At 25.9% G+C, this 144,179-nt stretch overlaps 8 protein-coding genes across 17 annotated transcripts in view; 5 read left to right on the top strand and 3 right to left on the bottom strand.

Moving 5' to 3' along the window:
- Window positions 1-17,277, top strand: part of LOC112595583 (protein alan shepard) — a 117,419-nt gene extending 100,142 nt beyond the window's left edge. For 4 of the 9 annotated variants that reach the window (XM_025340836.1, XM_025340834.1, XM_025340835.1 and 1 more), the window contains 8 exons: window positions 4,076-4,317; window positions 6,650-6,702; window positions 7,629-7,753; window positions 11,692-11,849; window positions 11,937-12,096; window positions 14,651-14,905; window positions 16,515-16,628; window positions 16,992-17,277. In XM_025340836.1, the coding sequence (XP_025196621.1) occupies window positions 4,076-4,317; window positions 6,650-6,702; window positions 7,629-7,753; window positions 11,692-11,849; window positions 11,937-12,096; window positions 14,651-14,905; window positions 16,515-16,628; window positions 16,992-17,135 (1,251 nt within the window). In that variant the 3' untranslated portion in view covers window positions 17,136-17,277. Of the gene's footprint in view, window positions 1-4,075; window positions 4,318-6,649; window positions 6,703-7,628; window positions 7,754-11,691; window positions 11,850-11,936; window positions 12,097-14,650; window positions 14,906-16,514; window positions 16,629-16,977 lie in introns of all 9 variants that reach the window. The other 5 variants (XM_025340840.1, XM_025340837.1, XM_025340839.1 and 2 more) reach the window with 5 other exon arrangements.
- Window positions 17,278-24,175: 6,898 nt separating this feature from the next.
- On the bottom strand, window positions 24,176-30,527 carry LOC112595655 (Wilms tumor protein homolog). The gene is made up of 3 exons (XM_025340938.1): window positions 30,441-30,527; window positions 26,604-26,882; window positions 24,176-25,027 (listed from the first exon to the last, which is right to left on the bottom strand). The coding sequence occupies exons 1-3, from the start codon at window positions 30,453-30,455 to the stop codon at window positions 24,692-24,694; spliced, it is 630 nt and encodes a 209-aa protein (XP_025196723.1). The 5' UTR covers window positions 30,456-30,527; the 3' UTR covers window positions 24,176-24,691.
- Window positions 30,528-34,543: 4,016 nt separating this feature from the next.
- Window positions 34,544-68,194, bottom strand: LOC112595663 (putative fatty acyl-CoA reductase CG5065). The gene is made up of 9 exons (XM_025340947.1): window positions 67,974-68,194; window positions 46,627-46,829; window positions 43,477-43,725; window positions 41,595-41,740; window positions 39,977-40,086; window positions 39,586-39,778; window positions 37,575-37,823; window positions 36,639-36,896; window positions 34,544-34,849 (listed from the first exon to the last, which is right to left on the bottom strand). Exons 2-9 carry the CDS (start codon window positions 46,819-46,821, stop codon window positions 34,696-34,698), a joined length of 1,554 nt encoding a protein of 517 aa, XP_025196732.1. The 5' UTR covers window positions 46,822-46,829; window positions 67,974-68,194; the 3' UTR covers window positions 34,544-34,695.
- A 17,622-nt stretch (window positions 68,195-85,816) lies between these two features.
- On the bottom strand, window positions 85,817-87,190 carry LOC112595679. The gene is made up of 2 exons (XM_025340976.1): window positions 86,885-87,190; window positions 85,817-86,030 (listed from the first exon to the last, which is right to left on the bottom strand). Exons 1-2 carry the CDS (start codon window positions 87,188-87,190, stop codon window positions 85,863-85,865), a joined length of 474 nt encoding a protein of 157 aa, XP_025196761.1. The 3' UTR covers window positions 85,817-85,862.
- On the top strand, window positions 85,964-92,178 carry LOC112595678 (tubulin beta chain-like). Its single transcript, XM_025340975.1, has 5 exons — window positions 85,964-86,063; window positions 89,045-89,153; window positions 89,285-89,480; window positions 90,113-90,272; window positions 91,296-92,178. Exons 3-5 carry the CDS (start codon window positions 89,341-89,343, stop codon window positions 92,094-92,096), a joined length of 1,101 nt encoding a protein of 366 aa, XP_025196760.1. The 5' UTR covers window positions 85,964-86,063; window positions 89,045-89,153; window positions 89,285-89,340; the 3' UTR covers window positions 92,097-92,178.
- A 3,729-nt stretch (window positions 92,179-95,907) lies between these two features.
- Window positions 95,908-101,648, top strand: LOC112595622 (probable serine/threonine-protein kinase nek3). Of its 2 annotated transcripts, none has more exons than XM_025340899.1 (7): window positions 95,908-96,639; window positions 96,754-96,906; window positions 96,970-97,277; window positions 97,889-98,155; window positions 98,246-98,689; window positions 100,144-100,396; window positions 101,174-101,648. In XM_025340899.1, exons 1-7 carry the CDS (start codon window positions 96,144-96,146, stop codon window positions 101,479-101,481), a joined length of 2,229 nt encoding a protein of 742 aa, XP_025196684.1. In that variant the 5' UTR covers window positions 95,908-96,143; the 3' UTR covers window positions 101,482-101,648. The 2 variants fall into 2 exon arrangements, with proteins under 2 accessions (XP_025196684.1, XP_025196683.1); XM_025340898.1 differs by having other exon boundaries at window positions 97,889-98,173.
- A 5,323-nt stretch (window positions 101,649-106,971) lies between these two features.
- LOC112595654 (SET domain-containing protein SmydA-8-like) lies at window positions 106,972-116,115 on the top strand. Its single transcript, XM_025340937.1, has 6 exons — window positions 106,972-107,472; window positions 111,140-111,505; window positions 111,579-111,873; window positions 111,946-112,041; window positions 113,155-113,237; window positions 115,933-116,115. The coding sequence occupies exons 1-6, from the start codon at window positions 106,972-106,974 to the stop codon at window positions 116,020-116,022; spliced, it is 1,431 nt and encodes a 476-aa protein (XP_025196722.1). The 3' UTR covers window positions 116,023-116,115.
- Window positions 116,116-119,901: 3,786 nt separating this feature from the next.
- LOC112595651 (myotrophin-like) lies at window positions 119,902-122,864 on the top strand. Its single transcript, XM_025340934.1, has 4 exons — window positions 119,902-120,299; window positions 121,938-122,048; window positions 122,583-122,666; window positions 122,730-122,864. Exons 1-4 carry the CDS (start codon window positions 120,174-120,176, stop codon window positions 122,829-122,831), a joined length of 423 nt encoding a protein of 140 aa, XP_025196719.1. The 5' UTR covers window positions 119,902-120,173; the 3' UTR covers window positions 122,832-122,864.
- Window positions 122,865-144,179: the final 21,315 nt, after the last annotated feature.

Raw genomic sequence — 144,179 nt, 5'->3', positions numbered from 1 at the left:
CACATTACATAATACAAATCAAAAGTTATACAAGTAAATCAATAAATTTAATTGAGTAATACAAAATCACGTCGTTTTATGATTATTATGGTTTTATTTAAGTCAATAACAAATTATATTTATTTATTATATTTAATTGAATTCTGTTTAACTCGGAAATAGCGATTTTACAATCTGCATTTTTATTGTGCACAAATGAGTCATCGTCATCATTGTTTTTAATTATAAAATATTTGATATGTGTAGCACCAACTTCTAGGTGTGCTTTCCGGTACGCCGGCAGAATTTATTAAAATACTTTTACGCTAGCAAGTGTACATAAAATGCAACAAGATTATTTAATCACGAAACAGTTATTTTCTCAGTTAACTTCAAATATTTACTTTGCTTAATTTTAAATCATTAAAACACGATATTTTTGAAAAAAATTCTGTTTCTTTCTATTTTTTTATTTATAATTATAAGTACTACTTGAGTTCTTAGCTGAATGATGAATGCACCTATATTGATTATAAATAATTACATACGTTATATTTTGTGACTGAAAATGCTTTTCCTATAGAAGAAAAAAATACTCAAATCATCAATTTCGTGGAAGGTTTTATGCAAATCGTATCCAATTTGTAATTTGATTTTTCAAAATGAAATATTTCTTAATATTAATTAAAAACAATAGGGGGATAGGGGGAGGGGGCATAGTTGTTACAATGTGTGTATTGTTATTGAAATAATTGTTTGGTATCTTTGATTTTCAAAAACAAAAAATGTTTTTACTTTCGTTTTTCACGTTTTCAATGATTTAATATTGAATTCAAATTTAACATTTCATTAGTGCCTATACTTAAAGTTTACTTATACAGAAAGCGGTTATCTACTTGACGGGATTTTTTTTTTTACTTTCGTAAATTATTATAGAAATTTTTTATTTTATACTCCTTAACAAAATATTTTTTTAAGAGTTTCTATGTAAATCAATAATAAGTTGTAAGTACTTAAAAAGCTTAGATAAGGGGAGTAGTGCACTAACACTTTGCCTCTTCACTCCGTTTCCTGTAACATTTAAATGCTTCTGATTACAACTAGTTTGATATTTAATTTTTATTCTCAGTAAAATATTATATTTCACAATGTAAAATTAAAAATGGATGTTTTCATTAAACAATTTAGAAAACTTAAAAACTATAACTATACGTCTATACACATCTGTAAAAAATAGTGAAAATATAATTTGTTGATGTTAAGTTATTATTATACAGACTTTTAAGGAATTTTAAATATGTCATTAACACTCTAACCAGTCTAACTTAACAAGAAAATGTTTAATTTGTGATAAAAATTTCAAACTGTAAGTATAAATATATTATGATTTAATATAATTATCTGTTACCCATTCGTCGTCGTCTTTGTAGGTTGTGTATAATATAATAATAATAATAATAATAATTATTATTATTATTATTATACACTGTAGAGGTGCTTTCGTTTCGCGGCTTGTGCAGTTTCAGTGTACTATATTACAATCGGCTGTGTACTAAGCCACACGTTTTACGACTTCCATCCCGACGGACGAACTTTGCGGCCGACATTGCATTTGTTGTAAATAATAAATCATGCATGCCTCGTAACCGACTATAATATAGCGTATATAAAATATGTACGATAGTATAATTACATTGTTTGTGTGTTATTACATTGTCGCGTTATCGCCAATTGTGTACTTTTCATTATTTGAAGGCGTGTACGTGTACACTATACATGGGTACAGAGTGATTCACCAATATCGTTTGCTGCTGTTTTTTTTTCTACAATAAATTTGTTAGGACTCGAATTTTGATTTTTTTAAGTATTTATCATCACACATTTTTTGTAGATGATTATATTTTTTTATATTAAAAATCTAATGGTTTGAATTTTGATTAAATACGTCAAACTTTTCAAAAAAGCCATCTGATTCAAAATTTACGGAAATTAAACGGTTCTTATTCGAGAGGATAAATCTTTAAAACCTTGGAAAACGCTTTTCAAATGGTATGAACATGTCAAGTATCTAAAAATATATGTTGTAAAATTCCCTTAAACCACAATTTAAATAAATCAGTGAATCAGCTTATGTATATTTATCATTTATGTGTGGTGTGTAAATGTTGATAATATTTCACATACGTTATGCATATTATTTGATATAATTATTATTATCATTATAATGCAATATTTTGTCCGATTTCGTTCTTATCGCAACCAGGCTGACGACCCGCGATCGCTGCTGGTAATTATAATTCGTAGCAACTATTAGTTGTTATGGAGTAGTTGTAGGATTCCCGCAATCCACCTACAATACAATTATTATTGAACACGATTTGCATCCGAAGTGCGCATTGGGGCTCATTAGAACAATATACTTAATATTGGTAAATGGTAAAGCAATAATAATATTATCATCGTATAAGTAGTTTTCGTAATAATATGATGTACAAACACTATAAACTGTTGGGATGGACGATTATGGTTGACTTTTATCGGTTTTCTTTATATTGTTGTCATTGCGGTCCGACGATTGTTCGATGAGCGCGTGCATGAACGTGCGTTTCTCGGACTCTGGAAAAAATCTAATCTTATCGAGTGAGTCGACGAAAATCCTGTAGGTACGCGATATCGTGCGACATATAATATTATACAAGTACATAAAATCAATAAAGGGAGGAAAAAAAAACAAAAATAAAAACAAATAAGACGAAACACGCAATAAAAACCTATGTAAACCTAGCGATAAGGTATACGTCATGCATATATAAGTATAATAGCATGCAGTATTAATGGTTTCTCGTCGACCTTGCACAATAATGCATTGAACATTTGAACTACATATACTATATAAAGTTGGTATTATGCATAATATGCGTAGGTACGTTGTATATATTCACTACGTAATTGCAGGTCGCTGAGTTTCAAAAGAAAATTTAACCCATTTTGGTTTCCGTTCTACGTGTCGATATGTGACACACTATATTATAATATATCTACTATGTATTGTGTGCGTGTGTTTGCGTGCGCGCGTGCGTGTGTGTTAATGTTTTATTTTACAAGCGGCTTCGGACAAACGGAAAACACTGCGCAGTATGAAAAGCGTATAGATATTGTAAAAATTTGTGTGCAGGATGTGTTATATTATACCGTATATTATGACGTACAATAGGTACCCAGGTGCTTCAAAAATGGATGAACGAATTGAACAGATTTTTCTTTTGCTGTAGTGAGTATACTTACTCACTACGCGTTTCGTTTCAATCGTCAGACATTTTCGTTCGTCGTCGTTTCAATGCCACGTAATGATGACAATGTAATGAGAAATTGTATTATATACGTACGCGCATAGGAAATAACATGTCAGATTATATTATATCTATAGCGTAATATTATATATAGGTAAGTGTGGATTGTGTGGAATTTACGTAAAACGAGTTAATGTATACACTTTTTATAAACATTTTTAGGTGTATTTTTTTAATTTTTAAATAGTGTTTCTACGCTAATACACGTTTCTTGCCATCTAAAAAAAAACTTTTATAAAGCATAAATGCTGTGCAATATATACATAATTATTTTTGAATAATAGTTATTATATGCTTGTAAAAACATTTAAAATGAAAAGGTCACTCGAATTTACTTTTAGCCGTAAAATTTACTGAGATGACAAGATTACATCGCTAATCGTACATCATACTATGTCAGCTAAGTTTCAATTTTGATTGAAAAGACCCAATTATTACTGTCAATAATCACAAAGACAATATTATTTAGGGTGTGGACTTATAGTGATTATAATATTACTGCGTCAACCTTGTAATATTACATTTTTGGAATTTTAAAAAACTAAAAAATATCTGATTAAACACATATACAAGTTATTATTACAATAATCTACTTACGCGTTTCGGTGGTTTTAAAAAAAAATTGAATAATAGCTGATACCTATGTATAATGTATATGTATTTTGATAGTTTTCAAATTTGAGATTCTTGTGCGATAGATTAATTATAAATTAATATTGCATTTATTTTTATTTTTTCTTATATAGTACACCAACAGCAACAACAGGATACCTACGGCCTCTTCACCGGCTAACACTAATAACAGCAGCTCTAGCTCCAACACCAACGGCGGAGCTTCGTTGCAATCGTCTAACCAGCCAACCACTAGTTCGCCATCGTCAGAATGTCAATCAGCCCCACCGGCACAGCAGTTATCCAAGACCAACCTTTACATACGCGGATTGAATCAAAACACAATGGACAAGGATTTGATCACCATGTGTTCGCAGTGAGTAAAATAAATAATAATCTTATTGAAGTTATATCGACCTGCGCGTGTACAGTGCGTTACGCGATGATTATATAAATTATAATATACTCAATATAATAATTATCTACATTTCTATAAAATTTGGTAAGCACGAATTTATGGGCTGGTATAGAGGATTACCAAGATGACATTTTTTTTTTAGTTAGAATACCGAATTATCTACCAGTTCTGTAGACACACACTAACCCAACTTACCCAAAAACAAATTATGATGTTGTACTAAAAACTGCCGTTATATTTATTAGCAATTGACATTTATTTATCAAATGTTGCTAGTATAATTCTCCTGAAAAAAAAAATTTAGAGAACATCATTGTAAAACTGATTGATTTGTATTATGTAGACTCGAAGTTTGAAAAATCTTTTAGTGACGTATAACATTTTAATTTTCAGTACAATTTTAATCAGAAAAAAAAATAAACTATCTTAAAAAATATTCAAAAAGTTCATTATTTAAATACAATATTATATAAGTAAGAAAATGTGAACCTAAACAAAAAGTTAAAAGACATTTAAAGTTCAAATTGCGATGAAATTTATTATTTAAGAAAAAAATAATAAGGTTTTTTAAATGTTAATTCTAAAGCTTTTCATTTTAAGTTACACAATAACATTCACCATTACAAATTACTTATACTTTAAAATAAAACAGTGTATAAGTAAGTATGATATTATATGTGTGTGTATGTGTCTAATGTGTACATTGTGTACATTTTATTTTTATTAATAAAGTTCACGGGTATTATGTAAGTTAAGAAGGCACAATGTTACAATTTTTAAAATATTTTCTAACGTTTCTGCTCAAGTCGATATATTATTATCTTGTATATTATATTATTATGTATGTGTTTTAATCTTTTGTATTTTACGCAATTTCATACTATATTTTGTTTAACCTTCTACATATTGAATTTCATTGAAATCCGCTTATACTATATTGCTATATTGTTATCTCTTGACTTTAGCTAAACATAAATCAATGTCGAAAATAAATAATTATAATACATAATAAATAGTTCATACTCTCAAGTTATAAAGTAGTATTTATAATATTTAATAATTCAATTTAAAACTAACTTATTTGTAAAAGAGAATTATTTTCTATTATATATTATAATTCCACTTATCTATTTTTCTTATTTAAATAATTACGATACAAAATTAATGATTTTGTAAAGAAATCCTCTTACTAAAACAAGTTATTAGGTTATGCAATATATATTTAGAGTATTTAATTAATTTAATGAAAAAAATAAAAATGGTAATATATACTATAATATGTATGTAAAAATATCGATTCATTTTAAAATACATATATTATGCTTTATAATAAGTCAAAATAATCAGTTTAACCGTAAAAAAAGAGCTACCACACTTTATTACTATATGTTTATTTAGTTTTGATTAAAAAATATTTAGTTTTAATTCCTTGTAAAAAGTACTTTTTTAAATAAAAGCAAAATCTTATTTAAGAAATCAATAAACCTATAACAGCCAATATAATAATATATAATATTAAATCAAATATTTCCAACCACAAAAGTAATCATGCACATAACAAAGCTTTTAAAAGAGATGAATAAAAAACTTATTTTAATCGGTTAGTACTTTAATTTTCGTTACCACTACGACGACCTACTTTATTCATTTCAACATTTTTTTTTATGATATTCTTCTGTGGTAATACCGTCAATTTATTTTTAAATATAAATATATGCATGTTATACGCATATTCAACCTGATTTTATGTATATATCAGCTGTGAATTAAATGTAGTTTCAAGTTCTGCGTATAAAGGATATATTTGTAAGACTTTGATTTATTCAAACTTTTTGTCGTCTTATAAGGATTGCTTTTGTGGATGTAATCCTCGCTCGGTTTTTAAAACTTTATATTGGAATTCTCTTACCTAAACCACTTACCCGTGTATACTTTTTAAATCAATATTTTATCAACGTTTTCTATTCATTATTATTTATATTATTTTATTTTCATCATTTGATGACAAGCTATGTATGAAATATTAAAATATAATCAATTGCGCACAAATTCTTGATTTAGTATAGTCAGTCCCAAGCGACAATATGGCCTGTTTTATCCGCCCACCGGATCTGCATTGCGTGCTCGCAGCGCGTCTTGATTGTGTATTTGCGTATATTTCAATACGCTTTGTCTGCTGTACACATGCCATTATAATATATAATATTATGCTACCCAATTTTTATGCGCTTAAACTTAAACATTAATTCATTAGAATTTTATCTAAAATAAGTTTTTTTTTTAATTTTAGATACGGCAACATAGTTTCAACTAAAGCGATATTGGACAAGAACACTAACAAGTGTACGAGCGACGTATTGTATTATATTATTATTTTTAGCATTACCTCGAGAAAAAGGATTTAAGGATAAGAGGAGTAACACAGAGACAGTTGTTTATAATTTTAAAGAAAGTAATCAAAAAATTAATGGGTTAAGTCAGGTTAGGTTAAGTATACGATGTAGATGGGGCATGATATAGTACATGTGATAATTATTACATAAGTACTTAAAATCGATGTTACAAGATAATAGTGATTTTGAGGATTAAATAGGATTATCTGTGGATAGACTAAGTGGAGAGGAACTTCAGATTTTTGATATGATGAGATAAAAAGGTAGATTTTATTAAGTAGCTGTGAGGCTAGTTATATTATATAGATTGAATGGCTGCGCAGAAAATAATAAAACAGAACAGAGAACGATGATAGAGATACTTGGGAATGCAGAGTAAGAAATCAATTAATTAGATGTAGTGTAGAAGTGGTGCCTGCAGTTGTAAACAGGATAAGGATAAATCTATCGAGATGGTTTGGCCATGTTATTAGTAAAGGTGACTGGGTAGTAGTGAGCCACCTAACCTAACCATGGAAATAAATGTAAAAAGCAAGAGAGAGAGAGAGAGAGAGAGTAAAACTGGAGGAGAGATAAATAAATCATTCGATTAAAAGATAGTACGAAAATAGCTGGTGTGAGTAAAGAAGAGGCGGAGGACAGAACACAGAGAAATATAGAGGTATGGACAAGGGTGTCTGACCTCATATAGTTAGAAGCGAAGGGCGAAGAAAAAGAAAAAGGAGAAAATTCTCGGCGTTACCTATATTATTAATTAAATAACTCGGTTTTTTTTTTTACTACAGACGTCGTTCTGTCGTCAAAAACAGCCTCTTAAAGTCTAGCGACCATTTGACATTAACGCTATTCTTTTGTGTGTTTTTGCGTCTGATATAGGTTATGGATTTGTAGACTTCGAGTCGGGCTCTTGCGCTGACGCCGCGGTCAAAGGTCTGCAAGCAAAAGGTGTCCAAGCCCAAATGGCTAAAGTGGGTATTCCAGTTCAACGTAGAGCGGCCACTGTACGTTTGTTGCATGGATATTATTTATACCATATTATATTATACACTTATTATTGTTAAAAACTCTGTCGCTGTCAAACAGTATACTAGTTATAATGTAATATGTTTTTCGTTTTACGTTTTTATCTCACAACGATAATAAATAATATTGTCGTGCTGCTAAATCGTTACATACATTTAACCACATGTGAATGTATACGTTGTATCAGCTGTTTATCTGTATTATTATTATTATTACTATTACAGTCGTGTGAACTTAAATCTGCAGTGTCCATGCTTGTGTCTGTGCGTGTGTTTTTTTTCATGTATACCATTATACTCGTATATTAAGTTAGGCGTTATGAAATAACAGAAAAAAAATGAAACATTTTCGGCTTATTATTTTTTATTAGGGCGGGCGTACCTCCCTATATTTAGAACGTTATATGTGTTTTATATGTATGACACAATGATAATAATAAATTGGTGTTGATACGCACCTACCTTCAGTAGTGGGGTGGTTGGTTTCACAAAAAATAATATCATACCTCATTTTCAACGCGTCCGTATACCTATATATATATATATATATATATATATATAAGTATATGTATTAAATATTTATTCTTTGATTTGTGTTTCGAACAATGTGTTCCTAAGTGGTTTTCAGTGTATTTAGTGTACGCTTCTATACATTTTAACAGCGTACGGTGATTGCATACAGATAACCCATACAAACGCAGGGTGTAGGTGCGGGACATAGCCCTGCCAACGCAATTGCGTTTATTCGATATTTTTATTTCATATTATCGCTGGGTTTTTACGAGGTGTGTCTGTCGGACGCTACTGCTGAATTTTATCGTTGTTGATCGATCAATTTTGAGTCATCTCGTATTTATCTAGCTAGGTATCTATTTCTTTACCATTCATATATTAGGTTTATTTTCGATTCAAATATCTTAAGTAGCGTTTGTCATTTAAGTGGATGACTCACAAGTGTATTTTTCTTATTACCTGTATCTATATCATGTGTATTATCACTATAGAGATACGAGTACACAAAAAATCGATTATTGTAAAACCGTCATGCATTAGGACGTTGTTGAGAAAAAATATAATATACAATATTTATCGACGAATTTTTATGATAAAACAAAAGCGAAACCATTATTTATTATATTCAATCCGCCAACAGCCTGTAATTTATTATGGCGGCAGATGCGTTTCATATTTTTTGTATAATAGTATTAAGTATAGATACTTATTTCTAAGTAGTTTAACATAACGATTATGTTTTAGTCTCTTAATTTGTGTTAAATGTGATTTTTTTAAATTTTCGTGGTATTGAAAAAAACATTTATATTATATCATAATAGATATACATTAAAAACCCATTATTACAGGACGTTTATTTTAAATTATTCAACTACCTATTATCTATATAGTTTCAAAAATAACAGAAATTACGAGAACCATTTTGTTGACAAATTATTAATTTTAATTTGCCTCTTTCAATGTGAAAAAATAAACTGCTTTACAACCGACAAAAAAAAAAATATATATATATACACGTGTAAAACATAATAACATAATTTTACACCAAGTACAATTTAAATTGATTAAAGTCATACTCCTATTATAAAATTTAACTTAGTTTTTCTTCTTAAAAATTGGTATCTAATTTTTTTGTTTAACTTAGGTTAAATTTTGCAGTGAAAGATATATTCGTGTTAAACTTGTAATGTTTCTAATAACATGTCGACTATTGTCGTAAAATTCAAATTATTACGTTCTACGATGTTTTTTTATACTTATTTTTTATCATAATTACTGTCATTGAAGGTTACTCCGAAGTATTGATCTAAACGAATTTAACCAGATGGTAGCAATTTATGATGTAACTGAAAAGGTTTTTTTTCTTAATTTTGTTACTTGTCACATTTGCAAACACTTTAAGCTGTTTTAATACATTAGTTGGCAATTATTTTATAAGGATCTACTGTTTTTATAATCAAATTAATTAAAAATGTATTGACGTAATCAAAGTATAATAATGAAGTGTTTTTCAATTTATATGCTCCGTATGTACTATAAGTGGTATAAATAATTGGTATTTTATGCGATAATATTTATAAATCATTTTTAATTTGTTCTGCTTTTTCTTCTTTATATTTTACTTTCACTAGGTAAGACATTACAACCATCATTTTCGTTCTAAAAATATGAATTAATCGTACCAATATTACCCAAAATAGCTATAAAATATTTAATAATTATGTAGTTATTCAATGCTTACCGGTTATCTTAAAGAAAAATTAATAAACTTACTTTTATAAATGAAAATTCATTTTTTTTAAAATTTATTTATTTAATTTTTTTTTTTTTTTTTTGACGCATATACCTAGTAAAAATAGTTTTTATTGAAACTTAATATATTTATTCTATTACTATTATGGTAGTGGTAAAGGTTATGGCCCCATAGTAAACTTTTACATCGATTTTTCTATTTATTTCTTCTAAAAGATCTACTAAACGCCCCTGTGGTAACTTATTTATATACTTATCGATAAACAATGAACCATTGACTTAGCTTTTAAGTGGGTTTTTAGAGTTCTATAATATTGATTGTGTACTTAACAAATGTTTTCAACTCTAAACGTATTTATATATTCTATGATAAATTAATTTATTTGGTACGAATTCTCTTGAAATTTGTTCCTTAATCTCGTAACCGTCTTAATCGACTTAATAAAACCATTTGCTTTGAACGTATTTGTTGAAACACGCAAATCCAAACAGTTAATAGTTAAATTTAATTCGATTGGCTGAACGAATTAAGAATGCAATACATTAGAGTTAATTTTCGTTCAAAACAAATACGTACGCTATGTTATTGCTTCTTGTAATCTCGTCGGTCTCACAAGACGGCTCTTGTCGTGGGTCATATAATATACATTATTCGCAATATTTTCAGATATCAAACTCTCTAAGCTGCCTTTTGTTAGAATCACAAAACGCTGTGAGTTGGCAACGCAGGCAAAGGAGAATAAAGAAAACAGCGAACTCGGTTTAAAAATCAATAGTTTCAAAACCTCTCGAGTAATTTTGAAACTCTAAATCTACTTATAGACGTCGTTAATACCATCGCGATGTACGAGTAGACATTTAAACCGCGGTTTACAATCTTTCGGGCTGCTTCCCTGCCTGTGCCTCTGTTTTATTGTCAATGCGTTCGCTTCCGTTTTCTGAACGTACCGCTTAATGATAATATTGTCTTTGCGATTGTGTTTGACTAATGGCTACGGGATTATAAAACTTATTGGCGTGCTACATAATGTGTATAATTACACGTCTAAAAACGTCAGAACAATTGTTATACGCTCTGTTATAAGACGATGTACAAAAATGTTTGCTCTGCGTTCATCGGTTTGTTTTCCTATATCGTATAACATATACTATCTTATATACGAAACCGCAATGACACAATTCGCGTCCACAGACGACCAATCATTGTTGACTTATTTCTATTGTCCGTCTTCTTGTGTTTGAGCATAGTTTTTTTTCTGTGTTTTAATATTTTAGCAACGATTAAGTGTGTTTGCTTTCGATATATCTTATACTATTATTGCTATGTGTGTAGTGTGTACATCTTATGGTTTATTTTTCTAAAGTAATTCATAATAAATATATTGTTATACATTTGACGTTCTTCCTCTTATATATAATAATAAGTATATGTATCGAGAATCCATTTTTTATCTGGGTATAGAGGAAACAAAATATTAACTTGTACACGCACGCACAGAGAAGCCTATGCGTGTGATCACTATTAATTTGAGAGAAAGAAAATTATCATAATAATCAATATTAAATTTATTTTGTTACTGTTTGGCTGTTTTTACATCATTTGAAAAATAATAATTTTTTTTTAAAATAATTTTATGGTTTAATTTTATTAGCAGCAAGAACAAGATCCTACCAACTTGTATATAGCTAACTTGCCACCGAATTTCAAAGAGAATGATTTGGATACGCTACTATCGAAATTTGGTCAGGTAGTATCAACTAGAATTTTGCGTGATACAAATATGGTCAGTAAAGGAGTCGGATTTGCTAGGTAAATTAAAATATAGTTATTTTATACAAATATAAATATTCTCTCGCCAAAATTATTTTAATATTTTTATTATCTAACTATTTTCAGAATGGACTCCAAGGAAAAATGTGAACAAATCATTCAAATGTTCAACGGCAATCCATTACCAGGATCTAAAGAACCGTTGCTAGTCAAATTCGCTGATAGTGGTCAAAAGAAGAGAAACACTAGCTATAGATCAGACTCTCGTTTGTGGAGAGAATCGGAGGTACGTTTTGAACTATATACTACGTGTTTAACACACACATTATTCATTTAGATAAATTTTAACTTAGAAAACCATACGTAGTTATATTATATATAAGTTGTAGATAATAGAATCGTCATTAGTTCGTTTTTATAAATTTAATTTCTTCGTAGAATAGATGATACAATAGAATTATATAAATTAAATCCTTAAAATTAAATAAATCTATTTTTTATTTATTAAATAAATAATATATATATATATATATATTGTTTACCCTATTTTTACATTAACATTATAAGTTCTTCACTCTATTAATGATGAATCTTAGATATTATAGTTAAATATATTGGACGAAAATTTAAATAATATACATTATACATTTTAAGTAACTCAAAGTAAACGATTAACTACAGTTTTATAATGTTCCATTTTTAATAGATAATAATTTGAAAATGGTCAATTAAAATTTAAAACTTTAATCATACATAAACGATATACCTATCTAATTGTGCTTATTTCTGTAACTTGCAATTTTACTTCAGAAATAAATTTCAATACAAAACAACTTAAAATTGAAAAATAATTCTAATTAATGATTTTGTTTAAATATAGATAAATTAGGAACTAACAATTAAATTTACGAGGTAAAGTCAGTAAAAAAAAAAAACAAAAGTTATTAGTTTATATATTTTATGTAATCAGGCAAATATTTATATCTTTTTACATAATTTTAGTGTTTTTTATAAAAAAAAAATAGCTAGCTAGTTTATTTTTTTGATGCAGAAATGTGTTCATAGTAATATAAGTTTAACGATCAAATACACGTATACGATTTTCATATTTTATGATCTTACCATTTATACAGAATTTTTTAGGATCTTACACATTTTAAGGTGTATTCTGATTAAATATACAATTTTAATGTCCTATATTTCATTTCTAACTCAATAAATCGTCAAATATAAAATAATTTTTCAACATTTTACAAATATAACAATTTCATTTTCGATAACCCAAAAGTATTCATAGTACTTAATTTAATGTTTGGAACTTAATTAAATGGTACTTACGTCGTATACAAACTTTTCGTACGACACATACAATAAATAATTTATTAAGACATATAAATATATTTTTCTTAAGAAATATTGTTGGGACGAGTTAGTTTGTCTACCTCAATAACTTTAATTAATATATATATATATATATACCTAAAAATAGACTATTTATGGATGCATGTAATTATTTTAGTATGTTTTGTATTACCTAAAAGATATCAAGAAATTATTTAACCTGTACATGACCGATAAACAATTCAGATTTACTTTCATATATTTCGGGTCATGTTTTATGATGTATCAAACGAAAAAAATAATAGTCTACTTACAGCGTTGAAAAAATATAACGTTAAGTTTAAGTATACATAGATACAACATTTTATTTAATATGCCTAAAAAACAAAACTTATCTGTTGAAAACAGTTAATAACAAATAGATAGTTTTGGATCAATCTGTTTGATACTATATAATCTCTCCGTATATTAGTAAAATAAATAAATAATATTTCCATGAATAATTTTAAAACGATTAAAAACATATATATATATATATATATATATATATATATGTTATATTGAGTAATACAACTGCAGTGTTAATAAATGTTTTTGTTTTTATTATTCAATATCATATAAAACAATGCATCAATTTATAAAATTATAAAAAACTACTTTGTAGATTCAAAATTATAGTAGCTATATATATTCATAATATTCTTTAATTTAAATATAAATCGTTTTTAAACAGCTTTTTTTTTCAAATAATTGTTGTAAGTTAAATTTAGTGATCATACATTAACCAATAGCGTTAACGTTAATTTTTCATAAAAATACTGTCTCTTGAAAATTGGTTATGCATGATATTACGTACTCTAAAGAACGGAGCTTTCATTTACCACCCATATTTACATAATAATATTATGTTTGATGAGCTTTGTTCGTTTAAATTGTAAAAAGTACATCTAATTCTATTGTATCATTTATTTATTATCAAGGCTCAGATGTTAATAACTTTTTTTTAACATATTTATGTACGTTTATTTTCTAGTTTAAAATATCTTCCAATACCATAAAAATGTTTATCATTTTTTTGTACTTAACATTTTTATTAGTGAAAAATAATTGCTTTAATTTATTCATTTATTATTTATTTATTTTTAATTTTCGTTTTATGTGATTTTTATTTTACCTGTAGATTGGAATAATTTTAAAGTTTAATCAAATAAACATCACAGTTTAATATTTAGCCATTATATTATGTGCGTTGTCGTATTTTTATTTTTTTATCGCGTCTTAAGACAATTAAATATGAAAAAATCAAACCGCATTCATAAGACACCAAAAAGTGCATTGACATCCGGGTTCAAACTTATGACCATTATACTTATTTATAATTGTTGTATGACCATTATACTTATTTATGATTTTTGTTGTTGTTGTTGTTGTTGTTGCATACTATTATATATTATAATAAAACTCTATTCGTTGTTGTTGTTGTTGTTGTTGTGTGACAGAACGGCGGATGTATGCGATTTCCGGTACAGCACTATATGTTGCAGGGCTCACACGTCGGATACGAAGCGACCCACAACGGTCTGGCCGGCTCAGCCGGCTCGCACGTCATACCGGCCACCGCCCTTGCGCAGTACGTCGGCCGGCACTACACCACGCAGGCGTTGCCTGCCCACGGATACTCGATCCCGGCATCCACGTGGCTGCCTCAATACGTGATGCAGCCCGCTCCGCCACATCACCTGGCTCAGATAGACGTATGCGCCACATATACCTTACCTAACCTAACTTCATTTACACCTTACCTGTGTTGACCGTATCGTTTTTCGTGTTTCCGCCGTCACGATCCGCCCACGATCATTATGCAATTTGTACGTTATTCCGGGCACACCCAGCGATAATAAGCTCCGAGCTTAAGAGACATGTTTAGAGGCGTCGTCCCCTAAAGGCCAGGCTTTTCAACGAGAATAAGATCGATTATATTTTTATTACCTAGTCGATATTTCTATGGTATAGTTAAGTTAATTACGTCTTGAAAATGCATTGAAATTTCCTCTTAATTTTACAAATCGGGTTATCATTTTGTCGGGTTGTTGGTTTATTATTTGCAAACCGTCATTTTCATATTATGCCAATACCATAGTTGCAGTTATATTTTCTTGTATACTATATATTCTAAATTTATTTTTTATTCTACCAAATTATGAATACGCCATTTTTACTTGACGACTTGTACTCACAATAATAGTTGAGTATATTTTTAAAGCAAAGTCCCGGCGAGGAAACACAGTTATTTTCATTTTTTCCAGATCCGTTGTACTCAAATTACAGTGTAGGTATATCAACTATAAATGGGCTGCGTTAAGTCAAGCACTCTTGAAACCACACTGTTTTATTACAGATAAAACTATTTACATCTTTATCGTATGCAAAGATGAAATTTTAAATGTTTTTGTTTTTAATATCTTATTCAGTTAAGTGTTTTAGTCGTGCCAGTGGTTGGAAACATAAGGATGTTATAAATAAAAAAAATATAATCAGAAACAAATGTATAGGTTTCAATCATAATATCAGTATATCACTCAATATTCTTAATTCTTATATAGCTATAGTTTATGCTATATCATATGGAAAAAACCGAGGCCCTTGAAAAGTTGTGGCTCAGGGATCATATTCCTCATCATTCCATTCCTGATTTGGAATCGAATACATGTCATCGTTCAAGTCACGTGTCATCAACGAACCACTTACACGAGTTATGTCGATGATCGACATGTATTTTTATAACCGAAAGAATCACTTGAACCAGTCGATTAGAATTTAGTTTATTAAAATCTTATGATTTAATATAAGAATAATAGAACATTATTCAATACTTACACGGTTTATGAAGTATTCAAATAGGTTCATGTATAAACCATTAAAATAAAACGATCGTGATCAACAATTATAAATATTATTATTCATAAATATCATTATACGTACGTTATTTGGGTTTCTTGCTGCGTTTGAATAAAAAAATATTTATTTTATTTAAGCATACTTTTTAGCGTTTCGCCAATCTACTTACTGAAACCGTTTTCATTTTATTAAGTATGTAATATCGTAATTCAAATATCAGAGAAATTATATGTTTTTTCTTCGACCTACATTAGTTTTATTTTCTTTAAAAACTAAAGATTTACTTAATCTGCACCGCATTCCGATCATTGACTAGATATATCGCTAAACGATTTCGGTTCTGGCCAATTCTTGGACATATATTTTAAATAAGCTCTTTAAAAGTTTTTTGTATTTAAAGCGCTACACTGTTCACACTAAAACGGGGTACACGTATTAATTTAAAATATAAATGTTTTGTTTAAGACTCCTGTATGTTGTCAGATGATTCAGCAAGCTGATCCTGGATCCGTTCAATACGGTTCAGTTATACCGCAACTCGCCACACATATGTCTGCTTTACAGATCGGAAACGGATCGGTAAGTCTATACTTTAATGGCATTTCATTACTCTTGTAGATTCTTAGCGATTATAAACGATCATGATATTTTTTTTTCTGTAAATAGTGATTTGTAGGAGTGTTTATTAATGTATATACCCAATTTACTGTTAAGTAAACTATCTTACATACATATACACGCAATGCATAGCATCAGATGCAGTGATTTAACGACTTATATTTACATTATTTATTGAGGGTTTTGCTAGCTGAAATTGACGGCAATCGTTCTTAATCGTAATAAGAATCTCTTGATAATGTAATAAAATATCGTTTTCGTATATTATTATAAGAACTGCTCATTTTCGCCTCTTTTTTTTTTAATCAAGTATCCATGTTTTAGTACGTGGCCGGCCCACACCCAGGTTATCCGTACTACACAAGCACCGCACCAAACATAATTCACACGGTTCCGATTCCATCTGAAGAACATCCATCGACAGCGGCGTCACCTGATGACTCCTATCAACATTTCTCGCACAAATAAACAACATATTAAACCAACCAAAATCGATAAAATATAGTAGGTAACACCTCTTCTTATTCCCCAACGCTCTGAGCTATATTCTTTTTTTTTTGTTAAAATGTTTTTTTTTTTTATTATTATTTATTTATTAGTTGTTTTGGCCATTTCAAAATTTAGTTAAATTTGTCTAGTACTAAAAAATAAGGAAAGCTTGGTGAATATATCAAAATATTTAACTAGAAGTTATATAAAAATAATAGAAACTATTAGTCACTTTGTTGAACTCCGTTGGGAAAATAGATATTCAAAACACTCTTATCAACGCAGAATAACAAGTTAACGATATAATATTTTAGACAAACATAAATTTTAGTTCAATACAAATTTAGCTCAATTGTGGTTTTTATGTAGAGTAATTATTTTTAATTCATTATTGTAGTAGGCACTTGTTTTATCTGCCATTCCTTCCAAACAAGTCTTACCGAGTCTTGTTTTGTAAATTCCAAATTTATTTTTTTACCTGTTGCTATTTTTGTTCGGCTTCTTGACAACATGTCATTTATTTTGACATGGAATAGTTCTGAACAACACATGTTATCGTTTCACGATTTATTACGCCGAGTTTAGTTATTTTTACTGGAAAAACATTAAATTTATTTTAATCGCTCCATCGTTTAGATGTAAAAACGGTTTTATGTCTAAATTGTGTAGTTTTTGCTAATTGATTTTAGAGTTATTACAGTAACATTTACTGAACGTTATATTCTTATAATGAAACGAGAATACGTGTTTTTATTATATTATAAACGATTATCGAAAAAATAATAGCAGATTTGTACGGTCTAAAAAATATGTACTTATTTATCTTTTTGTTAAATTTGACATTCGGCATTTTGCCGACTAAATTTACAGCAATGAATTAAAAAAAAAAAAAAACATATTAATATTCAATAATGTCCATAATTGTGGTCTTAAGAATATTTGTTTTTTGTAAATTTTAAATTATTTTTGTTTTAAACATATTCATTGAAATTATTATTTATTTTTTTTGTTTCGTTAAAATTAATTTTTCGATTTTTAAAAAAAAAAATGTGTATAAAGTTAAAATTGTTTTGAGTTATAATTTTGTTTGTCGTTTGAAGTACCGTTTATTTCTTGAAATTTGAAAGTGATGTTTATTTTAAGGGTTGTCCCTTTAAGTGTATAACTGTTACACTCGTTGGCAACTAAATATAAAAATTAAAGCCTCCGAATGTATATAATTTTAACTCGCAATATTTAATTCGCGTTGCCGTTGACAACACTGACGCATCCGAAAGTCAACTATCGTATTATAAATACAATTTATAGATGAAATAATTACGTGAATAATAAACATAAAAAAAAAAATAATAAAATATTTAGATTTAAGTGTATTCATTAAGTTATTAATATATGTAACAATAATATTTTTGTTTAATAAGTATAGTTATGTAGCCTAATATAAGTTTAAATGTAATTTATTGTCGCCTTGCCGACCACTCCAACCCCTCCCCCCGTAGATAACCATCCATTTTATATCCGTGTGACTGAATTTTTTTTTTTTGTTGGTAAATTTGTCTCCTTGAAATTCTGTGATACATGTATTAGTACATGTCAGCGGTTAATAGTCACTATAATGTTTGTACCGTTTGAAAAAAATGATCTTTAAAACGATACATTTCAAATTTTTTATTTTAAATCTAAAAAAAATTAAAAAATGTTTATTTTTTTACCTTAACTTAGGTACATATTTTTAAAAAAAAAAAGAAAAGAGTTATTTTTGTTTTTTATTATTTTCATATTTTATTTATTTGTTTTAAAAAAAAAAAAAAAAATTCTTCTATAGTAACTAACGACTGATTTCGTCATATTTTATTTGGCCTATGGTTATAACATTATAATATAGTAAGTGTAAAAAAGTATATAAAACATGATGTGATTTTTTCGTTATTCATTTAAATTATTATGATTTTGACAACACTAGATGTATTTTTAACAATAATATTTAATTTGTCATTATATTTCACTCGATGGGGAAACGTAATTTTTAGCGCTGATCAATGATAATAATTAACAACAAAAATGGTAATATTTTACTGGGTATTTTCTCAAACATGATTCTCACACCCAAATCAATCAGAGTCACGAAATTCGCTCCTTTTACTATAAAATTTGGGTTAAGAATTTCATATTTTAGTTTATAAAAGCCAAACTTCTCAGCGTAAACATTAATTATCGGTCCATCGTGTTGTGAAATTGGTTCATCCTCCTCCCCAGTTAGTGACTTTTTCATGCCTTGTCAGCTTTTTAAAATCGTCCACCGTGGACAAACGGTCCCAGTCTCTTCGAAGTTTCCCAACAACGATTGCGACAGTGGTGCCAACTCTAAAATTCACATAAACATATTATAAAATTACAATAAAGTTTTATTTTTTTTCTCTATAACTCTCTCACCTCTTTCCACGACACTTTAGTCAGGTCGATATATTTTTCATTTTAAAACATTGTGTATAATATATATTATATATGAAACGTATGTGTGTATATATAAAAATATTTAAAAACCTAACCATTAATTGTCCGACGACTGTGATTATTGATTAAATAATAAACGTCTGCTCCATTTATCCCAAAGATATTATAATTTATAGTAAAGCCATTGTGTCCGTGCTCCCAAATATGTAAGGTTTTATTTAGCTTTTTTGTTTTTTATTATTTTCTCTTTCTCCTTCCCTTTGTCATGAGTTATTTAAATTATAGTTTTTATTTTTTGTTTTATTTCGTTTTTTTATAATTATTATTATTTTGATGAGTATATATAATTTATATGATACAATTAAATATTTGTAAATACGTTTTCAAAGCGAAATTTCAAAGAAATTTGGACGATGCCATTGTAATAGTAACGCCTTCTATAATAATCGTAGTATTGCAATCTTAAATTAAATATATTTCATTCGTAATATAGCTTATTATTATAGTTATTTATTTTTGTTTATTTACGATTTATAGACAATTGCCTTAACTTCACGCGATAAATGATTTTCTTAGAGAATTTTTAAGATAACTATGAAATAAAATTGTATATATATACGACTGTTCAAATTTTACAGGGGTATTTTTGTATTCTGTCCCATAAAAAAAAAAAAAAAATAATAAAAATTTAATAAGACTTGGTTTCGCCTAAGCGCCTTTGTCTGAATAAAACGTATACAGTTTTAAATGTGATATTTAGTACATCGGTGTCTTCCCAAGACGCTATTTGCACTTGATTATTTGTGCTAAAAATTAAATTAAAATATCGATGACAAAAAATAAATAATTTGTTCGCGAGTTCCAGACTTTCTTATGAACGATTTATTACGTGCCTACTAGTTTTCCGCTCACGTGATACAATGTAGACCACAGTAGACCGGACGATATTAAATCGAAGATAAAATCAAATAAGTAATAATAAAAATAAAAATAAATGTATTACCAAATATTGGTCTACGACCTTACCAAATATGTAAACATTTCCGATTCACGTACGATATATGCATGCTCGTATGTATATTATAATAATATATTATTGTATGAAACCTGTTGCGTTTTTCGACGTTTCTAAACGGTCATACGTTATAATATTCTCTATTTTATGTAGATCCTTATCTGTTTATTAATAAATATTTTTTTAAAACGTCTTTTGGTCAACGACGCATTATTATTGTTGTCATAATATGTACCTAAATGTAAGTCGATAATAACGCCTCAGCATATTATAATAAAAATTATAATGTACGTATGTGTATGATATATGTGTACTACAATTCAACAGAAAGAATAAAGATATTAAATAGTTCGTATTATCTACGTTTAATAATAAGATAACAATTCGTACATAATAATATGTAATGCATAATTTTTAGTATGTAAGTTAAAGTGTTATTATTATAATAATTATAATGATAATAATATTATGTTTACATTAATTAAAAGTCTAATACTAAATTCTTTTTTTTTCTGTAGCGTACCGCGCGTTCGTTACACACGATTAGCCTATAAATATTATTATAATATTAAGAGATAAATAAAAATTAATAAAAAAGGACGATTGTTCAAATATTGTTTTATCAGAGCTGTCTTAAACATAGCTTTTTTCAGAAAAAAAAAACAATTTAGCTTAGCTTTAGTGTATTAAGGTTTATTATTATTTTTTTTTTTGCTTTTAAATGTACGTCTTAATTTATATTTAAGTTTAGTGATAATGATAAAGATAATAATTTTAATAAACAAAAAAAACTTGTACCGTAAAAAAGTTTAAAAGGAAAAAATAATATTAATATAACGTCGAAAGGAGAAATAATAATTAATATATAGTACATAATAATATAATATATATTAAGTATGTGCGAACAAGATGTTTGTACGTTGTGATTGAGACTGCTGATCCCCCTCCCTAAAATCGGTGGGTAAAGTTGCGTTAAAAGATAATAATAATTATGATAAAAACACATAAAAATTAATGTGGAAAAAACTAGAGTAGCCCAAAACAACTGGTACTCTCGGCTTAACTCATTTATATCACCCGGTGTCTTGTATTATTAATTGTGACTGATCATTGTTATGTAGAAGGCCTTAGTTATTAAGTCTTGCCGTAATATTTATGTGTATAGTTTAATGATTTCTTCTTGTATCATTTTTTCTCCTTTCTGATTTCACCGAGTTGAAAAATTGATTATTATGAATTATTTATTGATATTATTTAATATTATACGTACTATATAATTTTTTTCTTTTATCTAATTTATTTATTTATTATATTTTTAATTTTTTTTTTTTTTTTTGTATATTATTGAACAATTCTATTTAATATTATGTCTCATTTAAAAGTAGGTCTCGTTTGTTCATTTTTTTTTTTTTTTTTTTTTTGTTTTGTTTGTATTGGGTTTGATACATTTTGGCGTTGTTGCATTTTAAGGATAGGTTATATTATAATTATTAAGTTTTTTTTTCATAGACTAAGACTACTATTTGCGTGATTGTGAAAAGAAAATAAAAACAACAAAAAAATTAATAAAAACTAAAGTTATTACGAAATGGACTTTGTGTTTTATTTATATTACCATAAACATTATACTTTATTACATTATTACCCGTAAATATTATGTTATTTTACTCATTTGCCTGGAAAACATTAATTATAATAGCATGATTAAATATTTATATGTCCAACATATTTTGCAAGAAGGAGGACTTCAAAGGAAGAAAAGGCGAGATTCCAAGCAAAGTTCTTGCTCTCTCTTTGGTACATCAACACGAAATTTTATTATATATCAATAAATGTTGCATTTTTTTTTTCTTGAAAAAAACAAATGAAAACCTTAAGGTATACTACCATAAAAATCAAATCAAAAATTTTAAATATATATTTGATCTTAACTAAAAAAATATGTATTTATCGGGTACTTAATTTCAGTTGTTTTTTTTTTTTTTTTTTTTTTTTTTTTGATAAAGCAAAATTCTTTATCGGCTCATTCTTCATTTGATTAAAATATTAGTAAACTAATAAAAAATCGTTTGCCACTGCATTTGCAAAAATGATAACAAACTACAGTTTTTCGATAAGCTAAAAAAAAGTATTAAAAAATTGGAAAATAAATATGAATATAATATTATAATTATACTTATAAGAGGTTTAATTAGGTAGTAGTTATATATTAATAAAACTAATAGTTTAAAATATTTGAAATAAGTTTATTTTTTTTTTAAATAGTAATAATTATAATTTATAATTTATATTATAATATGAATATATTTCACAACAATTTACTCTTTCATTTATAATTTTTAATATTCTCCAATTTAAAAGTAAAAATTGCGCTAAATCAGACCCTAACTATCACTAATTTAATTTAATTTTTTTTTTTTTTAATTTAAAAAATTTTCCAACATTTGACTTAAATATTTTTATGTTTGTTAAAAATATTTTTAAATTGAAGTAAGTACATACTTTAATTAAACATTTATTATTACCGTTGGATTTAAAACTAATTTACGTATAACCATTTTTACTATTTTGTTTTTGGTCCTTAGACTTCTAAAAACTTGCAACCTGTAAATCATAATCATACAGATAACAGCTATAAATAAACAATAATAAATTGAGCACTACATGAACTATGATATTATTATAAATCAACTGGTAATGTGCCGCTTTTATAATAGTTTTTGCTATGTTGGGATGTTTCTAAAAATTACAATGATATATAATTTTGGTAACTCTTGACAGCAAATTTCCACTGTACTAAAATTAGCTTGTAAAAATATTCAACCAGCGCTTAAAACCTATACTGCAAAAAATTCCCTTGTAAGTACTAAACTATTAATAATAGCACAAACAATTATAAAACTACTGTTAACTTAATAAAATGTTATTTTTTATAACACCTTATTTTTTTATTTCTTTATTATAGGTATTATATTTTGTGCCATAATAAAAGACAAAAAAAAAAAAAAAAAAAAAAAAATAATAAGCAAATGATTTGTAGAGCTTGACATATTATGTAGATTCATTCCATTTCAGGAAAAATAACCCTGGTACCATATGCGTGTTTCATAAATAAACTTTTTTATCGATTGATGTTACAGAAGTGTGTCTTAACTTGAATAGCCTGCAATAAGTAACATATAAAATAATATATGTGGCCCAGTTTATTTGTTTGCAATAAACTATGTAAATCATGTATTTCGTATTCACTATATTCGACAGTCGTATCAAACCGAACACTGAATTCGGATTAGACTTTCATAAGAGCCATACGGCTAGAATTGTTTTGCAACTGAAACGGATGCATACATTGTACGTATTTCGATATGAAAATACCAAGATGAACATTTCAAACAGTATTAAAAAATAGAAACTGAAAGTGGATGCTTATCACGCAGTTAAAAATATTCAATACGCATTGATCGAGTTACTGTATATTTTTTGTTTAATTTACGTTTATACAGATCACAATAATTAATATATAATAAATACAATACAATAATCTGTTATGATGTCATTGGGATCACGGTATGAAGCAGAAACGTTTATACACGGAATGATTGATTATAATTTTTAAAAAATTTTAGAAAAGTTTTGTGGAAGTATGTGGAAGTACAAGAGTTTTCGTATGTCTTACAATTAATAATAAACGCTTGACGACTTATAATAGAAAAAAAAAAAAAAAAAAAACAAGAACTGATTTGAAAAATTAAGTTTGAATCGCCGCACGCGTACACGTTCTTTAAAAATGTCATGGGATCGCGATCGTTTGAAAATATTATGATAACATACGGTCTTAAAATGCGCTTAAAACTTTCGAAGAATAGAATTTCAACAGATCCATCGTCGACGAGGGGAGGTGAACAGGTATAGTATTGCCGACGGATCAGTTTGCATATATTGTGTACATTAAGGGAAATCTGCTGCATCGGTGGGTGCGGCGTAGGGCTCGGCGTGGATTGCTGCTGCGGTTTTGCTTTGTGCGGACGTCGCGACGCAATCGCATCGCGTCGGTCGGTCGGTCGTGTCACTGCTGCCGTCTGATGGCCGCCGACGACGAAACGGCGGCGATGGCTGTGGCCGTGGCCGCGGTCAGTTTCACGGCGATCCGCTGCTGGCACCGCTGCGGCGGCCACTGCAACCGGGCGGCCGCCGCGGCCATCCGCTTGTGGTGGACGCGCGCGTGCTTGGTCAGGTGGTCGGACCGCGAAAACCGTTTGTCGCACACGTCGCAACCGTACGGCTTGATGCCGGAGTGCGACCGACAGTGCCGGGACAGCTCGTCGGACCGGGAGAAGCGCCAGGAGCAGCCCGGCCACATGCACCCGTACGGCTTCTCGCCCGAATGCCTCCGCATGTGCACCTGTGGACGAGAACGTTTAAGTGGCCGCGATAATACCGCGTGCGATGTGACGACGACGTGTGCGTCCACCACACGAGTAAGTCATAACGTCTTATCTATCGTTGCTGTAGTCGCCTATCGTGTTCAATGTCATGTTTTATTGTTATTATTTTATTTTATTTTATTTTTTTGTTTTTTTTTTTTGTCGCGTTTTTAAACTGTTTATTATTATTAATTTTTTTTACTATCGATGTTTGACTCGACTCGGAAAAATATTAAAATATCGCCTTTCCCGGCGTCTCGTAGCGTACAATATACAGTATTAATTCATAATGCACGAAACGAGTTTGTGATAGAATTTTGTTTTTTTTTATTAAGTACTCGTAATTATTATATATCCGTCAAATATTTTAAAACGTGGTTCCTCGGCGCAGTGAAGTACCTATATTGCCTATAGGATACGCCGCAGTAGAACGTTTTAGAACCCGCGCTGAAACGAAACGGATGACAGGAATTCATATTTTTCGATCGCTTCGCGGGATAATATTGTATTAAATATTATTATGATTCGCTTAAAGTTGAAAAAATTGTGTTCAGTGGAACAAAAATATTGAAAAGTTTTCACTTTTAAATATAATATTATTATATTATCTGCCTTATATCTGATATTTTTTCGTCATACGTATGAATAACCGCGTTTCCGTGGGCGAGAGACCATTATAAGTAACTACTTAAAATTAAAAAGTTCAATGTATTTTATTGAATTTCCGGAATACTATTACAAACGGTAACAAAAATAATATCAAACTCTGGTGACTTTCCAATGGTAAAATATACTACTTATTTAATTGATTAATATTTACTTATCATTTAACGGTACGAATTAATAATAGTTCTGAAGAATTATAAATATTTTTTAGAAAAATGACTTATAAGTTATAGGTATATTAATATGTGTGAATTATAAAACGTACAGCTTAATATTACTGTGATATATTTATGATCCTACGCAAAGCAAGAGTATACAAAATGTATAACTTATAAGTTAACTACGATCCTTAATAAAGTGTTAGAAACTGAAAATTTGGCATGCTTTTCTGGGTTGTTTAATTTTAAGAACCCATATTGTTATTAATACATAGACATTATTTATGTATATAAGTATTACCATTAGTTTATCTTCTAGATACGAAAATGTATATATATTTTTTTAATGAAATAAATATGAAAATATACTATCCACAATAATGTTTGCAGCATATTTTAAGTTTACAATAATCATGAAATAACTAAAACTTAAATGCTAACAATTAAATATTTTAATAATTTAAATCAGGTGACTGAATTTAAGTTAATATTTATTTGTATAGTATATCGAGTATTTATAAATAGAATAACCTATGTTTGGTCATTAATTAGAATCAAATAGTTTAAATAGTTATCTTAACTGAGTTAAATAAAAAATAAATAAATCTGTTGCAGAATGGTAGACATTAAATGCGTCAATGTTTTAGTTGCGTATAATAGTATTTTTAAATTTTTTCAAAAAATATCAAATCATAATATAGCTATATAAACACAAACCGTTGAAATTCACCTTGAGGTGGGATGGTTTCAAGTAAGTCTTGTCACAATTTGGATATGTGCACTCTAGCACCTGTTTAACTTCACTCGATTTATCCTGTTGTTTCGGTTTTTGTGTTTCCGTCACATTTTGTTTTTTGTTGATCTCGTCACTGTCTTCAGTCACGTCATCATGACCACTGCATGGCAATAGTTCATCAACAGTCAACGACAGCAACGTGTCCAAACCCGGGTCGTCTACGTACATCCTGGGGTCGTCCCAAAACGTTTTGCTGGGGTCGTTGATGTAGAACTTCGAAAAAACAAAAACGTTGATTCATTAGATTTTTATATTTAAATATGATGAATAACTGTCATAACTGCAACGATATAAAATATGCTTAATCAAAGATAAAAAATTAATTAGATTAAAAGTTAGAAAATAGAAAGTGAGTTATTTGTTTTTTAACCTAAGAACATAAATAATTTTATTGGAATAAAATAATGAAAATAATTTGGCATTTTCAGATGCTTAAAAAGAATCAATCATGTTGAAATAAAAAATATTTTTAACATTTTTGGTTTTTATTAATTGATTATTGTATATACGGTTTCAAATAAAAATAATATAATAGTTAATAATAATAATATAATAATCTATTTTTTTTTCTAAATAAAATAATATTATATATACGAATAGATAGACAAAAAATACTCGGATTTTATTCAAGGCTTTAACTTCGTTATAAAATAAATTTATTTTATTTTAAACCTAGTTTTGTTAATCTTAGTTTAAAATTTACATTTAGCCAGTTAAATTTATTATTTGTTAATTATTCACTTATTGAATTAATTATATTGTGTTTACTATACGTTAATTTATTTTGAGTTATTTAATAGATTTAATTTATTTATCCACCTTTGTAAATATCGACGGTAAGTTGTCAAATCATTATTATGATATGTTAAACAATATGATAAATAATAATTATCAAAATTTTACAGTTATGCTGTTTTTTATATTCCATTTGTTTAACACGTATTATGACGTTTACAATCTATTGATTTTACACCCGTTCAGACAATTATTTAGGTATTTATGTATTACATTTATGTTAATAATATATTGTGTACATTAAACGCGTGTCTAATAGTAGTATTTATGTGTGTATGAACATTCTCTGCTATCGATACAAAACAAAAAAATCTATTAAAAGAACTAAAGTCATTTCAATTTTATAATAAAAATAATATGAAATTTGATTAATATTATGGTTGTCAACATCATTCATCAATACTATAGTTTTACGTGTATTCTTTAAAATAAATCTTAATTATTATTGGAATGATCTAACTATAATTTTAATACGACTTAATGACTAATCTACCTATCACAAATCTAATAGTCTTGCGTTTGTTTTTTTTTTTTTTTGTGATAGCTGTAAGTTAGATTTAAACTGTAATCGAAATATGATGTACGAGTTGTATGAATAATACAAAATAATAGCAGTGAACAGTCAAAGCTGGTAATGAATCATCATATAATATAATAATAAAAATAATGTGAAGTATACCTATAAACAACACATGTGGTTTATATTCACTGTTTTTTAACAATTGATATTTATGTAAAAAAAAATGTACTGATTATACTAATTTATTTGACATAATTTAAATAATGGGTATGCATACAATAAATAATTAATACAATTTGGTATTTTAAACAAATAACACATGGTATTCAATACTAAATAGTATTTGTGTCATTATTGAGAAGCCTTAAAAGTAAAAAAAAAAAAAAAAACATAAGATAACGACACAAATAAAAGGAAATCGACAACAATTTATCGAATTTTTGAACCGTAATAGGTAAATTTATATTTTTTATGACTGTAAATAATAGTTATATTCATATAATATTTCCATAAGTAGTACTGAAAAATTGTGTGAAACCAATGCTTTAAAAAACGACTCGAGCATACAAACTCGTCTAAAACTGAAAATATAAAAACCGCAAATCTTAAAAACGTATGTTTAATATTCAAATTAATTAGGAACTCTAAATTTATATTTTTTAGTAGATACAAATTATAATTTATACAATAAACCTTCTACCCTTATATTTGATAAAATTGTTATGAAATAAGTAGTTGCGAATTAAATATTATGAATATTGTTTTTAAGAACTTACTTTGGAAAAATAAAAATAAATATTTCAGTTATAAAACTTTTAATTTAATATTATATTATCATTAAAAAAAAAACAATATATTGTAAAAAAATTAATTTATTTTGGTAAATATATAACTGTCAATTAGATAAAGATGTAATTATCACATGTCAAACAATTTGATAAACAATTACGATTATCTATTAATATTCAATTTTTAACAAAAATGAGCAAGGTATTATTATTAAAATATTAAAGATTTTTTACTGAAAATATTAATACGTACATAAAATAACCGTAAATTATTTTATTATTTTTTTTTTTTTTAATTTATGAAAATATTCTATACAAAATACAATACTTAATAATTAGGGTTTTTAAAAATAGTAAAAACATCTTTATTTTCAAAGATAAATTATATTAATTAATTGAATTTGTATAAGTTATATATTTCAATTTTTACCATATTTATAATTAAATATATTGTTTGCTAATCATTTAATTATAATAAATTTAACGTTCTCATAATAACTCATTAGTGTTGTGATAATTTTAATGCTCTATAATATGTACCAACACAGATAATTATTTTAAACTTTGTAAGATTGTATATATTATTTAATTGAAAAAGTAAGTTTGCAATAACAAAATTATAATTTTTAAAAAAAAGAAAGAAAACAGATTCTTCTACTTTACAGTAAGTATTAAGTGTACCTCATTATTGAGTAAATCTCTGCTATGTTTAATATATTTAATTTTAACTTAATAATACATTTTTGCATATGTAAAACGATTCTAAATAAATTTGGTTTGTCAGACTACATTTAGTACATTTTATGACATATTTATCTATATTATATCACTTAAATACTAATTTTGTCGATAATTAAACTTTATAATATGTCTGTAATAAAAATAGTTTCTATATCTTAATTGTTTTTAAATAGCTATGATAATAACGTATAAGGAATCTTCTTGCAGTACATTTTCATGCTTTTTGACCCAGTGAAAATAGAAAAACTTAGAAAAAAACTAAAATAAAAATAACAAAAATACATATTCATGTAATATATTGTGTATAATATTTTTTGCAGACATTTGTGGTTAAAATTTTGACAAATAACTGTGTAGGTATTTAAAATATATTTTTCAGTTAATTAATTTTTTTTAAATAGTATTAATAATTGGGACTTGAAATTACATCATAACATATTATATCACTTTACCTTACGCAATTAAATGTTAAAGATATTTAGACTAATTATAAAGTTTTTTCTATGAACATATTTACTCTATTATAATGTATATTAGAATTGAATAATAAGTCAATATTAACATTACGGTGTAAATATGATATAATTTTAAATCATTGTTATTGGTGTTTCTTAAAAAAACAAATCAACATATCGTATTACAAAAAGAGAAATAAATAATTAATATTTTAATATAAATAGTTCATAAAATATCAATAACAATACAGTCACACTGTGTTTGCTTATAATGGTTTTTAATATAACTCAAATTATTGATCTTATATTTACTACGGTGACAACGAGATGTACACTCGAAATCTTTTATATAGAAGAATTATTTTCTCTGTTTTTAAAAATTTTCTGCTAACATTTAAAATAAATACATTATTTCAGACAAACTCAAAGCCATAATTATCTATATATAAAATTAAATTATCGTTGTACTCACGTCCATTAGTACCATTTTTGGGATCTTGTGACTATGTACTGCAATGCAGTTGCCCGTTGTCGACACTCCACAGTGATGATGACACGATTCAGATGATTCGGTTACTGGTGACAGAGTTTTTTTTTTTTAAATTATCAACTTGACTATTAGAAAAGAAAATAAACACATACGCACATTTCCCATGGGAGCTGTGCGTACCATGTCTGAAATTAGTACTGTTCAGATAAAAGCAGATTGTGCGCAGCTTACCCTCTACATGTGTAGACTATATTAGCGTCCTTATCTATACTCTAGAACTCTGCACGATTATTTGCATATGCGCCTAAAAGCACAAAATTCGTACATGAAAGGTGACATTTTTTCATCGTAATGCTCTTGACGTCAAAAGAAAAAGAAGAAAGCCATTTAGGGTATCTCTGAGTAAGTTCTACAAAATTATTATTTGTTTTTAAACAAACGGCCCTATTTTGATTGTAATGGTATAAACAATACTAGACAAAAACGAAATAATAAATTAATTTTTAAGTTAATTTCAACTTTTTAGATTAAAATGCTTACAATATATTTTAATTTTTAGTAACTTTATATCACTTTTATGTATTACAAATAAGCGAATGGTCTTCGTCTCATACCATCACAAAACCATTCCATGATGTTGACGCAAGAACTTTTCTTCCTTGTATATGCTACGGTAATATTAACATTTGGATAATGACTTTACAACTATAAAAATGTATCATGCAAGAGATAAAATAATTTTAATTTATCAAAAATATTAAATATATATTTAAGACACAATATTAATAATATAATATAATACAATTATTATTATTAAACAATCAGAGTTTATTTTTAATAAGTTATTTACTAATACAAACATTAAATCGAGTATTTTGTCTTATATTTTAAATTATTTCTCGAAATATTATTTTAAGTATAGAATTAAAGTGTATCCTACTTTAATATTACATGGCAACTTTCCAAACTTTCCATGATATTTGAATATCACAAAATTCTAAATAACTTACACTTACACTTATTACCAACTTCAGTTACTTAATAATTATCGTTAATTTGACTACCAGTATGTATATAAAACATAAAAATATTCACTGTCGAAAATTTCTTAACATTGATTAAAATTATGGTTTTAATATTACTTGTGAGCTGAGTATTTTACAGAAAACAAACGTATATCTAGTAAATCGTAACAAAAATTAAAATAATTTTGAACTTTTAAAGACATATTTTATGTATTTAAGTAATTCTGTAAGCAAGCCCAACACAAATTTGAAAACGTGTTGGTTGTGGATAACTATCAGTTATCATTGATCGAAACCCAATTAATGACAAAAACTGGCTTTTAAGTTGCATATCGAATTAATTCGCATAAAATTCGATTTAAAAATAAATAAATAAATAAAGTATTTTTAAAACAATGATGTATCTATTGAGTAGAATATTTACTCTGTCTAGAGAGTGAACATACCGATTCTACAACATCCTGTTAAGATCTGTTTGACTATTTTTATCGGGTAACGGTTTGTTCTCTTACTGGCCAGAGTGTAAATACTTATTTAACTAATTCGCGTTTATACGCATATAATACGTTATTATAAATATTACACATTTACACCTACGTTTATTTTATACAATCATAGGCTTAACTCGTGTTCATAAATGGTTTTGTATTATTATATATAAACTTGAGCAATTATTGTAGTTCGTTTTTAAGATCATGACCATTAGTTGAATTTGAACACTTGAACTGTGTTTAGAAACTTTCTACCCTAGAACACAACAAAACTACTCAATAAGTGTATGCGTTTAATTAATAATTTAATCTATATTCTGTGATTTAGTATAACCATAAAATTGTTATATATCAATTATTAAAAAAATTGAATGTTTATGTATAAATATTTAAAAACTGAAACAAATTTTTAATAGAAAAAATAATTATTTAGAAAACCTTGAAAATAATTATGACATAAATAATATTTAATTTTAAATATAAATACTGAGATAAAAACTATAATAAGCATTTTCAAAATTAGATATTAAGTAAATTTGGTGTTTAAAATGCTAGGATAGCATTTGAAATATTTATCAAATTTAATTTCCAAAAATATTTTCAAATACATATACAAAATTTTTTTTTTTTTTATGAATAATCAAGTATTTATTCCAAATACTTCTTAAAAATTTGATAATTATATTGTACATTACTTTTTTTCTATCTCTTGAATCTCGGTATTGATAGAATTAATAGATATTATTTTTGAATCATTAAATTGTCTTTTCCTTCTACTTAAAATTGTATCACCACAATTTCACACCTTATATTACATAATATCTTTCTAACTAGTTATAATCTATACAAATCTACATTCGTCGAAGTTTTAAAATTAAAATTCCTCTGAAAGGGCCAAGGAACGTCGTTTTTGTAATGAATCAATGAACATTTATATCCTATTGATGCTATTTATATTTTATAGATTTTTTATTAAAATTAATAAAATTTTAACATAAATTTTAAAATGCTGATGATTTAAGAATTTTTCAATTATATAATTAATAATTGAGTTTCTATTTTGCAAAAACATAGATTTATTTTTATTGAAAATTTTAATTTTTCTCTAAAATAATTTTTAGTTAAAATATATATTTTTAAACTTTTAGTACCTAGTATCTACTTATGTATTTTTATTTTTATTAAAGGGTAAAAAAGTTAATTATAAAAATGCTGTTATGTTGAATAATAATTTTAAATCTAAAAGTACCTATTTTGAAAATGGCACTGATTAGTGATAATAGTTGGCTATTTGTAATTTTTTTTTTATTCCTTAAAAAAATAGAGAGAGTGAAATCTATCAGGAGCATTTTATAATTTAGTTAAACCACCACGTGGCATGATCATTATAACAAGTATGTATTATAAACAGATTTGTAAGCAATTAACGTATCAAAAAAAAATATTCTTTATTATAGAAGAATATATTATATTCTTTTAAAAACATTCAAAGTTTAATAATTAGAAAGCTTTATATAGTACTAAAAACAAATAATACTTGTGAGATGCGATTATAAAATGTTGCGCAAAATAACAAATAACAATCGTACAATTTATTATATTTAACTATGTTACACCAACGACGAAAAAAAAATCAACTCATCTTTCATAATAAAAACGCATGTATTATGTTACAGTGTTAAATCATGCATATAACGATGAGTTTCAATGTTATTTAACGAACCACGGTAATGGAATTGTTATTTGTTCGACAGTAAGTCGACTATAGAACAATACAATACTATGAATAAAAAAATAAGCAAAACCTATTATGCTTTAATGGTTATTTTCGTATTTTATGTGCGATGACATTAAATTAATAGAAACAATTATTTGACGTCACTTTAGTTTTAATATCAAGATTTTTTATTTAGACATTCAATCGCAAGAATAAAAATAAATTACATCGTCCAAAACGTAACAATATTAAATAATGAATATAATCAAATTAGAATTAAAATGAAGAAAAAAATGTTGTTTAATAGATTGGATTTCTTCGCATTTACCATAATTTCGTATACCCACGATTATTATTTGTACAGCTCAATTAAGCTCGAATTAAAAACAAAACATTTATCTGTATACAATTTACTTTTAAGTTAAGTTATAACACATCTGTACACCGTGGTATAGAATATTAATACCGTAAATACGAATAGCGCCTGTAAGTAACATGTATTATAATATATAGTATATACTGCCCAATATAGGTTACACGGGTACACGAAAATAATATGAATAAAAACTAATTCAAAGTTTTTAGAATATTTTTGTTTTATTTGAATAATAATAAATAAAATAATTATTCAAATCCCATCATTTTGAATTGTATTCAAACACAGTGCAATTACATTTAATGTTATTTAAAAAATATATAATATATTATAAATTATAATATAATACTACTTGAACTAAAAAAAAAAAAAAAATAAAATAAAATAAAAACCACACGAAGAAAATAACAAACTAAAAAGTAATTAAATACATGTTTATAATATAATATCTATAAAATATATATATCATCATCCCTTCAACAGTATTAAAATATGTTATGTAAAAGAATAATAAATACAAAATATATAATAATTTTGTAAATTATTTATGCATGCAGTTTACACACAATAACGGTATTGCGATCGAGTGATATTTATAGTATATGATACTATGGTTGTTCGAAGCACTTCACTTTGGTATTAACGATCCAATGATTGGTACATTTATAAATGAATTTGTAGTTGAATCCAGCAAAAACTTGAAAGAATCGAACGCACGTACAAACACCCACAAGAGGAAAAATCCAAACAACAGTTGTGTGACCATATTCAACCAATACAGCCTGTAAATATGAAATATATTTTTATTATTACTGTTATTACGTAGATATTTAGTGGCATAGGCAGTCGCTGTAAAAAAAATTAGACATTTTACGGTTTTACCGCAGAAATGGGACATTATTTTTAGTTATTGTGTAGGTACGAGTTCGTTGCATTATTTTATTATTTTCGCTTAGAGTTCGTGTACAACAGTCCATAAAAAAATGTTTTTCGAAAGATACTTTAGTCGAGATCAGGTACAGTCGTGATCTACAGTAAACCGAGTTTTATATTTCTATATTAACAGCAGCTACTACAGTTACCGATGTTGCCACAATCAGATTTACAAATAACGATACATATTAAAACTATTTGCACCTTACAGACAAAAAAGACTATTACTATAGAGAGTACCTACCAACAACAGAATGTACGATGTGTGTACTTTATAATATACGCATATCCGCATAAATCTTTATCTATTATAAAAACAATTTAAAATTTGCTAAAACTGTGCACGATATGACCAGATGTTTAAACCGCAGAAAATTATACAATATTTTCACATGACGTTTATCACTATATAATACTGTTCAATGCCAAAATGTATATTCTCTGATAATACAGTACATACAATTATTTGTTAGTTATTATTTAATTTTTCAAAAAAATTTTATAATCTCGTGGCACATCAAAATAATGCTCGAGGCATACCATTGTGCTGCGAGGTATACAGTAAGAAAATAAATGGTCTTATCACATTGAATAAAAAATAACATTTTTAAAATCGTAATAAAACATAATCTAAGTTTAACGATCGACGCGATTTGTTTATAACCGGTCGTATAAGTGTAAAACTTATGACAGAACTAACCACAGTGTATAAGAAAGAATGAATGTTTTTGTTACATAATAAAATAGTCACGCTAATGGATAATTTATAATTATATTTTCAACCGCGACTGAAGTTATGGTTTACAAACATTATTATAGAATGTACACAAATTTTAATTTTTAACATCATTAATATTTGTAAAGAAATCAAATAATTAGTAAAATATACTTAGATTTTAAGTGCGATTAAATTAAAGACAAATTCAAAAATTATAAAAATGGATTAGAATGTTTTTTTTTTATTTTCACAATATTGGTATATGATAAATATATATTTTATTATATCATTGATATATTATAGCACAGCTAACTGTTCGTTGTATTATATAAACATTGTATTAATCTATCATTAAATCGCGTGTCTCAATGTTGAAATACGATATATCATTTTTATTGATGGCTTATAGTGATCTATTAACAGAAAACTCATTATAACATAAACTATAAACTTTTTTCTCTCCCAATAACTTTAAATAATCATTGAACAAAATATTTTTAAATATTTTAATATATTTTTTATCGTAACTATTTTTTTTAAACAATAACGATGTATAAAAATCGAATTTTGAACGAATAACTTAAAACGAGCTACAAATATTTAATTATAGATGAGCTCCCTGTACCACTCTACTCCATTTAAATTGATTAAAATACTTGTTAAAATAATCCTGCTTTGGAATAAAAAATGTATGATATAATTTTTTCATTAAGAATAAGTTTAAAAGCGTTTAAAAAACGATGAGAATAAAAAAAATAATATTAAAATGTTTTTTTTTGTTACGGCTAAAAATAATGTGATCAAAAATATTGTCATAAAAGTTAATCAATTTTGAAAATATGAGTGTTATTTACTAAATGAATTATTATCAAGTATTTATAGTTATATAGTATATATATACTATAAATAAAATAACTTACAGTTTTAGATGAAATCTCGCCCGGTCCAGATTTGCCAGAGGCTCTTTCATGCAATATTGACGAGCACCCAATAAAACTTGGATCATGTACTTTTCAATGTCAATATCAGTGTTTTGAATATAGAATTTTTTCATGTCCGCTTCATTTAAATTTTTTATTAATGATTTAGTGTTTTCGATTTTGAAGTTCCAACTGCGCATGGTAAAGTACTGCAACACTTCCATACCGACTGCTATCCTCTTCTGGACTCGTACCATGCTATAAAGTATGCAATACACGTAATGTCAATGTGGTTTATAAAACCATTTAAGTAAGTGGTTTGGATTTTACTGGGTCTAACTTAAGGTTAACTTGAAACTATTCCGCTAAAAATTTACTTAATTAATCCCTTATATTATAGGCACTCAACTATTCCACCCATGCATACTGTATATTGGTTCGACGATAAAGTAATATTATTGTATCAAGACCATAAGAATTCGTTCCCGTCTATGTATATTACTAAAGTAAACTTATTTTATGCCAATAAATTAAATTGACTACCCTAATTACATAATACCACTTAAAAATTCTAAAAACATATTTGAATCTCCCATAAAGTCAGTTTGAAAATTAAATTTTCACTTATTTTAAATGGAGCTCTTAAGTTTTTTTAAATTTAAATTATTCAAAACTGTATCAGTTTAATTCATTAATTAATACTAATTTGCAATAAAGATTGATTCTTTTAATAACATCGTTAATATTCGTGTAGCTGCGTATTGACGTATACGTACACAATATACGTGCGATAGTGTTCTGATTTTTATTTTACGCACTGTCACATACATTAAAAATAAATTATTACGACACGCATCTACGAACTTAGAAAATTACATCTTTAACCCCTTCAAAAACGGACAGTATCAGATCCAATGTGCTGTAATGTTAACTTACAATGTCTTTTGCCTGGCCAACACCATAATGCCGTCGATCAAGTAGGCCGGTACGACTTGCAGCCAGAACACTATGAAATAATGCATCAGTTTGTTGGTCCTTATTGATCCGTTAGGGTACCATAGACCGGCGTCGAATGGATACTCATATGCATACCGTTTTCCTTTAGCCAAAGTTTCACCCCAAGTCAAGTGAACAATGTCTCCTTTGGAAATATTGTAGCACGGCACCACATCGTCCATTTTGTTACTATAGAAATGCAATGTTTAAATTATTCTTCAACATTAATTTAATATATTTATTTTTTTAATTTAATAGTTCTATAAATACATTTCAAATTTATATTGATAGTTAAGTTAATACAATTTACTTATGGCGATCAATGATTATGTATAAAAGATTTAAACTCGAATCTTATGTATAAAATCAATTTTCTATAGGTACATTTTTCGTTGCTTATTTAAATCCAAAATGTATTTTATTTAAACAATAAAATAAAGCAATACAGTATAGTATAAAACAGGTTAGATTATAATAATAGGGTCTGTCATGTCATTTTTTTTTAACTTTATAATAGTTAATTTTCTATGAGAATTTCGGATTATCGTTCATATAGGTACTATATTAATATTTAAATATCAAATTAATAAAACGATAAAAACAACAAAAAATACAATTCTCTTAACGTATTGGAAAAAATATATCAAAATATAAATTACGTACGATAATTTAAATTGTATATGTTTTATAGCTCAATAAATATTTTATAACTATACATATGTAAAAACTCATAAATTCCTAAACTCAAGTGCACCCTGAATAATATGTTCAGAGGTGACACATGGTTTTAAATTAAACAGTCAATACTTGATAAAATATTTCATCACTTAATTAACATTGACAATTAAAAACTATAAATACATTTTTTGTGTGAAAAATCAAACCAACTGCATTAGGAATTCATTATGTTTGACTTTAAATTAAAATTCGGTTAAATTTTTAAGTTTAAAATGTTTCATTTATATATTTATTGTATACTATTTATTGCGTAACAATTAAATTATTAAATAAAAATCAGTAATACACACCAACCATTTTCAAAATCCATCGGCCGTATTATTACATATATAAGTTACATAGTTATAGGAATAAAAAAAAATTCCTATGAAATCCGTTAGTGTCGCATCCCAAATTAAAAATTTTGAACTCAAACTTATTAAGAAAATTGGTGATCAATGAGTAACCGAACACTCGACATTTTTAACACGAATTATCACCTCGAAATTTAAAATTCAAGTTTTATCTTTCGAGAATGCTAGACTGACGGGTACCTAATATTTTTTTAAACAATTATTATGAAAGGTTTTTTTTTTTTTATATATAATCAAATATACCTTTATCGGATTAATATTAAATATAAGTAAAATAATATACAATAATATACTATAGTAAGAGCTATAATAATTATTCATGCACTTAAAACGTGAACGTTTTAAATGTGAGAACTATAATGAATAATTCTACTTAATTCTGAACAAATTAAGTATATCTAAGTATATATATTTTTTTTAATTTGAATTATATTAACCTTTACATGCTTTTTGTTTCATATTAATATATATGTTTATTTAACTTTGTGTTTAAATATTATTGAGTATTTTAACTATTGTGGTTATAAATAATTGTTGCTAATTGAGTATATAAGTATAATATATACTTAGTACCTATATGTATGCTTAATTTCAAAATATAATAGAAAAATAAGCATCAGGATGTTATCAGTCTACCATGCTAAAAGATAAAAATATTAATTTGAGGGTGAAAACTTTGGATTTAAAAACATTTTATAATTTATAATTTACTTATTTTATAAAAAAATTTAAATTGAACATTTTAAATTTTAAGATTGGCCGGTCGATTTATAATACATGCCATATATATATAATATATTATAATAATAATTTTTCACACATTAAATATACAAAATAGGAGCATAATATATAATATTTACTCGATAAATGTTCTCTTCCAAGCGATCAAAATCAGAGCGTTAATTGCAATATCTACGGGCACTACTTCCGCTTCATAATCCGGACTGCATAACACAGATCGAATAACGCCTTTGCCACCTGCCACGATTACTCCTACCGGTCCGTTTAAGCTGTCCACCCAACCAGGAACAGGCTCTTTGAACGAAGGTGTCACTATATCCGACAGGAAAAAAAAATTCGATAAATTACTTCATCCGAACCAATAACGCATTAAAAAGCCGTTGCTGTTAGTGCAGACAGTTGATGTAGGTCATCAACGGTGGCTGTTGATTCCATCGTAAGTCTATACAGCGTGTGGGTTAGATTAGGCTCTAGGTCAACATAAACAATACAATATCGATACAAACTTACCAATCGATGGTCGGGCCACAGATATTGGAATTCGATTAGCGTATTCGCTGACCAATGATTCCGCCAACCTTTTGGAGTACGTATAGCAATTCGGATGGGGCCCGAGCAATCTGAAATTGATTCATTTATGTTGATTAAATATCGTTAACCATAACTATACTACAATTGATTCATTGGATTAATTACGTTATTCGAACAATTTTATTTATTAAGCCGTTTATTTCCTCTAATACCACTTGGATACGGCATTAAGGCTAATAATTATTCTCTGAACTGATGAATATATATTTTCGTTTATAGTTTCCGAAAAAATCACTTCCGGTGGTTAGGTTAGGTAGGATAAAAAATACTAATATATTAAACTAGTCAATTAAATCATTTTGTCATAATATACCATTAAATTAAGTTAATACAAAACATTAAAATTTAATTTGATAAGTTCTCAATAAAGCAGACAAGTTTTTGAAGCATCACAATTTTTTTATGAGCATCTTAATTTTAAAGTTCATAGTTTGACGATGTCTATTTGAATATTTAACCGTAAAATAAAGATTTTTTTCTTAATTTTTGTTATCTTGTAATACTAACAGTATTTATCGTTGGGTTTTCGTCATTCTATATAGTTATTATTTTTCATATTTAATTAAATTTTCATAATACTTACTAATTTTAAGGTATTTATATCACGAATTTATTCATATCATTTATACGTTGATATTTATAAGTTACATTAATATATTAAAAAACTTATAATATATAGTATTGATTTAATATTATATATTGTTATTATTGTGTATTATAAAATCAAAACATGTACAACTGTACAAGGAATATGTTGTGCGATAATTTAGTCAAAAATCGGTTAGGTTCAATCTACGGTATTACTAATAGCAGCATAAATAACTATAGGTACATTACATCTACTCGAAATCGACTACAAAAAAAAAAAAAAATAATAATGATAACAATAAAAAAGTGCAATTTAAGGCACACTATACTATACTGGCTTTTTTTTATGCTATTCATATTTTTGGGTTTAGTCCAGTTTCGTACAGAATCGTGAAAAATATAATTTATGCTTATTCTGAAGTTAACAATAATATATACACTGATTCACGATCGTTGGTATTTTGTTTTTTTTTAATTTTATTTGCAAAAATCACATTTTATTATTATTTTATTTTATTCTATTGTAATTCTTAAATTTACCTCTTGTTGTTATCGTTAGTCAAAATAACTGTTTAATACAAATAACTTATTTTTTATATCATACAGATATTACAGAATAATTATAATAACGCGTTATTATAAACAAGCACGTTGTTCTTAGAAATTATTTATAGTTAAATGTTATCAAAACAACCAATTATTAAATATTTTTCATTTAGTGATATTTATTGTTTTAAGCTTAGTTGTTTATGTAATAAAATATAATTTACTTAACTGAAGTTTATTAGTTGATTTTGGTTTTTTTTTTTTATGTAATTCACCCGAGTTAAGAAAAAAAATAAAAAAATAACCGACTATTAACTTTAAACTTATACTTGATTTTTGTTATAAACTCAACTTGAAATAGTTTAAAAATATCGTTATTTCGCCCACACTTGTATTACATTACCTAGGCGTGATGATTTCAAGCGTATGATCATCCATCCATTCGACAGCGCGCATTACGTCCTCCGGGTTGGCCGGTGATGGATAAATCGTTTCATCGAGTGTGTCATACTCGCAATGACAGAAAGCCGTAGATAAATGAACGAACGACTAAAACAAAAACATCGTTTATAATAGTTTTGTATATTATGAAAAAAAAAAAAAAAAACAAAATAAACCCGTCCTTGTCAAAATCAAATTTTGCCGTTTCACCAATGTAAATCGACAATAGCGTTGGACCGTAGTAATCGATTAATTAGGGATGCTCCATTCTATTTTAGCATAGCATTATGCCGATTTTTTTCTACAGAAACTCAATATCTAACTCGTATTTACTCTTGCTATGTTAGTGATGATAATATATTTATAACGGACAACATTTTTATTTTATATTTTTTAATACTCGTGTCAATAATTCGTATAAAAATTGATTGATTAAATAGCAAACTAAAATATTTAATGGGTCAATCATGAGCTTCTAAATCAGGGGTCACATATCAATATTTTTGAAGGGCTACATAAATAATATAAAATTTTTTGTGGGCCATCAAAATCTTAAGTACATATTTTTAGCATATTATGTATAATAGGTATTATTTTGAAATTGGATGTTACGAGAACATAACATATATATATAGATATATGTATGATATTTATTCTTTGTATGCGAGCCAGATAAAATATGTTCGCAGACCATCATTTAGTGACCCCTGGTAAATAATGTCTAAGAGATGCTATACGTTGGTCGTATTCGATTACACACTTATAGAGTTCGACTTATGATTTAATTGAGCGTTTCTGACAATTAGAGATATTATAAAAACTATACATCTCTCTAAAATATTAAAATTCATAAATTATATATCATATCTAATTTGTATACAAGCCCATAATTATTATTTTTTTTTTTTTTTGATAAGATATAATATATTATCATCAATTTCAGATATTTTTATAAGTTTCATAAAAAATATATATTCTTGTTAAAAATTTAGATTTTTTTGTTTTAATTTTTAAATTAAAATTTGGAAATTTCCATTTGAAAACCTCTCAGAAGTTTAATTACCTACTGAAATATATTAATCATATTTTTGTGACCAATATCAGTTGACTTATACTCACTAATAATAGAATTATACGAATTCCATAATACAATAAACTTTATTGAAAGCAATTATAGCAATCATTGCTTACTACATTCAAAATATAAAATACAAGTTATAATAATATAACCTATTCATGATAATATAGACAATAGATCTAATCACCGATCTCACAATTACTTATCAGTTCTATATGATAGTAGAACGTGATATTTTTATTGCTACTACAAAAGAAATATACAAATGTATTGTTATTGATAAAAAAGAAAGAAAATTGAGTTATATAATTATATAATTATTGATTTAGTATAATATTTTTAAATTAAGTTTATTGAATTTGAGCACAATGGTTAATACATTTATTATGATCTGTAGTTATTTTATATAATTTTTATATTATATTACTGCATAACTAGAACTTTAAATTTGAACTTAAACTAAAACTAAATTTTCATATACTAGTCACCTTTTTAGAGCATTATAAATATTTTAAAAATAATATTTTTCATAAAAAATCTAGGACTTTTTATTTATCCCCTTCACTATACACACATACGCTCACAAATCCAAAAGTTTTGTATTCAATTTATACACCACTTATGATAAAATTATTGGTGTTAAAATAAAATTCACAATGAACATTATATTATGTACACTATAGTAAGCATCGTTGGAACCAAAAACATTAATGCACTAATGTTTACTGATATTATAGTATAGTCTTAATGTCTAGGTCTAAGTTACCGCCAATTTTTTCATTTCAACGGCCAAGTCCAGCACGTGTTTCGTTCCAGTTGTGTTATGTCTTATCGCATCCTTTAGACCGGATTCCAAGCGCAACGAAGCTGCTCCATTAAAAACAATTGACACTTCGTTGATAAGTATCGACTTGTTTTCATCACTCAACCCTAGTCCGGGTTGGCCCAAATCACCTTCCATCGCTTTGATTTTCTTCAATCTTTCCGGACACTCGATGCGCAAGCGGTCGAACACCTTTAGAAAAAAAACAAAATTCATCGGTTACTTATGTGTTGTATACGTATGGGTAAAAGACTTCTAGCATTCGAATATATTTTGTATTTTGTATAAAAAAGATTCAACTAAAAACACGTTTGTTTTATGTCACTTCAAATTCAAATCTATAGTTTTATGTTACTTATTTAGATAATTTTTTGCTTTTGAAGCATATTTATTTGTTTGTGTTATTCTTCCCACATATTGTTTAGCTGCAGTATCAAACCTGCAGTGGTAATAAATAGACTGAGTGTTTTAGTTCACACACATACCGATTTAAGTATTGTACGTGACTTATTTTAGAATTTATTATCTATTTTAATATATATTAAACAATTAGAAAAAAAAAACGTTAGTGTATATTTTAGGCATTTTGAATGCATACGTGTTTATATTTTTTTTTTATTTTTTAGAGCTATAATGCAATAATGCTGCCCTAACTACAAAGTATAAACGAACGGTTGAAGTTAAATTAGTAGCTATGTTTATTTGGGTTCAATGACCTACATGATAAAATATATTTTTTCGAAGGTTCCTATAATACCCTAATGTTTACGCTGTTATAGTTGATGGCTACAAAATTATATTTGTATAATGGCCTTATTTCGCTGGTCCCTATAACTAATTACCGAATGCCGTTGTAAACAACAATTTCATTCGCGTTTATACATATTATAAAGAAAATCATAATCACTTTTACTTTCGTCACTTTTATAATCAGTTGTACCTCATTTAAGTGTACAAACCGTGTAGTGTATACATAACTACCTATTACAGAATTATTTTATGATGATCGTCATGCGTAAACGTATCTCGCTATACGACCAACGACCTTAAAAAGCGATAAACATTATTATTAATTATGGTTTTCTTTGATATTATTATAGGTACCGTTTTAGGTGCAACAGATACTTGATACACGCTATGCACGTAAACATCTTATCTAATTCTAAATAGTTATAACTGTAGGTACGCGCCGAAGGTCATATATACAACTATTACATTATACGTGAATGGCCCAGGGATATATACCATCCTTCACAAATAACAAACATACATTTTTGTGCCAATCTCCTAGTATATCAAAAACAGCTTGATAAAAATTATACAGAAATTATAATTTTATATTTCGAGCGAAAAATATATATTAAAGACACTTTATATCCTCTAGCTCAGGGTGGTTCAATCTTTTGTAGTTGGCGGACCAATTTACACTTTCATAAAAACATCGGGAGCCACCAAAAGAAAAAAAAAATGATATTATTATTTATATTTTATTTTATTACAAACATATTATATAATGCAAAAATTATTACATCACATATTAATATTAACATATAATTAGAATGATTAGGTTACTTATATTTAGAATTTAGATTCAAAAAAATTAATGTGATGATTTATATTATTTCTCGGAAGTCAATTTTTCAATATTAATTGAACACCCTGTGCAGGTGGCTAATCTGATGCACGATTCTAAAGACGAATTTTTAATACGATTTTCTAATTTATACTTTATTAAATTTACTGTAGAAAATGCCGATTTACAAATGTATGAAAAATATACGTAATTTCAAACAATGACAAACTTTCAAGAGAAAAATTCCGTAGTGTTGAGAATTTTTCTTGCGAACATAGTTCCTAAAACTTTTCAGGAGGTAAATTTACTTTTGATCGAAGAAAAAAGTCTACTTATAAATCACATAACTCTATTTGAATATCCGGAGATTATACAGAGATATCAATTGTAATTGAGTTGGTAAATAATTCAAATTTAGGTTTCAAAAATTCGAATTTGCATGGCATATTATGATTTTGTTATTATATTATTGTGACCTTTTTTTTTTTAATATAAGTTTTTTAGAGGAGAGGAAAAAAGGTTTTCGACAGCCACGGGTTGAACCACCCTGCCTTAGCTGAAAAATATTCAGATCACGAACTTAACCACAGCAACAATAAAGAAATGTTTTTAGTATTTTATAATATATCTAATAATTTAACTTTATAATAATAATATAATTTATGGGTTGTATACATAACAGTTAATACAAAGTAATAAATTTACGAAGAAAACTAGATTTTCTAAAAAAATGTTTTATACAAATAAAGCAATTTAAATTAAAGTAATGACAATTTATTATTTGAACCAATAAAATTATTAATATTATATGGTTTAATATTTAAGTACTTACCCATTTATACAGTAAGTACAATAATAGTATTATGAGTAGGTATTGAAAACAAATTTAGAATTTGTGATAAATAAATAATGATATGGCTATAATAGTTAACGAACCATAATTTTAGATTTACAGAAGAGAAACATTTTACAATGATATTTTATTTTTTTACAGGTTTTTTGTGAAATATTTTTATTTTTGTTAAAATTAAATTGATTAAACTACATAACTTTATAACGTAACAAATATTTTAATAGGAATTTTAATTATTTGATTAAATTAAAAGCTTTAAAATACGCCAATAAAAACATTAAATGTGAAAACTGACCGAATAACCACTCAACAGCAATGTTATATTAAATAAATAAGAGACAGCTGGTACCACTAAAAATAATCAAAATTTAAATAGGTACATAGAAAATGCAAAGAAGTTAATTGTTCATAATTGAAACAAAAAAATCAGAACTACAATTAGGATGTTTAAGCGTTAAAATGGAAATATATTTTAAATAATATTATTAATGGAAAAAAATTGAGTGATAAAAATATTGTAATATTATTTATAAAATTATCATTAATGATACACTGTACAGTTTACTTAAATGCTCACAAAATTTTATCAATTCCGTCCGGCATACAATTTTTAAATTTATTTTTCATTCGGCTTATACAATTTAATTATTTACGACTATCACTCAACTGCTAATTTCCTTATTTGCTCTATCCTGGCTGCTGGGCTGAAACCTCGCTTCGGTCGACACAGTACATAAATGAAATTGATGTCACCGCAGTCTCTAAGCAGCTTTTCGATGAGCACCTTACCCATGTAACCGGTACCTCCGGTGATGAACACCGAACGACCGCTGTACCACTCAGCAACTCCATAATTCGTCATTTTATCACCTGGAAAATAAGAATTCGAAGTTATTCAATAGGAATATATATTAATGTAAATATCTTCCGCAGAAGATTCATATATTTCGAATATTATAGCTCATATTAATAAATGTGTGTATAATGAGTGAGTGTATATTATGTTATAACTTATGAAAAACGTACGTCATAACATGCAATTTAGTATGCGATCGACATAATATTATTACTTTGTTACCCAAATAACGCGCTGTCTGCATATTATACCTAAAGATTATTATATTACTTGTGTGACGGGTTTACTCAAAAGGGAAATTTAATTTTATTATAGGCAAGGTGGTTTATTATACTTTATTACATAGACGAATTTCCAAAATAAACATCAACTATATAATATTGTTTATAGAAAAACCAAATATGAACAAAATAAAAAATAATATTATTATAAGTATTTTTTATATATTATACATGTATGGTGGAAATATGATTTTAAATCCAGCTTATAAAAACACACCCGACTTAACAAGGAATTAAAAAACATTTTTATTTCAATAAGCTTTTAATACTTTAATTTTATAATGAATTCCGTTTTTATTAATCAAAACATAATAAATATTTATACACACATGCGATATTGAAAACTGTTACAAGACAATTATTAATCCATTAGACTATTCGATATTGCATGACACGTTATTGAATAAAACTTTAATAATTTTATTTTATTTTTTTGTCACAATTCACAATACAATATTTTTGTTGCAAAAGTTCCCCACGGCTTCTCATATATTAATAAATAGATTTTATTAATATATTAATATCCGAAAAAATTATCTATTGAAATTATTTTTTTATACAGTTAGACTACACATTGATTCGTATTGGCAATGCATACTGTGATTCAGAAATATTTTCCAATTTGATATTACGTTTTTTTTTTTCATATTTATTTAAAAAAATAGTTATGTTATGTTAATGTGATACCTATAAAATATATATATTCTATGCATAATTATTGTAGTACTGACATGAATGAAATATATAATATTTGATACAGGCCATAACTATTGTAAGTACCTTCATAAAAAATAAAATTTAAGATTCACCGCACGATTTAATTATTCTAGCAATAATTTATTTTTGCAATGGTTAATACATTTATTATTTAAAATAAAAGTTTATGAAATACATAGGGATACTTCACTTTAAAATTTAAATCCATCCAGCGAAATATTTTATGGAGGCAATAAGGACAGTCCTTCCCATATTTTTACAAATTATATTTTACGTTGTTATATAATTCTGCATTTAATTAATTAATAAAAAATGATAATTTTTTTTTTTTCATAATAAAATAATTTTATCACATTGCTATGTCTATACTAGTATTGATCAAGTTATTGTTGAGTTAGTGATTTACGGGGTGTGTACATGATCTTTTTAAACGTTATCTTAGTCCATTGCACAGTGAAACACGATACAAACAAACCGTATGCGCTATTCATATTAGTTATTGTGATATTGTTTTGCAATATGTACTTTGTGTTTTTTTTTTTTTTATCATATTCCAATAAATAAATGTATTTATTTTTCAAGAGGGGGGGGATTATCTTTTTTTGCCGTCGCTTTCTTCCGAGATGAATTCTCAAAGACGCCTCTGAATCTATCCTGATAAGATTAAATTACAAAAATTGAAGTAATAATATTTTGTTAACGAATTAATTCGACTAAATATGATTTTGACGAATGGAACCCGTGTCGTTTGCGTAACTCTGAAAATAGTATGAACTCGTGATAGGTAAAGCACATCAGACATTAACAAACAAAGTGAAGTACTACAGTGTCGTACAAGTGAAATATATTATGGTCGTCGAAATACAATAGAATATTATTGTATAGCAATGCAGTAAATGTTGTAGCTATAACCCATAAGACGATAATCATAAGCGCATCATTTTAATATTATAGGTGCCATAGTTCTAAATTTCGAATATCGCTAAATCAAACTGTAAACATGTTGTAAATATAGTATAGTGGCTTGTAAACAGATGCTGCGAGGCGAGTGCACGCGATTTATTTATGCGGACCATGTCTACCTATCAGCTATTTATAATGTTTAATCTCAAACACGTGTGCAACGATATTGTAATCATAATAATTATAAAACGTACCAACGTATTTAATAATAATAAAAAAAAGGTACTTTTCGTACATAAACTGAGTAATTAGGAATCGCGCGAATGATTACAAGGACGATAATATTGTTATTATAGTATAGGTACCATAATCATGTGTGATGGAATACAGAGAAAATTATCCAGTTAACCTGCCAAGTGTTCAGATGAAATAGAACGTAACAGAAAATATGACGCCACCGCACGATTATTAATGTTTTTACGACGAACCGCTAAAGGATTGCTTATAATAATAACAATAACAACAACAACAACAACAATAAAAATACAATAATAATAGAGTTGTATTAGAATTTATGCGGTTTTTGAAATTAATATTTAAGTATAAACTATTATAATTGATATATATCAACTATAGAGTAATAAATATTATAATGATATCTGTATTTACAATTGCTATGATATTAGTGATATTACACTACCACTTTCTCATATCTTACCTACACCATACAATCACATATGCACGACTTTTGAATTATATCGAAATTAAATATTATAATATTGTGTTGTCAATTTTATAAGATTTCATAAAATTTTATGTTAAGAACTCGTCGAATAGACGACCATATAAATCATAGCAATGATATTTTATTATATTTTAAGATTTATAATATTAACATATTAAATTGATAAGAAGTGTTGAACAGTATTTTCGTAACATGAATAAAATTTAGGTAGCTAGCAGAAATAATAATATGTAGCATGTATGTTATAAAATATCACTAATTTTTCGTAAATTTAAACATAAATCAAGTACCTATGTAGTAACTATTTTTACTCGAATTTTTCTCCAATAAATAATTTATAATTTTTCAAAATCATCGAGACAAATTTCTGGTGCGAATATGTTCAAGGACTTCAAAAATTAGTTTAATTACATTATAAAATATCCATAGCCAAATAAAACGACGTAACACATTGGTATCTCATTTTATGATAATATATAGCTATAATATGCATTGGCATAGAATGACGGCAATGGAAACGAATTCAACTACACACTTTACGTAGTGAGAACAAAGATATTATTTACCCATTCCTATATTTTTTTTTTTAAACTCATTGGTTAGTATGACACATTTGTTTTAAGTTTTAAGCTTGAGCTTAAATGTTATTTTCTTAATTAATTTTTTATTTGTCATTAATTAATTATTAGTGAAATAGATATCTTAAAATGTTAATCATATTTTAAATTTATTATATCGATAATAGAAATATTTGTAACATAGATTTATTATTAATAAATTATTTGAAACAAACCAGTGTATGACTTCCTCCAACAACACGTTTTTTAGATGCAATAAACAAAAAAATATTATATTTGGCTCCTCTCCCCCCAAGAAAAAAAAAAAATAAAAAAAAATACTCAGTGTTACGCAGTCACGTACTCGCGTGGGAGAAAAATCATGTAGGTACACCCATACAGTATTATCGCATTGCCTCTGAATTTGCCTGGAAGTAATTTAAGTAGAAATCTAGAAACACAAATCTAAATTTGGGAAGTGGTTTATGTACTCCGAAAAAATTAAGTCTGTTTTATGTAGAAAAAAAATTAATATAAAACGTATTATGACGTTAACAAAGTAAAATAAAATATTTACATTGTATTCTGAATATTTTCACTTTATTAATAACCAACTAATATAGAATATATTAATATATTTAAGGTAAATTCTTAATTGGGTGATTATAGGAGATGTAGGGGGCATAGCCTCACGAAATGGTATTTTGAAGATTTATAATGGAACTTCTGCCCCTCCAATATATTTGTTCCCCCTACATTTATGTATAAACTTTAATGATATAGATATTCAATAGTATTAGTTATTAGACTATCTGAATATTAGTTGTGTAAGTCGTTTAAGATGTTATATATTTAAATACGATATTATAATACGATTTTATAAACAAATCACTTACCTATGTACACTATTTTTATTTTTTATTTAATGTTATCAACTGTTAATCAGAAAATTGTCAATGATAAAATGAGTTTAGTCAAATAAAAATAATAAAGTAGTAAATATTTTAAAAAAAATCTTTGTTTTAATTACATCTAATATTATTATCATTACCGTACTCGTTCATAAGTATAGTGTTACAGTCGTCAATCATATAATTTTGCCGGATAACGGCAACCTCGATATGTCTATGACATTGCCTTGACTTAAATTTTTTTCTTACAATGATAGACATACGTTTCATTATTATTATTACTCATAAAATTAAAGGTACTCTAAGGCATTGTTAAGTATTACATAGATATTAATTTAGTGATGATTTTTAATTTTTTATCCAACTAAATTTTTTAAAGCGGTCACTTATGCATTAATTAAAAATAATATTAAATATTAAAATTATGTTTCAGTAAACGTAAGTAAAAACTTCATTCCGAAAGTATTTTTATTTTCAAAATTTTAATTTAAAATTAATAATATAAGTTATATTTATTTTAATAATTATATTCATTATTGTATTAATGATAGTATGATATAGTTCGATAGTTTTTTTTATTCTTATTCATGCTAATTACCAATGGAATTACGTAAAAAAGTGTCCAGTGAAGATAAAATTCAGCGTAATAATTTATAGTATAGAGTCAGCTAGATGTACCTATTGTTTCAATTAATATTTTCATTCAACACATCAGACTGATAAGCATGCCTTCTATATTATTAGTATTCAAGTATGTAAACAGAAATTATCAAAAGTTTCCAAAATAAACTCACTGACCAATAGCAAGATCAGAATATCTTGTTCAAGATTATGCAATTCACGCACCAATGGACTTAAGTAAAATGATCAACCGGTATATTAACAATTTTTTGTATAAGTATGAACACATGACGTTATATTTTCAATTTCACAAAAATGTGAAAAATCAAATTTTTCAACACAAATATTGATAATATTAATGTATTAGTTAATATATTCGTATTACTTTATATTATAATGCCATTGCAATTATTTTATTAAAATATTCTATATGACTATATTTCTGTATGATTACATATCATTCAAACTTCAGTGTATATTTTTTGAAACTAGGAAAAATATTTAATATTTCTATAACATTAAATAAAATTTGTATTAAAAATAAAAATCAACAAATTTTATTAAACTATTGAAATATTTTACAGTTTTATATTTCATGAGATTTTAAAGATTCTTAACAGATCAAGAAATCGAAATCGTTCAATGAATAATTTCGGTTTTATTTCATATAGTAATTCATAAGTATGATATTGCCGAAAACCACTTTTGTATGTTAAGCGATTTCACTAAGCACTTCTATGTCTGTATATGTCATCTCATTAATTCAAACGCAATATTAGTATTGAATACCTACAGACTATTGATTCTTTGAAAATTTCACGTTTTAAAAAAATATTGTGAAGATCAATGAAATGACAATGAACAGTATAATATTCATACAAGCTCAGTTCAGACTAAGCCTTGACCATTTTTAGACAAACCACATAATAATTAGGTAACAATTTATCACTGCTTTCAAGTTTAAAAACAACCGGAGACACCAACCTAGCCCAACTGTAGTGTCTAGATATCATACTTTATATAATATCGTCTACACTCGGCATGACAAAATGTGATCATTTTCGTTTATAAAGTGTTAGATAATATTTTCTGCATTTCATGCCACATTTAAAATGATGTCGTTACCACAATGAGTATAACATTTGTTCGTTCTAGATAAATGAAAAGCTTTTAAAAACAATGTTACTGAAATACAAGACATTTTTTGAGTAAGACGTACTACGAATCTAACAAATATTATGAGTAAGTAAGTTTGTGTTGTTTGTATATTATTATTCTTCAGTATAATAGTTGGGTATAAAAATTAAAGCTGTAGAATGATTTCGATTGTAATGGCACATGAATGTATAAAACGAAAAAAATACGTCTTACTAGAGTTTAGTGATTACTTTCTCCGTCAATAAGTACACGATAACTCTAAATTATTATAACCGCATATTATTATTTGTTATTTTAGAAAAATAATAATTTCAGAACTGCGAAATGATAATGTATTTTATCATTTCACCGTCTTCAACAAATATTAACTACAAAAATCAATAACTGCTGTATACGACGGTGATTTTTCTCAATCCGCATAGCAATAAAACTTCGATGCCCAAAATTAGGGGGTCAAATAACGTACTTTCGCCTTCGTGTACAATTATTTCATTGTAAGACAATAATCATACTTAGGACGAAGATCGCAGCCACTAATCCCAACAACCGCATATCAATACCGCGATTTTAGTCGAGCTTTTTTGTCTTTTAAGCTTATAGTTAAAAAATTACAATAAATTATTATAAGCTTAATTTTTAAACTTATTTGTTTTATGTTAATATTAGCTTAATAAATAATGAGTCACTCTCAATCGAGTCCAGGTTACGTTAGATAATAAATTATTAAATAATGCAATGATTTATTGATAATACATAATAGGAAATTAAAAATTAAATTCCAAAATGTGCTTTTTGTTGTTGCCAAAATCCTTGCCTTCGTCTATTTTATACCACTATACCGGGCGTATAACTATTTCGGAGGAACTAAAAAAAAAAAAAAAAAAAAGTCTACGAAAATAAAACGGACCTAATCGTCGCCGCGCCGCCTAATAACGAGTTTTGACAAAGAGAAATTGCATTTTTTGTACAAGGCGCCGCCGCTGCCACTCCACTGACCATAGCTTCATATAATAATATTATATTATACGTACGCGTATTATGTCGTATATCGTATCCACACACGTATTATTTTGTGCAATCAAATACACGCGCGGGCGCGCGCGCATTATGGCACCAGCTATTCCGTTTATGGTGACGTAACAACGTTGTACGCAGGTACAGGTGTCGTTGATCAAAATATCCACAATTTATAATTATTAAACATAACGTTCAATCGATAACAGAAATGTGTATCGGACACAAGTTTTGGCATAAAATCAATACAGATCTACTCGCACGTCTGATAATACAATATACCAGCGTTTCTCAAACTGTGGGTCGCGACCCCCTGGGGGATCGCTAGTCAATTTTTGAGGGGTCGCGAGAAGTAGTATTATATTATTATTATAAGTATATTATTAAAATTATTATTATTAAAAGTATATTATTACGATTATTGTTAATATAAAGTAGTAAAGTAAGTAATAAAAAAATTTGTTTTTTGAAATTACTTTTTTGATTTTGTAAACGTAAAACTATGGGGGTCGCGGTCATAAAAAGATTGAGAACCACTGCAATATACGTAATATGATACAATTGAGCTAAAATTTATTGACGTTCTATCCGCTGTATATTAAATCGTGATTTTGTGCTCTGTGCCTGGTCGTATTATTATTATTGTATTATAATAAAATAATAATTTTAAATTTCAATTAAGATTGAATAAAAGTTACGTTTAAACGGCGACGCACAGTCCGCGGCGGACGCCGTATAATGTTATACGCTGCTCACTCGATATGCAATATCATCATAGACTGTCGCAGTGGCTCTCAACCTTTTTATGCTCGCGGCGCATTTCTTATAACTACACAGCTTGACGGAACACTATGTAAAAAAAGACATTTTTATTTTAATTATTATTTTTTATTATTAATATATTTAATACTTAAAAATTATTATCTAAAACACTATACGGATATACGTATTACGGTCGCGGCAAACTTACAGCCAGTTCGCGACACACTCGTGTGCCGCGGAACATCGGTTGAGAGACATTGCTCTATCGTAATGCACCCAACAGCGTATCGCATATATAAATATATTATATATTTGTGTGCATATATATATAAATATAACCCAAACCATATGACGTGTAATAATGATATGTAAGTATGTATATGCGCCCGGTCGATCGACAAGTGTGGTAAAAATTTCTATAAGATAAAAAAAAAAAAAACGAAACCAATTCTGGTTTGTTCACCATATGCCGGATACTACTAACGTATGCGCCAGCACGGTGGTGTACAATTTTTTTTTTTGAAAAAGTTACACTCCGTCCTCGGGCGTTTTTTGTTACGGATTTAATAATTGATATTATTATTATTATTATTATTATTATTATTATTATTATTATTATTACTATTTTTATATGACTCGCAGATGTTAGAATAGGTAGATTATAATATGAAATAAGCCAATTTTCTTTTTTTGACGAATTTAATCTTTAATCATAATTATAATTTTAAATTTTTATTATTTACACATTTATTTTATACGATAGATAATTTATAATATTAATTTAGTTTTATAAACTCATTTTTCGAAGACTTAAATTTCAAATAAATTGATGTATTGCCAAAACAAATTAAATATTTATACGCAAAAGTATTTTTAATTTCCATAGTCAATTTTTATAGTTATTAGTTATCATTTTCCAAGAACTATAAAGGTTAAATTGGTGTTAAAGGATAGACCTAAATTAGTTGATTTATAATTTAAATAAATAAAAAATTGTATATACTAAATTAAGGATTATATTATATTTTATATGTTAAACCTCTAAATCTATTGTTTTCACTTTCAAATATACCTCATATATAAAAAGTATTTATAATTCTCTATTTTTTTTTTTTTTCATAAATAACACAATTATTTGATGTTATTGAAAGGACTGAAGAAAGTCATAATTGTCGAACAAAGTGAAAACAATTTTTGAAATACATTTTTAGAATACAATAAAATGTAGGTGGTTAGCACAAAATACCCGGTATCCAAAACATTATTGTACTACTATTGGTTTTTTAAACTACCCAATTGAGTTTTACTAAAAGAAAATAATATATAATAATTACACTAACTGATGTATAACAGTTGCGTATTGGTTAATTTTTATAATAATATTAGCTAACCCGGCAAACGTTGTTCTGTCATATAAATTTGCAATTGATAGTAATATTTGTTGTTTAATTTGCTATTGGCTGCATATCGATATAAAATAAATTGAAAGAACTTATACCATACACGTATATTTGTACTGTCATTTACCTTTATCACAGATCTGTAATATATTAGTCTGTACATAACCCAACTGTCCAAATACTATTTGTATTTATTTATCTCAGAAATCGACAAAATTGAAAATGATTAACGTCAAATTTGTCATAAACATTTTAATTTTATGTTGGTCTATATGAACCCAGATTAACCTGATAGCCTAAAACCGACTAAAACTGTGACAAAAGTCACACAGTCATTTTAAATTTCGTATCCAAAATAATAAGAAAATAAAATAACATTAAAATATTTCAATATCATTAAATATCATAAAAAATTAAATAAAAAAATAAAAACAACAACAATTATTAAATATTATGTTATAAATCTTGATTATATTTAAGCTACATAATGTAACTAAAATATATTTTAGATTAATTTTAATAAACACGTTTAACATGTAGAAGAACGGTCATAAGTCGTTCCTGTTAAGTGTTTTAATAAATAAACCTTTAATCACGTTTTGATCAAAACACTATATTTTATTTGTGTCTGACACAAACTAAGGTTGATTTATTTGTTATTGAATTATATTTTATACCACTTTATTGAATTGCATTATCTATACCGTAAATTATGTTTCAATTTAAATAATAATAATTAGAATGTCTAATATTGAAGAGTAAAATAATAAAAATACATTAAACGAAGTGAAACTAGATATTTTAAATTTGTGAAATTATGCTTTAGTATAATATCATCGCATTATAATGTTAGTGTATAATGGTCGACAGATTAACTATCTACGTATACAGTATAAGAGCTACTAGAAGTTTCAATATTTTATTATTATTATTATTATTATTATTTTTTTTAATAAAATTAGTTTAACACGTGTGAGTGTTAATTTACTTCTCCCTTCACAAACAAGATCAATTTATTTGAAAATTATATAATAATTTCTCAAATAATTTATTAATAAATTGATCTGGATGTCCATTTGACACTGGAAAAAAATCATCGACACTCGACCGTTTAAGAAAAATTAAGATAAAAATACTAAGATTGTTGAACTAAAGAATTTCAGGATATCTACTGTAGTTGTATAATTTTTACTTTTAAGACTTTAAATAACTAATACACATCGCGTAGTATTAAATGATGTGCTAAGAAGACGTATGGTAAATGATAATTTAATTACACGTTTATTAACTACATATAGTAAGTATAGAGTTGGGTACTTAAAATGATAGGTAGCTATACCAGTCATAAACCAAATATAATAATTAAATAACTTTTCTACGAACACCCGTTCGCATGCGTACGCATAGTATAGCAATATTAATATTATTATGTCTGTTGATCCTTCCTTAAACAATATTTAGCCCACACAGAATATATTGTAAAATTTAATAAATGTACAACACAATGTTTTCTGTACTTCTGTAATATAGAACATGGACAACCATATAATTCTTTTGAATAAATAAACGAAGTGAATAATTTGACGTATGTGTGATTTTTATGTTTTTGTATCACATTTATACCACAGGGAATAAATACATTTATTTTAATCTTATATTAATATATTATATCGTCAAACAGTCCGTTATAAAAAAAATGTGTTCTTAAATAAGTTATACAATTTTTCTAAATATATTTGGGCAACTCTAGTACAAAACATAGTTAGTAGATTGTAATTAATACTTGATGAAGACAATATTATAATTTAGTTTTAATCGAACAAATAAATTAGGTAAAATTTGTTATTCTTAATGAGTCCTAATAAGTATTCATGCCATAACAGTGATATATATATACTCATATGAAATAGCTTACTGGTTATCAAAAAAAAAAAAAAAAAACATAAATAAAAAATTTAATGATACAATAAATCTTGTCAATTTAATTTAATGCAATTGTAGAGTGAGTATTTATTGTTAATTTAATTATGTTAGTAAAATACAAGTGAAATATTTTAATCTTAGTCTATGTATTACTTTCCTTATCTATTTTTAATACATTTTTATTGTAGCGTTATAAACAATAGATGAAATAATTTTATCTAATAAATATTAAATTAATAAAATTAAATGTTATTCAGGATAAATATAATAGTAATAATAATATTTACTTTTTAGAACTATGTACTGTACTAATATTAATATCCATAATCCATAACGTATTTGTAAGCTACTTACAACAAATATATATATTAATTATGTTATTTTCGAAACTTTGATAATTATTTTTTAAATTATTAGTGCAATTTTCAACATTTAAAATTATTTTGTTATTTCATTGATTAGAATACGATATTTTTCAATAGACTTAAGGTTTATTGTTTTGGCATAATATTACAAAATAAAATAAATACATTTAGAATTCCAAAACAAATTTTAAACGAATTTAGTCAATATATAATTAATTTAGCATTATAATTGTTACAAGATATACCTATACAACTACATACGAACCTAATAAATAATATGAAAATATTTTTAGATACATTCTAGATACTTAATTTATTTTTCTCGGAAACCATAGTTAAAAAAAAGTTTACTAGATGTGATTAAGTTAATATTTTTAATTAAATCTAAGTTTCTTGTAATACTTTCCACATTATAATATGTTATAGCCATCCGTTCACGCATTGTAAACAAAAAATGTACATGTAACAAATTTCATCAGATATGTGTAAAATAATGTATGTTAACATCTCTCTCAAGTAGAGTTTAGAGATTAACAAACAATAACGATTTCGATTTAAAATATAATAGTTAATTAATTCAACTAAAATCCATTAATAATGTAAAAAATAAATTAACGTATTAATTAGTTTTTATCTGATATTCATCTACATTGATATTTTGAATACTTGTGTGCAATATACGCCTGGAAATTATATAACGATTAAATGAAAAAACAAATTTATAAAAAATGTTTATTTATAGAATATATTATTATAGAGTCATCATTTATAAACGAAAACTTGTACATTTGGATCTTTCGAACGTATTAACAAATGAGTAATAAATTATTCTGAAAAATAAAGATCAACAAAAACCTTCAACTACAATGATATACCAAATAAAAAATAAAATTAATAATAAACAATTATATCATCGTATATTTCCGTGGATCACTTCAAAACTAGACTCTGAATAGTCGAAAAAGCTGTTCTTGCATAACTCCAACAAAATCAAAAGTTTGTAGAAATATTTCATATTTATAGACAAATAATTAAAATAATAGCTGAATACAATATTATTCGTTCATTACCCTCTACATATTTATATAAATTTGTTTTTATTGTATTTTTTAGTTGTTGTTGACATTGATATTGCACATATAATATTATAAATGCAATATGGTACCTTGTATTTTGTTTTTGACTTATCGAATTGTTTAGAATGCAGCTTTATCTCATTCAAATGATCAATCGAATAAACTGCAGTGGCGCACACACGTCCAATGTTTTAAATTTATTATATTTTATTAAAATTAAAATTTTTATGTAAGAAACATATCAAACAAATATAGGTGCCTACGAGATTAAATTGTGTCATATGTATATGTTTTATACATTTTATTTTTTTTTAGTTAATTTTCCATCAGGTCGATTGTTTTACATATTATATTTACTTTTTTCTACTTATATCTATTATTTGTATCCTATTTAATTGACAATCTTACATTAAGAATACAAAAAAAAAAAAAAACGCATATTGAGTACCCACCGGATATAAGTTATATTATTCTTAATAACCCCTTCTCGAACTTGTCTTCGGTCAGTGTGATAATAACTTATTTTTCGTATAGCTATTGATGACCCAGAATATAATAATAGAAAATAAACATTTGAGCACATTATTATATAGTGTTATCGAGACACTCAGTAATTACAACATTGTGTGACGACTGACGAGTGATGTATGACGTGATTGCAAGGACCCGCAGTGTACCATTAATTAGTGCGTGTATACAATTAGGTATTTTTATTGGACCGCACAGTACGCATATTATTATAAACTACCTATGTTCGTGCTTTTTTTTTTTATTATCATTATTATATGTTAAAAATCAACAATGGTTTGATTCACAATATTTTGAAATATATTTATTTTATTTTATTTCCGTTTTAAAAATACACATAATATGCTTATGCTATTATTAATGAACTTTTCCTTTTCATTATTATTTTTATTTTTTACGATTGATTGTACAAGTTAGTGTTGTATGCCTATGCTGTGCGTACCAAAAAAAAATAGCGATCAACTGTTTTTGTTGTAAACTTAAACTTATAATATTGGCCGATAATATAAAATAAGCACAACATAATTTAATTTGAAAATAATAAATAATACGTCTACTTATCATGAATAATTCTTTGAAAATTAATTTTAAAATATATTTTAACATTAAGACAAACAATTTCTTTTTTGTATTGGAATTTTGAAACGACGTTTCAATAAAGTTTATACAACCAAGACTATGGCACGTATAGTTAAGTCCCTATGTAGATGACCACAGTTAGTTTTATAAAAATTTTAAAAATTCTAATGTAAATCGTACGTTAGCTTTGGGAAAAATAAAAAGGCGATGTATAATCCTTAAATATATAGTGTTTTAAAAAAAATTTGGAATAAATTATAATATTATGGAGAAAAATATTGATCATAACCACTAACCTATTAGGAACGAAATACTACAATAGCAATATGTTACCATAATGGCCAAACATAAAGCAACAGAAGATATCTGCGCACTAGGCTAAATACGATGTTTGTAGTGCAGTAAATAACGTACCTGGCGCACAAGATCTTCAAGTGATATTCGATATGTTTAAAAAGAATATGTACATAATCAGAAGAAAGTCAATGCCTACACTACCAAAATCTAACGACGAACTACATGAGATATTAGAAAGTATGGAAATAGTTAGAAATAGAATTTTTTTTATCAATTAATGATAAACAAGAAAAAATTATTTTTAGCTGTACAGTTAAAATACGTTATAGTGATTATTATGATAATATTTATTTATCAATTTATGTATAGTAATGGTTTGATGAAAACATTATTGTTTGTACGTATTCTTATAATCAAATTATTTTAATTTCATTGGCTAAGTAAACTATATGTAATAAAATTGTACCTACTAATATATTGTTTCTGATGTCTTAATTTTTTTTTTTGTCTATTAGAATTGTAAAAATAATTTTATTCCACCATTACCTATACATTTCTTTGGTTGACTTTCCTAAAATATGATAAAAATAATAAAAAAATTCGTACGTAAGTACTATACCTATAATTATATGGTATTATTGAAAAAATCAGTTAAGATTTCGATTATCGTATTGTATGATTTATTATACATAATAATATTTCCAACGAGTAATGTATGACGTAATCACTGTAATGTTTGGACGAAGAGCTTTCCTTATTTTAGATAAAAAAAATTATATTTTTTATCATTAATATTATTGTTTTTGTTATTTAAAAATATAAATAAATATTGTACAACACTATATCATGAGTAAATAATTTTTAAATATCACACTCAACACTCTACGTAGTGATATATTATAAATTGATAGTAGTATAATTTATTAATTTTTTTTTTTTCATCACGACTAATGATGAATAATATCATAGTAATATTCACAATATTAAAACATTCAATTAACGTACTATTAATAGATTAAAAACATACTTTAAGAATAAATTCAATTCATTATATATATTTGTATACCTATAGTATAGTAAGTAAATAGTAATATAGTATCATTCTACGTTAATGATTTCACACGACAATCGATTTATTTGAGAAATGTTTGATAAACTGTATAATTTAATATATATATATTATACATATATATAATGTACTACAAATATTTTCAAACATACATTTATGTGTTATATTTAAATTTTAATTCTAATTTATCTGATTATTTGAATTTTTTTTAAAGCGAAAACCTTAATAGATGTAATATTTAGCTATCTATACAATATAGGAAATTTTCAATTAATAAACTAATTTATGCCATAAAAAATTATCCTGACTCTAAAATATCTCTTTAACTAAATATTCAGGTATTGAATTAACTAATTAAATAGAAAAAGATGTAACAGTAATTATCATAATAATTATTTGATGAGGTTATGTAAACATAACAGTATGCAACAATACAAGAGTTTGTTTTAACAGATTTGTGCATAATTATTTTGAACTCACAACAGCTCGCAGTTAAATATAATTTTTTTCGTAACATCAATAATTAAACCTGCCGAAATCCGTTCTTTTATCCTGACAGTAATCTGGATCATTAAGAATAATATTGATATTTTATTATTCAATTATTTATGTGTATTATTCATTATTCATTATTTATTTTTATTTTATTTTTTTTTTAAACACTAGAATTCATTCAAAATTCACGATTTAATATTTAACAATATTTTATATACGTTTACGGGAATATTTTATCGATTTAAGTATAGTATTAACTGTATACGGTTCTAAAGAGATAGAGGTGGCAAATCTAGATTTTAAAATATATTTTTGTATTAATTTTAAATAACATTTTTTCCAACAAATATTAGTAAAATAAGTAAATGCATAAACGTGGAATAGTTACGATTTTATAAATGAATACAATTTAGTTAAACAGTTCCATAATAATGATTAGATATATTATATAATTATTGATAACTACTTAGTTCATTGCGTGTGTAAGAAATAATGACATGATTGAATGTTTCACATATAAAAAACACAAACAATTACGATGACACGAGCTTATTTTACGAAATCACTAAAAAGTAATCATAACCAAGTACTAATTATACTACTAATCGTTTTAAGCACAAAACCTGATTTGATTAATGCTTGTGCTAATTCTTACCTAAATTTTTAATATGTTAAAATAGTTATTTTTATATTAATTATAAGTATGATATTATTTCTAATTTTTTTCTGTTAATAAATTATAAATTTATAAATGATATAATATTATGCTTATGTTTAGTTCACTGGATATCGGATGATTGTTTTTTAAACAGAACAATTTATTGCAACCGTCAATATACACCATCAAGCAATAATTCAATCCTGAACCACAATTCTTTTCAAGCTCATAGAATGTATAGAATCCAATTATGGGGTTCTGCCAAATAACCCAATTAAATTAAATTAAACATTCTTGTCAAAATCCCTTCGTCTAATCACGAACCATAGTACCATCATTTCGATCTCTATAAGCGAGCAATAGTAAAAGTTTATACTACTATAGTTTATGGATCTAAGCTATCGCTATACTACTATTCTCACTCGCTTGTTTCTGTTAATTTTTTTTCGAAATTTTTATTGATAAGATAATTTAATGATATTTTTAACAATATTGGATTACCTATATATAATCTATATATAAATAGATATATGAAAATTCATTTTAATTTGTAACAATAAATAATGATACGAGTATTATAATTTAATCAAAAAAAAAAAAAAATTGTATTGATTATTACGAATATATTGAACATTAATCAAAGTGTATTTTTGGAGAGAGGAATATGTTCAAATCAATAGATTTATTTTACATTTTATTATATAAATCGTTTTTTGGTATAATATATTTATTTGTGTTTGAAATCGTAATTTATTTTACTTAAATAACCCAATTTCAAATTGGATTTATTTGTTTGTTTAAACTCATGTAAAAAATAATAACTATGAAATACTTTTTTCTTAAAGAAAACACTTAAGCATCAAAAAACAATTATAAATAATCAATTATGTTCTAGACAATTTTTACATAAATGATTTATACTGGACCGGTTACAAATGAAAAACTGTACCTATTTAACAACCATCAGATACAATAATCCTTAAAAAGTTAATGGAGAATATTAATAATTATTAATATGTGACAGATTTGATCATTTATTCTTACACATGAACTTTCTATACAGATAACTTATAAGAACCCCAACAAATAGTAAGTGCATATACCTATTATTCATTATTCTATGTATTAAAATTATACGACAACACGTACCTGATTTTAATTTAACAGTGAAATCATGTGTTTAATAATAAATAACGTAATAACCAACAAAAAAATATTATATTTTATATATGAAAACCAAATTATCTAAATGCTAAAAATATAGTAATTACCGATTTTCTACTTGTATTTTAAATTTTATACATAGCAATAACTAATATAGTATATGTATTATGCGTTTACAATGACAACGAATATTTTCTTTTCATTTTTTAATAAACCTTATAAGTAATTTCTGGAAAAAAATTGGGTTTTGTTTGTAGTAAACTTTCAGAAATATCAAAAGATGGAAATCCCAGTACCTTCTTAGAAAAATTATCGGGAGAAACTAAAAGAAAAAATACTGAAAACCAAATATAATCAATTTTGTTTTTACTGTGATTCACTACACACTATGTAAAATATTTAAAAAAAATGTTCATGAATAAAATATAACTTTATAATATGTTATAAACTATTGTTGGCTAATAAACCGTGTATTTAAAGCCTTAATAAAATAAAAATAATTAATAAACTTACAACTCAAATAAAGCTTTTTAAATATGAAATTGTTTACAAAATATAAAACTATATAAATTAATATATGTATTATTTTTTTATTTATGAAAATTTTAACATAACATTCAGAAATTAAATATAATATTTTTCAGAAATATTTACTTCTGAAATAAAAAATAATAAAATTGTAATATGCATCAGTTTTTAAAGCTCAATTATTAACAACATTCTATGTTCAAACTTAAATAGCGATTATTATTCAGTTGTAGCATTTAATATGATATAATTAATCTTAGAGATCCGAAACATTCTACTATAACTTAAACTATCATATTTTATACTCAATAACATCATTATATCGATGTCTAAATTAATTTTATGCTATTTATATCATGAACCTATTCACGTCATTTTACAAATACGTCGGTCTTATGAATTAATAATAACGAGAATATAATATTATATTATTTATAGTACATATTACTATTGATTATAGAATATACTATAATATCATATGTATATAATTATCATATTCTATAATCAATGATATTACCTATAATATTAGAATAAATTATATTATTCGATGTTTTTGTTAAAATTTAATTCAACCTACTAAATTTTATCTTTTTTTTTTTACTATTAAAAACATTTATTATTAATATAATGAATATGAATAAATTTAAATATCTTTAAGTATTTCTTAGAAATAAAGTCTAAAATAATTTTTTGCTTACAATATCTTATATAATTGAATTAAATTTAACAAATTTATTACAGTAGACTACTCAATGATTAAATTATTAGGTACAGTGGTAGTCAAATGGAAGAAGATAAAGGTGATTTATTTTACTATTACACTTATTTTCAATTATTTATAACTATACATATTGTAAGTAATAATAATAATGTAATTTTTTTTTTAATTATTCATATTTTTTTAGTATTATTTTTATTATTTTTCCGATAAAAAAGAAAATAAACGATGTTTTATGATCTTAATTTTCAGTGGTCTTTTATAATATTGACAGACAGATGTTTAGCAACAAACGTATTGCAAATTAATGTAATTACTAAATTCAGAATTTTTGTATTTCATTAAAGTTATTTTTATTTTAATGTTCAAAACAAATTTACTTTCATTGTAGATTGTTATTTGTATTATTAATTACTAAGCGCGTTGTCTATTTATCTAAAAAATCAACATTATCTTCCATCATATTATAAAATCACTTATTAGGTATTTTATACTGATTAGATACGTTTGAAATCTTCAGTATAATTGAGCGAATTCTATCGTTTTTTTGTTATATTTGTATAAAAGAGTATATTTTAAGCTTTGAAACTTTATTTTTACCTTTCTCGATATTTATAATCTTTACTTTCCATCATTACTTCAATAATGTGATAAATTATAATGTATATTTGTATAGTAGGTAAATATTAAATACCTTTTAAGCTTTGTTATTAATATGATCAAAGTTACCAAAGTTAAAATTTTCATATAACCACACTTGATATTTTTCATAAAATTTAAAATAAATTATAGGTTTAGTATAATTTAATGTACCTATAAATGCAACAATTTCATAAATAAATGGCTTTATCGAGAAATAAGAAAAATCACGATTGTGAATTACGAAATTTAAACTTGCATTATTATATCATATAATAATATGTTAATACACAGATTTTAAAAACGCCTTGAAAACAATTTAAAATTAAACTAAGAACTTTTAAGTATAAATAAAATATTAATATTAATTATCTGAGGTAAACATTTATAAAATTAAAAACTTAAAAATAAAATCCGGGCATTCAATCATACAAAATTGTATAGATGATATACTTGGGTCTTACTATTCTTTAATACATTTTTTTTTTGTCTTTCCATTTTATTAAAATTGTTAATAAATCTCGAAAAATCAAAATGAATTGGCCGATTACTTATAATGATACGTAAGTATTATGTCAAATCTATTAAATATGACTTATTAGTTGATTTTTTTTTTTTTTTGTTTTGTTAAAATAAATTTCATTTTGTATATTTTTTTTTAACTAAAATGAATATAAAAGATTATATTGTATTGGTTATTATATTTTTTCATTATAAAAATATGGTAAACATATTTTGTTTGGTGTACCTACTTGACCTAAAAACATCTTCCCTGATGCATATGATTAAAGCCTAAAGGTAATATTTATCAGTAATATGATATTGTAAAGTTATTAGTGTTATTACATAGTACTCGAGTAGAGTCTTTCACAATAAAACTAACATTGACACAACTAGATTGATTAGAGAGGAGGACTAAGTCTGAGAATCCCACTCAATCGTTCGATTTTCATGCATGAATCACTGAGTACCAATAGTACCTATACGTAGGACATAAATAGCACAAGTAAATATTTTTTATTAATTTTAATGAATAGTTCTGTGTAGCTTATGTTTTTAATTTATTCTATAACTAATAGGTATAATATAGTGTATAACAGTTGTCGGTTTATTTTGATAACTACTTATATCTGCTTACAATCTCGACTTTCTTATTTTAGTTAATTAAAAAACAATGTCAACACTGGTACAATATAATACATTTCATCTAAATTTAAAAATAAATTTAATTTTATAATAGTATGAAATAATATAGGAGATGAATAAAATTGATTACATTACTTTTTCACCGTCAGGAGCTCACTGTTTATAATTATAGCGACTAATCATTATATCAGTTAAGTCGTGTGAAAGAAAAACGATTAATATCTGACGGAGTGTTAGATTTACTAACACTAAATGTACGTAATTGAATTCGACAAGATATGCATGTTTCGTACATATTATAGTCTTATTCACGCGGGTGACGTTAACGCCAGAGATTTATCATTGTTTTTGTTTTAATGTGGTTAAAATTCCTTGTATCTTAGATAATACACTTGATGGAAGTGAGAAGAAAAAGACAAAAAAACACATTCGCACCTCACCAACATGCCCGAACGAGCAGTAAAAGAGATTATATAAAATACAATAAATAATATTCATGACGAAAATCCATGATAGTATTTATACCTATATATAAATGTGTGTGTGTGTGTGTGTGTGTGTGTGTGCGTGCGTGTGATTACCAACTATAGTGCAAGATAATCGATTTTGGTTTATATTCCAAACATATTTCTCTAAGTCAATAAATTACTAATAATATAATAATAATATGGTAACCGTTAAAATAGTTAATGTTAAACTGTACACGCTATAACACAACAACAAAAAATCATCAATTATTTATAACAATGATATTATCATATAGTTTTTTTTTTTTTTTTTTTAACGAAACCGATGTTTTTGTCTGTCGCGAATACGATCGTGACGCTTATTATAATCGTTATAGGTAAATCGCGTGTATAATACACTGCCGAAAACAAATAAAATACATGTGATTTTTACTCACCCGGAGTATTGACCGTCGGACAACTTCTCAAAATCGATCAAATTTGCGACTACGACGACAAGACGTGTGCGTTTAATCGAGTTGTGAACAACGCGTGAGTGCCGTGCCGTTTGCGCCTCAGAGCGGTCCGAGGATGACGACGACAGCCTGTTACCGACCCCTTCCGCCGTGTTACCGACCTGAAACCACGTTCACTTTCTTCTGTTTAATCGCGGTCCACCGATGCAAGCAGCAACAGCAGCCGCGTGTGGTGTAACAAGTCCGTCGACAAACCGGGGGAAACCACCGCGCGCCATGTGTCTGCTGCAGGTGCCGTTTATTCGTCTCCTAACAGGCACGCGTGTCCGGCAGCGTCGAAAGCTTGACACGGAGCGAGTGTGTGTGTGTGAGAGAGAGAGAAAGAGAGAGTCACGCGTGTGTGTAAGAAAGAGATAGAGTGAGAAAGAGAGAAGGTCGAACAAGATAAAACGCGTTTCGTGTTCGTTTTTATTTTTTATTTTTACGTAACTCTATTCACTGTCTTTTCGATTCTAGTCCCGTTTCAAGACGACGCTTTCGGATAACCCCACCACACGTTTACGCACGCCGGACGGTGGAAACAAGTCTATACAAATTCCAAATGTTACTTAATGTATTTTTATTTCTTTATTTTTTTTTTTTTTTTCAATCAGCAGGTATAGAATAAAGGAGGACATTTTTAACATCTCTGTTTATTTGAAACATCATTATACTGTTTGTGAATTTCTATTAGTTAAAGTGAAACCTCTCTATAGCGAAAACCATTGGGGATTTTAAAATGTGTCCATTAAGAGGAGCCCGCTACTTATAAGGGATGTATAATGATTAAAATGTGACCATAAACAAATATTTTACTGTACACTTACGTATGACGTTTATAAATGTATAATATTATGTTTTCCATTAAATGATAAGAACGTCAAATCTCTAGCATTGATATTTTAAATTAAGAGCTAGTTAGTGATGAATGTATTGATTTTACTATGATGTGTGTTTTATTTTTTTGTCTTTATACACGTTAAAATGCTTCAATTTTCACTCTAAGGATGGTTTTATATAGTAAATTAGTTTGCACTTTGAAAAGCTCAAAATTCTTAGTACTTTTTTTATAATCGGGAAAAACAAACAAAAAATTAAAGAAAAAAGAAAATTTTTAAACAAATCCAATATTATCATTAAAATCATTATTTTGTGACCATGATTACAAAAATTTAGAGACTAGACTTCACTAGAATCATTTTTTCATCGTATACAATTGGTTATCATTGAATAATTCAAGTTTAACAAATTATATTATAAATTTTAATAATAATTTATTAAATAACGAAATCCGCTCGACACCTAATGTATAATAAAACGGTACCATTTGCCTACCTTTTTTTTTAAATTAGATATACTTAACATAATAATTAAAACTGACCTAAATTTAGGAATTTTAAAAATATATTTTTTAAGTACAACACACTCTAAAACATAATATAACTAGTATGTAAAAATCGGTTCACATTATGTTTCCGAAAAAATTATAATGACAGACGCAAAAAAATAAATATTAAAAGTTTCATACCTCTAAATCCTACATTCTTCACTTTTACTAAAAATAACAGAAAATCCTAAAAAATATTTACTTTAATTATTATTTATCACAATTTCGAGCATACGAATAGAGTAAGCGATCTGTCCACTCCAATTACCAATGTAAGTCAAGAACGGTTGAGCTAAGTGAGATATTTTTAGAAAAATAATAAAAAATATAAATAATTATAATAATTATACACAACGTTGTGAAAACGTTATAGGGTCAAGAGACCATATTATATTGACTTTTATTCTTAAGTCATAATATGTTGATAGAATAGTTGTATTTTCCATCTCTTCCAGGTGAAACTTTTACCAGAAGATTACGTGTGCCTTCTTCAATATTGTAATACTATGTTTGGGTATTTTAAAATAGCACCGTCCTTTGCTGCAACGCGCGATTCAGTCACAACTCACAATTATTTACACAAATTTCCGTTAGATATTATATTATTTATATTATTATTATTATTATTATTATTATAAGTACATTTTCAATGCGTAGTCCACCGAATCGTGTTGAACGATGATAAACTCAGATTTCGAAATCTACTGATACAAAACAAATTTTAAGCATGCGTTTACCACGAGTTTATGTATAGAATACAAATATTAATCAAAATATACGGCCATATTACGCGTGATTTTATATTTATCCATAAAGATTGGACTTTTAACGCATTTTAAACCTTCAATTAAGATTTAAGATTTATTATATCTCATTTGTATGCATCGATGTTAAGTATGTCTGTATGTACCATATTGTACAGTGAATAATTGTAAGTAATTCAATCAATATATTCGCATTAAATTATTGTAAATTACTTTATTATAAATACCAAGTTCACCAAATTACAACCAATGTATAGGCTATAAATATATATAAGTTGTAATTTAATTGAATCACTTAAATTTTAATTTTAATTTCTAAGTTAAACAATTATGTATTAGTTTTGAAGTGGTTAAAAATGTTTATAATTTTTAATTTTATTACGTAAGGATTTAAATTTAATACATAACTATAGCTGTTTTTACTAGAGTTAGAATAACAGACAAAAAAAATTTTAAAAATACGTAAATAAGTAGATATAATAAGAGTGCAAAATATTTTTTTTTATAGATATTTTTAATTTAAATTTAAAAACTGATGAAATTGAATATTTATTTTTTAATTTTTTAATTTTTTTTTATACAAATCCTAAGGCCTTATTTTACATCATTAAGGGTCTATTATTACTTTCTACAAGGTACACACAATAAATGTTTAAAAATATTAAACTAACTTTAAGCTATTTATTATATTTTATAGTTTATGCCATAAAAGATAAACCTATTGACGTCGATTTTCGATACGCTAGTATTAACTTATAAATTAATAACATCAATTTATGGTAAAGTAATAAAGTAATATTATTACTTTTTTAATAATATGCATTATATTATTGGAAAAATTTAGTACAACCTTTCAAATTACAAATAGAAAAATAAATTACCTATAGAAGTATAAACAAATTACATAATATCCTTACTCCTTATAATTAAAGATTAGCACACGTCTCTACTTAAATCACTCAAGAGCATTTTTATGTGTAATTATTTAATGTATTCAAATTAACACATTCATTAAAGTGAATTATTCAATCTCAATAATGATAAGATACACAGATACACTCAAAATGTACTATGCAATAGTGTGACTCTCTAATTGATTTAAATGTAAATTTTCAAAATAACATTCAACTTACTGTTTTTTCCGATATTAAAGTATCTATTGGTATTTTGAGCACAATTTATTAAGATCCAGATAAAAATTATCTTCGATAAACAAATTTAACCTATGATCATAAGTCCATCTGTACATATAATATACTTAAACCTATTTTCAACCTCGATGTTTTACGTTGAATCTCTGTGGGATATGATTCGTAATTTTAAGTCTAAAAAATTTCCTTTCAAAAAAAAAAAAAAAAATGCTGTTGATTACTTACACTTTTTTCTTTGTACAGCCATGGTCAATATTATACGATTAATAGATGTACACATGTACTTTTTTAAACTTATAGCAATGTAGACTGCAGAAAAACTATAAATAAGCTACAATAACTATTAATATTAAATCAAAATTATTGATTACCGTCTTCCTAAAATATGTAATAGTTTAATAATTTTCATGATAAAATTAAAATATATATATATAATATTACAACACTTTCAACAACTATCAAAGGAAAGATTTATTTTATTTTTGCCTTAATGATAAATGCTTGTACGCTCCTTCCTATGTAAAATCCTTGAGTGGATTTTCAACTTAAATATATCTACGGTTGGTCTAAAACTTGTACTAAATTGATTTCCCCCGTAATTTTGTTATTATACTTGTCGTTATAGGTTCAATTTAAGACGAAACATTGCAGGAGAAGGGTAATAAAATTAAAAAACAATATATCCATACAAAATTCAAAACTCTCTAAGATATTTTAAAAATTGTCTTAATATCTACACAGCTGGTTATATAATATTATATATTTGTTACATTGAACTTAAAATAAAAATACCATGCGTACAAAGTAACTAATATACTATGCGCAGTACACAAAAATGTTTCAAAAAAAATTAGAGACTCGATTTGAAATCGACCCATTAGTGTAATATAAAAATTAAACTTCTACTTTGAAAAATTTCTCGAAGGAACATTCTTAAAAATACATCGAAGTATGAGAAGAAATTCAAATTTTAACGCAATTTATCTATGCCGTCATTCTCAAATAAAATATAATATGGATTCTCGGCTAAAATAATTATTACCATTGTTAGTTCGTATCAAATAATGTATTTATTTTTGTTTATTTCTCGCGCAAAGTGCACATGACGTGTAAAAAATACGAGTGGAAATAAATTGTAATTGTCAACGTTGCCTTTCCGAAATGTGCAAGTATATTCAACAGGTTGTTACATATTGTATCACGTAACAGTGTAATACTCGTGTCTTAAATTATATTTATACTATGCGGTATTCGGACCTACAGGCGATGGAAATTATTATACCTGTATGCACGAAAACGCGTGAACGAGAGAGATAGAGTGAGAGAGAGCGAGAGAGAGAAAACGAGAGAGATATGAGTACGACGACGTTGCACATGCTTCGCGTCAAAACGTAAACCTTCAATTATTATTATTATCGCCAGTGTCCATCATAATATTATAAATTATAATAATAATAATAGCACATAAAATAATATGCCAACCGAAACAGACGTACAGACTTCGTCATGTTTTACGGTACCACCTATACTATTGGTAAATACGAGTTGGTGAAATGATAGGCACCTACTACGTTGTTCGTAATATTATGTTTACCATATTGTGACATAAAAACAACGGCACAATAACGTTATGATTCACCATAACAGCCGTCGGAGCTTAAAATCAGTCGTATTTCATAAAATATGTCGAAAATAAAATCGAACTTTTAAATGGATCTCAGAATGTTTTTGGGTTTATTACGTTGCAAAATAAAAATATACTTTAACTTAAAATATTTATTTTTTTCGATTTTACAGTAAGTTTATACGATTTATAAGGATGGTAGTGACTATATAGTCTTAAAAAAAAAGAATTCATTCGGTGATGAAACTTCGTGGTAACGACAATGGTTTTTAATAATTTAGAAGATTTCGGCACTGTTTACACCACTTACATTTTAAACGTCTTCTGTAGTTATCACACGCCAGGGATTTTAGGTATATACTACATAATTTATAACAAAAATGTATGGTAAAATAAATAAAATGATAAACTTTAACTTTGTAGGCATGATAAAATTGCAATTTTTTTCTTTTATAAAAATGAAAATACTAATTTTTATCTATTTATATAACTATTCATTTTTTTAAATATCCAATTTAATACTACATATTTTGTAAAATAAATATTATTTATATATTTGTATTACTTTTCTCTTTTTTCTTTTTTTTATTCATCTTAAAATACATCATCAACTTGGCCATTAACATAATATGTAGGTACATTTTGTTATTTACATTTTTATTTTTATTTTTTATTTTTAATTGACTTGTACAATTTTGTTTTTGTATTTTAAGGAATACAATTAAGTTCATCGTGGATTGAGGGTTTGGCTCTAGAGCTTGGTAGATTTATTTTTATTTTTGAAATTGGTTGTGGTAATGTTGGAAATTTTAACAATCGATGATGATGTAGTTAACAAGAACACCGTATGAATCTCATAATGGAGGTTCGTCTTAACTCATCAAAAAGCTGTAAGTCGATTAATCATATTTTCTTCTTTTCTACTAAGTCAGGATTATGCCATAGGTAAATATTATTTTTCATTTTTTTAAGTTTGATTTAGCCAGTGCAAGTGTTATTTATAGTTAATACGCGAGTTAATTACGTTCTTCGCATTTGAGTATATTGATATAATATTTATGTTTAGCGATGATATTGAAACGATTACATTGTGTGCTTCTTGATCAGCTCTTACATTTCCGGAAATACCTATATGCCCTGGAATCCAAATTAATTAAATTTGTTTACCATTTTCTCATGCTATGAACGTTTCTTATTACGTAAATAAGCTTAATGTTATCGGTTGGACTTCACGTATTTCACTAAGTATTATAAATTTTGTTTAGGTGTTTGTGTATTCTGTGTGAAGATATTTTACAGCTTTGTAAATTTCAATTGCTTTTGTTGTAAATAGTGAGGTTTGTGGGAGATGCTATTATTGTTTGGTTATTTATTATAATTACAAGTCCAACTATGTTGTTTGTTTTTAAGATATCAGTATATATATGTTCATTGTTTGGATGCTCTTGCAGTACGTTTTTAAACAACGTTTTATAATATATAGGTATAGACGGAATTGTGTTTTCGTTTTTGAATTCTGTTAGAGGAAGGTTAACATTGAATGTTATGGACCATAGAGGAAAAGATTATGGTTTTCGTCTAGTATGTTATTTATTTTTATCTTTTCTTTTTCGGCTTCTTGTATAATATATTTTTTTATTACTTTATTAGCTGAATTATTTATGTTTCTTGTGGTTCTGACATAATCTAATAGAAGTAGTTTTTTCTTCTGAAGTCTGGTGATATTTCTTTTACAATATTTTATTTTTCTTTAAATATACCTATATCTAAATTGCATTTGTTACGTTTGAAATTCATAACTTTTGATAACTCAATTATTTGTTTATTATTAATTAGTGCCATTAAAAAGTAACCTTTAGATACAAAATAAGTAAAAACATTTTGAATGTAAGTAAAAATAAGCATGAATAAAATAATACAAATAATAATAGGCTAAATAAAATTCAAAATTATATAGTAATTTAAATAAATAAAAAAATAATTTAATAAGAAATGTAGGATCTTAATGTTAACAATAGGCATTAAAGCGTCTCATTGGTTTGTTTTTTTATGTAATTGCTTTTAAATTTGGAAATGTAAAAGGATATAGCCACATAGGTATAAGGGTAGAATGCTTTGGGATTTTAAAGAGCAGGGTTTATAGCATTAAATAACAAACCACACAGAAAAGTTTTAAAATTCGTTTACGGTCAGCTTCGTTTAGGTCAAGAAACTTTGCAACAGGGGTGTAATTACAAGGATGGAGACATTTAATACCTAAGATAAAACTTGTACAAATACCTCATGGATTTTTGTTGAAATTTTTCAAGCTGAATAGAACCGTTTTTAGTATGCGAGTTAACTGTATTCTAAAATAGGTTTCACTTGAGCACAAAATAACATCTTTATACCGTGTTATTTAGAGAAAATTCTTAAATAAATCTGATCACAAACATATGAATTGTTAAATGTCTTGCATCATATTATAATATCGATATGAGAGCTGGTTTCATTGAATTGCTAAATTTAAAATCAAAATCAATGACATAACTTCTTGGTCGTAAAAGTACGGAACCGTTCAATAGGTTATAGAAATACACTATTATTTTCTGTTGAACATCATAACTTTACACTTATAAATATTTAACGACAGTCCTAATTATTTGAATTATCTACTCAACAAAACTATACTAATAACTTTGGAGTTTACTACATTTGTTTAAATCGTTAAAGTATTTTTATTCGTAAGCTGAATAACGTAAAACTTGGTTGATAATTTAAATATGTAGGTAGGGTTGGTTATATCTCGCTTGATTAGTTTTAAATTAAAATTTTAATTTTAAAACCATTCTCCTGTATTCCTTTTATTGCATTTATATTGCTATAAGAAAAATCAAAATTAGCCATAACATAATATTATACATTTTTATTCCTAAAAACACTCGTATAGATTATTATATAATTATCTATAATTATGTGAATTATTAATCTTCGATTTTTTAAAAGAGTCTATTTTAATAGCTACGTATTATAATAATATATATTATACTTATATGTATATATTTTAATATAATGTAATATATATTTATACATTTTTTTATACACAATATGGAAACATTTGCAACATAAATCATTTAAATCCCATTTTACCGTCTCCCATTCAAACAGATTATTAATCATGGGATTAAAAATTCTTTCACAATATCGAGGCCACAAAATAAACTTACTCAATTTCTTACCAGGCTTCACAAACAATAACAGTATACCTACTTAAAAAGTTATTAATATACGTTAATAAACATCCATAATATTTTTATAATAATTATGTCACTCGGATCCAGATGAATCGCCTTCAATAATAATAATAATAATAATAATACCACGGTATACTAACAATTATTTCACCTGCTATACTGACGTTTGCTATTTTTACTAAAAGACAAACCCTAAATACACAGAGTTTTGTACGAATGTTATAAAATGAGTAGGTACTAATAATCACAATAATATTTTGTGCACGTATAGTTACTACACTCGAAGATAGATAGGTACCGTACATAGTATAGTAATAGTAGGTCGAATAATCGTATTATATATTATGTATAATTTTTTAATCCAACTACAAGTATAAATGGTCTATAGAAAACACGTCCACTATTCATGAACTTCAGTTATATTATAGGCACTCACTTAATCAACAATAATTTTTAGCCCTTGGGCTTTGTATTATACTATAAATACTTTTTAAATATATCTTCTATGTATTGTGTGTGTATGTTATATAAACTCACGGTTTTTGAACAATATAGGTATTACAAGTAACCAAAATCCGTTTATTCGCATGATATTTTATTTAATCAATTTTGCAATTCTTAACATTCCGAGTTTTCAGAAATGCCAATAATACAAATCATTTTCATGTTCATGAAGTTTTCCTGGTATGCCCATAATCTACATAATATATATGAATACACAGTATAACAAATTCATACATAGACAAGACTTGAATTGTTTTTTTTCACTATTAAATTGTTGTTAATATAATTTCGTATAGGTCAGAGATGTTAAATCTTTTTCAGATGCTAACATTTTATAAACAAAGCTTAATAATATTTTCATATCCTAGTTATACGTCCATGCGGCATAGATACATATTATAAAAAACAATTTTCACCGATAATTGGAAATTTAAAAAAGAAATATTCAAACATAAAGTATTTATGAACATTTTCAACTATCTTATTTTTAATTGACAACTGACCTTCCCTATATCAATTATACATCATATTATTTTTATTGGTTTTCGTTCGAATTTATTGTTGAATTTTTTTCAGTATCAATTGTGTATTTTGTTAGTTTTAATAAAACAGAAACATCGCTAATCTGTCAATGTACCGTATGTCATCAATGTATCAGTTTATTTTGATGTAATCGCATTCCTGCGGCGGAAAATAAATGTTTTCAACTGAGTGTTGACGTGAATACTGATATTTATAAGATGAACGATTTTTTAAAAAATATATCTGAAAGTGAATTACAAACTCTGAACATTTTATTATTAATAGTACCTATAAATATAAATATTATTGAGAAATAATAAAAAAGTTTTTTAACACTTTCGCATGCCGTTAACATTTTGCCAACCTGTCACCCTTGCAATAGCGTGTGTGGTATAAGCAATAGAAGAATTAATTGAACTTTGACATAACAAACAGTCTACACGAAGTAAATGTATTTTCAATAGGGGTAAATGTTTTCTTTTACCATACATTTGTAGTGTTAAAATTTATTAATTCTTGACAGAATTTTATGACTGACTGTGCATGTGATTCCGTCATATGTTGAATGTAACTTAAGTTTTATGACGGTTTCTAAAAAAAGTAATAGTAATAATAATAATATTAATAACGTTTAGACACAAATGACTACAACATATGTCTTGCTATAAAATAACTATAAAATGTATATATATATATGTATATATATATATAAGTATATGCCTATATTATTTTACCTTTTTATTTTATTCCATATCATGACGCTGTTTTTTTTTTTGTTTTTTTTTTTTTTTTTTTTTTTTTTTTTAATATTTTACGTCATATATATATATATGCTTTTTATAAAAAAAGGTTGACGGTTGACCTAATAAAATAATAAAACTGCATTTACTTGTATATCGATTTGGAATATATTTATAGATGATAATTAATGAGTGTTTTATTAAAATACTTTAAATACGTTTTTATACAATAGAATTAAAATTTCCTACACTATCTAAATAACCATCACACTGGTATATTTTTTTATTGACATTTAAGATAATGAAGAAACTTTAAATTCATTAAAGGAAAATACCAATATTGCAATATAATTGGTATGCCATATGCGAATAAAAGTGTAATTATTTGCATTATACTGTTTATTTAGTAAATCATTAATGAATATTGTTTGTACTCATGATAAATAAATTTCACATTTTATGAGTATATAAAAATTGAACAAAAGTTAAGTGTTAGTAATGGTTTTTAAAAATGTATTAGTAAAAAAAATGTCATAAGGTTAATTTATCATCTTACATCTACGAAAAAAAGATAATCTACTCGTATTTAGTATTAATACAAGTTTACTATTTTTATATTACTTTATATCTGCATATTTTGCACGCTAAAACTATTGAATAAACTGAGCGTATCTTTATAATAAGAATGTGTAAAAAAAAGTGTGTTTTAGATTAAAGTTCAATTCCTATTATTTCGTAGATAAATAAATCAAAATAAGCCTTTTCTTTGACGTCACTTCTTTGTAAAAGCAACATAACGTGTTTAACTCGATTCTACATTAGTTTGAATCACAGAAAAATGAGCTTTTATTTAAAATATATTTAGATTGAAATATAAGAACCTATGTTTTTACCGAGGCAATACATTGAATAAGAATATAATATTACCATTCATATACAACAATAACTATTATTAATCTTATTTATTTTTAATAGCAGCAATAAGGATATAGTTCTTCTCGGAAAATATTAATTCATAAAGACTTTGTTTTAATTGTTACCTAGATTTAAAAATCATCTAATTACTCATAGTAATTACACTACAAGATTACTATCAATACCTACATGGCGTGACGATTATAATGTTATGTTTATAGCTCATTAATAAAAAACATTGGTGTATAAAACGTTAATTTCTATGATAATGTGTTTAATAATTTTCGCTATCTATAAACCACAAGTCTCTAAAATACTAATAATAGTATAGGCGTTCAAAAATTAAACTTTGAAATATATAAATATAGTTTTAAAACGAACATACTTTTTAACTTTTTATTTCATACTGTTTTATTTATTTTTTTTTAACATTAAGAAAATAAGGTTTGACCTTTATAAATTTAATTTCTTAAATAAGTACCAAAGTATATAGTCTAATGATATAATATACTTAAGTATCTATGTCATTTATCGATTGTATTGTAACAATTAATTTTATTTTTAACTGCAAATTCGAGTTTTAAAATAAATAAATAAACCTACATGATGCTAAATATAAATATATAATATATTAATATTAATTTATACACTATAATATGTTGTTTCTATAAAATGTATTATAATTAGATTAAAATAAAAATCCTGTTTTAATTGAAAAACGTACAATACACGAATTTTGTACAATTTATTCAAAAAAATTTAACAAGGTCCTGATCACTAATTGCACTTTTAACGTTTTATAATATTTAACCTTGGAAAATATACTTTTTATAAGATTAAAATTTAGTTTGTATAAATTAAAAATAATTTATTATAGCCCATGTACGGATTTTATTTTTTAAATACATTATTAATACAAATAAAAAAAAAACAATACAAACATAATATAATACAAATAATTTATTTATTAATTACCATACAATATAAAGATAAAGTAGTATTTTAAAAAACAAGTTACCTAATTCAAATATTTATTATGGAAATGAAAATATTCGTATATCACCATATTGAGTAATTTTTGTTTTAATATAATTCCGGGACATAAATACTATCACGTATGATGATTATATTCATTTACTAATTCAGTTTTCAACTATCAAAACAATACAAGTGACTAAACGAATTTTCAAGCACATTTTTTATCATAAATATTAAATTAAATCGTGTATCTGAAAATACGTGCATTAGTCATCGTTACATACTGAATTAGTGAATGTATAAAATAAATTTGCTCTGTCATCTAAAAAATAAACTAATTTAACTTTTAGTAATCAAAACGAAATAAAATTATCTGTATAATATAATAAATACCTTTGCGTTCTTAATTAGCTATTAAATGTCCACTATACAATATCGATGTATTGTACGAAATACTTCAAATGATATTGTTGTAGGATATACAACTTCAATGTTTTTTTTTTTTTAAGGCATTTAACTTTATAGTTATACTTTACTCATTAGTTATTATACAAAGTAAAATAATATTTCTGATATAATATCTATATATTTCATGTACGAACAAGGACGAGTTGACAACTATACACACATTACACACAGTACATACGTCATACAATTTGAATCATCCACGTTTTTGAAGGATGGACTTCGCACAAAATTTAATATCCGTAAAACACATATTGACTATTGAGTTAATCATGTATGAGTATTCAAAATTTAAGCCTGCCTAATAGATAAATACCTGAAATTAAGTTAAATTATTTTTTGAAGTATTTTGGCTACTTTTTTATAATGTGATTTTTTTTTTTTTTTTGTATTTTAAATATCTTTCACCGAATATTAAAATGATCGACTAACATGATTTATGTTTTAAACTCCATATATTACCAACAACTACTAGAAAATTGGTAATAATTATGTGATTAAATAGTTTTTATAATTCAAAAAAATATATTTTACTTAAAATAGGTTAACAACCTTTAATACTTTAACAGTATAACTTGAGGTTTCTATTTAAAAATGTCTTAATAATTTTGTCATTGTATTATGTAATATAAATATTGAATACATATTACACGTGATATTAAACCTATTTTATTATTAACATTAACTTTTATGACGAACAGATGATGCTTAGTTTTTTTTTTTTATTAGTTTATTAATGTCAAGTACCTACTTATCAATAACATAAATTATATTACATAGCCTTTTCATTGAAATAATCACAATTTTTATTTGTCTATTCTTTAAATATTTTTAATAAATACATTTGAATTCTAATTTTAAATCAATTCATATCAATTCATACATATAAAATTAGGTAGGTAATAATCGTTCACACTCAAAACTAAATTGGTATTATTTTTTAAATTAATTTTTAAAGATACTTTATAACTCCGTGTAAGATAGATAAGAAATCAATTCATCCAGAAAGTAATTTACATACACAAACAAAATTACATATTGTTCTAAAGAAATATTTAATCTATTAGTTGAGCTATAAGCCTCGAGTATATTGATGAATATATATATTTTACAATTTTTCATATATTTATTTTATTTATATTTATATTAATATGTTTAAATGCATTAATAATAATTTAAGATATGAATATTTCATAAATTACGAATTTTAATAATAATACTAAATAAAGTGTTTATTTCATTCGGACGTTTTGGAGTACAATATTTTATAACAGACAAATATTAATATTCGTAATGTAAAACATAATTATAACCTATAGATACTCTTATAGCAAGTGGCTAACATGCTTTACAAGTACTACAGGTACTATATTTGCATCCAACATTCATATGTCCATTCTAACCAATAATAGTAAATTTTAACAATAGAACTGACTTTTCATAAAGTACAGTTTGATCTACCAAAGATAAAAAAAAACTTACTTAAGTATACAGAGATTACTTTTTCTTTTATAATAGTATCACCATGACCGTAGCCAAAAAATAAAATAATATAGTTTTAACTGTCCAATTAATACATGAGTTTTAATATTATACTAAGTTATTTATATTACAAAATATACATGTAAGTAAGTAATTTATAAAGAAATTGTGTCATATAATAATCATAAGGTTCTATAAATATATAGTTATTGGCCATTGATTATAGGTAATTACTAAATTACATTATGGCTTAATGATTTGTGGAACACAATGATGCTAATTGCAGTGAAATCACAATTTAAAATATAAAAAACAACAATTGACTAATTAGCATATTATATTATAAAATATATCACATTGATTATATTACATAATCATATTAGTCCAGTCAATAAAGTTTTGCCTCGATTACTGCAGTAAATACTATTAAGTCTAGAAACATGGCTGAAAGTTTCGTCTTTGAGTTCTGATTAACCGAAAAAAGTCAACATCTTATTATTTTCATATCTAATAAAAGATTCCTTATTCAATTTTAAACTAATTTCTCATAAGTAGCTTATGTTATAACTAAAAAATCAGAAAGTAAAATATACATACATAATTATTTTTCATAGACATTTGAAATTTCAATCTGGACAAAATAATAAATTTAAAAATAAAAAATAATTTTAATTATCAAAAATATTATTTGTAAGGTCTTGACGTTTTTACATATACTATGAATATTACTTTATGTAAAATATATCGATTGACTTTTACGTTTTACATCATTACTTATTCATAGGTTTATACCACGAACCTAGTCACACTGTTTTATAATAAAGCGATATTAACTCAACATCTAATAACAATAATATAATATAATGAATGTATATATCAATATATAATGAAATACTAATAAATAGTCATAAATTCGATGTTTACAGAAAAAATTAAATCATCCTACTGTAAAATCAACAGTAAAATAAATTACTTTAATAGCAGTAGATAACAATATCAATAAACATCTCATGAAACTTAGTATAATACATATACTTAATAACATATAAAGTGACAGGCCATCTTCGTTTAGAATTGTTTTTAAAAACTAACTCGTTTATCGTTTACGATAATTTAATATCATTGAATTCAAATTTAACACATCCAATACACTCGACACTTACGTTATACTGCAGAGCAATGCCCACTTTCTTGTTCTTATCGATTTAATTAATGTTATCTATTAAATTATATTATATATTTTCAGATAGAACAATGAATCTAAATGGTATTTTTGAGAGGTGAAAATTTAAAATTCTAGTACTCATCAAAATAATCGGGATGACGTGAATTTTTACGCTAAACCAGTTTCTGACAAAATCAATTTTATGTTTTTATTTTTTTAATGTAGTTAACTCAAAAACAAATAAACACATATACTTTATTAATTAATTGTCACCAAATATTCATAACAGAATTTTATTAATATTTGTACATGATAAAATGTAGTTATATAAAAATATTTTACTCTTCTTGAGCTAAGTTGAGATATAAAAAATATTTAGTTTTTTTTTTTTTTTAATTACTATTGATAAGAAACTCAAATAAAAAGCATTTAAATAAAAAACCCTTAACATTATTAATAATAAGTCTTATCATTGATATTTAAGATTATTAAACATATATAGGCAAACTTTGGTTTTATAAGCATGTCAAGTTCAAATTTTTGACAAAATCATCGAAATCACCAAAACTTGCAAATTATTTCATAGCAAATAATTTATAAAATGTAAAATTTTTATAACTAAGATTCAAACATTTTAATACGAGGTTGCTTATAAGTTTTTCTAATTGAAACCAAAAAAATGTTTACTTTAATTGTTTTCATAAACCATTAAAGTTAACATTTGAGCGAGTTTACAGACTTAAATAAAGTATAACAATACTAAATTTATTCTTGGGACTTAACACTTTTTCATACCTAATACATTTTACTACGCGTAATAAAATTTTCAAAATATTTAAATTTATTTTAATCTATTACCTATTTATACCAAGTATCACGGAAGTTAATAACATTAATACATAGATATGATATAAATATTAAATGTACAATATCATTATAATAATATAAGACATAAAATGTAATAATAACAAATGCAATATTTTCATCGAAAATAAAATAGAACTACCGTACCTAATACTATAAAAGCAAGGTAAATCGCTCAATTATGATGTATACTTTGTGATATAGACTGTCTCCTTCAGAAGGTACTTTCTGTAGGTACTATAATAATATATCATTGAATTAAAATTTAACGTATTCATTACAGGTCACCCATTCGACACCAGCTGTACTGTCGAGACAGATAATGACCTCCTTTTTTTTTTTTAATTTGGAATCGCTGAAAGAAAAATTAATTTATGACGAGTTATGCCAAAAAAAAAAAAAAAAAAAAAAAAAAAATGATGAAATAACAACTTCAAACAATATCGTCGATTATAATTTATTATTTCCTTGATAGCAGCTATAGCCAGAGACTGGGGAAAAAATGCGCTGAAAAATCAAAGTTTATTAGCTCGGGGACAGATATGAGGTGCGGCTGTGGTTAGTCGAAATCATCGAAACTACTCCTCTATTGTCGCCGGATGTTAGTCGGAAACACCCGATGAAGCAAGTTAGTAGGTATAGTTTTAATAAGTACCCCACTACTGTTTAAGTGCCTACTGCTACTTGAATAAAAATTGAAGTATTACGTCGATCTCTTTGCTTAATTCTCGTGCAGCTGTGACCTAACGTCGACTACCGCGAGTGTACTCGCCTGTGTATAGACAATATCTCCTGGACATCGATTCAGCTGTATATATTTATAGCAATAGTGGCATAGCGACAGGGAGGTTAGGAATTTAACCTCCTACCCCCGTGAAACAATCCTGCGTACGCCACTACATAGCAAATCGGCTCCAGTGATTACATGAGCGAGAACGCGTGTTACTTTCAGCTCAAACACCACGCTCTGGCGGTCCCGTTTGGTTATCATTGGCCGACTCACAATTATTGACTAACACACCGCGTAGAGCGCACTGCCTTTACATGTCGAACGCATAGGACGCAGACAATAAACTACGTATAGTTTTTTATTAGACACGATTTAATAACTGTACGCTGCAAAACAGAAAAGCGCAATGGGTGTACTTCGTTAAGATTATTTATTTAAACGCACCGTTTTTCTCCTACACTCGAATGTTTGGGCCACAACCTGTTTGAAGACATATGGTTAATTAATAAAAATAAAAATGTGAGTTTGTATTACAATAATAATTTATTAAAACAAATGAACGCACAATAGCAACGATTCGTCTAGCTCGGCTGACATTTATTATCATATTATATTATGTATATCTGTATGCCGTATTGCCACACCCGTAATACCAATATGTGTCACATGAGCAATAATAATAATTATATTAACTATGATAATATATAATAACAACACTAAAATTATAGGGTGTAAAATCTCACGTATACTCATTAATAATTAAACCGGTTCCGTTTTTTTTTTTAATTTCAATAGTTACAATTAATAAATAAACAGTTTAACCCGTCAATGTCAACAATCTAAAACAGCTTAGAATTTGACCCAAATTTTTAATAAACAAATTAAACGGAAATTGTTGTTTCTGTAATAATATACAGATAATTTAAAAAACAAACTCGGAACATAATTTGTGCTCATTAAAATATGTTCCTATAATGATTTATGCAAAGTAAAACACTCTACCTAATTATAAATTAAAATCTAACCGCCGACATCCAACCGTTAACCACAATCGTTGCAAATAAACTAATCATAATGTAACATTATTTTATTATATTTTCTTCTTCATTTAATTATTGATATATCATATATATATTGCATTAAGTTTATTAATTTGCAATTATTTTGAGTTAATTTTTGTTGTTTGTAATATATTTTAAATATATAATAGTAGTTAATATTTAACAATTAAGTTACACAATTAAGTATCGTACTGTGTTTTTTATTAGTATTGAAGTGCTTGGTATAGTTTACAGCTTGTTCAATATCTTAGCATCCATTGTTTTTTCTTTTAGATGGGTTGTAATCCGTTTTCCACTGTTGTGCTGGTGAACACGTTGGGAACGGATTGTCCAAGCATCCGTCCTTGTTATAGCACCCGGGATGCCGACACGAGTCTTGAAGACCATTGAATTTTACACACACACATTTCGAAGCCTGAAATAAGAAATCTTGTGTTATTTAGTTAAGGTAATCGTAATACTAAACAATTATATTATACTCTTCGGTTAGGTTATAACCGTATATAACGAACAGGAAAAATAGATGCGGTTATTTGGACGTGAAAAATAATATTAATAATACAATTATTTTATTTGGATGAATTACGTTTAATATACTTAATAAAATAATTTTATCAGGATAGGAATATCTAACCTTGTCTAAATCAACAAAAACCACTTGAATATCTACAATAAACTTCTATTAAGTACAATAAAAATAAAATAAAATATTAAATTGTATATAATTAATTTATTATTCAATATCGATAAACAAAAACTGCGAATTTTTTGTTTTACTCCAAAGTTAATATATTGAATGCAGTTAATATTGACAAGAGTAATAATTATAATTTACTATTATTTTTTACGGGAAGAGGCAAATGTTCCATCTCTCCTCCCCCCAATAAGCGCCCTCGGTACTTATATACACGTAATATAGCACTATAAATGCATTTAATTGCATTGCCATTATGTTGCAATTGTCAGTGGCCATTAATACATTAATAATATAATCATATCAACGTCATAATTTAATATTTTATAGCGATGAATATTATAGGTACCATTAGGTGTAGAAGAGTATTGTACACTATATTAAAGTATTATACATTTATATTCAACAACAAAAACTGGAAAATATATATCGCTGTAAACACACGTTGAGTTATAGAGTTTTATTAATTATTATCAATAATTTCTATACCTTATAAATATATGTTTTAGCACCCTAGGTTTCGTGATTTTGGAACGACTGACCTAACTTTTTAAAAATATAATATTTTTATTCACCAATTTTCCTTTGTTCGCTATAAATTCTTTTCCGTACGTCGTCAGTTCAGATACCTCACATTCGTTTTTGACGGTGGTGCAAAAATTTCTATTTGGTAATCTCTGTCTTTCGCAAACGTTGGCATTAATCAAAGGAGTCGGCGACACTGGTGACAGCGTACAACAAGGTGAACGCTTCCTGGGGATCGTTTCGCGATTTACCTGCCCACAATTTATTCTTCTGTTTGTGTTTTCTCTTTGAATTTCTTTCAGTGTGTTCATCAAATTTTGTTGTTCGCATTGTTTTTCGTATTGGTTTGTGTTCATGTTATTTTCGAATCAAAATGTGTTATTTTTAATTGTTAAATTGAAATGTGATTTATTTTGCTTTAGTGAGGTTTATAGAAAAATATTTTGTTTGAATGTTGTATGTATAATACTGAAATGTGTTACGTTAGAAACCAACTATTTTTAATTAATTGTCAATAACCAAAAATTAAAAAAAGAAAAAAAAGAGGTTTAATATTATAATAATAGGAATGACATTCAATTAAAAATATATTTTAATTATATAATAATGATTGGGCATAATTATATATTAGATTTAGATATCTATCGTAACATTTATACATGTAAGGCGTGCAGTTGTTAAGAGTACCAAAATAGGTGTTCTCGCATACTCGTCGTATCTACTTTTTATAAATGTATTTGATACTATAGATATTAAACTTGAAATAAATTTAATAAAATACAGCGAATTTTTTAAAGAACAATAAAACTCAAATATTATTTAATATATTTATTATGGCTTTATGTGACCATTATACAACTAGTACAGATTATAGAAATTGTGTGAATTATAGTTCAAGTTTAAGTGGTCTAAACTTTATCTTTAATCATATTATATTATTCAATTAAATTGTGCTTTTTAAACTGAAAAAACTGTTGACACATAATTATTACATTAAAACGTAGTAAAAGAAATATTTTAATACAGTAAGTAATTAAAATTACAGTTCTTATTGTTCTTAATACTCTATAGTTAACTAATAGTCTTTTTACATGTATGTTGGATTTCAAAATAATATCCTATATTGAAAGTTAAATAATTCATACTTTTAGAACAAGACTGGTATGACTTAAAATGTATAGTTTTTTGAAACATCAATATGAAGTTTAAAACTAAGAAATATCGTAAAAGAGTTCTATACTAATCAAAACTAAAATCATAAATACTTAGTAATATACTTTATAAAATAACTATTAAAATAAATATTGTTTGTGTTTCCCACTTAACATATTACTCAAAAATTAGTTGTTATTAACCGCAAGAATACCACATATTGAAATATAGTATTCTTAAATGTTAAGTTCAGTGATTAATTGGAATAAATTAAAAAATATCACAAAGTAATAATTATGTCTCTGATACTTTGAAAATAAGCTAAGAATTTAATAATTAAATATTGACATATATTTTTGATGACAGAGTGAAAAATAGTATTGATTGGACGTTCTTGCATTATATAAAACTAATTTTTTATTCAAAAGTAGATATTATAACTCAAAATAATTACATTTTGAGTTATGGCAGTCTTGTTGTAGAAGTGTAAATTATTAGATATAGGTAGGTACTAGGTATAGTATATAAAAACAAGATTTTAATTTAAAAAATATTTTTATGTTATACATCGAAGAAATTTTTTTGGTTGAAAATGTATATCATATCTTTTTAATTAATTTTATAGTTATTACGAACAAACATGTATAATGTTTACTATAAATACAGTTTAAAATCCATAACGATAAATTAATAAACAAGCATATAACATGAATTGAAAACACATAAATTATAAGCAACATCAAAATTATTAGATTTTAAATTAACACATTAAATTACAAATAAATTTTTACTTTTACATTAAAACGGTTAGGCCCGTCACACATTTTACCTTTTTTTAAATTTAAAGTTATTTTATCTAAAATCCATGCGGGAAATCTGCCACTTACAAGTTGGCCAGTGTGGCAATCAAATCGGCGCCAAAGTAATTATACTCAGAGATGACAACTGTTATAAATTATAATACTATAACATCATTAACACCAGTCGGCGGTCCACATACAATATACACTAATGTATCGTTATTGTTTTAACGTATGCGAACTTTTATTGTTGCATAGTTCTGGGAAGTGATATCCGACGAGCACGGCATTGATTCAACCGGAACGTATCAAGGGGATTCCGATTTACAGTTGGAACGGATAAATGTCTACTACACCGAGACGCTTGGTAAGACTCGACGTGAATACTAAAACTATATCGTTAATGATGTTCGGTAGATGATTCCATACAAAGATAATATTATAATATACCGGTCAAATGGTTTTACTATACCTGATGCGTGCGTGCGAAATTATTAGGCGGAAAATATGTGCCACGAGCAGTCCTTGTGGATTTGGAACCCGGTAGCATTGACATGGTGAGGTCGGGCACGTTCGGTCAGATATTCCAACCGGATAACTTCGTTTTCGGGCAATCTGGTGCTGGTAACAACTGGGCAAAGGGACATTATGCCGAAGGTGCCGAATTGATGGATTCTGTGTTCGACGTGATCAGGTATACGACTGGATTATTATACAGAGACACATATGAGATAAAAATAAAGACGAATTATATATCACTTTTTAAAAAATGAATATTTTCTCCATTAGTATACTGGTGGCTAATCGCCGACGTTAAGACAGTTAATACGACATGCACAATAATATGTATCGCAATAAAATACATTAATATGCGTAACATATTATATTAGTCTTGTTTAAGCAATTATTTAAGTAAAATGCACAGAGGTTAACATGTTTTTCCAATCACAGAAAAATGTACTTAAGATTTTTAACCTCTTTAAATTACAAAATAAATCTGATTTTTTACAAAAAACCACTCTATATTTTTGAAAATTAAAGCATTTTATCAACTATTTTTTATGTGTATATAGTATATTATATTATATTATACTATACACAAAAACACACTTTTGTAAATTCAATATACTCATTGTTCTGCTCAGAATCTTAAAATAACTTGAAATTTTTAAGGGTATAACTTTCTATTGTGGATAAATAAATACTAAAAGAACTTTGATAAATGTACACTCTTCATTATTTATTATTGCTTTCTGCATGATTTTCTAATGACGCGTAGCCATTTTTCAAAGCACAAGAAAAAAAAATAAAAATGTTGTGTTTTAGGAAAGAAGTAGAAATTTGTGATTGTCTACAAGGATTTCAAATGACCCATTCACTGGGTGGCGGTACTGGTGCAGGGATGGGCACGCTTATGATAGCAAAAATCCGTGAAGAGTATCCGGACCGCATGATTTCCACGTTCAGCATCATTCCATCGCCGAAGGTATATTATGTTTAACGGACTACTATACAAACTTTATGTAAATTTTTGATGTAAAACAAGTAGAAATCCAAAAAAGTGTTGCACCGGTAAAATACTGCAACACTATTACATATAAGTTTAAGTTCTCACAAATAATGTTTTACTTTTCTCGTACTAATTTTTTTTTTTTTAAACAAAACTAAATAACTTGGGTGCGGCGCGGTAATGAATAAGGACAGCAAATATATAAAGTCTAATTTATCAAATTAGTGTAATATATATTATATTAGGAACAAATCCGGCCCCGAAAATCACTGGTACCTAGAATAGTGTCCGCGTGCATGCCCTGTCTGCCAATCAGTGTCTTACCCGCCATCCTTCGTGGTTACCTGCAGCCTGTACGTACCTAATAAGACGTAAAACGGTCGTTATAAACCACTCTCGTTTATATTAACAATAATTAAGACTTGGAAGTTGTAAGAGTTTCATACTTGTTTAAATGCTCTCGATTTACAAAAAATCTATAGTAAGAAATTTATTTTAAACAATGAAGACATGTTTAAAAATTAAAATATTAATATGTATTTTTTTTAAATGATGTTTTAATTTTATAACTACTTTTTTAAGCCTACAACTCACAAATATTTAAAATACATTTTTATGAAATCTATTTATATAATGGATAATATATTTTTAATATAATAGCTATTATAGTCAACCTGGCAATCAGTTCTCCACACATCAGATTTTTCAATAATTTAATGAAACAATTTTAATAGGTAATGATATTAATATAATATAATGATTATATATATATAAATATTTTTTTGGAAATTTTGAAATTTTTTTTTCATACTTAAAATACCTATACTAAATACTTGTTTGCATATGTTAGAGTTTTTTAAGCATATTTTGTGCATACATATAACATAAACTCAATTATAAAATATATAATATATTAGCTCCTATAACTTCTGAGCTCTACTAATAATATATTATCAAAAACGAGACATTTGCATGAAAGTTTATCAATGCGTTTTTCAGGTATCCGACACCGTCGTGGAACCGTACAACACGACGCTGTCCGTGCACCAGCTGATAGAGAACACTGACCAGACGTACTGCATCGACAACGAGGCGCTGTACGATATTTGTTTCCGAACGCTGAAGCTGAACACACCCACATACGGCGATTTGAACCATCTAGTGTCCGCAGTCATGTGCGGCGTGACCACGTGCTTCCGATTTCCCGGGCAACTGAACACCGACCTCAGGAAGCTGTCCGTTAACATGGTGCCGTTCCCGCGGCTGCACTTCTTCATCACCGGGTTTGCACCGCTCACGTCCCGCGGTTGCCAGCCGTACAGGGCGCTGTCCGTCTCACAACTTGTCCAGCAGATGTTCGACTCCAAGAACATGATGGCCGCGTGTGATCCCCGGAAAGGTCGGTACCTGACCGCCGCCAGCATATTCCGCGGCCGCACGTCGATGAAAGAGGTGGACGAGCAGATGCTCAACATTCAGACGAAAAACTCCAGTAACTTCGTCGAATGGATACCGAACAACACCAAGACGGCCGTGTGTGACATACCGCCCAGGGGCCTCAAGATGTCGGGCACGTTCGTCGGCAACACGACCGCCATCCAGGAGATATTCAAACGGGTGTCCGTGCAGTTCACCGCTATGTTCCGGCGCAAGGCGTTCTTGCACTGGTACACGGGCGAAGGCATGGACGAGACGGAGTTCGTCGAGGCCGAGTCCGACATGCACGACCTGGTGTCCGAGTACCAGCAGTACCAGGAGGCGACCGTTGACGGTCCGTACGAGGAGAACGACGAAAAATAAACGATATTCTTGTGCGAGCAAAATTACTATCTTGGCGTATGACAGACAAAATACCTACATTATGCTACAATTTTACCATCGTTTTTATTGATAATACCTGCTAGAGTGTTAAACGGCCGTTATGTCTTTATATGCACTCACAATATACTAGGCGATGATAATAATTCGCATCACATATTATAGCACTTATCGCGCCACTGCCGAATAAATTGTTACAAGTACCCACAACAATATGTGCATAAAAAAAAAAAAAAAACAAAAAAACAAAATAGATTTGCATAATAATTCCCATTTTCTTTAATGTATTGTGTTTGTTTTTCATAATTTGAAAAATACTAAGTAGTAATTTTTCATTTTGACCTCTCAAAAATACAAATTAAATACAATTTTATATCCAAAACCACCCTCAAAGTTTAAAATCGGACCATTTTTTCGGCTACTTGTCGTGTGTAGAACCAAAAAACCACGTACCTATTTGTAAAATCAATACATTTATTGTCCCGCTCAAATCCTAAAAACTAATTCTATATTTCTATCTAATAAAATAACAAAATAAATAAATATATAGATAGTAGATATATTTTGTAACTAAAGTGGATTAAATTAAATTATATATTTATACAAGCCTTCCAAATTATGCTTGATAAAATAAATTAAATAAGCATACAACCAAAATAATAATACCCTTCATTTGGAAATTCAGTTTACTGTCTAATCGAATAAAACCGCAAGATAGTACCTATATTGTAACTTTCATTAAATAACCGTGAGCTAAATATACAGCAGTTGTATGACCATCTGTAAACAGTTAAAAATATATCAAACCACCTGACCTAATATAAAATTTATAAAATGAAATTAGGTATAAAATTTAAATTTTATTACGAGTTAATAAAAATTTATATATAATTGTATAAAATTATAACATATAATTCAATTGAAGAGCGAATACGGATAAAAACAAGAGATTTTTAATTATTAAAAAAGTAAGTTATGATAAAATTAATAAATAACAAATTTATTTAATAGAAAATATAGTTTTGAAGCAATTTTAATTACAATTACTGTTATTTAAATTATTTACTACCTACTTATTTTAATTACTGTTATCACTTGTTAATCATTTATACAGAAAAATAGATCTAGTTTGTTCTTTTAAAAGAAAAAATTCTTAATATTTTTAAAAATGAGAAAAAGAAAAGCAAATAAAAAAATTAAGAAAAACTAATAATTTTTACACAAAACCAGTTAAAAAATCTATATTCAAAAGTAGTTTATATAGAATCCAAAAAATCTAAAATAATTAAATTTATAATCGCAATTATTTTTTAGATATTTTAAAATAAAATTTGGATGAATTTATGCATGTTGAAAATAAATGAAAACAATGTCAGTTATTTTTTTTAATATTCAAAAACATTATACATGAGGACTTAAAATTTTACATATTATGTTATAGATTTTACTAAACACAATTATATTTAAAAAATAAATTGATAAATCTTAAAGTAAAATCTTTTTTACCATGTAAGTATCTCAAAAGTCAATAATAATAATATAAGGTATAAATATTGAATATATAGGTTATAGGTATTACTATAATTTACTATAATAATTATTAAATATTAATAAAATAATAAATGCAATGTTTTCGATAAATTTAATTAAATTTATCATGTTACTTATAGAAAAATAAATTAATTTAATAATATTAAAAATTATTATAAAATATAGATTAGTTAACAGTCTTTGCTCAAAATTATTTTTTGTTGACATTGAATGACCACTGAATTCAAATTTAACAGATACATATTTAGACTTACTCAATAATGAGTGACACTCGACACTTACCGTACAAGCATAGCGCTTACCTATTTTTCCAATTTTTTTTGAATTATTGTAATTTTAAACTTTTTGGTAGTATTTTTACAAATTAATACTCAGACAAAGTTTAGTTTTGTCTGGTTTATGTAAAAATTATTAACATATTATATCTCATATATATGTGTATATTTTATAAATATTTTTAAAAATGTAATCATAGGTACTATTTTTTTACTATAGGAAGAGCTTTTTTTAGTTTTTCTTTAACCATCATTTTAATATAGACTATATTATTAAATTCAATGAAAAAATATAATTATAAATATTTTATTATACTTTTAAACAATTATTTTGATTTTTTTATTCCATAATCAATTTGTTTACTTATAATTTAAGCATAAATAAATATGACAAATGATAGAAAAATATAGAAATTTGGTTTTATTTTAATTTTATTATCATTATTATTATTGCTTGATTTTTTTTTCTATATTTAGGATTTTACAAAAGACAAAAATAATTTTAAATTAAAATTATAATCAACTATAAATATTAATTATATCTATTATATCTAAGTAACACATTATTATGAAAGTTACCCTTTAATTTACAATAAATACCTATGAAATAGGTACTTAATATATTATACTTGAAGTACAAATATTTTCTATCAACACTTCCACAAAATTTGCTGCTAATTGTTACTCATCTGCTAGTTCTTTCCATTTATCAGTATTTGACATGCAAAGTGCCTACAGAAAAATAATTAGGTAATAACTTTTTACTATAAATTTCTATTTCTTGTTTTATTTTTCTTAATATAAAAAAAAAAACAATAAAAGTTTATAAGGCTATTTCTATAGATATGCATATTATAGATATAATAATAAGTAAATAATTATACAAATAAATATTTGATAAATTAACACTATAACAATTTAAATTCCTATAATATTTATTTATTATCAGAAATTCATTAAATTAGATGAAATATTAAAAAATAAATCTGTAAATCAACTATACATTTTTCACATTAACCATGATGAAAACATTTAAATTTCATTATTTATTTACAACATAGAAACATAATACATGACATATATTTATAGGTATATATATATATATATATATATATATATATATATATTGTGATTTGTGGACTGCACCCTAAATACTTTGTCGCAAGCCAGTGACTATGAAAATCATATTTAATGAATCATTGTAAAGTTTTTAATCCTCAATGATGGTGGGCCAATACAATACATACTCGGTTATTACGACACTGACCAAGAGACAAGAGCTACCTCTAAAGATTAGATGTAAATACTGTTATCTGTTTACATGTTTCAAAGTAAATAATAGGTGTATAAAAAATGGTATTCAGATTACCAAAACATCATTGTTTTAATCTTACATATTTACCTAGATAATAGACATAGGTAGTCATTGTAACTTGCAAGGTACCCTATAACATTACATTATTAATTGCAAGCTACCGCCTCTATCCAACATAACATCGTACAATACGCAAACGCTTCTCCAATTTTGTATAATATAGACTATAATACCACGAGTAGAGACAAATTTTCAGAAGTAAAGAACAAAGAGATGTAAAATTTTCGAACGGTTGCATTATTGTTTATCGTATGTTTCTGTTCAGACGTCGACGTCACAACTCACAACAACAACAACAACTAAAATAGGAGAGTACTTATATGGGTAGTTGAATGCCGTTCGACGTTTATTCCTTACACAAGGCCGCCTTTGGTCGACAAAAAGTTGCAGCAGTAGCACCGGTTATTATCTATATCGTCATGTTATTATTTATCTATGCCACAATAATAATAATAAAATTGCCGGTGCGTTCGCAACGATGCCTTTTCATTGGACGAGCGTATTATCAATATCACCGAAACGTGTGATACCAGTATCGGTCATGTGCAAGTTACATACAACATTTCAAATGGTTTCAGTATACACTATACAGTGTACGTCGATTTCGTACAACAACTTTTTTTTTTGTCCCGTTCTAATTTCTTAAATCGTTTATTATTACCTCGGGCGCCAGTTGTTCACGTCTTCGACACACACGAACTCGACGTCGCGACCGTACTAGACCAACGTATTTATTTTTCATTGTATTAATTTGATTTCAATATTATGTCAAAATCAGCTCACTCAGTGGATACAATATCCACTGTCATTTGATTTTAACCGTACGAGATGGATCAAAACAATCCACGACCAAGCTGTAGCTCTTCTACGTTTCCTACACCGACGGCAGTTACCTGTCAAGCACAAACGACTCAAATGGCGTCTACAATAATTTCACCACCAACCAATAGTTATGTGCTGACGTCTAGTAACCTAAGGCCTGTTACCAACTACACCCTCGTTGCTAGTTCGCAAGTACCTGTCACCCATCAGTATGTAGTCCAGTCAACCACCCGAACAACTATACCTCAGTATGTGAGCACGGGCAACGTTAAACATATTGTGTCGCCTAGCACTCAACAGTCAAATGTTACTTATATGTTACCATCCGGTGCTCATATTGTCAGGATGAACAATGTCGTAACTACCACAGTAGCCGGAGAACAAAAATCTAATACACAATATATTTTAACATCAAGTACTCAAAAAACGAATTCTAGTATTATATCGCCATTAGGGACACAATCTCCAATAACAAGTGTTTCAACTGACACAGAAAAAAATTGTGAGTATTTAATAAAATTAAAAATTATTATGCATAAAATATGTTTATTTTTATTTTAACTTTGTATTGTTTATAAACATGTTTTAATCAAAGTTTATTTACTTATTAATTTAGTTGGATCAAGTGCTACTGTGTCTAGAACAGTTAGTGTAACTACATGTACATCTCCAATATTTCAAAAGGCTGGATTAAGTTTCCCTAGATTGAATGCTACATACTATAGTCAAATAAAAGGAAATGATACTACAAAGATTTCTTTTAGACCTAGTAAGTATATAAATGCAATTAGAAAGTTAAATTATTAATTAATTTATGTAATAATAATTTTAGAACTGAATGAACAAAAACCCGGTACTAGTTATATTCTAACGTCTAATGATTGGTCCCGCACTAAAAATGTCCCCATGTCAAGTTTACAAAAAATTAATACAAATTATATGCAAATACCATTGATTCAAAAGCCTGGAAATGTGATATCTACAAACACTTTAAGATCTAATGTTGATATTCAACAACAAAAATCTCAACCTCAACCAATTCGTTCAGTTATTTTACCATCAAATTATCGAACGGCTGTTTCTCAACAACAAAGCACTGATTGTAAATTAGTTCTAAACTCAATTAATGTTACAACCCAAGTAAGATGAAATTATAAAACTGTATGAAAATAATTAATTTTGTCGATAAAAAAATAAAAATATTTTATTATTAGTATTAGTTTAATAACACTTAATTACTTATACAGTAAAAATTATCATAAACATTGTTTAAATAACTAATTTAGAGTCTTTTTTTAGTTTTATAATATATCATATTACAATACAAATATTTAAATGTAACAAAATATTAAAATGTAAAATTTCATTAAAACAATAAATTAATTATTTGATCTTTAATTACTGAAAATATTTTTTCCTTAAAAGTTGTTTTTTTATTTAATTAATATCATTAATAATTAAAAATAATTATTTACATTTTTGGATACCTAATTAATATTTTTATTAAAAACAAAAAAATTAATTTAATATAGATTAATTAAGTACAACTTACAAAAATTATAGTCTTACTAAAAGTTTGCAACATAATATGATATTAAGTTTAAGTATTATATTGTGTTTAATAAGTACATCAATATTTAGTTTTTGTTGTATCGTGTATTTAAAAATGTTCAATTAAAAAGTTTAAAATAAATAATCTTATGATATTATTTTAATATTTATTTATTTATTTTTATTTTATTTTTTCTTAGGGAATAAATTCAACTGATAGTAAACCTAGCTCATCAAATACTTCAGTTTCAAGTATACAACAGCTCAATACAAATTATATGCAAATTCCAATATCTCAAAAACCTGGAACTATACTCACACGTAATAATACACAACCAAATATTGAAAATAATATACGTATTGGACAACATCAAACTATTCGATCAGTTATTTTACCATCAAACTATCGAACAGCTATGGTATCATCCCCACGAAGAGGTGTTGATTATAGATTAATACTAAAACCTGTAAATATCCAATCACAAGTAAATTAAATATAATTTAATTTAAAATATGTACCATTATTGATTAATTAAATTTAACTTTCATGTTCATAGGTAATAAGAAATGTACCGCCTCCTCGACTTCCAAGTCCACGAAATAATTCAGTACGAAATGCTTCCCCTCGACAAACTATACAACGACAAACATCACCACGGCAAAATTCTCCGCGTCAAAGTTCCTCTCGACAAAGTTCACCAAGACAATCTTTACCCCGACAAACGCCACTTCCTATACGTTCAAATTCATTTCCAACCCGTGTTCCTTTACCTCGCCCATCTACTTCAATTCATAATGAAGTGATTGCAAATTCAAAAATTACTCCAATTCCACTAAGAAAAAGAATTAAACATTTAGTAATTACAGAAAGATCCATAAAAATTTGTATGGATGAAATTAATAATAAACATTATAAAGATAGTCCAAATTCAAATTTAACTGACGCAGCAATCAAAGTTGTCCAAGCTGAAGTTACTTATAGATTATTTTATTTATTAAGGGTAAGAAAATTATTATTAATGATACTTTTTTCTTAAATTGACTTAAACTATAATGCGATTTAATAACTGCTATTATTTAAAGTGTACAAACTCATGAAATTTGCTAACTTAGTATATAAAATCATAAAAATGTAACTGTAGAGAAATAACTTAAAGTTATTGTTGATTAAGGATTTATTCTCAACCTTCCTATCAATCCAATAATAATTGATAGATTTGTTTATTGAAAAGATAATGACTTGTGATTGATTATATCTAATGACTCATTAAATGAAGTTTGTTTATTAGTTAACAGTTTTTGTACATATTTAGATTGATTAATTATAATTTATGAATAAAACTTTTTATAAAATTGTTAATTATTAATACATCTTTATTTTGAATCAAAACTGAAATTTATAACAATTTATAAAAATATTAATTTTTAATTTAAATAAGTAAAATACATTTATTAATTTATATCCTTTATAATAAAATATTATATTAATTATTTCAAACTTATTTTTATATAATTTTTCATATTTATTAATATCAGTATTTTTTTTTAAAAAAATTCTGTAAGAATTATAATCATAAAAATAATTTTTTTTTATTTTAATTTTGAACTTAGAGTCCTTACTTTTAATTCTCGTGTAAAAATTCATCAAAAAAATACTGACACTTAAAAAAAATTATAAAAAAATGTACAAATATAAATATAGTTCTCTATTTAAAAAAAAATTAATAATATATTTTAGTTTAAAATTAATATTTTTATAATATTACAATTTTTTAAACAAAATAGAAATGTTCTAATGATTTCCTATCTTCAAGTGTTCTATTAGTAAAATTTACTTATATTAACCTTATACTAGTCTAAATATGCACAAAAACTATGTTTTTTGTATAATTAACTATTGATAATTTTTATAATTGTAATACAGTTACACCCATCATGATTATTGATTGTAAGTTTATTATTATTATCGAGTAGTAGTACCTCGAATGAAGAACTTCTTCAAAAGTAAAGTAAATTAATTAATTTTTAAAAAAATGTTCTTTAAATGTTTAGTGCACCATGAGTATCATTAGATGTAACAGCTCATTATCCAAAAAACAAAAAAATAAAAAATATCTCAGTATAGAAAAATAGAGAAGAAAATCTTAGATATGAAAAACTTTAAATATTTTATCTTAACATTAAACTTTTTGTCATCAAGTTTCTTATAATTTTTTTTAGGTATTCATTAGTTTTATACTAAAATAATAATTATTACTTATTAATACATTCTATTAAAGCTTGTTTTGATTGTATACATTTGCAAACTTTTTATTCATAATCATATCGTGAATTATCTTATATTTATAATCTTTTTATCATAATTCAAGAATAAATTGTTCTTTTATGTAATCAAATAATATTAAATTTTAGCATCAAAAAATATTTAAATTTAATAAGTAACTATGTGTTGCAGGAATGTAAAAAATTTCTAATTAGAAGCCGTTCAAATGTTTTAACTGAAGAAGCTGTTAGACAAGTCTGTGCTGAATATTTTGGAACATTTTTTGGTAACAAATTATGGCCATTGTTCTGTTTAAAATGGATTGACGATGGTTTAAATTCTGAAAATGATGAAAATAGAGTTTGGATGAGAAAGCATAATAATGTTAATCTTATTGGATGGTTAAAACATCCAAAATTTCGTAATCCAAGTTATATACAAAAACGTAAGACTATTTATTTGTTATTATTCTTTATACAGTCAAATTCGCTTATAACGATGCCGTTTACAACAATATTCTGGGTAAAACGTTTCCAAGCAATGTATTTGGTTGGTTTTATATCTTTATGTGCTGTTACTTTTTATAATCCGGATATCACGAAGTTGGGTTATAACAATCCAATTCTCTTGGTCCCTTGAAGATTGTAATAAGCGAATTTGAATATATTTCATGTGTACAATAAAAATTAGTTTATAATGGTATCTATGATCATAACATAAACCATGTGATCTTATTTAACCTACAATAGCATGATAACATTTAAGTTTAATATACAACTATTTAAATGTTGGAAGCATTAGATAGCAATATGAGTTATAAATTATTGAAAAAACAATTAATGTTTCTATAATCCTCGCCTAAGTACTATTGAAAGTTCAAAATCATTTTTATCAATCATATATTTTTTAAACTATCAGTTTTTATTAATCTTGCAAAGTTATTATAATCAAACAACTTCTAGCGTTTTTAAATTATATTCTTTGTTAAAAATCTATTCAGTTTTTGTTCCACTATTAATTGTATGTATGAATACTATAACTTATAAAAAAAAATGTTATTATTTTTTTTTAAATAACTATTCAAAAAAAATTTATGTTTTTATTTTGTAATTGGTATAAGAATTGTTTTTCCATGACTTTGTTTTTAAGTTAAGTTTGTTTTACTAATTATTACATAATATACTATTTTATAAAATGCTTATAATTTTATTTTATTTTACAGGTCATTTCATGAATTTAATGAATACAAATCCTTTATTACCTAATTTAGAAAATATTTCTGAAGTAATGTATGAACACAAATTACATAATCAAACAAATCAAGAATCACCATCTCGGAAATTTTACCAATCTTTAAAAAGTGATCAAGTATCATTAAATAAAATAGTCGCAAAAAAAAATGATAATGTATTTACCCCAACATCACATAAATTTATGGATATTCCACTAGAAAATCAAATGCTTTCTTCTAGTAAACAAATATCATCTACAATAATTCAGTCACAGCGAACACACTGTAACCCAGAATAAATTATATATCAAAAGGTCTAATTTCTATATGTATACAAAATTACTTATTTTAATATTAGACTTTGATTCATGGTGAATAAGTTTAAGTATTTGTGTTTTCAGTCATTACTATTGTGTTTTACATTTAAAATAACGTATACAATTAAAATGTATCAATGAAAAGCTAATTAATTATTACATTAAAACAGTTAACATAAATATTTTAAGTCTAATAATCATTGTTTTAAAATATTTACCTGGTCAAAAGTCAAGTAAAACTTAAATATGCTATATCATTTATTAAAAAAAATATTTTAACCCAAACATACTTTATTAATATATCATACATTGTTGATGATTTAATCATTGTTTTGTGTTTTTAAAATTTTTAAGAAATCATTTTTTTAATTTTAATTTTCAAACTTGCATTTAAGCAGCATATAAATACATTATTTTATATTAACGTATAATCAATTTAAAAATATGTAGTAATAATTGTGTTATTTTAGGATTTTTAGTTTAAAATCTTAAACTAGATTTTTATAATGACATAAAATGCAATTTCCTAATACTAGATATTCCATTGCAATATTTAAGTAATAGTTCAGTAATTTTTCTGTGATTTCTTTTGTGTGGAAATAATATATAAAAATCATTGATGTACATATCAGTTATTGAATTAAGCATATTGGCTTAAACAAATGTTTAGAGTATGTTTTGGAATTATAGTTAATTTTAAAATTATTAACTAGTTGAAGATTAATTCAAGTAACATTCTTCAATTCTTCTTATATGTTTACAATTTTACTTATATATTTTATGTTGACGATCAATATGATGTTTCATCAAGAAATTTAGTTATTCAAAAATCATTCTCAACCTTTAAATTATGAAAAATTGAAGGATATTAAATAAGTAGTTCAAGTATATTTAAATTATTGATTACTTTGACTTAGGACTTTATCCAAACAAATTTATTTCATGGTAAATATTTATTTAACTGTTTAATAAAAAAACTAATTTTTTTTTATTTATTATATTTTATAATTATGTAATATGCTAATACAGTCAAAATCGCTTTTAATGATGCCATTTACAACGATATTTCGGGTAAAACAATTCAAAGTTATGTATTTGGTTGGTTTTATATCTTATATGTTGTTACATTGTATATTCCGGATATAACAAAATTTGGTTATAACGATCTGATTTTCTTGGTCCCTTGAAGATCATAATTAGCGAATTTAACTGTAATTAATTTATGAATTAATTATTTCTATAAATCATTTTCATGTAATAAAATTTTGTTTTGTATAACATCATTAAATTAATCTTTTAAAACAGAAGAATGGTATTACTGTTTTAATTGCTTAATGTTAATAACATCTTGTCATTTTTTTTGTATTCATGTTATTCATAGAAATATAATTGATACTGTGATTGGTTATTAATGTATAATGTACAATGTGTAAAGTCATTGCCTTAAATGAATTTATAGTACAATTATTGTGAACTCATTATTATTAATTAATATTTAATGAGTTGTTGTTATTATTTTTTTATATCAAACTAACAATATCAATCGCAATAGCTGTTAATACATTTTTATACTAAGAAATATAATGTAAATATTTAAGAATTTCATGATCTCTTTTTTTGTTCATGTAATATCGTAATCATTGCCAATTTGTTTTATTTACTTGGTTGTTGTATTTATTTTTTTATTTTTTTTTTTTTTTTTAACTGTGTGATAATATTATTATAGTCTACCTACTACAATTTAATGATAACTTATGATCGTATTTGTTTTAAATTGTAATTACTTATTGTAAGAATGTTAATTATTAATAATAAACTATTGTGATCACTGATTTATAAATTATAATGTATATGAAATTTATATATTTCTATTATGTATATTTTATGAGTCTAAGCAATAACATTTAAAGGCTTGTTAAATGTAATAGGTTTCTTGAATAGAACAGTGGCAAATATAGAAGAGGGAAGAGATCAGCATGGTTTTTTTCTCATTATTATGTGACCTTTATTCTGACATGATATTGTATACATTTTTATTTGAACAAAATATGCAAGGTTGAGAAATTACGTATTAAAAAATTAAAGATTGAAAGCAGAACTTCTGTAATAGTAACCTGTTACTAAGAAAAGAAAAGTATAACTAATTTTCTCAGTATTCTATACATGTATGTATAAATATTAAATACTCATTATTTATTAATAGTTACCATATTTTTATAATAATTAAAAAACAAACTATTTATGTATAAACAATAAGTATAATTATTAAATTTTAACACTAAATTCTTAACAATGTTAGGTAAATCATCAAGGTATTGGTATTTTGTTGATTATTAAGGTATGAATGCAAAAAAGTTCAATGATCATTTTATTTTGCTTGAAATATTAATATAATATACTCACACTGTCAACTGATATGATAAAAAAAACAATGGCTTAATTAAATATTTTATTTTTACTCTTAATTGATTAATACTTTAAATTATATGAGTAAATAATTATATTTTAATAATGAATTTAATTATTATTTTTTGAAAAAAATTTAAAAAGTTTAACCATTGCTATTCGCTTTGGTAAAGTTATAAACTATTAGGTTAGAAAATGCATTAATATAAATTAATTATTTTGTTGAATTTCGTCATTGATTTAAGTATTAAAATACGAAAGTACATAAAGAATAAATTATTTTTTATCTAAGTTCCTTTTTATTTTTTAGTTACTTTGTGTAGTATGAAATATGAAATTGTGCTTAAAACAATATTTATTTTGATAAAACATTACAGCACTATTTAATGTCATTGCTTTATTTTTATAAATTAACTAAAATAATATAACATATAATACAATATGTTAATAAACAATAATATATTAAAGTAAATTAATATATCAATTAATTATTAATAATTGAATTTAATTTATATTAGGTATGCATTTTTGGTTGAAGAAATCCACAGCTCACAAGCATCGGTATTAGTTTTTAAAGTATTGATTTTTTTTTTATTTAGATTTGGCCGATTTGTACAATGTGTGTAATAAAAAAATTTGGATATTATTTATAGACTGATTTATATAGATTGCAAATGGTCAGTTATTTCGACTAAAACGTACCTACTAGTCTTTTATCAATGATATCGATGATCCTATTCATAAGATTATACAATTTATACTTTCGAAAACTGTTATGAAGTATTTATTATGTCCAATACAGATCAAGGCCACTTTATTACATTTCTTTTCCTATAAATTTGATTCAAATATTTAAAATTTCACAAATTCGAAAATTAAATCAAATATCTTAAACTTTAATCTGACTTATCTAAAGCAGATAGACATCTAAAGAATGCAAATCAGTTTTCAGAAAGACTATCACATCATTATAGATTAATTTAAAGAATTTACGAAAAGCCCATACAAATGAGCATATAATATAATATGATATTGTTCACACGCTACCAGCCACTGTGGTGACTTGTACTTACATACGTGTGTGAGTGCACTCTACTATTTATTTTGCATTACAATTTACAGTCTCACGACACACACACTTACACGCACACTATTTATCACTTACTAATTATTATACATTCATTTACAAGACTTACATGCACAAAGAAAAAATATCGTTATTGAACTCTTTAAAAACGTTCTGTTTGCAATCCCCTTATAACTGTTTTTATGTAAGTTTAAGTTAATAAAATTTACTTTAATTTTGTACATAATTATTAGGTAGGTACCTACCTATGTAATATATTAATAACATAAAATATGAACTGAATCGTAAACGTCGAGATAGTTTTTTTTTTTTGATTTCTTACATAAGTCACCTAGTGTGTAAATCTTAACTGTCCCATATTACTAAAATCCTATGTACGCCATTGGAGTAAAATTAAATAGATTTGGTAAAATAAAAACAGTCAACTATACACTAGTAGGTAGATAATTTTAAAACTACGCGCCTAGTTTAAAAATAATCAATGGCAGGTTATTGTCTGTTCAGCAAAATGTCTATACATCCTCACAATAAATTTAGAAATAAAACAGAAGATGTTCTTTATGAATATTTTTTTCTATGTGTGTATAGTAATACTTTAAAAAAAAAAAAAAAAACAATATTGGTCAGTTAATTTGGTTAATTTTAGCTGTCTGTAGATGTAGGTACTTATCTGCGTGAAGGGTCGTGCTTGGCCATCGTCCATTTATTTCATCGTACATTATAATCACTTGCGATGATCTATTTTGATATCGATAGTCCTGATGATACGCACGGCTTTAAATACATCACACAAAACTGAGACTTTGCCATTTCTGTGACAATCTATTACTCGGGATATATAATCGAGGAGAAATTTCAGTATCCGTTCATACCGCTAATAGACAGGTACCCACAAACTACATACTAAACCACTAAGATACACTACAGCTACAAGAATTCATAGTGTAATCACAAACTTTTTACATACAATTTATATTATGTATAATAATTTTAATAATGTATATATTGTTATTTAGATTTAGATGCCTAATTGATGTCATACAGCTGCGGCAGAGATCTTTATTATTATACGCTTAATGAACCTAGGCAAGTTTGTCAATAAGTATCGAAAAAATTGTGTTTATGACACTAGGTATCATCGTAATTTGACGACGCACATAAGTACGAGTTCTTTATGTAGTAATGTAGTATAGGTACCTATAACGAACATAACGTCCTTATAGTGCAACGTAACATTTACCAATATTCAAAAGTAAGCATTAAGTGGATAGTTATAATAAGTAAAATATTTAATGTAATTAAATACCGTTTAATTGACTGTTGATATAACTCAGTTTTTTTGGTTAATTCAAAAATAATTTATCAAGTTAAATCAAAAATATTTTTGAAATTGTTAGTTTTAATATTGTTCTATAGGTTAATTACTGACTAGACTACTATGTATGCATCAATGCATGATTGGTTTTAAATAAAAAATAAACTAATACTAGAATGTTTTGATAAAACAGTAGGTATAATACCTACATACGAGACAGATATGGACACAATATAATGTTTATATAATTCTTTTACTACTTAATTAAAAAAGTAGATTTTAATAATATAGATCTTAATAAATTTTATACATACCTACCTATAAGACTATAAAATATGAAGTTAAAACTAAATAGTATTTTTTTTTTTTTTTTTGTTTTTGTCTTTTATACAATTATTTTAATTAAAAACAAACAAATACATATTTCTTGAATAAAATAAATAATAACACTAATAATTATCTATGCTACTAACCTGTACTAACCTATTGCCTTATAATAAATTCAAACCAGTATAACAGTATGCAATGAGAAGAAATAAAAAGTATTATTTTTTTTTTTTTTTTTTTTAGAGTTATAAAATACCAATAGGATTGTTTTTATAGCATTGCGATTAGTTAACAATACTGCACACTTCAGCGTCATCCACTCAGTATTATAATAGGTATGGATATGGACGCCATCAACGACTGTGTAAAGAAATATCTGTCTCAAAGTGGCGTAAAAAACTATGGAGGATGGACGATCTGCGGTGGGTCCGCAACGGTGGCCGGTCGCGGCGTCGTGGCCACCCAGGACTACAACACGGGTGACGTGATATTCGTGGACGTTCCGCTGATCATTACGCCAAGAGTGATAAGCCCGGACGACAACACAAGAAGTCCTGTATGTCCAGTATGTTACACGGAAGTAACGACGCCAACCGGATGTCCGGGTGGTTGCCGGTGGCCGGTATGTGGGCGTCAGTGTGCTGACCGGCCCGAACACCGAGAAGAGTGCCGGTACGTTCGGAAACTACGTCCGAAAATCAAGAACGATGGACAAACGTGGTCGATAGGTATTTACAATGCAATAACAGCCGTCCGGGGCCTGTCGATCAGAAACAGCGAGTATAAGTACTTCCTAGACGTATTGCAAAAGAAATTGTCGGAAAAACTCACGTTCGAGGTATTTTTTTAATAACGCTGCAGTGTGCCTCGAACACCTTTTAAATTTCCCAAAATCTCACCGTTCCTTATCGATTTTTTTTTTAAATCTGACCTTTTTTTAGTTATACAGAACATGTAGGTATCCAATATAATATAATATACTAAAATGTAATTATAATAGTTATATTATTAATATTATACTCACAACCCACAATACGGCTGTTCTCGCTGTTCTTTAATTGTGTCTAGATTCATCAAACTGTTTCATGAAATAGCACGTGAGTGATCCACTTAAGAACCTATCAACTATAGTAATTAATATAATATTAGACAACACATATCGATACGTGCATGCATATTAATCTGATTTGGGGAGTAATTTTTTGACGGCGGAAAAATGTTATTTAAAGTCCGCTAGATGAAAAAGGGTCGTTTCCAACACTAATCTAACCTAACGGCATCGAAAATCAAACTTTCGATGCAAGTGTGACATACAACAATTAAACAATATTACTCGTATAGTGTCTATAATGATTACACCTAAGTGTGCTGTTTAGACTTTTATAGCTAGAAGCTAAAATAGTCACATCAATATTTTAAAGGGACCAGGGACCCTCACTAGAGAACTCTCTTGGTTTCTCTTACACATAATTTAGAACTACTTTTTGTTTAATTTAGATTTCATTCAATACACTTATACACCTATAGGCTATAGGTACCTAAGGTACTTACCTACTTATACAACTCTTAATACTTATAAAGATAAACTTAAAAATAGATTATGCATTCGTTTTACGTGCGAGTGCGGAGCGAATCTTTTAAAAGTGTTCGTAGTAAATTATAATTATTCATTAGTGTGTACTGTGTAGGATTATGTTATAAAATAGAAAATGCTTTCACGCGTTTACTCTCATATTAATAACGTACTACCTACTGAAATATTAATTATTTAGTTGGTCAAAAGTATCGATCTTTTTTCATTTGTATTGACGAACCTCTAGATATCTGATAAAATTTCTGAAAGCATATTTGTATTCTTCATGAAGTTTACTCGTAAAATCGACTTTAATATACTATTGAATTAATTTTTTTAGTTAATTATTATACATATTATTCAAAAGTTAAAAATCTAATTTGAAGTGTTTAAAAATTTAATTTCAAAGAAGTAGAAACATCATTTTCAAGTAAGCTTCATGACAAATTCAAATATGTTTTCACAAGTTTTAGATTGTCGGTATATTTGGCATAAAATAGAAAGTCATATTTTTTCTGAAACCACAGCTGGAATCGCCGTAATAATACTTTATTTAGAGGCTATCCTTTCACACGAGTTAATTGCAACCAGAATAATTGCATACAAACTTTTTTAAAACTTTATATAAGTTGATATATTTAATGAAACATCTTCTCTGTCAGAATCTATTATTAAACTTATTATAAACTTTGAAGTCTCTGTCAAACAGAAAGCTTTATTAACGTCACTGTATTACCGTCGTGTGATTTTGTAATTTTGTACGATGTTACGTTCTAACGCCGCTGACGAGTCACCTTTGACAACCGATATGATTTGTAATTGGATACAACACGACATTGATACCGCTTTCGTGCGAGTGAATTACGCGTTCTGTTTGACAGAATCTTAAATCGTATTTTTAACAAATGTATCCATGGTCCATGGGTAACCATGTAAGTGCTACCTGACAAAGTAATGACAGAAATACCTACATGTAAATCATGTAATAATAATATGTTGTGTACTGTGTATGTTGACTACAGCTTACCTAAGACGTTATTGTAGGTATTGTATACTAATCAGATGATTTCTTTTAAAATATTATTTTGATTAGGCGCATGTTAAAAATAATTTAAAAAAAAAATTCTTAGGCGTATAATCTCATCTTATTATAATACGTATACACTTGTTACTGTATATTGCTATAACAGGCTTACCGCTACCTAACCTACAGTCTTTCCTGCCCGTTAAATACGTCTATGATGCATGTAAATCATATAATGTGCACTGGATATATTATTATTAAGTCATATTATGCAAAAACTAAAAATAAATGTTCCTTAGAAATGCACATAATATTAGCTTAATCTTTTATAAATTTAAAAATAGCAGAAAGTAGGTAACCATTATGCTGTAAAAAAGTATCAAGTGTAACTTATGTTATTGAATAAATCACTATAATGTGTGTGTTAAATTTTAATTCAACGATAAATTATTACGTATAAAAGAAAATTCTGAATAAAAACAGTTCTTCAGACTATATTACTAAGAATATTTCATTATATATTTCTTGGTATTGCTTTTAAAGTAAGTAATTTATTTAACTATTACTAAAACGAAGGTTAATTAATTTTTTACAGTAAACATTGCATTTTCTGTATAATTAATATTTAATTATGTTTAATTTATATCATATGTCTATATCGTATTATTATTTACTTTTGAATCAATACCACCTTGAGTGTGAATAGCTTAATGGTATAGATAAGTAGTATCTTAAAATTAATTTACACATTTTATAATTATTGATATTTTTAATGTAAAATATAATAATACATTTAAAACTTTTAATGAAAAATATTTTTAAATTACAAGAAAATAACTTCAGTCGTTATTCTGTGATACAATATATATTATAATTTCGTTCAAGTTTAAATTTTAAATAAATGCCTATAAAAAAAACTTGTGTTTTTGTATATAAATATAATTAGATATTTTGGTATAAACATAAACTAATTATGTTAAATCTTGTTTTAAATCATCAAGTCTAAGCTATACAAATTAAACAGTTTAAAAATAATTTGAAAATTTTTGTTATTTTCGTTATTTTGAGAATTTATCAAAATTTCAACATCAAATTACACTTATAAAAAAAATCATTCCTATGTATTTTTAATATTTTTTATGACTGATATAATACAAATTTATAAAGAATCTTATATTAATTAATAATAAAAATAATATCGTAGAATGGCATGAACAGGTTGGTGGTAGATATAAGCAAACAATATAGCTTAAAATTAATCTGATTTTGATTTTTTTATTTTAATACAATTATTCAGTTTATAAATAAATAATATAATTCATTTTCGTAAAAGATCAAAATCGCTTCAAATAATGTATCACAAGATGCTATGTTACAACTTACAAGATAAAAAAAAAAAACCATTATTTGATGTTAAAATATCTAATATGATTCAAATGCTTAAAAATTAAATTGTGGTTCTATATCTTTAAAATAATTATATTTTTAAATATCTTAAGTAACATCTTATGAAAAACTTCAAGGATCTTATGTAATGAGAGACTGAACATTTTTTAAATGTTTATAAATAAGTTAAAAAAGATTCAAAACATTTCGTCGACTACTTCAAAAGGTTAAGTTCAATTAATATACAAAGAAAATGTGTATAATTTTAAAATCAATGCATTTAATTAATTGTCTAAAAAACAAAAAAAATTATTCAAATCTCAAATAACTGTATTTCAAATTAATGAAAATTAAATGCAATTATATATATCTTATTCGTTTTAAGCACTATTTTACTACTTTTTAAATTGTAGCTATTTTCTAAATGTTTAGTTGAAGTTAGAAGGATGGTGGCCTGTGAATACACTGTAATTAGTAATTTTAAATTAAAGTTTTTTACTTAATGTTTCATATTATAATTAGGTAGAAGAACTGAAAAGAAACATAAGTATGAAATTAAATGAGAAGGATGAACAAATAATGATAACTACTTGTAAAATAATGGATGCTAATTGTTTTGAAACAATTGTAAGTCGTTCCAATAAATTAATAAGTTTGAAAGGCCTGTATCCTGTAGCATCATTTATGAACCATTGCTGTGTTCCAAACACAATGCACAATTTTGATGAAAAACTTCAAATGGTTGTAAAAGCTTCCTTTCCGATATATAAAGGAGAGGAAATTACAACTAGTTATACAAATTCAATTTGGCCTACTTCATTACGACAGAATCATTTGTTAACGTCAAAACAATTTACTTGCACCTGTAGTAGATGTTGTGATACAGAAGTTAGTTATCACAATATATTTTCACAGTATTTATGTTATACATCCTATAATTTCAATATTTATTTTATTTTAGGAATTTGGAACTGAGTTAGCAGCGCTGAATTGCATAGTTAAAAATTGTGATGGGCGAATTTTACCAATTAATCCATTAAATAAGATGTCGATTTGGCAATGCAAGATTTGCACAAAATTAGTAACAAGCACTGAAATGATAAATCTTTACAAAAATATTGAGACTTTAATGAAGAGCATAAATGTGTTTTGTCCAAAAAGCTTTGAAGAAATTTTAAAGTCATTTAATATCCATAAAGACAGCCCATTTGTAGTTGATTTAAGATTAAAATTTATATGGAAATCGAAAAACAATAGTAACGTTTAATTTAAAGAAATTTAATTTAAGTACTTCAAAGTTTAATCAAACACAATTTGTGTTAATATAGGTTTAAATCTTGAACAATTGCTTTACAAAGAAAAATTGTGTATGGAAATGTTGGATTTAGTGCAAAAGTTAAGATTAGGTCAATGTCGATTATTAGGTAAATACAAAATTGAATAATATGTTATAAGTATATATGCCTCAATCACTTAAAAAAAAATAACCCACCACTTATAAATATAAATCTATTTTTATTTTTTGTATGTCTTAATAAAAGACAATAATATTTTACCTGTTTTTTTCTATTATTATTAAGATATTTGCTTATGAAGTTATTTTATTTAATGATCAAAAATTATTTTAATCATAACTTTAATAACATTTTTAGTTTTTTTTTTTTTTGTTGCTATTTACGTATTAAGCCATATAGGTGTTATTTTTTTAATGTTAATTAAAAATTAATATAAATTTCAAATAGAATTAATAATCTGACAACGTAACCAAACACTTTATAATTTATTAATGCAATTATTCATTTTATTTTCTTGCTTTTGGTAAACTATAAATTTCATCAATTTTATGTTTAAAAAAAAAAATATATTCTTAATTATTGTTGTTTAATATTTTTTTATTTAGCTACACTACATAAAGATAAATCATAATTCATAGATGTCTTTTCAAATAGTACGTTATTTAATTTCAGTCTTTCCTTCTCACAAAAATAAATTAAATATTATTTGCGTTTGACATTTTATAAGTTAGCACTATTACCTATTAATTGCATTTATAAATCATTACACAAACTCAATAAATGATAAAATCAATAATCTCAAATCCCTTTAATAAATATGGTTATGATAATGATTTAATGGTAAGTAATAAATAATCGTGGCTATAGAGACTTGCGACGGTTGACAATAATATCATATATTATTTTTATAATGATAAATTGTAATAGTATATGATCAGATATCCCATCTATATACAAAAATGTAATTTAAAATGTTATAGTCAACTTTTTTCTTTGTTCCTTAAACCTATATGGCTAAATAAATATGAATTGTAATATACCTACAATCTACATACATTACCTAAACAATACTATTTATTTGAATAACAAACTTGTAAGTTTCAATAGTAAGTATTTTTATAAATGCTAACTATTTAAACAGTGAATACAATTATTTATTATTATGTGTAGAAATTTAAAAACCAAGCTATTTTGTTTTATATCAATATAATTTTATTATTATACGATATTATATTTTAAAAGGTTTAATATCTCTAGAACTTCAGAAAGTAATTAGAGAAAAAGCGAATCGTTTCCGGAAGAAATGGAACACAAAAACATTGAATGTACGTATACAATTATTTTTTTTTACATTTATTCGTATTTTATTTATGCATTTAAATTTAAGAAGATCAGACGACGTTACGCCCGAATGACTTCATATATTATCTCCATCTAACAAATGCGTATAACAAAGAAAAAATACCTTTGCCAAAACCAATTTTCAATTTTGTGTTATCACATTAACCATAAAAGTAAATCTAAATATTATAAAACATATAAAAATTAATCATTAAAGGGATAGGTTTTATTTATCACAAAGGAACGGAACGAATTTAGATTCAAGTATTTGGCTACCTACATGTGCTTTATATATCCAATATCTAAACGATTTGTATTCATAGATCATGTTTTTCAGATTGTAAAAATTTAAGAAATAAAAAAAACGTATTATAATTTTTTATGAGTAGGTAACTATTTATTTATATAAAAAAAATTATATTACTCAACAATTGATTTGCATTAATAAATGATGACCTATTATGATTTAGATACATATCTACTTGTGCACATGGTAGAATTAACAAATTACTTATTTAATTTTAATAATAATTCTATTAATTATTATTAATTACTAGCACACCAAAATATATAATTTATTTTATATTAATTTACATATAATATTTTAAAGCAATAAAAAGAAAAAACAATCCAAAAATAGCTCTAAGTTCATAACCTTCTACTTTGGCTACAATTGTGTGAGGATGTTGTGTAACAGGACAATTCTCTAATCATCCCGGTCCTGAATTCTGTATTTCTATTTATAACTTCGAGAATTTAAAATCTATTTTTATCCCATTTATGTACCAACCAATGTTTTGATCTTCTTCAGTATCTGTTTTTTTTCGTTTGACATTCAATTGAAATTGAAATTTACAGCTCTTATACCCGTATAGTTTATTTTACCTTGAATATAATATGGAACTCTTTTGTTATTTTTCTAAACTCTGCATTTCTCTTTCTGCATCGTATGTTTGATTCATTTTTAAACGTTTTATCACATATCTTCCTCAATAGTTTATTTTCAAAAACATTATTAGAAGCTTTTTTCCAATTGCAAAGTTGTGGACCATACACCTCACACCACAAATTACCGTAGATACTATTATAGCTATATACAGTTCTTCTAGAAAAAAATTTGGATTAACAATATTTATGTAAGACAAAATATTATCTCTTTGTCTTATATATAAATATAAATCAGAACATCGAGGCTCCAGTCATTTTCATTAGTAAATTATAATAGTTAATTCTAGATATATGAACTTTTTCAAAAACATAATCTCTAACTTTCATTCATTCTTCCTCATTCAAAAGAAATTCCATTACTTTTGTTTGTATTGGTTTACTTTTAAGCCAACTAATTTTACCTTCTTTATGTGAGTAGTGAGTCTATCAATATTCTGAACTCTGATCTACTATTTTTACCTAATTACTGCCCGTGATGTTCCCTTAACTCACCCCTGAAACATTATCTGTGTTTATACGTTTATTTTTAAGATATTTCAGTTGCTAAGCAAATAATTATAATCTCTTTTATTTGTTATATTAAAGCTAAACACCTAAAATTGGCGATTCCGCTGAATACAAGTTTTTAATGTTGTACTTATAAATTTGTAGGACTAAGACAACACATACAGTTAAGATGTTTCTCAGTTTTATACCTATTTAAAATATTTTATTTGTATAAAATCAATTTAGTAGATACCTCTTTTTATAATTTATGTTATTTGTTTAAACAAAAGTACTTTTGATACCGATTATAAATATGCAAATGAAATTGTTAAAACAAGTAGCTTAAATTTTACAGTTATGGTATTATACTTGTAGCAGTACAACACTATTATAACATAGGTGGGTAGTCTATTAATAATTACCTACGTATTACATTCAAATTACAAGTTCCGACGCATTACATCTTATGTCTACTAAGTATACAAAGTATACTGTCACCAGTGTCACTGCGAATTAAGATGTAAGATATAAATTATATCAATACATATTAGTCCGTTCTATACTGCTGTCTATATTTGGTAGGTAATGTATTATACATAGTAATGTATATATTTTATGCATTTTGTTAATAGGAAAAAAATACTAAAATGTTGACGATAAAAATTTCTTTATTTTTTATTGAAGAATAATATGGTATCACAAAAAATTGAGTATATACAATTGAAAATAAAATCGCAAACATGCTATTAAACAAGAATTTAATACTTTTATTTTATCCAACAAGAGATTATGCCAATTCTGAGCACCTCCACGCAAAGCCTTGTCATACTGACAAATTTCATTATAGCAGGGTATTCCATGAGTATTTGCAGAAAAAACCAATTTACGTTAGACTGTGGCATGTTTTCACGCTGGACTAAGTATACCTATATAGTATATATATTATAATTTTTAAAATATTTATATCGAATGTACTATTATACTTCACTACCCTATTTCAGAAATATTTTTTATTTATTTATGTTTTTACGAAAGGACCTATTTTATTAGTTAAATGAAGTAGAAGACAAATACCTAACCCCGGATGCAAGTTTTTTAATAACGCGTAAAATTTTATAATATACACTTACCTATGTATGTTTATTACAAATACATTTTCATTTAGATTTATTTTAAAGTGAGAAAAAATACCTGATCCATGGCTAACATAATATAGGTATGAATATAAGAAATTATTTTTTTTAGATCTTTGAAGAACAAATGAATAAACTGAAAGAGATATATTCTAGTATTTTGGATGAAGATGCAAACTTGAACACCAATAATATTCAATGAGTTTACCACTCGAATAAAGACATTGCCAATAGGTAATGAATTTAAAACGTCTTGTGTAGAGTTCTGTATTTTAATAATAATATACATATATTTAATTGTTATACATCCTAAATTGATAGTTAAAATTGTTTTAAATTTATAATGCAGTATTATTAGGTAAACACTAATGTTTTGTTTTAGCTGTCGTTTGTCAGCAATCTTAAATAATATTTTGATAGCCTCTGCCATAATATATTCATGTAGAAATATTAATTATTAATAGCCATATATAGGTTTTAGATAGCTAATTATATCTTATATATAATTTATAGTAATACGCCCATACAGATAACTTAATATACTTATTATATCTCTAATGTAGTAATGTATACTTTTATACTTATGTAATTAAATATCCATATTTTACGAGTAGTTAAGCTTAAGTATTCTTAATTGTTTTTTGTTAACTATTTATACCTAAGCTTAAAAAAAATTACATATTCATGTTGGGTAACAATCATTTTAATAGTTAGAGCTCAGAAGTTCTAGCAAATACATATTTTTTTTTTTGTTAGTCATAGAATATCAAAAGTAAAATATAAATTTATTTCACTTTTTTGATGTATAAGAAATTTAATTTTACTAATTTATGCATATTTACGGTTTTTAGTGCTATTTTATAATTTAGAATTAATTGCTATTTATAGGTATTTTTATTTTTTTTTTTTTTTTTTATGGTGAATGAAATAAACAAAGAACTTTAATAAGGTATTTAAATACGTGAACGATAACACATATTTTGATTTGAAAATAGTATAGGTACGTTTTGTTATCGATAGTTTGTCATCTATGTTCTGTAATATCGGACAATGTATTAATTATTATCGGATTTGTCGTAATTATATTCCAGAGCTAATCAATAATTCCTAAATACATATACTACTATATTATTCTAAAAAAAAATATAAAATTTGTGTTATTGAAAAAATTTAAAAATTCTGCGGAAAATTTTATTTTGTGAATTTAGTGAATTTTTTTACGCTTATTTTGATGTTTTTAAGTGCATATATAGCGCTAAAATGCACTTTTTTATTAGTGTTATAACTTCCTAGCCCTGGACATCAATAATTAGTATTTTAATAATGCAGCTATAGGTTATACAATTTATTTTTTATATAGTCATATAGGTAGGTAGGTCTACTAATCTATACACTACCTCTATGAATATTTTGAATTTATTCTTACAAACTATGTGACATTGTGAAGCATTCACAAAAATATTTATTTTAAATTATAAATAATAATTAATTAATAAAATTCATGATTCCTAGAATGAGGCAAATTGTATTTTAAAAATAAATAGTGCGCTAATCAGTACTCATGATAAATACTTTTATTTATAAACAGATGTATTTAATATTTATAATCCCGTTAAGTTATCTCACGGACTGTGAGCTTACGGAATTTGAAATTTATTGTCACGGATCACAAAAATCTGGAAAGTAACTAACCGTATAGTTTTAGATTGTATTCTTCTAGCAACTAAAAAAAAGTAAACCGTATAATCTCAAACCGTAGAAATCCAGAAAAAATAAACACATAAACCGTATTGTTATGGACCATATACTCTTACTCCTGAAGGCTGAAACTTTAAATTTTAAGTGACACCAATAGCGTTTTATTAATTTTTTTGGGAACAGCCATTGTGCCAAATTTGTAAGATTGGGTGATAAATAATTATGTGTGTAATTTTTTACTAAGACGAAATAGAACAAAGATATATCTAATATTGTAATATTATAACTATACCATATTTAATTTTATTTAAAAGTGTAATGACGTAAAAATAAGAGAAGAAAATAAAAAATAAAAATAGAAAAAAATGGCTAAAACTTAAATAATAGGACCAAGATCTGGGTGATGTTTCTCTACACGTATAAGTGCTTAAGAATATAATTACCTATTAGATACAGCTATTGCATTTGTCCTATTACTTTCCTTATGATCTTCGAAGGATTTTCGAAGTTGTGGATTCGAGTATATAATTATCATACATCTTATCTGGCTAACATGTATATATATTGTGCTGTAAATTGTAATATATTAAGGCAACACAAATAAAGAATTCTTTGATACGTGAATCCTAATAAATACAATAGTAATTTAGCTTGATAAAAAAATAGGTCCAGTTGTCGTTCGTAGGATCCGATGTTGAGAGATGTTGTTGATATGATTGGTGAGCATACAATAATAAAAAGGCGACACGGTCATATCGATTTAAATAGCTGGTGGCTTTATCAAAGGTCTCTGCAACTTTTCCAAGAAATTAGTTATATCCTTGGAGGTAGAAACCTTTAATCGGCCATCCCTAATTTTTAAGCTATTGTAGCATATCATTACAAGAATTTAACGAAGAAGAATATTGGAATACGTCATAATTTATATCAGTTTAAAATTATTATAACTACTACCTACAAACACATATATTTTATAAACATGTCCCATTGTTCTGTGATGAACATAGACGTATGTAAGTGTCTGATTTCTAAATTTGATCCTTAACCTTCCCCCTTAGTATAATATAAGCAAAAAAAAAAAAAAAATTACAGATAATTTTAGACTTTTTTAAATAAAAAAAAACTTTATAATATTTTATATTTTTCTCTATTTTGAATATTTATATGATTAAATGGTTGAAACAAAAATTTTAAATCACCTTATGATCTATATATAAAAGACAATTCAAACAACAATCATTAATAACAAAAAATGTATGTCTCCAATCTCCATGAATAATGTTTTTGAACTATTATAATAAAATAATGAATTTTATTTAAAAAAATAGATCAAGTATGTAATTTCGTCAAAATTTTAAATTAAAATGTCTTTAAAAAAATAATTGTGCTTAAATATTTTTTTTGAACTTAGTGTGTTACTTAAATAACTTTTTATCTAAAACATTTTGCAGAAAGTTTTGTTACATTCGTGATTACAATAAATGTTATCAAAATTTGAATTTCAAATAGTTATAAAAATACATTTTACATGTACAAAGGTACATTTTAAACATTTTTTTAAAGCTTTAAGAACAGCTTATGTGAAATCTTGAATTAATTTTTTTTTTTAAGCTTTTTTATCAAACAAAAATACTTTTATTGACATATACGGAAATAAAACTAAAAAGATATTGAAAATGTTTATAAATTACTCAAAAAGAGTAAAATTATTTTGAAAATGTTATTATGTATAAAAAAATAATAATATAAACGTATTGTAGAAATTTACAGTACCAATGGTTATTTTTTTTAATTACAACGAAAAATACAAAATTTATTTTGTAAAATACCTACCTACTGATTTTACCTAAAAATTCCATTTTCTGTATTATTTTTAAATTTTTCGGATTTATCATTATTAACTACCTAAATATAAACTAGATCGAATTTTCTATCTACACCAGAAATCATCTTAAAAATTTGAGAAATACACCATTTTTTTTTCATAGTTATAAAATCAATACGTCTGATGAATAATCTATACTCATAATTTATCACCTAGCTATATAAATCTAAAACAGTTTTGAACAGATTGTACGGACATTAACAACTAGAAACTGTAAAATATTAACATACCTATAATCTATACAGTAATTATAAGGTAACTAATAATTTTTGTGATTGAAACTATATTAAAACGTGTTGTATAACGAAATAAAATTGTACGCTACGCGCCTACGCTGCCTAGCAGCTAGATATCATAATAATATTACCTCCATAGCTCTAACGATACCTACCTACACAGTATTATAACCTCTTTGACTATATGTACTTTCGGAATAAAAGAAACAATGAATAAATATGAATCTGATAAAACTACGCGATTTAGAATTCTGTTTTACGCGATAACGTAGAAAAATAATAGTAATTATGATAACATGATAAGTGGAATAGGCGAATCGTGAATTCTGCCACTTTACCTACTTACCATCAACTGAATAATTTATGTCCGTTCTATTAAATTACGTGTACGATACTCGTTTACGACGTCGAAGTTTACAGCCTTGTAAAGGGTTTTAAATTCACTTCGTTGTCTTTGACTTATTTTTGTGAAGTCTAAAAAGATAATAAATACCATATTCAATTGCCTATTGATAGGTACTTACCTACCAAACGATGGAAGTCTGCACCAACGAGAACGGAAACTGTGCGGTTGCTAGTGAAGATTTATCGTGGGCATTACAAATTGGCGATCTTGACACGGTCAAGGAACAGTTGCAGAGACTTGCTAAAGAAAATCGGGTAATTAATTTTAGTTCTTGTCGGAGATTGGATTTATTTCTTGACTAACATTAATGTAATTATGTTGTATACCTACATTTATAAACAGTGCATCACCGTTGATGATATCCCTGTAGCGATTAAAGACATACCTATTTTTTAAGTATTATAATTTGAATGAAAGCTATTTTCATTTTTTTAAAGTTTTTACTTAGTAGGTAGGTACTTTTTCTTTGAAATAGGTATACTACTTCAATTAAGAATTTTACATTAGATTTTCTGTGTTTTTAACATTTACTAGTTCAGTAGTTCATAATCCCTACTTAAAATGTTTACATATGCAGTGGCGGCGTGAACGGGGTTAATTTTATGCAGCGTGTCACAAAATAAATGGTGGGTAGGTGTTGAAAGTTGACGTTTGTAGTTGAGTAGAAGTTAGGTACTTATTTTAGTATCATCGATTAAATATAAAATACACTTACAATAGGTAATCAATAGTGAATAGAACAATAGATGCTAAAAATTCTATAAAGCTGCAGCAAACTAAGTTATAGCTATTAATATTAAATATAGTTCCAGATTACATGTTCATCAGAACTATTTTTAGTATTTTATATTTTTTTAATATATTGGTGTTAACATAAAACGTAGGTAGGTGTTGAACATTTTTTACTGCGTCATTGATATAATAAATTCAAGCTGCCACTACACATAATATGCATGTTAACTGTGTGATAGGTAGTCAAGATATCTCACTTTTATTATGTCACATTATTGATTTTTTATGAACATATTTTAGCAAAAAAAATTCTCAAAGTATATAAGTCATTAGCTGATTTATTAAAATCTATATTAGGTAGGCACCTATTGTATAATTAAAGTAGTGTCTAAATAGAATAAATAGTGTCCAAACTCCAAAATGAATGATTTGATCAATGCAATAAAATAAATTATAATATAATAATTTATGAGTATATTTTTTTTATTTTATATATTATATAAATTTACTTATACTTATTAAATCAAGTAAATCTGAATTGTTGTAAAGCTATGTTAAATGTCATAAATAGGTAACATTTTAAATTAATATGCAAACAATAACCTTAAATTCAAATTGTAACATTCTTACTAGAAATATACTTATTATTAATATTTTCAATTTAGCTATCACTATGTAAAGGAGTTTTTAAAAAATTAAAATTAAACCCATTCATTGTATGAAATTTAAATCTGTATTTTTTACTGATACATTATTTAATTTAGTATTATAAAAGATTTCATCTTTAAATATTACAAAATTATAAGTTATTAATTATCCTTTAAAATCTTTTATTTAAATCAAATAATTTTGAATCATTTTTATACCATACATATTATTTAGATTATAAATTTAAAATATCTATTGTAAAAATCAATATAATTAGATATTTTAATACATAACTACTAACTTTATCAAAACAAATAGCTTCATTACAGATTACACACAAAATTATAATTCCATTTATTGTTAAAAAGACAGCATTCTTTATCAATTTTTCATCTTTTATTTGATCTCATATTTAAACTTGGAAAACAGCATATTCATAACAAATATGAATAATTATATAACTATGATTTCACAAGCTTATAAATATTTTAAATTTATATTTGATACTTTAGGACTGGAATATAAACAATGTGTCAAATGGAAGAACTATGTTACATAAAGCTTGTGATTACGGCCATTTGGATATTGTTGAATATTTAATTCAAAATGGTGCTGATATAAATGTAAGTTTTTGTTAATTTAGTGAAATTTATCCATATTGTTACTATTTTTCAATGTAAAAGCTCTTATTTTTCATAAAATCAAATGTATTATGCTAATGTATTATGTATTAGATTACAATTCTATGATATAGTTTTATTTTTTTACAATGACCAAAGATTTTAAACATCTGAATTTAAAAATAATTTGGTTAAATATTCTAACTAATATATATGGCTTTAATTTAATGTGCAATCTACAAGTCCTTTGTCATGACTAATAACTATGTAGATCATGCACTATAACAAAAATTTTGCTGAAGTCTTACATTTATTGAGTAGGTAGATGATATTGAAATTTGATATACATTTTTTGTACATTTGTACAACCAAATTAATCTATACATTTTATCGAAGAAAAGACTTAATTGAATTACATGTTAAAAATGTATAAACTATGTGGATTTGATTATACTAATCATTAATATATAAATACAAATCTAACAAAAATAAAATCTATTATTATAGATACATTATTAAAGTGTATTTATTTTTTAGATGAAGGACAACTTTGGCATTACTCCATTACTGTGTGCTCTTTGGGAAAATCATTTCAAAGTTGCTAAGTATTTAATTGATAAAGTAAGTTTCAATATGATAATATCTTTAATTGGGTTTCAATTTATAAATTAAAATTTTTTTCAGGGAGCAATTACAAATTTATTAACACCCCAAGGATTGAAATATTATGAATGCATTGAAGATTCTGAGATGATTAACTTATTAAAACGATTAGAAACTCAATAGTTAATTTTATCTCTTTAATTCAAAAATTTATTAATTGAATTATCTATCAAAATCTAAACGTACCTTTTTAATATTATTCACATACTATTTGGGATAATTAAACAATATAACTAATTACACTCCAAAATTCCTTTTATTTAAAATAATTTTTTTTTAAGATAGTTATCATTGTTATTATCTATTAGTTATATAACATTTCACATTTATTTATCTACTAGCCTTATAAATTAATATTCTAGATTCATGAGTGAAACAATTATAAAATAATGACTGGAGATATAATATTTATAAACACTTGTTCCTATAGTAAATTGTTGGTGGAATAATTTGACAATAAGTGATTAAGTTTTCATTGTTTTTATTATAATTATTATTGTTTGTCAATAAATTAATGAATGATCAATAAAATTAATACAACTAATACTTTTTGTGGAGTTTGAAACAGTTTTATAAGTATATTAATATTAAAATTAATTTATTAGCCTGTTTAGAGATTAAACATACACTTTTATATTAATAATAACTATGTTAATCATTTTGAACTAATAAAATAATATAATCAAATTATTATTGTTATAATCAATTGCTTAATTGTATTTTATTTATGTTTAAGTTTAAATTAAATATTTTTTTCAGCAGTTTGTTTGTTATGATGAATATTTGATAATCCATATGAGATATTATGCTTGTTTAAAGAAATTATTTATTCTTTGCCTGTTAAAGTTTTGATGATATAATATAAAATACAAACATTAAAGTTGTAAGCATAATTTGAAATACATAATATCTTTTATATGGATACAATTTGTGATTGAAACTTAATAGTGAACGAATTAACAATTATTGTTGGAATTGTATGTTATATTGCTATATTATTTATTTGTTTATTTATTATAAGCATTATTATTATTATTACAATTCAGGTGAATATTGCTTAGTATTAGTCTTTAGAAGCACTTTTATAATACATTTATCCTATTGTATTTTTTTTTTATTATTATTATTATTATTATTACTATTAGTATCATTAGGTACATCATTCTACGCTATTTAATTTTTAAATACAATATCTTTTATCTATTTATTTTATCAAAATATTTTTGAGTATTTTATATTTGCTTTAATTTCTAAACGTGTATTATTATTTTCTTTTTTCTTTTTTACACATTTGTTTAATTTATAATTAATGTACCTTTAATCATATTGTAGTAATGTAACTCTATTTCGATTACCAATTTTTAGTTATGTTTTAAATCATCTCTTACAGAAATATAAAATCATTTTTATTATATCTTAATTCACACAATTCTATTGCTATTACACAGTTAACATATTTCCAATTATTAATATTATCATTTAGAGAATATTTGTATACTAAAGCATTGTTTAATTAATATAACTATGGTTTTTTAGCTATAACTTTATAACATTCACATGCGCATCTAAAAACTTAATTTATAAAAATAAATTTATTACCTTATAAACTACATAATCTTTATACTGTTGTAAATTATATTTTTCGATTTACTAATTTCTCTGTGCGTTCTACTGTCAGGTACATAATATTTATTATTTTATGATAATTCCTACTTCCTAGGAGGTTCACTAAAAAATATTGAAAATTAGTTTATAAAGATCAATTAAGATTAAGAATAAATTCAAACTAATAAAATATATTTCTAAATTTAATTTAAAAATATTGCAAACATTTTTAATACCAACAAACTAATTAAGGTTGTATTTAGAATAAGAAATGAAATTTTTAAATTGCATAAATTTTAGAAAGTTTCAATAGATAATGTATTTTATAATACATTTCTGCGTTGATTGGTGTCACTCTATGCCAGGGATGGCAAATAGAATTTTTACAACGTGCCAATTAATGACATAATTCAAAAAAAAGTTTCAGCCGTACCATAATTATTTTTATTAACACAGAAAAATACAAATGAAAAAATACTAAAGATAAGATAACAATACGTCGTTGTGAAACATATATAATTAATACGTGCAATTGATAATTAAATTTATTGTATGTTACTAAATCTATAAATATATATGGACAAATGAAAGTTTTTCGAGTACCTACATCAAAAATCTCATGCGTGTCAACCTTGGCACGCGTGCCACTTATTTGCCATCTCTGCTCTATACTATCAATATGATTATTGGTCTGGACAAGTGTTACGGTCAGATAAGCTTTATCTACAAATTAAAAATGTCCGACAATTTTCTTTGTCCCTCAGCTGAAAATTAAATTTTAGTTGAATATATTCAACACAACAGAGAAACATGTGACAGTTCTCATCCTAAACATAAGGATTTTGGTACATTTTAAAGAAAAATTTTGAATCATTTTCAGAAAAAGTTAGTAGAACAGATACGTAAACATATAGATACTAATTAATCAAACATGTTTTTAACAAAGTGTGCATTAAAACACTATTTTAAAATTTGCGAATAAATCAGATCCAATAGGTAACAAAAATGACAGCCTCTATAGACGCACGTATAGAAATCGAGCGAACGCTACAGGGATAATAATGTAGGTACCATGGTATTCTAGTAGTTATCAATCATCTTTTCTATAGACATTGCGTATAACTACAATTATAAAGGATATTGAAAAACAAAAGAAAATGTGTTAATTTATGTTTGACCGGATTCGTTAATTATAATTAATACCATTTTAAATAAAAATAATTATTCGAATTTTTAATTTTTTTAAATTTTAGATATAATAACGTTCATATCATCGTACAATAACTAATACTCGCTAGTCACTAGTCAGTAAAGGCGTATGACTTGTATGAGTGATCAAAAAGGTGACAAGTGATGGATACCAGTATACCACTCTGGTGCTCTACTATATAAGACAGTAGGTATCGAGTCGTCGAGTAGATTACTCTAATTATAGTTTAATAAATGTATCAAATTTGAATCCAATGATGTATTATTATATAAGTACGTAAAACGATTCTGAGTGGAAACGGCCATCGACCTATATCATTAAGTGATAATGTGTTTTTGGTATAGCTATTAAAGTTATTTATTTTACTTTTTATATTATAGTAAGTTAACATAATTTTCTCCGAATATATCTCATTTATTATATTATAAGTACTTAATTATTACAATGATTTATATTTATACCATAATATTATAACAATTTATATAACATCTTTCTGTAAATACTGTAAAAGAGTAAAAGTCGATTCCCAGTACCCATAAATAGATAATATTTAAAATAATTCAATAATGTTATTGCGTACCTATAGTAAAATTCATAAAAATATAAAATACATAAAAGTTTAAGTTCCCACAAGCAATGTTTTCAAATTATAACAAAATAATTAACAAATCGTTATTTTTTAAATAGATAATTTCGTCCAGATTGAAATTTAAAATAAGGTCTATAAAAAATAATTGTCTTTATACGTACCTAGATTAGGTTAGGTATTTGATATTTAAGATGTTATAGTTCCGACATGAATAAATCTACTTACTTGTGAGAAATTTTGTATTAAATTTTCAAAACTTGGATGCAAAAAGAAAAGTTTTTATAAACTTAACTACAAAATAGTTTGCAATTTTTTGCGAAAAAAATTGTGCCAATGTATTTTTAATATTTTCATACAAATGTAAGGATATATTTTGTGGGATATTGTATTAAATTCTCAAACATTTTTACATACGAGTATTTAAACTTAACAAATAATTTTTAATTGACATCTATAAAAAAAAAATTGAAAATTTTATCGTAAATGGAAAACAAATTATCGTATTTGTGTAAACGTAAATCGTCTGATACTAGTTAAATGTTTTCATACCTATTTATTTGACTATTCTCGATAATACTTTAATCGGTTTTTTTTTTTTTTTAATAAAAATATTTGTTTAACATACATCTTGATGTTTTTTGGTGATTAAAAATTTTCGTTTTTCAGCACCACTTTTAAATTGTTGATATTTATTGCGTAATCGACCACTCGTTATATTATTATGACAGACCTAATGTTAATGAGAAACAGACACATACTAAAAACTACTAGGTAGGTATTACCGTTGATTTTAGAACTTACCTATTCTAAAATCAATGGTATTACTTATAAAGTCGGTTTACCAATTACTTTCTCAATAAATATTATTATCCATGTTTTTCTTTAAAATATGACGTCTAAAATATTATTTTGACAATTATTAATATCGTTTAACATATTGTTATTTTTAACTAATATGTACGGGGCCGTCGAGCGTTTTTCGGTTAGTTAATTTACAAGTAATTTTTATATATTTAAAAAATATTTCACATTCAAACACAAACATGTATTCAACCGAAAAATTAATAACTAAGGTTCTAAAAACTATCTGCGTATTTAGGGTATGACCTCAAATGATTATATGAATATAGAGACCTAAAAAACTCATCTTGGTTGAAAACTGCCGAAGCGCCCGAAGCAGTATATTGTTTGGCATAGAATAACTTAGAAACTGCTAAAAAATAAAAATAAAAGTAAGACAATTATTTAATCATTATTATGATTATCAATAAGTTAAATGGGTATAAATAAATAAATAAAATAAAAGTATTAAAAAAAAAACAGTAAAAGTAAGTACCTACCCAAATAAATATAATGATAGACAGTAGATATAACCTATGTATTTTTTTATACGATTATACGCATATATTATAGGTACCTACTTATAAGTTAAAAATTATAATAATTATTATGCAAAATAATTACTATTTGAATATTTGATGCATAATATAATTTATAAAATTAAATTAAAAGATAAGTACTTACAAAAAAATAAATATTAATAAGTAATTTTATATTAAATTAAACTCATACGTTTTTTTAAATCTAAAGCATTCCGTATTGGAAATTATCCGTTTTCCATGCTATAAAATAATCAGCGATATGGTCTCATAAGTCTTTTCACTTCTATTGACAATTCTTCTATGTGTTGTCAAATTATTCAAATTATGCACATCAATTTCTTTAATTTAGTAATACCCATCTCTCTTGCGAACAAAATTATGGAGAACACAACGTTCTATTATAACATCATTGCAAACATTTCATTTCAATAAAATGGTCGTAACTATACATTAAATCGAATCTACACGATTCTTAGTCACAAAGAGATTGGAATAAACGGGTCACGTCTGACGAGCAAAGAGCTTACTCATAAGAAAGATCGCAGAAATCAACTTTACGAGAGAAAAGACTAAGAAGCAAGACTGGGTGGATATAGATGATATTATTATGGTAGTGTAACGATATACATGTTACTGACGCGTCATTTATGTCGCACTCTGTGATTTTGCTTAGGTCAGAAGAACACAAGAACGTAGAGTACGAGTATATTATACAAATCATTTTTGATATAGCTGGGCAGTCGAGTTTGGTTCCTGAAATAGAGACAACAGCAGTCTCCATATTTTCAAGTAACATTTTTAATTTGATTTTCTATAGGTATAATAACCTATCTTATAGATAAATCCAGTGGCGTAACTATACATTTGGGTCCCCAGGGCAGTATAAACTATAAAGTGTTGGCCTCCGTATATTTATAATACCAAAGTTTAAAAAAAAATAGCCACTTTATTCCTGTATAGTAGGTAGGTATTACAATTTTTAAACAATAATATAATTTAAGTGTTTCCAAACTTTTTAAACACACGGTATAACACACATTATAACTTAAAAGTTAAACTTACTTGTTCTATGCAAGTTGTCCAGACGATTCGACAATCAAATATAAAATGACGTGTAGATGAACAAAATGAAAAATAGACGATGTTAATATTAATATTACGACAATAATAATAATCGTTGTACGATTGCCATTAGTGATGAGTGGCATAGATTAAATATACTAGTATATTTAATCTATGTTAGTGGATACTGGATAGTATGTGTTATATGTACGAGTTAACCTAACGACGATTATTATTTTTATCGCATAAATATAATCCAAGATACAAGATTCTATATACATTATACACATCGTGATATTAATATAAAAAATAAACATCTTCTGTTTTCCAATAATAAGCTGTTTTTCACTTTTTTCCTATCATAATAAGTAATAACAGTACATGTCTCGTGAATTTTAAAATAAAATTCAAATGTTTGTACATCATTTTTTATAATACAAATTGTATGTACGAGGGTCGAAGGCCCCTCCGGGGCCCACCAAGTCCAAGGCTCCGGGGCCCACCAAGTCCAAGGCTCCGGGGCATTGCCATGCCTTGCCATTCCGTAGTTACGCCACTGGATAAATCATAATTTATTCAATTACTTCAACTCGTACTCCGCTACACCTGTGATTTTCAAAATACTTCCTTCAAGAACAAGTTTACTCAGGTGATAGTGTACTGTATAATTATATTGTTATTAGTCTTAAAATAAACCTTGTAATACGTTGCTATAATATCGTTTCTATTGAGTTAGTTTATAAGCGAAGCCGCGCAGGTCATAAGTTTCTAGGACCTGTAAAATATAACTTAGAAAACTTTATTTGTATCAATTCAACAACCCGGTTCTTAAGACCGGTTCATATAGTGCGAATAGCTAACCAACTACTCCTTAACTGGATAGAATTAGATATAAATATCGACAGCCACTTAGTTTTAACAAACGGGTAGGTGTGTTGCAGTAGAAAAAGATCTGAAGAAAATCAGTCTATCGATAGATATGAGAGCGACATTGGATAGAGAGAGAGATAGAAGAGGGTGTAAGAAACAGTCGTGATCTTAGGTGAACCGTTATACGCTATAGAAAAAGAAGATACAAGCTTAATGAGTAATTAATACCTAACTAAATAGAATATGCATAAAAATGAATTTCTTATAAACTAAGTACTTATTTAAAATTTGTCTACTTTAATTATATAATATGTAACTATTGTTAAAATTATTTTTACACCTCAAAAATATTTTAATTGATTTTTATTGATAATTTGTACGAATACATATAGGCAGATTATATACTATTATTAAATCATTTTTTTTTAATTTTAAATGAAAATTGTACGTTTATTCTTGTTGGTCATTAAATATTTAAAAAAATATATATGTAATTATGGTAACCCATGGGCTATGAAATATAAATTAAACCCATCCTATTCTAAAATAAAACAAAAAAAAAAATTTAAAAAAATACGTACGTATAATAAATATTTAAAATTTAATTTATTATTATTATTATTCTATTATACACAAAAATATAACACATGATACAGTATTACTTTCCTTAAAACACTTTACTTTGTGAACGGGCACATTTCTTTACTTTTCATTGATAAAACTCACGAGTAAATCTATTTTAACGATGGATTGTGGACACCTTATTTCATTGAAAGTTGAAACTCTAATGTATTTACAATTTATTTAAAAATACTAACTTCCATCTCCCAAACAAATTCCATTTTGATCTATTATAATAATTTAAAAATAACAACAAATTAAAGAAAATTAGAATTTTTACACAAGACCAATTCTTAACAAATCTTTTGTGTTTTTTTTTTTTTTTGTGTAGGTAACTTCTAAACAAATATCTAACCATAGTTACTTACTTAAAGTTCTAATACATTTTTATACCACTATTTTTTTATTTTTTTTTTAGTGATAAAATATTAAAAATATTTTGATTCTTATTGAGCTATTTATAAGCATTCAATTTTTTTTTTTAATTATTGACAATAAAAATGTTTGTTTATTAAAAAGCTTGAAAATTTAATACAAAGTTCCTCATTAATAATAATTGTTCAATTGAAATCTAAAAAATATACAAATACAACCATATTTATAAGTTAAAATTTGAACTAATTTACCTGCATTAACAAATAACAATGAATAACGTTATATAATAATTAAATAATTAACTTATTTTCTTATAACTCAAAAACCCTATTCATGAAAACTTAAAACCATTACCTACTAGGTATATTATACATTTTACTGTAATTTTTCTTATAATGAAATATTAAAAATATGTAGATTAATATTAAAATGATATTATCTTTTCATACTATATAAACCTATTCATACTGTTTTACAATAAAGTAGTATATAAATTTAAATTGTAATAACAATAATATAATATAATTTAAGTATACATATTATAAAACAAGATTATAATAAATAATAATATAATAAATATAATATTTTTGACAAAAATCAAAACAATCGACTATTACACTAATAGTAAAATAAATTATTTTTATAATAATATCAAAATACATATTATCAATTATCATAATGACATAAAATATACTATTAATAATATAGGTTGAAAAATCATCTCTTCACAAAATCTTTTTTTGTACCTATACAATAATTATGTACATCAATTGTAAATTATTTTGTATTTAAAAATTTAATTTTGACAATTTCCTTTTATATTTAAAATTTGAAAATTAGTAGTAAATAGTATTAAGTATTAGGGAATATTAATAATTACGAGTACTAGTAGTTTAGGTTTTAATAGTATTACTATTATTCATAATGATATTAAAATATTTATAGAGTTACGTATCTATATAATTTTATAATTTTGTTATTTTATTTTAATTAAAAAATAAATGCCTGACTATAGTTTTTTGAAATTTTTTTAAAGTATTTCTATAATTATTTTCTATTTCATGATAAATTTTTTAAAATATTTAAACTCTTTTTGAGTTATTAATAAGTAGGTTTAGGATGTTTATGAACTAAGAAATATATGAATATGTAATATGTATGTACTTATGCATTGAAAAACAGTAAAATAATATGCATAAAAAATTTGTAAAATATGCATTAAAAAAGTAAAGAATTGTGGACAAAAACAAAATTTAATAAATTTATAGAGACAAATTTAATTATTAATATAATATAAACAAATGGGTCGGTACTATTTATATGTGCTCGTTATTATCTATCACATTTTTGAATTTTCTTATTTACTATATAAAATTAAATTAAATATTCCTAAATAAAAATAAATTTTAAAAAGAGTTGCATTGAATAATTATTATTTGTTTTGAATGTTTCGTTGTAAATCTTCATTTATTTTGAGTTAATATGTTTTTGAATCTATTAAAATTTGTAAAATACAAATAATCAAACTTATATTAAATTTAGTCAACAAAACATAAAATTATGGTATTTTTCAACATTTTGCATTGAAAACTTTCAAATATTTACTTAAAAATAGAAAAAATACAAATTATACACTTATAAATAAAAAATGGTAAAATATACAATAATATGCAAAATAAAATTTTGAATATAAATACCATGACAACCTAAAAAAATATATGCAAAATCATAAACATCTTAACTAGCTATTTATAAGCATGAAAAATTTTTGATTTTTTTCAATTATTGTTAATATACTTATTATTTAAAGTAGGTACACTATTAAATTGTATTTAACTATTATACAATTGGCTAAACATAAATAAATAACCAGTAAGTTATTTTTAATAACTAATAAGTAAATGTACAATAAAATCTTATAGAGTATATTCAAAAAAATTAATTTAATTTATTACAAATCACAATATACCGACAAGTTATATCCAAAACTTTATTGATACAAAAAATATACTTAAATTTATTTTTATTTATAATAGTTAAGCCTACAATCTTTGATTTAGAATTGAACATACTAATAACAATTAATGACAAAAAGCTGTTTTTATATTTTCAAACTTCAATATATCATATTTGTAATTTACATAGTGCCGGATCTAGTAGGTGTATTCCTACCCCAGGTGCTAAAGACACTTTTGAACTTATGAATGATAAAAAAAAGCGATGAACATAAAAATATAAAATATATTATATGTATAAATTATAATGTATTTTCAAACTTCCACCAAGAAAAAATAATAATATTTAATATTACTTATTTAAAAATACATAATGTTTATCTTTTAACTATTTTTGCCCGGTATTGATATTTCTCATAAAAATGCTAAATTTTTATCAATTACTGATAGTAATTGTATATTATTTTTATGTTAAATTTAAGTACTGTGTTATTACGATAATATAATTTCAATTTTCAATTTTTCATAAATACAATTTATTCACTTAATTAAAACAAAGGTATTTTTAATTCATGTTTAAGCAAATATTGACATGTTCTATGCTATATATATGTGTGTGTGTGAGTGTAAAGAAAATAAATGTGTTTATGTGTGATTACTGGTCCTGAATTACCGACAAAATATCGCCAGTAAAATATCGCGAAACCAATATATCGCATGGAATAAATATCGCCAGTATGAAATATAATAGTAATTTAGTTAAAAATAATAATAATAATGATTATTAATTGATATTTTATAATAGTTATAAATTATTTTATTTAATTCAAATTTCAAAACATAATATTGTTATATAAATATATTATAGTAGAATTGATAAAAATATATAATATAATTTAATAAAATTGATATAAGTATTAAAAAAAAAAAATTAAAAAAATAAATAATAAAGTATGTATATTAATTAATGGAAGTATATTATATTAAATGAAATACCTTGAAGATAATCTTCAAATTCTCGATTATGATAATCTACTACAACTTTCTTTACTCGTTCAGCTCAACTGACTGTTTTGTTCTTTTTAATTATTGGTGTTTTTGAATTTAACATATACAATAATAATTTATGGCGATATTATTTCTTTACGATATATTGGTTTCGCGACATTTTTGTTGTGAAATTTTGTGGAGGTACAGTAGAAGTAGTAGTTTATTCATCCCTTTTATTTTAGGATTTTCTTTTGATTTAATTTTCTTTTTTATGTATTTATCATTTAAAGTTGTAGCCATAATAATACAATTATAAAATTTTAAAATAATTTTAAAAGTTAATTAATGTATAAAGGAATCCCTAACCCGGCTCAACCTATTAGTCGACTTAATGGATGTTACCAGATACTATATAATTTTTACTTATTTGTTATGTTTCATAAAATTAACAATATTAACTCTCAGTAAAATTATTTTAACATTTTTAGAACAAATATTTTACAAAAAAAAAAAAAAAATAAAAATATTGTAGATTTCTCAACAAGAAGTTCTTATAGGTATGTCGGTAGCATTCAATTTTAAACTCTGGATGGTGCTGTAGTGGTTTTGATAGTTTTTACAATATAAATTATAAACATAATTTAAACTTACATACAATATATGATATAGTTCACTATTTTTAATATTTATTAAAATGTTAAGCAAGTCCTCTTCATTACAAATATGAAAAACATAATTTATTTATTATCAAACACATTTATAAATATATCATTACACATAGTAAAAAAAAACAGCGATAAATGTTTTTAAATTACATATGTGAAAAAACACTCTTACTGATTTATGATTTATACGTAATTAATTATAGACTTATATAACTAATCATAACGGTAATACATTTTCAATTATATTGCAATGATATAAAAATAGTAAATACAATCAAAATTATTCATTTAAAAGCTAAATAGTTTAATATTTATTAATATAAATTCAAATGTTTCTATATTTTTAATTTAATTGTCTTATTTATAATATAGTTATTGAAATCAATTATTTAATTTATTTTATTTTTAGACTGATTCTTATTATCGTACAGGTAACCAGTAAGTTATTATGCCTACCTATCATTAAATATATATTATTTAATAACTATACAAAGTAATGCAATAGTTGTTAAACATATATATATATTTTTTTTTTAATGAGATTAGTTAGTTAACAAAATCGTGACCAGAATATAATATTCACAATTTTTGACTAACAATAAAATCGTATCCATTAAAGATTTATTATAATAAATTAAAACTATTAACATGTATAATAATAATACATATAACATGAATACCTATTAAATATTAAAATACAAAATAAAAGTTTATCGTGTTTTAAACAATAACTATAATTCAAATGATTAAATAAAAATCAGAAATTCTCTATATATAGGTACAATGTACATATAATGCTATAAATATTACATAGGTACATAGTATATACATAACTATCACACTATTATTACTATTGAGCTATGAAATTTATAATAACATATAATACAGTAGATTGTCAATGACTTGAAGTTCACGAGGAAAATAAAAAATTCTACTTATTTAAAATTTTCGCGTACAAACATTTATTAAAAATAAATTTAGAAATCATGTTTTATTTTTAAATAATTTTGATGATTTTTTAAAATCAACTAAAACTGTTGATCATTGAAAAGTTATAAACAATATTTGAATTGAGCTGAACATTTTTTTTATTAAAAACCATATAGGGTTAAAATGGTAGAATTAAATTTATAGATTTTTATGTGGAATAATCGGCACGGATACTTATTTTATACTACTTATAGCTTTATTAAATGGTTTAAATTAATAACTAGGTGTTTATTGTATATATAATACAGATTAAAGAACATTATGTAAATAGTATACACCATACAACAATGATTTATTATGTAAAAAATGGCATTTAACAATTCTGAATAAAATAAGTTAAGTACTAATCATATTAATTATATTATAGATAAAATAATAGAAAAATCGTATTTAATACCTTATTTAAAAGTTTTATACTATTAGTCTAGACTCAGACTAGACAAGCCGATTCATAAACTCAAGAGGAATTTTGACTGAAGTGTATTTACGATAAGATTGTTAAGTAGTGCCTATGTTTAAATGTTTAATATTTATAATATTTACGTCAAATATATTTTGAATAACTAGAAGACGAAAATACAAATGTGATAATAACGAAAATTGTTTTTGATCATAAAGTACTTTTAGTTTTTATTTTATTGTATAAATAAAAAATGTGTATAGTATCTATACATACATATATAGGCACCGCGCATATTATAAAACATTTAAATAAATTTGTATTTATAGTAATAATCTAGCTATTAGTAGCCTCTAATGTAATGTTTATAATCTTTCAATAGAAAAAAATATATATTACAAATTGACTTATATTTAAATGTTTATAATAAATTATCATGATTACGTACGATTATTTACACACATATTGTGTAAGTAAAATAATTGATAAAAATATCCTTGACAATTTAACATTAAGCTAGAATACTTAAATGAAATTATTGAAAGTAATAAAAATAACGAGTAATACAACACATCATTTAATCATCACACCAGTGTATATCAATCGTACATTACAGTGACTATCGTATGCTAATCGCGAATAAATAATTATAAAATTTTGTTAAAAATATTAGTTCTGTGCGTCAATGATGTCAATAGTAGTTTAAATAATACTGTCTGTAGGTAATAAAAGAATTAATAATTATGATTTCCTACACAGACTATAGAAACTAGACAACAATATGTATGGTTATTGTTTGGCATTCATGCTACAGCACATGAAAAATTACATGTATTATAATATTATAATACGATATACTCAATTACATGTAATAAAATCTTACTATTGGCTTATATAGCTCAATATAAATACTTAAAATACTAAATAAATACAATTGTTTATCCACTAATTATCACAAGTATTTGTCCATTTATTTAATTAGTATGATATTAAAGTTTATTACACCTTACATACATAAGTAATACCTGTAGTCTAAGATATTATTTCATAGATACACAATTTATATAAACATAACAATTAATATCTAACAAAAAATACAGTTTAGTGCGTTTTTTGTATCTATCCACTTAAAAATATGCTTTAGTGCTTACTAATAAAATACAAAATATGTTATGAAATCGGAGATGAACCTGCAAAAACATTTAATCTAGGTAATTTCTAAAATGAATATCGAGTACTGTACAATATAAAACAATTTATTATTGGCGATAGTTGTCCAATAGTAATGCCAATAGGTTTGGCCTATTATAACCTAACCATCAGGAATCTCTCGGCAACACGGTGTATTAGGTGCCTATTCCGTCGTTGTACTATAGATTTACCTATAGAGTTTAAACATATTTATTTACAATATAATTTTATAAACTATAACATTATGAAATATTATGGAAACTAAAATAATAACATGTACTTTTTATCTGGCACACATATACATTTTAAACGATATATGCGCACACTATTAAATGTTGAAATATTTTTTCCGTTCCACTGATTGAATCGATCATATTTGTACTGGTATGAAGACATTTCAGCAAGACAGAAGTAAAGTTAGCCGATTGTATAGTAAAGTCAAATAATAAACTACTATACAACCAACTACCTCACTCTTGTCAGCATAGATATATTATCTTTTATCCAAAATAAAACCTGAAAATGATAATTCAAAATTATTTTTAAGAAATATTTTATTTAAATAAATCATTTGAGATAAAAACTTATAGATACTAATGAACATTTATCAATAAATTATGATTTTTAGTAGAATAAATTCTTGTTAATTTTTTCAATCTTAAAAAATAATTGTAGGTATTGACATTCATAAATTTATTTTACAATATTATTCAATATTAAGTTAAAAATTGTATTAATTTGTTTTGTTGATGTTAAAAAATCAAACATTTAATCTTAGAATTTGATAGTCATTATGGACTAAAAGCATGATTACTGAATAAAATAAAAAAGTTAGTTGGTCGGTAAATATCTAATGTCTTCATAGTTTTATTTAAACTTGTGATTTACATTAGGTATTTTTATAAATAAATATTCTACTTACGTTAACATTTTGAATAAATATATTTTTTTGTGATTTATAGATCTTTAAATAAAATTTTACTAAATATTCAAATACAAGTAGGTACTTGTATGGCTATATAGTAGAGTAAATATTTTTATGTTGATTTTAAATTTAACTTTTTTTTGAATTTAGATTTTAGAAATTAAAATATTAAGTATTTGATATGAAATCATAAGTAAAACGTGGAACTACGAGTATTTAACATTCATTAGGTACTCCCAAAAAAAATGTATGTATTTCTGTACCTTTCTTAAATCAACATTAAATTTTATATTTATTTAAAATAACGATAATGTAGATACTTAGATAACTTTGGAATCAAAATTCAATAATAAAGTAGATGAAAATTTTTTCCATCACACTTCTCATTATAGAAGAAAGTGGTGTTATAGCGAATTTAAGTTTCTCAATTTATGTTTAATTAATCAAATTAAGAAAATAATAACACATAACACAAATTGTTAATCTAATGCATTGTGTTTGAAAAATTTAAGAAAATAAATTCCATATTTATTTTAATAGCAATTGATTGTAAATTATAACTTAAAACTTTAAAAAGATGAAAATATTGTACATACGTAGGACACTACGTAATTTATGTTAACCTAGTTTTGCAACAAAATGTGAAATGAAAATTGCGATGTTGCAATTAACTTTGTACGTGATAGACACTGATAACTATTATCTGATAACATAATATGTGACGCTGGCATCCTCTTAAAAAAACACTGATAAATAGTATGAAGTGTTATGTAGACTTATATTATTTGACAACTAAATTGTAATTTTAATATTACCTATATTATAAAACGTATGGAAATTATTTATTTTTATTTATGGGAATTATGTAGGTAGCATGTACCTTTATGGCTATTTAATATTATTTCATTCTAATATTATGAAAGAGTTGTTGGATAGATAGTCATAGTTTTATGATTATTGTGGACTATTGATTGTATAGTTATATCTATATGATACTAGAATATTTAATAATTATTATTAAAATCATAATTTTCTTTTAAAAAATTTAAATTTTAGTATAAATCCATTTTATTTTATTATTTACGACTATATTTAAGTAAATTCTTTGTTTGAGCCATGCACTTTTTACTATTGATGAGTGCACTGAGTGGCTGTATCCTCTAGAAACGAACTTGTGATACTAAACTTTGCGACACAAGTTCGGATCTACGGGTCGTAGCAACTCAGTTTTCACGTATTTCTCATTTTTTAAATCCAAAATAAACATTATAAATTAACGTAAAATAAAATGTAGTTTAAGTTAGATAAATTTTTATTACTAGTGGTTAAACTTGAGTTGTTTTAGATAGTTATTTGGCAAATATCCAAGGATTATTCAAGGTTGATTATTTTATTTATTTTTTGCGAAATTTATAATCCTATTATGTTTATGTATCATATAATAGTAAAAATAATTTAACCAATTATATATATGATTGTGGTTGTTTTAATGACTAAAAAAAAAAAAATTGTTGATTTCAGTACTATAATTACTAATTCATCCGAAAAAATATTATTAACATAATAAATTTAAATATTTTATACTAAGTTTTGTATTTATATAATAACTTAAAAATGTACTATAATGCATACACATTTTTAAAAAGCAGAATTAAAATTGTTGCCATTCAAAGGATATAAATGATAAAAGCATTAGGTACTAATACTTATTAGATGTAAAAAAATGAGTCTATTAATATTCCGTTTTTCAAAATTGTATGTCTTTAGATTGTACTTTGTACAATTTAAGTAGTAATAAAATCAGTTAATCATTAGTTATTGAATAAAAAAGGAGGTTCAAGTTCGCATTACCTCAGTTGTACTTAATATTAAGTGAGTTTATGCGAAGTTACTAAATACCTGATAGTATATTCAAAATTTTAAATTAAGTTAAGTGTATATAGTTAATTTATTTAATTTATTTATTGAAAAAAAAGCGACTAGTTTAATTGAAACCTTAAGCATTTGAATGAAAAATTCTTTTGAGATAATGATTGAATGTTAAAAAATGTTATCAATAGCTTATTTTAAACGTACATTTAAAAGGGCAACGTAATAATGCATAGGTTTTATGCCATTGAACCATTGCAGTTAAAAAACGCAACAGATCTATAAACATCATCTGGCATTACAACCGCAATATTCTATTTTTATAAAACAGTCCACAATGTATATTATTTAGTAAAATAAAATTTAAAATAGTCTACTCTAAACAGTCTTTCACAGTATAACTATTAATTATATTTATATATCATGTAAAAAAAAACTTTATCTAACTTGATATAAGATTGTAGTTTTTATAATTTATAAAAATTATTAATGATAATATATTTTATAATAGTCGTCATTTGAAATTGTTTATTTATGTTTTTAAATTCTAGACGATACGATAAATTTATAAATTTTAATTATTGGAATAATGTACCTATGTGTAATACAGCTATAGGCTACATATATTATCTCATTTTTAAATTATTTGTTTAAATATATGAATTGTATATAGTAATTTTCTATTTATTAATAATTATAATATTTTATTTTGATGCAGCTGCATAACATTAGTGTTAATTTTAATAATAATTATTTATAAATAATTTAATTCATAATTGTGTTTACATTTTTTTTCAGATATTTCGTACAACGAATAAAAACAAGAAATTATTCCGCTAATGTAAAGGTATAAAGTAGTTTTTTTTAAAACAGTTTTCTCATTGTCAAACAGGTATACATACAATTTTACTTTCTAAATATCCGCTTTAAATTTCGCCTTCAACGATAAATGTTTGCTAATCTCGTACACAATGAATGACGATGGAAAGCGTGAGTAAATCTCGCGAACACAAAGAGATCGAAATTTTTTCTCTCCGAAGGGGTAAATGTTCTGACGGATAAGGGGAAGATATCGCAAGAGAAAAAAAACAATAATAATAATAACGCATAAATTTGCATTATCGCACAGTCGTCCCCGTTTTGAACATAACTAATATTTTTTTGCGCGCAAACAATGCCGTACAATATTATTGTATTGCAGGTAACTACCGTATTATATTACTTTTATTATACGAGCAATACAATAATAACATGTACGGGCCATATATAGCGCTTTGTTTTCATGATCTTTTGTCCGCGGATCGCCATCGCCGCGCAGTCCGATAATAATAATAATAATAATAACAATATTGTTATTATTATGAATTATTTAGTTAATACAAACATTATTGTTACGCGACGGAAGTCCGTGCGGAACTACAATAATTTCGCGATTCGGCCAAGAAGGATCGTTTGTTTTGCGGCGGTATAGGCGCACATCGTTATAACGCTGCCGCGAAAAACGACATCGAAACCATTAGCAATATAGCTAATTATTATTGTGTAATATAATACATATTATAATATTTTCTATATCGACGAGGCCAGCGACGCGATAAGCCGCACGCCGTTCGCGCGCGTCCGGTTCGCGCAGTTTCCCGGCGTAATCCAATCCTAATTATTGTTTTAACATTAACAATATGTAATGATATTCATATACGCACAACATTATGCTGTGCGCGATATGGTACACGAGTGTGGCGGCGCCGGCCGCGTTACTGACCTAGGTGTATGTTTTTTTCGGTGTCGGCCGTTTCGCACACGCTAGCGTGTTCGGGCGGAACGCGAAAAACGAATCGTTCGAGATTTCGTCCGGAACCGACCGCGCGCGTTCACGCGTGGCAGCGCTACGTGTGGCGGGTAGGGCGAGGACGCCCGCGCGCGCATGTGTGTGTGTGTGTGTGGGCGGGTGTCGGTGTGCACGAGATCGATAACGCTTTTAGAATAACATCGTATCCGCCACTGTTATTGTGTGGGTGGGTACAAGCGGTATTTTGATATTTTTAAAACGGCGAACTCTCCGCGGTATACGTTTTTCCGACCGTCGAGAGGCGTCGACTAAACGAGCAGACGTTTTGTACGGGTTAGGTGGCAACGCGGTTGGTTTTTCGCGTGACAAATGTCGAAAATGACGAAACGGGGAGAGCGCGACGGGGACGTGGACGAAAACCGTGAAAAATCCGCGCCGGGACAGACGTCGAACGAAAAGAAACTGCAAGTTTCGTAGTCGTCGTCGTCGTCGTAGTAGTAGTAATCGTTATCGTTATAAGAGGTACCTATTCCGCCTACCCAATATTAATGTGTGCGTGTGTGTTAATACGTATATCGTTATTTCGCGACGTGATCGCAGTGTGTGTGTGTGTGTGTGTGGTTCGCGTGCAGGAGGGGAGGGGGACTTGAATGGTGTGTGCAAGAATATAATATATGTATAGGATAGGTTGTTAACCTTGAATGCATTTCAGATACATAATATTATATTAAATACTTACGTCGTTGTCTCGACAAGGTTGCATCGTCGCCCAATGACAATGTATCTTAGCGCGCGCCGTACAGGTCTTTCTCGAGAGTTACTGACCTATGTCTACGTCATTATCGTTGTTGTAATATACGTACTTAACACACACGCCACGCACACGCACGCGACGCAGGCACACACTTGTGTATGATATATTACTATTATTATTATATAGCCATTATACAACGTTAATAATACACGTGTCGCAGTATACGCGTACGAAAATGTTATTAAGCGTCTTAATGTTTCGTATACAAGTCATATAAATCATAAACGGCTCACTCGAAAAGTTATGGCCGGTCGCAATATTCTGTGTGTAAGACTACCGAATCGTCTGCGCCCGACACACGCGATTATTAATTAACCGTTTATTGCGCTGTCGCGATTCTCCGTGACGAACGCGTCGTGCGAAACAAAGAACGCACATCACGGCGGTATATATTATATATTTATATACATACACGTCGTTGAAAAAATTATAATATATTATGCACGGCGCAGATGGTTAGGGTGGATTGCGAAATTCGCGCGTCTTGACCCACCTCAACGTGAGTACGAAATGTTTAACATAATAATATAAAATAAAACATCGTACCTACCCCAACCCGCGGTCGACGAGTCGTTCACCCCTTTAACACCGCGCCCAAAAGGGAGGAGGGCGCGTTTGCGGTGGATGACCGGCTCGGGGCCGTTGAACTCTCACCCCAAGTGCGCGCCAGCCATAACCTAGACAACGCCGCCGTCGCCATCGCCGCTGTCGCTGTCGCCGCTCCCGCTACCGCCACCACCGTTACCGCCGTCGCCGAGGCCGCGTTCGCTAAAGCTCAAAAACCAAAATGTTAACCACAGACGGTGATAAAAACTAATCGCCCGGACGATTATTTTTTTCTACCGAAAATACATACACACACACACACACACACACTCACACATATACACAAATGAAATCGAAATACAATAATATAGATACATTGTACGTGTAAATTATATGTATATTCATGCGAAAACGATCTTACCAGATTATTTCACAATAATTGATTGTCGCCACGTCGAAATATAATTTTCAACCGTGTCTCGTCGCCGTCTTTCTGCATCGCTTTTCGGCAGTCGTCTATTGTAGGATAGTCGTCGTCGTGGTCGGAGGAAAAAAAACGGAAAAAGTTTAAATTTTCTTCCGTTCCAGATACCGGACCCGTGACGACGGTATAAATGTTTTTCGTAAAAAATAATATACGTACGCGATGATAAAGTACAGAAAATAAAGTTCATCGCATATTCGCATACACGATCTTCCGGTCGGTAGAAGCTGAGAAATATTATTGTGGTAGAGAGCTGCTCGCTTGTTGGCGCAACGAAGGATGAGTTGCGAACGTCATAAAAGTGCATTGACACTGACCTGCCTCAATCGGGACCGAGTTAAGGCCAGACGGTAGAATGCGTTAGCCGCGCATGCGTCCCCCCGCCCAGCTACGCACGGCGCAACAATATTATTACGGTCTGATCTGTCTGGCGGCCGCCCGCCCGACTGGTGTAACTTTACGTTTTAGCACGCCAATATGCCATGTACCTAACCTAACCTATACTACTGTGCATGTATCACAAAAATAATACATAATAACTTATCGCACAATTTGCAAACTAACATAATGCGTAATGTGTATAAATACATTTATCATTATTATTACTATATTATAATGTATACGTGCCTATGCCCTCTATTATTGTTATATAATATCGAATAGCATATAGGTATTCGAGATATAGTTGTAATTATTATGTCTAATAAATTAATAATTGATAAAATAATATTTATGTATAGAGCTATAGACAGATTTATGTAACGTCAGATACATTTAAATAATACATAATAACAACTGTATGGCTAATATATTATAATATTTATGATATATTTATTTATTTTTAATAATGTACGTATATAGACTAGAGAAGAGCACAATAAGTACATAACAATAGCTCTACATTTTAGATTCTGAGTGAAGTGATGGATGTATTATTTTTTTTTTTTTTTGTAGCCAACTCGAGCATAATATTTAGTATAAATAGTATGTATAATGAATTATTCTCCAAACACTGCATAAAATAATAACATGTAGTGTTTTGACGGGATTTGACTAGTATTCAGATGGACTATTTTATAGAAATAAAAAATCGTAATATATAAAACTAATCAATTGCTTAACTTTAATGAAAAAAAATA

The sequence above is a fragment of the Melanaphis sacchari genome, unplaced genomic scaffold, assembly GCF_002803265.2.
Source record: "Melanaphis sacchari strain LSU unplaced genomic scaffold, SCAv2.0 Contig28_pilon_pilon, whole genome shotgun sequence".
NCBI lineage: Eukaryota > Metazoa > Arthropoda > Insecta > Hemiptera > Aphididae > Melanaphis > Melanaphis sacchari.
Note: the sequence above shows the minus strand (reverse complement) of the source record. Positions and strands in the feature narration are given on the sequence as shown.

Coding starts and splice junctions, on each gene's coding strand:
- LOC112595655 (XM_025340938.1), bottom strand. Junction 25,028..26,603: donor TGAAACCATCCCACCTCAAG/GTGAATTTCAAC, acceptor TCTCGTCCACAG/GTGCACATGCGGAGGCATTC.
- LOC112595663 (XM_025340947.1), bottom strand. CDS start 46,821: ATGACGAATTATGGAGTTGCTGAGTGGTACAGCGGTCGTTCGGTGTTC. Junction 40,087..41,594: donor CTTGAAATCATCACGCCTAG/GTAATGTAATAC, acceptor AATCAATTTCAG/ATTGCTCGGGCCCCATCCGA. Junction 37,824..39,585: donor TGGAAGAGAACATTTATCGA/GTAAATATTATA, acceptor GCATTTCTATAG/TAACAAAATGGACGATGTGG.
- LOC112595679 (XM_025340976.1), bottom strand. CDS start 87,190: ATGAACACAAACCAATACGAAAAACAATGCGAACAACAAAATTTGATG. Junction 86,031..86,884: donor TAGCGAACAAAGGAAAATTG/GTGAATAAAAAT, acceptor TTCTTATTTCAG/GCTTCGAAATGTGTGTGTGT.
- LOC112595678 (XM_025340975.1), top strand. CDS start 89,341: ATGGTGAGGTCGGGCACGTTCGGTCAGATATTCCAACCGGATAACTTC. Junction 89,481..90,112: donor TCTGTGTTCGACGTGATCAG/GTATACGACTGG, acceptor GTTGTGTTTTAG/GAAAGAAGTAGAAATTTGTG. Junction 90,273..91,295: donor GCATCATTCCATCGCCGAAG/GTATATTATGTT, acceptor TGCGTTTTTCAG/GTATCCGACACCGTCGTGGA.
- LOC112595622 (XM_025340898.1), top strand. CDS start 96,144: ATGGATCAAAACAATCCACGACCAAGCTGTAGCTCTTCTACGTTTCCT. Junction 96,907..96,969: donor AAAGATTTCTTTTAGACCTA/GTAAGTATATAA, acceptor TAATAATTTTAG/AACTGAATGAACAAAAACCC. Junction 98,174..98,245: donor CTGTAAATATCCAATCACAA/GTAAATTAAATA, acceptor TCATGTTCATAG/GTAATAAGAAATGTACCGCC.
- LOC112595654 (XM_025340937.1), top strand. CDS start 106,972: ATGGATATGGACGCCATCAACGACTGTGTAAAGAAATATCTGTCTCAA. Junction 107,473..111,139: donor CGGAAAAACTCACGTTCGAG/GTATTTTTTTAA, acceptor TATTATAATTAG/GTAGAAGAACTGAAAAGAAA. Junction 111,874..111,945: donor ATGGAAATCGAAAAACAATA/GTAACGTTTAAT, acceptor GTGTTAATATAG/GTTTAAATCTTGAACAATTG.
- LOC112595651 (XM_025340934.1), top strand. CDS start 120,174: ATGGAAGTCTGCACCAACGAGAACGGAAACTGTGCGGTTGCTAGTGAA. Junction 120,300..121,937: donor GACTTGCTAAAGAAAATCGG/GTAATTAATTTT, acceptor TTGATACTTTAG/GACTGGAATATAAACAATGT. Junction 122,667..122,729: donor CTAAGTATTTAATTGATAAA/GTAAGTTTCAAT, acceptor AATTTTTTTCAG/GGAGCAATTACAAATTTATT.